Source organism: Typopeltis vanoorti, chromosome 11, assembly GCF_054136105.1.
Source record: "Typopeltis vanoorti isolate ZY-2024b chromosome 11, IOZ_Tvanoo_1.0, whole genome shotgun sequence".
NCBI classification, from domain to species: Eukaryota; Metazoa; Arthropoda; class Arachnida; order Uropygi; family Thelyphonidae; genus Typopeltis; species Typopeltis vanoorti.
In genome coordinates, this window is record NC_143559.1 from 4,297,446 (window position 1) to 4,441,624 (window position 144,179).

At 37.4% G+C, this 144,179-nt stretch overlaps 1 protein-coding gene across 1 annotated transcript; it reads right to left on the reverse strand.

The window, feature by feature from the left end:
• Positions 1–14,467: 14,467 nt before the first annotated feature.
• Positions 14,468–108,601, reverse strand: LOC150101276 (uncharacterized). Its single transcript, XM_090400273.1, has 4 exons — positions 108,465–108,601; positions 39,070–42,365; positions 30,057–31,177; positions 14,468–14,566 (listed from the first exon to the last, which is right to left on the reverse strand). The coding sequence occupies exons 2-3, from the start codon at positions 42,347–42,349 to the stop codon at positions 30,471–30,473; spliced, it is 3,987 nt and encodes a 1,328-aa protein (XP_090256399.1). The 5' UTR covers positions 42,350–42,365; positions 108,465–108,601; the 3' UTR covers positions 14,468–14,566; positions 30,057–30,470.
• Positions 108,602–144,179: the final 35,578 nt, after the last annotated feature.

Below are 144,179 nucleotides of genomic sequence, written 5' to 3' on the forward strand. Positions count from 1 at the left end.
TTAGCAAAAGAAATTAACTCCCAGGATAGATTTTGCAACCTAAAATAACGCTACGTCAGAAACTTGCTTACGAATGTACTTACTTTCATATTGCAGACGACTTTAGCGTAAAAAAAATAAATAAAATAAAAAATAATTACCGGAAACGTCTATAATAATCAAAATCACTTTATTATTTAAATATAATTATCGTAAGAATGATGATATTGCTTTTTAAACGGTATTTATCAAACAGAACGCCCGTGGAAATCTATAAAAATGCGATTGTATTGTGGTCATGAAACTAAAGAGATTGCCTTCCCTCGTAATAATAAATTTACATTTAGATAATTTTCTTTTGAAAAGTATATAAATTAAATTTGCCAGTCCATTACATTACATTAAATATATTTATATATATTTATGTATAAATAACCACATTCATTCAAAGATTGTAAAAATTGCAATTGCTCAGTAAATAAATATTTCAAAACTTTTGGCTTGGATTTCCCTATTTTCCGATGCTTTTATAAAAACTACTTCCCGAAATTTGCATGAAAGGAGAAACCAGAACTTCCTAAAGAAGTATGTAGACATGAAAAATTACTGCACACTTTAAGGCAAAGCAAATAATAAGAGGGGGGTAGTAGTCTTATATATATTTGGGGGGGGGGGAGTGACTGCCGAAGTTGTTTCTTGATTGTAGTTCGTCTCTAAATTTCAATGCCCTAAAGCAGCTTCCATTATTTCTGATGCGAGTGTGCGTTGTGGATAGTTAATGGCCCTCCCACGGAGTGAAAATGAATTTGCCGAGAATCGAAGTTCTCTGATTCATTTAGCGTTGTTTGTGGCCGCTAGAATTAGATCGGAGGCACTTCGAAACAAGATAAAAGGGAATGAAGCAGAACAGCGAAGAAAGTACGAAACTTCTATTTGACAATGTTCGGGAACAGAATCCTTCCCTTTCGGTTATAATTAAACGAGCTTTTATTTCCCTCTTGTCCGTAAGAGGTTAAATCACTCTCATAACACCGACCCGCATCAAAGTGAATATGAATTCTTTGATCAATTTTCAACAAAAAAAAAAGCGATAAACGAAATGCGACAAATTCAAGGAAGTGATTTTCAGATATATTGAAAGAAATCAATGTTTTATTCTTGCTTTGAGTAGAAAGAAATTGTGCAGCATCCTACGGGTAAACTCCGCTGTAAAGAGCGGCTTATTTCGAGAGAGGCTCGAAAAGTCATCGACTCCGCATATTGCTTTTGGAAATCACACACAGCTCTGAATTCAAAACGTTTTTGTTTTAAGCAGGGAGATGCCAACGCCACTACAGACGCTGGAACCCGCGAGCAGCCGAGTTTATGCATGAATATTATTTCTAACACCTTTAGCGTTTCAATACTGACCGGAATGTTTCTTATCAGGGCATTTAAAGAGTCACTACATGTTCGAACATTGGTTAATCATGACCTTAACCACTACTCTTATTATTCAGGTTGTGGCAAATTCTGATTGGTGATAATCGTTAAAAATGCTCCTTTGTTGGCCAAAATAATGGTCAGTGCGACACATATTCACCGAAGTCATTCATCGGAAAGACTTTATTTTTTTTTGACGCCGACTGCTAACGGATTGATTCTCGAATGCCATTTATGCATATCAAATGATTTATTCACAGTAAGGGCCGTCTGCTAATTAATTTCCCCGCTTCTGTTGTGTATCTTTGGCTTTCAGCAAACGGGAGAATGGACTCAAGTAATCGATAAAGTAAATCGATCATCGTATGAACGAGCAAGAAACCAACAAACTCAAGAGGAAGTTCGTTATCCGTTTCCTCAGGAAATATCCTCCACTACCGGAATCCATGTTCTGTTGAGATTCGAGCACCAAATGAGTGCGTCGGAGTTAGCAGATGCGACTTCCTTGGAGGTACTTCATCTATCAAGAGCGTTTTGTAAGGAAAGAGGGTACTTAAAAGTTCGCGTCTGCAAAGAGGATTTCCTCAAGCTGGTTTACAGCCGTCTTAAAGAGTGGCAATTAATGAAACCGTGCTTAATGCGAGGTGTTGACGAAAATAATAAACTCTTTCTATGAATATGCAATAAAACTTTGTAAGTCTCCCTGCAATTTTTCATCAAATTAGTTTAAAAATGCTGCGAAAAAGTAAAAGTCTTGATAAAATCGTTTTATTTTCCAATGTTGAGCATCGCCTTAGTTGAAAACTACGATCAATGGTTTCCTTCTTGGATCACAAAAAAAAAGGCTGCATGCATTTGCGTTTTGATTATTTCAGCTTGGAAATAATGATCGAATAGGTTTTTATCTTTTACAGTAAGTTTGACTCAAAAAAAAAAAAAAAAAAACACCTGGCGATACCACAATATATATTAATTAACGTGATTCATACTTCAAACAATTCCCAGCCGATTCATTAAAATAAATCCTTAGACAATCTTCTCCAAGCAGCAGATGGAAATGGAAGCTAATGAAGGGTGATAATTATGAGAATGCTTGACTTCCTCGCTGAACTTTGCTGCATGAAACGATTTTCAAGGTGCAGCATCGAAGTGTAATCTCATTAAGGAATATTCTTCTTCACCCTCAAACCCGAGTATTTTAGGAATTTTCATCTCTGGAAAACGAAGTGTCCAGTTAACACGTTGTGCAGAGGTGCAATTCACATGAATCACCAACGACTGCTTGCTTCTTCCTCATGATCGATTACAATCTCGAGTTTCCATATTCTGGATTAAATTTCGTATCACGATAACAACAGATGTTACTATTTCATGATATCGTTAAAAATTCACTGCATTTGTACATATCCTAATTGGAAGTCGTGGGCCGTATATAACTACTTCGCAATACTGCATCAGGTAAGTGGAATGCATTCCACCCCATCTAACTAACAGCCTTGAATGAAATGTCATTTCACTGCAATGGACTCCGTTGTTTCCCTAAAAGAAAATAACGCGTCTCGGGGGAGAAGAGGCTAAGATTTTGGATTATGCAAAAAAAAAAAAAAAAAAAAAAAAAAAAAAAAAAAAAAAAAAAATCGCAGCGATCCCGTCCACGGCTCGATTCGAACGCAAACCTATTGGCTGGATTGCTAATACAGCAATCAAAAGCGGCGAACTTTTTTTTAAAAAAAGAAAACTCTTAATTTTGGAACTAATACAGTGAATTTTTAGGGGACACCATTCTTCGAAAATGAAACAGAACTGGAATTAATGGTGAAATGCACGTGCTAGAAGCGAAAACATGGTGGCTGCATGTATCGCAACTAATGTTCATGTCCATCTAAGAAGGCATTCCTGCTATTCTCCTTCGGTCAGCAATTAGCTGATTGTAGGAGAGATTCAAATCGGCTCCACCCCCCCCTTTCAACTAAAAAAAAAAAAAAAAAAGAAGAGAATCGTTAACATCTCATGTGTAAAGAAATTAATGCCGGAGTTGAACTAACATTAAATTTTGCTTACATCACGATAGCGATGTAAACACACACACACACACACACAAAAAACGTTCCGAAATTCAAAGAGCTGCTCGTATGATTTTTTACGTCTGGGGATGAGACTGAATTCATGTAAAAATGCATAATTCAATTGAGTGTGATGGTGGCAGAGTGGAAATTTTACACCTCCGAAATGAAGCCTTTTGGCTCTTTCCTTAGTAATTATACGAGTGTTATAGAACAATAATAGCTACCTGGGATGCTTTACAAAATTCAATTCTGTTAATCTTTTGTCGCAAGTACTTAAACGAGCTTAAAATTATTCATCGCTGGCGTCTTGGAAGAGGCTTAAATATCTTGCTGGCAGCATTTTCTCCTTTGATGTCGAGACACAGTTTAATTAAACTGCCAATTAGTTGGTCATCCAGTTTCTGCACGAGCTTTAATGTCGGGATGTTGCTGTGTGGATAAACTATGCTCCTCAGAACGAAAACTTCATCCTGTACTTTCAACATTTCATAATATAAAGTCTTTCCAAACAGAATGGCAGGGGTTGAATTTAACATCCGGCTTTTGCTGGACTCCCTTTGAGGTTATACGTCATACTGTCGTGTTCGATTTATCCTGATGACTTATTTCCTATCAGGCAACTTTCTTCCAAAATTGGTCTCTGGTTTGATCACTGTCACATGTGCCATATTCGTAAGCAATTTTAACTGCACGACATATTAATATCACACTAGTTGGAAGTGGAATCTTACGATACTCTCAGTTGTCCTGTATGTGGATCCACTGTGGTGACGCGATAGTACAGACCGGACTTGACACCCTCAATAGTTACAGGTCAAATGCGTTTTCATCCCTACTATTGTTTCATGGAAAGCGATGGTGTCCACCTTACCGTTATTCTCTAGAGCGTTACTTATTTTCCTTGGTACGTTTATAAGCAGAACCGATGTAAACGGAATTTTAACGTCACTTCCTTTACCGTTCTTATAATAATCCTCTGAAAGTATCATTATCGTAAAAAAAAAAAAAAAAGTGGTTTCATTTATTTTTATTGAGATTTTTCGCATCCCTCAGTAGGAAAAATGAAACACTACTTAAAGTTCACTTATATCAGGCATACCTGATACGAAAAGGTCATTTAAATCTCTTTCTCTGGGTATTTTTTCCATATAATGCTTCTATATAATGCATTTATCTGATAAAGTAACATCAGCGCTCCAGAATTTAAGGGGAATTCTGAATGCACTGCAGCGTGCATCAAACTGAATGCAGACGTTACTATAATGTAATCTTCGACCGATAAATGGAGTTGACTATTTACCAAGGTGTCACTAGGCATAAATATCATCTTGAACTGTAATAACTGTTTCATAAAGAGCACCCAAACTGGCAGATGTATGCCATTTCTCATTTAACAAACGTACGCATCACTGACGTTCACAGAAGTTACGACACTTTGCTACATTACCACCAAAAGTCTGTGTAACAATTGCGCTCGGATGACATCATATTCCGCCGTGAAACTCGTAATTTTCTCCTCAGTCAGCGCGTCTGAAATGTGATTATCCTTCAATGAGGACATCACAGGTTAGACAATTCAATATAATGGTGCAAACAATAACATTTATATGCATTACTTGGCCGTGCACCACTGATCAATTCCTTTTGCTTATATTTGAAAATAATAGTTTACGCAAACAAGTCCATTCCTCCTCATGCCTATTAATCTTGACTGGTTTGTTGTAGGAATAGATAGGAAGCAGGACAAAGACGGGCTTGATTAAATAAATCAAAGGTCAAGCACTGCAGTGTTAAATGAATGACTGATCAATAGTACCAATTGACTACGTGCATTTAACAACATCAAGAACCAAACGGGGGGGGGAGCTGGAATTATAAAACAGTAACAATAATAATACAATTTAACGTTGAGCTCATTCGTGAAATCCTGAAACATTGACTACTCTTAGATTTCCGATGTTTAGTATTGTGATACCAATTTAAGCTTAAAATATTTTGATAAGATGGTCGGTGAGATGGCCTTATCAATAACGCACTTCCATCTTTGGTCACAAAGAAATTATTTTTGAAAAGTCTGCATCTTGACCCAGAAAGAATATTCCGTCCACTTAATTTGTGCATCAGATTCTCGTCTGAAAGCAGAATTTGAAAACAAATTCATGTAGTACCAGCATTTGTGTGAATACGAGCTCAAGTTGGTGTCGACGCCTCCAACGAACACTTTACATCGCATCAGAGAAACAAGATATACTCGAACTGTTCACTAATCCACGGCAAACATTCATCCACGACATTAAGGTCCTTTAATCGCTGAACAGTGATCGATCCCGATCAGCGTTTTCCCCCTTTGTCCTGCAACGATGTTGGAGTTGCTCATTGAATAGTAACAGATTAAGTTTTCTCATTCATCACCAACCTTTCACTACTACGCTATAATAGGAGGCGTTATTCTAAGCTGATCGGTAGGGGTATTGTGCTTTTTTCTTGTATTCAGGCCAGTGAAGGATTTAAAATAAAAAATCCATAGGAGCCTGTGCATAATGATAGAAATTTAAATAAATGTTTATTAGATGAGTATAACAACATTCGCGGTTTATAAGTGTGATGTGTCTTGTTTTCATTTTAATAACAGCCTCACTCTTTCTTAGAGGTTTCGAAGGCCGTCGGATATTATTATTCCCCTCCCCCCCCACTGTAGACAATTAAAAAATGTACGGTACGTAAGCTTATACATTTTGTTTTTGAGTATTAGGAATGGTTAAAAATTCTTATTACTCCTTCACTCGTTTTGGTATCGAATCCACTTATGCAGTTCGTAAGAATCAATCTGTCTTCTTGCTTTGGCTAGAAACATTTTCAGCATGGACCACACATTTTCTAGAAGGTTACAGTCAGGGTATTATCCTACGCAGTGGATAATTTGCTCGAGAAGAACAGTAATTCCTCTACTTTGTCAAAAATATGTATCCCTCCTGTCCCATCTCTACATATTCTGCTGTGTCCTTGTCGTCTACATTCCCACTTACTCTTCGAACAGGCTATTACAGAAGTTTCCGTTTTATACTAATTGCCATAAATTAAGGAACAAATATTGCGAATATACAAATGAGCCCGGCTCACATTAGTGAGTAAAGGCATGGCAGACCCGCACACTAATCTTCCATTCTTTCTATCCCCTCACCCTCGAATTGCTCTACTCTTTCCGCTGAAGGCAAGCTCTAGTTGCCCTAAGTAATTCTCCTACAGATGGCAGCCCCATCTGTAGGAGAATTATCGTCGCGCTAATAATAGGGAAACATATTACTTTCAAATCTTAAAACGTGGTGAAATACGCCACGTTGAACATAAGGAAATAGTTGTTTGTGTAAAAATTGCAAATTATCACGTCTACTAGACAAATAAATACGTGCAAAAGTTGGGTAATGATTTGGATGCAAAAATAACTCATACTCCTGGAATGAAAGAATATTAAATTTATTTTGTTTAATTTCAATCGCACTTCTAACAATTGTTGGAGTGTATACCCAAGAAGAAGGAAATGACGTTTTACAAACAGTTAAAGAAATATATGAAAGATTTTGAGAACAACTCATTATTTTATATATTGTGTTGTGTAATCAATGATAGAGTATCAAAAGCATCAAATCTCTTCGTAGATGTTAGTCAAGAGAGGCTAGAAACAGATCTGAATGGGTTACAAAAAAAAAAAAAGGCTAAGAAATATTAATCCTCTGCTGGTATAATAATTATGAAATGATTACATATTTGGGACAATGAATTAAATACAGCTAGCTTTTTAAGTAGCGAAAAAAAAAGTACTTTATACGCATTGGGGTCTTATTTTATATATATATATATATATATATATAAAATGCGAAATAGATTTAAACAAATTTCTGGATTATTTTACAGATCTTTGTACCAAAAACGTTTTTAATAAGCCTTTTGTGATATTTATAATAACAATCAAAGGACAACCTAAATAAAAATCAGCAGGAGAAGACGAGATAAATCCTGAACTGTATAAATTTACTGGGGCAAAAAAGGTTCATTCGAAAGATTGTCTATGTATTAATTTTTTTAAATAAAAATGTTGCTATTTGCATATACCTATATTTAAAAAAGGGAATAAATGAAAACCTGCCAATTACCTCTGCTATGGTTTATATTTTGTCGAAAAGGACGCAGCTTTTTTTTCTCTATATGAGTAGTTTTGAACAAAGAGTTTCTAAATAAATTATATTCTCTTCTTTTTTATTTAGAGATTATAATAAAATAAAACGGGTCATAACTGGCAGGAGACCTTCCCATTGTTCAAAACGCCGGGCTTTGTTTCCCAATTCTCGTGGTGCACCTTGTTGGGTATCTGCCGGGATACTGAATGAACGAGGAGAAGCTGGCAATTTGAAATTTAGTCGACCAAGTTGTTTTCTTGTTGACTTAAAACCCCAACTGAACATAATTGGCATGAATGGAATGAACTAGCAGAAGAATTGGATAAGTACCACAAACACAAGATGTTATATTCAGGAAGTATTTATCGCTTAATATTTTAATCTTCTTGCATGATAGGCGATGTCAAGTAGATTGAGACCTATTTCTGCTTATGGTCCTTGTTGGATATCTAAACAGCAGAGTAGGAAACGATTACGATACAAATTAGCTTTGCTCTTTTCTCCAAATTTTCTTATAACGATGGTAAGTATATTTGATTTTTACTCAGGACATTGCCAATGAGACTTTCCTTGCATCTTCTCTCCATGTGAATTTGGGCACATTTTTATGTTGGACTAGTTATCACTATTCATACACTCTTGTGTCCTGAACCAGTGGGAAAACAACACTGTCGATAATAACAGAGGAGGTGAGCAGGATGCAATTGAAAATAAGGGTACGTAAGAAAGTTTTAAAACGAATCAGATGCTCACTGTAGACCTAATATATTCCAGGAAAACAGAGTTTGAAAACAAGTGGCGGAAACTTGTTGATTCAGTCAAGGAAATTAAGAAAGCATATCGAAAGTTGCTGGCAAGTAAGTCAGCTTGTGCTTTCTGGCATTTTATTCTGTATCCGCTAAACAATTCATGGAAAGAACATAAAAAATAAATATCGGGAACCTGGTTAAATATTTTGGAGGCTACTGAAAGATTACTGTAAAAAGGGGACAAGAAAACTGAGGATATATATATATATATTTTTTTTTACCATTTCAGTGAAAGAAGCAGTGAGAGCATGGTGGTAGAAAAACTATCACAGACCTGAAATGTGACAGAACATCGAGATTAGCTATGCTAACAATCTGAAAAGGCAGTTGGAGGAGATCAGAAATTTAAAAGATCAGAGGTATATAAAAGTTTGAAAGTGGATACACTGCATAAATCAGAGGGTCGAATTCCACGTGATTGGAGTAGAGCGTTCATAGTATCCATTTATTATATAAAGGAAATAAAACTGAATGTAATTCTCACAGAGGGATTTCTCTGGCGATATTTATGCAAGTATTCGTGAGAAACGGTCAAGAAAAATTGCGGAAGAGAAGAACAAGCTGTCACGATCAGATTTTCACTTTAAGACAAATTATAGGAATATAACAACGAGCCAAGACGAAAGCTCTTCAATACGCTAGTTATATGGAACGTTATATCAAGCAATACAAGCTGTAAGAAGGAAAGGGGGGGTATCAAAATTGGAGATGTTGATCTCAGCTCGTTATATCATGCAAATGATTATACTCCTAAATAAATCCAGGACAAGTCTACAGCATTCCCTGACCAAATTGAATAAATTTGGTATGAAAATAGGCAGAAATATCCACTGCATTGTGAATGGAGAACAAGTAAAACATTTCAACTTTTTAGGCACACCTTGAAGATGGCAAATTTAACTTGACTTAACAGAGCTGGTATTAAGAAGTCAACTGAATATGACAGATTAGTCAAAACACAAAATTGGTTTAACGTATGGATCTGAGTTATGGCTTATTTCTCATGACAAAAAAAAAAAAAAAAAAAACATTGAAGACCACAGATATCATTAAAAACGGGATTAACTTTGCTAACTATGTCAAGTGGTATGGCCACTTGAACAGAATAGAAGAGGAAAGATTAGCTAAACAAATATTCTTTGGCAGGAAAAATGTATGTGGGTTGATGAAAAGTTACCCTCAGGGGTATACAAGATCTAATGATGTATATGTCAGGAATTTGATGATAGAAGTCTGCAAAAATAATATATAAGGCGGATATGTCCTCTGTCTCCAACACTTATAGTAAAACAATCTATAGGAATTTTCCGGAATATCTTCCTTATCTAATCATTTTCAGTTTGTAGTGAAAATATCTATAAATAAAACAATTGGAATTTTGTCGACAAACTGAAGTTATAATTCAACTAAATTGTAAAAATTTTTAAATTATAGGCCTGATAAATAGAACACTCAATCCAAATACTGTACAAAAGGAAACACGCTTGAACATTAGCAATACCTATAAGTATCGTATGTTATTATATGGCAGCGAACTCTCGGCAATAAACAAGTGAAATGAAATTCACGAGAACTGCAAAATACAGATTATTAGACAAACCAAATCGGATAGAACAGTGAACAATATCCTAATAATTAATAAAATATAAACCAGTGGAAAGAGAAAGCCGATAGACCCAAAAGAGGAATACTAGATGGATAGTGAGACTGTAAAAGACCAGGAATAAAAGCTAACATTTAAGACGGCTTTCGATTTCATGATAGTTAAAATTCTCTGGTTGGATATACCTGCAAGATATCATTTAACCAATGAATTCAGATGGTTGCATGTGAGTCATTCCGCTGTTCACAGGCTGTGGAACTAAATTCCAGCATTCTGGAGAATACAGTAAAGAAAGGCCGCAGCTAGTGACGAATATCCACTTCGCCCAAACTGTGTTGGCTACAGGTACCAAGGGAGAGAAGATTTGAAATGAGCCAGGCTCCACGTCAATGCATTGATTAGAGATGAGTGGCGAGTTGCTGTAATCTGGAAAGAACAGGGACACTAAGTGTGGATCTAGTTGGATGGACCCACCTGGTGGAACATGAATGCTGCAACTTATAGAGAAGATCTGGGACCCTAGGTAGGTGCGACACGGGAGACCTTTATCCTACTAGATGAAGATATTGATCCACAAGCATTATCAAGAAGGCTGGCAAGTGTAGACAGAAGACTTGACTGACCTCAAACCTATTGAGCATGTCTGAAATGTTCTGTCCTAAACCTTAACCTCCCCAATACCTTAAACTATTGTTCTTGCAAAGCGTATTTATCAACAGTATAAACACATTGTAAGTGGTTCAGTAAAAAATGTGCGCACAACAGAGTAAGAAATGAATTGAAATGTACATGAAAATGAATTTAGGATTCTACCTTCATCATCCGGAGTACGTACCAAGTATCACTCATTGGATGAATTGCTTCAAAGCTAATGCTAGTAGCGATAATCACTTATATGTGATACTTTGTATCACATATAAGTGATACTTTCTATTATCAAGTATCACTAAGTGATACTTTGTACTTCAATACCGCGTGTTTGTGTGGATTGTTTTAACTTTAACATATTAGTTTCATAATAATTGTTATTTAGAAAAAAAAATGCAAATCACTTCAAATTCTTTTCTTTCCCCATAGGTGTTGCCTATTCTTGAAGAGTGAGATGACTGATTAGTAGCCATTCAGACGTAACACAGTCTGCATTTAATATTTGTATAATAAATAATAAAATAGTTCTTGGAAAGTGATGTTCGTTTCTAAATGAAAAACTAATTGCGCACAAATCAACACGTAGATGCTTTTGTGGTTCACTTATAACCCGAATACACACTCGTAAGAAACACTAGCAGCAAATGTTAGCATTGAAAGCGCTTTCTTTGTGTGAGGGATTAGCACACGCAAGAGTTCGTTTGACTTCCAGTCGCGTGGTATCTTGTTTGGATGATCCACCAATTTTCTGAGAAAGACATCTCTAACGACAGGAGTTTGAAATTTAGCTTCTAAGCAGAAGCTAACCTCTCCAACTGGATAATGAAAATTCTGTTGTAAACTGAATTGCAACAAAATCTTCCCCCCACAAGACCGTGTACGAAGTTTGAGAACAGTTCCAGTACTGAGGAGTGGGTTGGGCGCATCTACTTTACCAGTCAGTAGTGTTGATGTACAAAATTCAGTGATAGTTCATCATTATAAAGGATACAAAAAATAAAAAAATAAAATAAAATAAAATAAAGTAAAACCATCTATTATGTAGTGGGGTGGACCGACAAATCAGAGCTTCTAGTGGTGTACCATTTTAATCGATAATAAATGGAAAAATTGATCATTTTCAAAATTGCACTTTCATGTTCTAATTTAACAGTTAAGTAGCTTTTATTTGTTTAAGTATATCATAAGAGGATTCCGAACTACAAAGACAGTTAAATGTAATAAAAATGACTATTTAATAGCAGAAAATCTTAATGCCAGAGTTGGAAATAATCCAATCCCAAATGTCTTAGGAAAAATTTATATGAATAACAATGGTCGAGGAACAAGATCTATAATTCATTACTAATCAGAAACTAGCGCCACGAATGAGAGAGATGTATATATTTACAGATCATTACTTAGAGACTAACTAAAATAGAAACACTAGCAAAAAAAAAAAAAAAAAACCTTCTTGTAATAGCATTCTAATACTTTATATATCAATGAAGATATAGAAGAAGAATGGAAACCTTAAATAAAGATCATTCATAAAGCAGCCTCTGAAGTACTTGGTAAGAAAAATAAATTATTAAAAATCTGGAACACAGATATATAGCTAAAGCCATAGTACAGAAAACTCACCAAGATGCTTGGGACAGATTTATTAATAAAATAAAAGACATAATATTTTGTAGGCTAAGGAAATTAAACAACGAAGAAAGAGATACAGCACAAATCAACAATGGATAGAATATTATAAGAATTTATGGTATGACCCAAATTTAATAATGAAGAAACCAGTAAAGGTTTCAAAAAATAGAAAATCAACCTGATTAGATGGTATAAATAGATAGCTTTGGAAATATGGAGGAGAATATTTACATGAGAGATTCTTAAAATTAATAAGTAACTGTTGGAGGAAATGTGAGGTCCATCAGATTGGATTAAAAACTAGGGGAAACAGAAATAAGTTTGTAAAATCCTGACTTTGAAACCGTTTTGTTAGAAATATTGCAGACATGGAAGATCATGTGTAGACAATATTTATGTGCTAAAATACCGGACATAAACTATGGAATATAATGAAAAAACAAGAATTATCACTACATTTGGCACAAGCTATGCAAAGGTTATATAAAAATACAGTTGATCTATTTCCTATCTCAACTCTCTCTATATACATATATTCTTAAAATTAATAAGTAACTGTTGTTACTTATTAATTTGAGGAAATGTGAGGTCCATCAGATTGGATTAAAAACTAGGGGAAACAGAAATAAGTTTGTATTTTGTATTGATCAGGTTATTAAAAATCTGATCAGTATCCTACAAAATATTATGTCTTTTATTTTATTAATAAATCTGTCCCAATATGTCAAATATAAAAACAAGTTAACAGTTCTTCTGGTTATCAATACAATGGTGTACTCAGATGCAACAGTTTAATTATTTAGGCTGCATATGGAAATTTCGGTGGAAAAATTAAAAGGACACCGAACTAAAATTTTATAAAGTAATGGCCACTCTATTATATGATTCAAAAATATGAAAGTAAAATACGAGCTGCAGAGATGACATTTTATGAGGAAATGTTACAAATATAAGGGATGCCGATCAACACAATTAATTGGTCTGATAGACAAAATAACCAAACTGGCGAGTTTGACATACGTATTTCGATACTATGAGGTAAGTGATACATGTTTTGGCCGCAGAACGATTTCAGCTTGTCGATGCTGAAGCCTTCCTTTGGAGCTGCAGATGTAGAGAGAAGTGACTTTATTATTAGCTTGTGAGTCACCTGATGTTCCTGAACAAATTGTGCCTTTTTTTTACTTGTGGAAGTGTTAAGATGCCGATTTAATCGTATACGAGTTAGAAAGAAAATACCTGACAGGCACAAAGTTTGCGTGAGATGTTGTTCAGCTACTTTGAGCGCTTGCTTAGTATGTTAACTTCTTGATGTCAGAAGATATTGCTTTTGACTCCATTCAGTCCTCTTATGACCGTGGATAAGCCAGCTGTTACATCTCTTTGGTCACTGTCGGCCTATTACTGTGCTCATACTCTGAGTATGAGGCAAGTAATATCTTCTGAGAATGAACACTTGATTCCATGTCTGGTATCAGTCGACGCATATACTAAAAGTGTAAAATCATATAGCGAATTATTATTTTCTGAAAAGACGTACTGTAGCCTGTGAAGAAGGGAATTGTAATCTATCTATTTGTTGCCCATGAAGCATAATTAGTTTTGTGATAAATACTAGATAAACATAATGTGAGTTTCTGTGTGGTCCGCATTGCTGAAGAATAAATTGAAAAGAAATCAGTATTCCAACTCCTCAGAAATCTGATCAAACTACAACAGACATTGCGATGGTCATAATTTTGCGTATTTTGATTTCAAGAATAAATTATCGTTCAATTCCTACTTTCATTATACGAATGAAGGTAGGAATTGAACGAATAATTTCAATGAAAAAAAAATGTAGGTTGGTCAACCATAGTACAGTGCATGGGGGAGAGATTTGGGAAAGGAGAAACGTGTTCACACATTAGAATTGAAGGCCTGTGCATTCTATTTTTTTGGGAGGAGAAACTTCCAGAATCAGAAATTTAAACTGTGTATAAAATTCTTGTAATCAATGAAATAATAATGAAAGTGGACACTCATAGGAAAGACAACATTGACCATTTTATTACAAGTCACACAATGGTTTCGTTTATTTTACAAAGTGATGTCTCCCACTAGGAAACACCAAAGTTATTCAAATTCCGAAAAGTGGTATCAAATATGTTTTCGTGCATATTATACTATATATATACAGGCATTACAGAGAACGACAATGGAAGTGACCTTCTCACAGGATCGGATTCATTCCTAGGGGAGAGATAACAAAAAAAGCCACGGTTAATCACGAATCGTTATACATTTAACTAGCATTTTAAATAGTCTTCATTGTTATCAATTTATGCTTATAATTAACTAACACTAAATATATACTTAAGCAAAACAATCATTTTATTTCATTATTCTTAATACAATGCGGGTTTGGTTATCTACACAGGCTTCAACTAAGAGGTTGTGAATTTGGCATAAAATTCAAAAATTCAGTAAAACAAATTTCATCACCATGCTTATGAAGAGTCAGAGGATATTTTGTTTTTTACATAACCTGAAAAAGCTTTTCCCTAATCCTACGCATTCCGACTGAAGACATTTTTTTTGTGTGTGCGCGGATGAATATAAAAATGGCATTCACAAATATCAAGAAGTCATTTGAATCAGTAAACCATTACAGAGGGGGAGGGGGGGGTCCGTGTTAGCAGAACATGGTTTACTGATACAATTTTTTTGAATTAACCAAAACAAATTATATAATAGACTATTGAAAGGGTTACTTGTAAAAGATATGAGAGGATAGTCTATCTCCAAGTAGTATAGACTTTTACACAAGTACATTACTCTTGGGAATACTGAGACCATTTCATCTGTTCCATTTGTCCATATATATTCCATTATATATATAATTTGTCATATATCAATGACAAATTGATATTAATGACAAATATATATATATATATATATATATATCAACTTCATATATATATATGTGTGTGTGTGTGTGTGTGTGTGTGTGTGTGTGTGTGTAGAAAGTATTTTTCCTTGGGTATAATAAATGTTAAAGATGCCAAGCTATTTTAAACCTGGTTTTACTCCATTTCTCAAGTAAGCAAACAGACAAACAAGTCAAGTTTGCGCCTGCACGTATTGGAAGTCTAGCTGACCCTGCAGGTAGTGCAAGTCAAGGCAACTCATGGTAAAAATAGAATAAGCTCTGATCACTATTCTTAATATTTACCCTTAATGCACAGCCCATCTCCTTGAGAGCTTATTCTATTTTTACCATGAGTTGTCTTAACCTGCAGGGTCAGCTAGACTTCCAATACGTGCAGGCGCAAACTTGACTTGTTTGTCTGTTTGCTTACTTGGGAAATGGAGTAAAACCAGGTTTAAAATAACTTCGTATCTTTAACATTTATTATACCCAAGGTAAAATACTTTCATCTATTTCTCATCCTGAGATTTTTATTTAATAAGGTCAAAGCGCCTTATGGTAAGTTGTTCTGGTAAAATACTTATAAGCTCTGTATTACTAAAATCTTGGTATTTCTAGCCTGGCTCCCATTGACGAGACCTCAATATTTCTAGTCTGGCTCCCACTGATGAGACCTCAATAAAGGTCGAAACCGGTGAGGGAATATTATGAGTTCGCTCTCTTAAGGTTTTTGCCTTAAGGGAGCAATTTGAGTCCCCGGGGAAAGTGTTTTTCGGCACGGCCCGGTGAGGGGCTTTGTCGGTGAATGCTTTTCTTCGGAATCTGAGCGGTTCTTCTGGGTGGTGGTGGTAGGTGGAAGGCCATCATTGAGTGGAGCCAGCGCTAAGATGGACGGTCTTTCGCCCACAATTGAGTGGCCTAGGGATCGTCCGAATTTTTAGAGACGGCTTTACTTATTCATAAGGTCGAAACCGGTCTGGGTAGTGGCCACTTGCCTTTAATACATAGCATCATACATCTCCTCAAGGAGATGGGCTGTGCATTAAGGGTAGATATTAAGAATAGTGATCAGAGCTTATTCTACTTTTACCATGAGTTGCCTTGGTCTTGCACTACGTGCAGGGTCAGCTAGACTTCCAATACGTGCAGGCGCAAACTTGGCTTGTTTGTCTGTTTGCTTACTTGGGAAATGGAGTAAAACCAGGTTTAAAATAGCTTGGTACCTTTAACACACACACACACACACACACACACACACACACACACACACACACACACACACACACACACACACACTAGTGGCCAAAATTGTGGAAACCTTTTGGAAAAAGTGTATTTCTGAGGTTTGATGACTCACAACACCACTTTTTTTGGAATAATACCATAAAATTATATATCAATTGAAAGATAATGTAATCAAGAATGTAATGCAATAACTTTTATGGAAGATTTTGTATTAGAACTGCAGTTATGAAGAAGAACAGCGAAACACATAGAAAAAATGAGATATACAAAAATTCTCATAATGTGAGTTAATACTTAGTTGGGTAACCTTTAGCGTTAATTACGGTCTTACAACACCTTCCCATGGAGTGAACCAAGTTTTTTACTTCAGCAGCTGTTATAATGTGAAACCAAGATTGAATTATTGCTTCTATTAATTGGGTTTTATTGGTGGGTTGCTCCTGACTAACAAGTTTCTTTAGTCGGCTCCATAGATTTTCGATTGGGTTAAGGTCTGGGCTATTCCCAGGCCATTCCAGCAGTGGAATATGATTATCTTGAAACCACTTTTTGCACACAGCAGCAGCATGACATGGAGCTGAATCCTGCTGAAATATAAATGCTTCATGATCTTGGAAAATATCACGTGCAGAAGGCTTCAGTTTGGGCTCAAGTGTTTCATTTATGTATTTTGGGGCATTTATATTCCCATTAATCAAGCAAATTCTGCCCACACCTTTTGATGTCATGCAACCCCAGATCATAACACTAAGTGTTTCACGGTAGGTGTAATGCAATCACGATGCAAATCTTCTCCGATTCTTCTCCTTACGTATTTTATGCCATCACTACCAAACAGGGAGATTTTGGTCTCATCACTCCAAATAACACTGTCCAGTTAACATGGGTTGTAGCCCAGTTTAATCTTTTCAACCTTTGTTTGAGAGATAAAAATGGCTTTTTTCGTGGAATTCTAGCATTTAGACCAAATTCCTGCAGTCTGTGCCGAATAGTCCTTGCACTCAACTTCATATTGTATTGCACCATTTCATCTTGTATACACCCAGATGATTTTCTTCTGTCACGTAGGCACAGTCTCTCAATTCGTCTATCATCACTTGCTGTTGTGCACCTTTTCCTGACTTACTGGCTTTGTAGTGACTGAGTCTCCTTATACCTCTTCAAAAATTTAGAAATGGATCGTCAGACACCAATATGATTAATGGAGGCGCTGGTGTTCTCCTTCTACTCCCGAAATGTGAGCTATAATATAAATGAAATATAAATAGCTGGATGTTTACAGCATGGAAGCCCTAAAAGTATATTTTACCAAGACAAAGATTTAGATCTTATAGCCGGTAAAGACAAGGCAGTAGTTCATTTCAAATACTTATCAATAATAGATCCTTAGTCGGAAACATGTGAGAAAGATGTAGATGATCGTGTCAACCTAGCTTGTAATGCTATTAAACGAATGAATGGTGTTATGGAGTCGAGACATTTGGAAGGAAACCAAGATGGTGATAATCCAAATGCCAGAGCGTTATGATGTATTCGGGAGAGGAAGAAAGATAGACACAGAATGCGAAGCAGAAGAATGAGATCTGCAGATAGCGATGGCTTACGACGAAATATTTGTATCTCCCCTTCAGAGAGTTCGGAATGAGTCCATCATTGAGCGATTGCATTTGCAGAAAATGTGATAGATCGCTTGGAACGTTGATCTTTATGTGGTATTTACATGCCCACAATTTAGTTGATTATATAGTTGCTCGGACAAAAACAAATCAGTTAACCTTCATGAAACCGATACTGGCAGTAAGCAAAAGGTCATCGCTACTTTTAATTTGAGATTCGAACAAGTGAAAAGTTAATGATGAGAAGTTGGACATATCGGACAACAATATAAATCTTTTAACACCTTGCTAGAAGTATTGAAAACGAATATAAACTATTTTCGAAAGTAATTTTGGAAGCATCTGACACAGTAATGTGTAAATCTCACGTTTATCAAACTCTGGATGTTAACCCTAAAACTCCAGTATAAACGAGAACAAGGAAAAATATAAAGAACTAAACAAGAAATAAAATTAAACACCAAAAACCAATTGGATTATGAAGGAATGTGAAAAGATTTAAGAAACTCTACGAAGAACAACCTCTGAAGCGCTTTCCTAACAATAAGCAGAATAACAAAATCCTTCACTAACACTAATTGGGCAATTGAGGATGAAATCTTGCAACTTGGCATTCAGAGACATAATACAAGGGACATTGGATAAAGGAGGCTTCCTTATTTTAAGATAAAAAGCAGCAATTGAAAAAACGCCAGGCATGAATGGACGGTATAACGATATCCCTCCTACTGAAAGCAGGAGGGATAACCTACCATAGATGCTCTGTTCAAAATGTTTCAAACAATGAACGTCTATTCGGATCCCTAAAAAGGAAACTACAAAATGTAGCAGATAAAGAACTATATTATCCTGAATATCTTATGCTCTAGGATTGAGAGGTAAATAGAAAGCATACGTTCAGAGCTCCAAGCAGGATTCCGTATAATAGGCTATATATTTACAGTACATCTCATTGGAGAAAAATATACTGAACATACTATTATCAATTTCGTATTGGTTTAGAATGCCTTATGCCGTACTGAATCGAAGGCCTGTGTATCTGTAAAATTACGACATAATAAAATAGTAAGCCTTAATTAAAACTCTTTACCGTTCATCAGAAATGTTGAGATAAATAAATCAGTGGTAACTATATAGCAAGTCTATCAAAATGAAGAGGGTGTGCATCAAGGCTGCATAGTCTAGCCGATTCTTTTTAACCTATAACAAACTTAGGCTTGGAATTACAGTTGATGGTGGTAGGGGGGGGGGGATTAAAACCTTTGATTCTCAGATTAAAATGACTAGTAACAGATAATGAGCATCAGTTAATTCGTGTAACACAGAGTCTCTAAGGGCAATTAATCATTATGGATTACAGACAAGCATTCACAAATCAGAAAAAATATATACCAATGAAATTGGAAGAGAGATTCGTTCACTTTATCTCTGTTCTACATAATACAAGGGACATTGGATGAAGGAGGCTTCCTTATTTTAAGATAAAAAGCCATCTCTGTTCTACATAACGATGACCAGTCTAAACATGATATTAAAGTGCACATTGCTGAAATACCCGTTGCCTTTCAGAGGTTACAGCCAAGGACAATAAAATACAGCAAGCTACAAGACCACCTCATCGACACCCATGTTATCTCTGTCCTACTCAGAGCTGCCGCGTGTAAGTTGTTCACCGCACAAGAGCGGCATTTAGATTGAATATATGTATAATAAAATTTCTTTTTATGGCATCATTTAAGGAATCCCAGAATACAATGTCCGTGTGATGGATCCGGCCTGTATTCATTTAGACACGGTATAGCCGTGGTTGCACGCGTGTGGTATTGTAATTGTGTCATTGTACCATGTGTGATCTTACGTAGATTTGAATTGACTGTTTTTTGAAAGAAGCCTGCGAATACAATCCTAAGGGTAAAGGATATTTATTATATTGTAAAAGGTTGTAGAATGTATCTAGCAGTATCAGTGGCTTCAGAGGAAAGAAGTTTCTCGAAATCTAAATAATTAAAAATTATTTACCATAATCCAATAACGTTTAACAGATTTGTCTGGAGTATCTATAGCAATCGATATTATGGATAGTTTAGAGTTGGGTGAATGAGAATTTTGTGGCATTAAACGCACGAAGGGTACAAATTTTGTGATTTTTATAAGTTACATGATGTGATTGTATTTATAAACTTATGTACGAGTATATATGATCCAAAATTATTTTGTTAAACATACAACTGACAGATATTAGAAAATTAACTAATTATTTGTTAAGCAGATACCAAACAAAGAAATCCATGGAATTCCTGTCTTTATATTGCCCCAACGGTCTATACAGACCGTTGATGAAGAAGGATTACGGTGGAGAAATGAAAGCCACAGGTGCAATTTCCGTTCTCACACTATTTTGTTGCCTATCTCACACCATTATATTGCCTAAGTGTGAGGTAGCACAGTTGCGATTAAATACTTTACTTGTGTAATTACTCTTGTACTTATTACTGTAATAAATATACTTATAAAAATGTTTATTTTTTTAATTACTTTCAGGGGGGGACGGTTTTTTAAATTTTGCAAAAACGTTCCTACTATACAAAGATCCCTGGTCCTACTATATAAATGTGAGCGTTGTACGCTGCTAAAGGAAGATGAGAGGACCATTAGCCTTCGATACGAAGTGTTGTGGAAAACTCTTGAAGATTGTGTGTTACGTGTTCCATGCTTAGTAATACACGTAATAAATGTTCATATTTCACTAAAATACGTCAAAAAAAAAAAAAAAACAGCTGCGGTTGCAGGGTCACGTGGCTACATCCGATAGTTTACCTATTATACGTAGAGGGCTTGACTTCCGGAAAAAACACCTCGGGGAGAGGGACGACCTAGAATCGCCTGGAAAGATATTAGAAAATGGACTAATTCTTTGTTAAGCAGATCAAAGAAATCCATGGAGAGACTATACCAAGAGTCTATATTGCCCCAACGCTGGAGAAACGAAAGCACAGACAGGTGCATTTTCCGTTCTCACACCATTTTGCCTAAGTGTGAGGTAGCACATTTACTTGCGGGTTAAATACCTGTGTTCAAATGGAGAAACTTTTTCCTTATAAAGTTTCATCTCATGAAGTTTTTTTCTCTCCCGTAAAGCGTGCGAAACACGCCTGAAAACTCTTTCAGCTAGCTGGCATTCATTATGCATTGGCCTTAACTGCCAAAGTGGTAATCCATATTAGGCCGGCTTCAACTGAGAATTCCTTACAAAAATTCCGCATTACATGGAATAAGCCAGATAACGCTATTGTTCTGCCAACTTCACTATCAGTACACGCCCTCGCGACTGAGGTGAAATTCCAATGAGAAGAGAGAGAGAAAAGAAAAAGCTGTTATCAAAGTAAAATATTTGAATTCCTGCCTAAGCGAACCTCAGGCTGTTTGGATGGATGAAAAACCTCGCAAACTACGTCTGAGTATTTGAACTCGGGTTTCCAACAGAATAGTCTGCGCTCCGCTTCTCAAACGAGTTGCTTGAAACTTGTTAAGAATAAATCTTACTTCTAAAAATAAAGGATATTAAATTAAAAGAGTTTACAGCAGCGGTCCCGTAATGGGTGCCTAACTGGATCGCGAGCGAAATAATGGAAGGAAACGCATATCGAAGGTGGATAACAAACAGCTGCCAGATAGAAGTAATCGGCACAGCGATTTCGAAATACGTTTCACAGCTGGGTTCTTTGCGATGTTATAATCGAAAGGATCCCGAAAGTTTAATTACCTCCGTAAGTGCTGCACTCTAAATGCACACCGAACAAAGAAAATTTCCCTTTCCTTTGCTAATGAGATCTTGTTTACTTAATGGTAGGGGAATATCCGTCGTAAAAGGAGGGAGTTTAATTTCGCTGTAAATTTTTTCCTTGCTTTTAATCACGTATTTCGAAGTTAGTTGTTTCGTTTGTTATGGTCGCAAATTTGTTTCATAATTTGGAAAGACGATAAATAACGTTACAACTTTTTTTGTAGAGCTTCCCCTTTGAATAAGAAAGGTTTAAGTTAGTATACCAATATGACAGAGGAAAATAATTCTCAAAGATGGAGCAGTGAACGCATAAAAACGAAATGATTTGCATTCAGAAACGAAATGTTTCAACTGGGAGAGCCAATATCATTTTTGTACCATTTTAACGAGGTCGTTCAGCTGGCAGTACACCTAATAACCTCTGCGAATTAAAAGTTAGAAGGAACTCGCTCTTGAATAGCTTAGGTATGAGCACAACTTGGGAGATAGGTTTCAGTAAATCTCTAATATAGCGGATGACAGTCGGGTTGCTATTTTACTTGTTTTAAGAAAGTCCAATGATTCCATGACCACCAGTCAAATATTCAGCAAAGTTGAGACCAAACGGTCTTCCGTTCTCGTCTCAAACATGAAAGCGAAACTGTAAGAGGGCGGATTTATTCGCTCCAGCAATAAATCCTAATTTCTATGGGAGGGTATTTGTGTGGATAGATTTACTCCATTGTTAGTGAAAGCTCATCCAAGAAGAAGCCTTTGTTGCCCGCAGGATGGATATTTTCATAGGAATCTAGGTGTCGCAAGGTATTAAACATGATTTCGCCTAAGTTGAGAGTAGATAAACATTTGCCGTACCGATGATTTATTCTCCTGAATTTTCCTTTCAGATATCTTGGAATGTAGAAATCATTAAAAAGAGAGAAGAATAGAATGCGAATGTATAGCTTTTTCGTGAATATTCATAACTTGTTCTGTGGAGCATCTACATTAGGCTAGGAAACTATGGAAAGAACGATCACTTTAAAAACCGCAGGTTAAACGTCTGCTGTTGATAATTCATGTCACGGAATGTCGCAAAATCGTCGGCTATTATGAAAGATACGGAAAGCGAAGAAAGGTTAACAGCAGCTTTAAGAAACTAAGTAAATGCAGACACATTATACAGTGAACGAATGTTACTAAAAAAATAAAAACAAGTAATATTCCCTATTCCATTTTGCCCAGTATCAGTCAACGTATCAGCTTCCCAGCCAACAGGTTCGAATGCTGCGATGAGCATGAATGGTCGAGAATTTCATAGCCTTGTGTGACATCCCCGACGTGCTTAATGGAGGACTGAAACACTTACATGTTTGGTCTCAAGAGTACGGTTTCCGGATTATGCAAAAGATGATAAATACTTGAAGGCTAATGCTATTAAAACAATAACAAAAAAGATAATCCAATGACGCAAAAGTTATGTAAGGTTTAGACTGCAGGAGTAGAAATGCATCTTAAAAAAAAAAACTAACTCCAAAATGTCGAGATCTTTAGCAACCCTTAATAATGAGTCAAATACTTCATTTGCATCATCGTGTAGCTGCATGACGACAGAGCGACACTCGGCGTATGATATGATAGCCGTCCATTAAGATGCCTTAACGAGGTCTCCGAAATTGTGTTGCTTGGATAGTTGCGAGCACAACTGTTCTCGTTCCGAATGCTCAGTTTGCTGACTTGACCATTCATTTAGGAACCCGTCCATTGGCTATCGTCACAGCATCAATATTTAGTGCCGCAGTTACTGGGATAATTCAGAAGCATCCACTCTCCTTTTAAGATAGTTACGAACCTCCCATTACGTACCCTGCCCGTCCATGAATAAGTTGCTGTTTTAAAAGTGGCCCCGCACCACTCGCTTTCCGAACAATATAATAAGCATTTCCAGACACGCGAATGCTTAAGCAGAAGAGATGTGGAAAAGGGACGATGATTGAATCAGTAACCATTACACCTGTGATGCGCTGCTTTAACCCAAACTTTAACCTGCTTGAATATTTTAAAACTTTATTTCTCTACAGAAAAAGGAATCAAGAAATTTTGCTTCGAGATTGCTATGATGGACTGATTCTGAGGATGGTTCACGAAGAACAACACGTGGAAGGTCTGGGCTCATCTTCCGTGGTAAGGTTATTTAAAAATGTGTACATCACATCCAGCAAGGCTTGCACAGCTCGCCATTTCTTCTGCGCATAAATTTCTCTGTAGCGAAAAAGGCAAAATCTGGTGAGATCTTTCTGAGCAATAAATACAAAATGTTATATTCAGGCAATGACAATCATGGAAAAGGAGTAGCCATAAGAATGGGTGCTTAACATGTTCATTGCTAATCAAGCGATATCGCATGATGCGAGTTCTCACCAAACGGCCAATCACGCGTTATTGCGTGGACGTCGCTAACTAAAAAAAAAAAAATTGGCCACCACACGAAATTCCAATTTTCAGCTTCGCAATGAAAGTGTTAAGGGCCAAAGCTATATAAACTGAGACCTCCACATGGCCTTTAAAGGAATGCGGAGAACCGACCAGGGCTTCTGACCTTACGTCCAATCCTCACCTTCTCGTAGTGCATCCTGTTGTGGATCGACCTGGACACTGAACGAACGAGGATGGGCTGGCAATTTTGGATTTAGTTGACCAAATTGTATTCTTATTGGCTTAAACCAATATAGAAAATGATGGTGCAACATGACAGAATTTCATGCCGGCTGGGGTGTCGCCAGGTTAAACAAGACCCCCGTTGTTTTCACCAGGGAACCAAGGCAAACAGCGAAAAGTCAGCTACTGGAACAAATCCTAAAAGATACCCCAACCGAACACCACCAGAGTTCATGATCGTTACTATCAACATAAGAAGCCTGAATGGCAAAGAAATGGAGCTAGCTGAGGAATTGGATAAGTACCAGACCGACATAATAGGGGTGATGAAACAAAAAAGGCAAAACTGGTCAGATCTTTCTCAGCAATAAACACAAAATGTTATATTCAGGCAATGAAAATCAAGGAAAAGAAGGAGTAGCCATAGTATTCAACACTAAATACGAGACTAATCTTCTTGAATGGCAGGCAGTCTCAAGTAGAGTGATGTGGGCAAATATGACAATGGGGAACTGGTGCAGGACACTAGAGTATACGGAGGATTTAAAATTGGAAGTGACCATCATTTAATCTTGAGCAGGATAAAATTGAATTTCATATTGAAAAGAAGAACATTAAAAAAGTTTTAAAGCGAATAAAAGTTGAGCAGCTCTCAGATGTGCACTGTAGACTAAAATACACAAAGATTATCGAAAAAAAAATTAAAGAGTGTGAAAACAGGAACCAAACCTTGGAGATTCAGTGGAAAGCCCTGAAGAAAACACTGATTGATTCAGCCAGAGAGGCATGTGGTGAGGTTGTCCGTAAGGATAGAAAAATCAGAACTCAATGATGGACACAGGAAGTTAAAGAGGCAGTGAAAGAAAAGAAGAAAGCATATCAAAAGTTCCTGGCAAATACTTCTTATATTTGTCTCTGTATTCTCTAATAGATTGTGCTCTTAGAGAATGCAGAGACAAATGTAAGAAAGCTAAACACTGTGTAAAACTAGCTAAACAAATTCGTAGCAAGAATTTGGTAGGAACATAAACATCAAGAAGAGGCAAGATATTCTGTAGGTTGTTGAAGAAGTTCAGAAATGGGGGAAAGAGTTCTGTAAAAGGAATTAGAGATGATAAAGGTGACATGAAAACGGGAGAAAAATATATCCTTGAAGTATTTAGTAATTACTTCGAAAAATTGCTAAATGAAACAAGCAGTGATGAGAGAACAGTGGTAAAAACACTCAACAGGCATACAGTCAGGAATACATATCCATACCTGAAGTAGAAAAAGCCATCAAAAGCCTGAAGTATGGAAAGGCAGCAGGAGTAGATGATATTCGACCATAAATGCTCAAGTATAGAGGTATAAAAGTCGTACAATGGCTGAATGCATAGTTCAGAAGGCCTGGACAGAGGGATGAATTCCCAATGATTCGAGTAGAGCTCTCATAGTAACCATTATATAAAAAGAGAATTACAGAGGTATTTCTCTTCTGAGTGTTCCTGGTGAGATTTATGCAAGTATACTTGAGAAACGGTTGAGAAGGATTGTGGAAGAGAAGCTTGGTGAAGAACAAGCTGGATTCAGGCCAAATAGAGGCTGTCAGGATCAGATTTTCTCCATGCGACAGATAGTTGAGAAATCAGGGGAATATAACAAAGATCTGTATTTAAGTTTTGTATATCTGGAAAACACATATGACAAGGTGCCAAGAGAGAAGCTATTCAAAACGCTACAGTTGTATGGTGTTAATGAGGCATTATATCAATCAATACTTAGTCTTTATTTGAGTAAGTCAGCAGTTAGAATTGAAGGAAGTACAGGAAATGGTTTAGTGTTAAATCTGGTGTCAGACAAGGATGTACATTATCCCCTCCGTAACTGTTGTAATAGATATGGCATGAAGGTCAGCAATACCAAGAGAAAGACAATGAAAACAGGCAGAAGCATTGAAAATATCAACTGCATTGTGAATGAAGAACAAGTAAAACATTTCAGCTACTTAAGCACGTTTTTAGTGAAGATGATAAATTAAATATGGAAATAGACAACAGACTCGACAAAGCTGGTATGGTAGGAAGTCAATTGAATAAAGTTATATGAAATAAGAGAGAAATTAGCCAAAACACTAAATTAGCTGTATACAAGACGGTGTTTAAACCAATTTTATATCTGGAATGTTTCACTGGAATGTTTTACTGTTGTTCTATATTGTTTTACTTCTAACCCAGTTGGGTTAGAAGTAAAACACTTGACCAAAAACTAGAGACCACAGATATGAGAGTCCTGGAGAAAGATTAGGGGGGGGGGCATGGACAGATGCCATCAATGGCAATATCATATTAAAAATGAGGATATTAGGAAAGAACTTGACATTGTCAGCATCCAGGATGCGTTAGCAGAGCTAATCTCAGGTGGTATGGTCACTTAAACAGAATGGGAGAGGAAAGATTGGCAAAACAAGTGTTCTCTGCCAGATTAATTGGAAAAAGAGCCAGAGGAAGACTAAGATATGGGTGGATTGATAGAGTAAAACGTGCCTTAGAAGATAGAAATATAAGATCAAATAATGTTGGAGTCTTGACAGGTAACAGACTGATTTGGAGGAAAATTGTAAATAGGAAGTTAGTAATTATATAAGTTTTTCATGTAGTACTATGATATCCTGTACGCCCTTGAGGGTGTATGTCAGGAATTTGATGATGATGATGAATGATAAAGTCTGTTTACTTCTCTAAACCTCTCCATGTTGGGATCTGTTTCCTCAAACATCGAAGGTATTTTATTGAGACAAACGCCTCCTGCCAGTTGTTTTTTCGCTGTAAATTTTATTGGGGGTGCAGCTTGTTTCAGCGGGAACTATCTTGCATATATATATTCTTCCAAAAGTCTCTGAGTGCTTTCTTGCCTGAATAGAAATAATAATCCGAGCAAAAGTATTTCTTAAATACTTTTGCTCGGATAATGGACTTATCCGAGGCATAAAGCAAATGGACTTTAAGGCAAATACTGTATAATACTTTGCCTTAAAGACAGTCATAATACCATGTAATGGTGGAATTAGCTGAATGTGCTAATTGGATGGCCATCGCAACTCGAGGACTGACTGTATTTCTATTTAATGCACCTCTATTGATATCTATCTATTTAATAAAATTTCGTTAATTGAAGCAAAAAAGTTTTCCCCGAATTTTGCATAACGCAAAATTGCAGTGCCATCTGGATTGTAAGGAACAGTTAGGCGATTATTAATTCCAAAATATTCGTTTAAATTAACGTCTTCATTGTTCGAGCGTAGAAAATATCTTTTTTGGATGGTGGGTGGGGGGAAAAACATGAATTCATGAGAGAGAGAAAATGGTTATGATCCGCTGCGCTCACTACATGCAGAGATGAGCATGTTTTTTGGCCTAATTCCATGTTTCGCTAGCGAAAACAACTCACATTGAGTTGAAAAAACAGTTAGGAATATTTCGACAAGAAGTAATTGCAGTCTACCTGCCCAAAAGGGCGTTATTGCTGCAAATGCTTATATTACGTTTTAATGAACGCACACACATGATTGAAAAGTTAGAAATGCCTTCAGAACACGTGCCTCGTACATTAATTTTTGTAACTTCGATAATTTCTTAGTTTGCTTTGAGTCATAATATATTTTGCAAGCACACGATAGATGAGTGGATCCTGGTTTCGTTCACAATCTTAAGGACTTACAGCTAAAGATGATATCACTGGATAGCATCTTTTTTTTTTTTTTCTATTCTTCCTCAATGTCACATTTTTCAAACTCCTCTGGTCACATTGTTTGCAATTAGGGCAGAGGTTTCCAATCTATTGTGGGCGCAAAGTACTGTTAATGTAACAAGTCACATAAAGTAAAGAAAATCTCAACATGTGCTGAAAAATAAGTCCATTTCGTTAAATATGCAAATATAAATTTGAGTCGTCTAACAATCAGTAATATTTATTTAAGACAAGTCCATGTTTGATCTCCCTCAGGTAAACGGGGTGATGGTCTCACATCGCCCATGAAGCTCATGTCTTATTCACGGCCACGGAGGAATCGAACCCACAACGTATTGATGGGAGAGCGGAGACGCTCTCTACTCGGTCAACTACTTCATAATCCTCTGCGCTCTTTTTGTGTTTTACGCTGACTTCTCATCCCTCACCTCTTCCTTAAAATAATCGAGTGCGTATCCATGGTAGAAGGTATTTTGTTAGAAATACCTGTTTTTTAGAGGTTATAAGGACACCACCCGAACCACTGATCGAGTGACAGTCTAGTAACCTGTGCAGGAGAACCTTAGAATTACTTTCAAATCTCAGTCGAAGAAAGCGGGCGGATTATAATTGAAAATTAAAAAAAAAAACTGTAAATGTAAAGAAGGACATATGCTTAAATTGTTATATAAGAAGTATTGCACATAAATAAGAGGTAAACGGTTAGATCCAACCAACATATGTGTAATAACAGAAGTAAAGATGTACCAAAGAAAATGTAAAACTACAAAGCAATGAATAAATTTGAAAATAAAAAACAAAATGCATAGAAAAAAAAACATAGGAAAATTTTAAAGATACCGAAATTTTTTAATGAGGTTTTGAATTATAGGAAAAGCCCTGTCTGGCGGAGGAGAAAGCACTGGTTATGCCATTTTATAAAAATGGGAAATAAAGACGATCACAACTATCAGGGAATCAGTCTAGTTAGTATGAAGCAAATTAAAAAACGATAATGAACAAAAATTGCTATAAAAAGAAATTAATTCCAAAACGGTAGAAGCTACATACTCAGTTTTTATTCTAATAATTGAGAAAAACTATTATAAATACACACGTGGCATTTACTTCACGAAAGGCCTCGGATAAAGTTAAGCAAAAATTGTTTAAATATACCAAACTAACCAAACAAGATATCAGGAAACAAATGGTACAACATGAATACACTCCATCAAGCAGACCATATAATATTAAAATATTCAAAGCAAACACGTAAAATTAAAACTTTGGATGACTTCAGAAGTAAAATAAATTTTTATAACAAGAAAATACTTTTAGTTGCAGGGGTGTGCTCTCTTATGGGGAAATGAAAAGATACGGACGTTCAAAAACAAACATCGTTAGTGTCTTTAAGTCATACGTAGTAAAAAATAAATAAATAAAAGCGTGCTGGAATCAATTTTTAATGTCCTTTCTAAGCCACTTATTTTTTATGGTCCGTGTTTCACTTCCGTATAATCATAAAAACGAAAAAGGAATTAAACTGCAGAAATGTGCTTAGTTATATAAACAGCAATGAATATCAACATCTAAATAGCAGATTTTTAAAAATATTGTATACAGGTAAGAGTTGGAAGACCATAAAAGTGAGAGCATAAGATCTGAATAAACGCTTGGTCTAAACACGTGATAGGAAAAATATTAACTAAAACAGGTTTTTTAAAATTTGTAATACACATCATTGCGAGTATGTAATACTCGCAAATTCCAATATACCATTGCTAGTAAATATTGCATAAATTCAAACAGAAAATCTGGACTCACCTTTTTGCCTTCTCGTCAAGATTCAGCAGTCTATTTGAGGCGTAAATCTTTAACTATTACCACTTTTCTACTGCAAACTGAGCAGATGAACTCGTCGCTGCACGAGGTAGTGAAACTGAACACGCTATTCCATAATATGGGTCTTATCCCGCTTGTCCTTACCACACACTGCTAACACATCCGGTAACGGCGCAACAAATTTTGCTTCCAGAATGAAACAAAGCCGATAAACCTATTCGGCAGTTTCTTTACGCACATCGGGATTATAAGAGGAATCTGGACCACGAAGAGATGCGCTTCGCCGGCATCCATAGGATGCACCTCAGGAGCAATGCGATCGTTTGTCTGAGGGCAGTCATTTACGCGTCACCAAAAATAAACCTCATATTTAGCATCGATCTTTCTCGCTTAACATCATGAATATACACCTTCCGAAGACTGGATGGAGAAGTGTCTGTAAGAAATATACTCCTGCGGAACATCGTTTTTCACTGGTCTCCTCCGTCTTCGGAATTTGAGAGCTGTAAGAAGTATCGATAATGTCAACACTAAAGCGGCACTCACACTGCTCCCCAGAATAATACCCAAAGTTGAAAGCGTCAATTTCGTCTTGTCCGTCTTCGCAAGAGTTCGTATTTGTAGGCACTTTCTGTTGTTCGTACTGACATCATTCTGACGTCTGTCCGGCTCGGTAACGTAAGGTGTGGGCTTATTAAAGATCTTTAAGTATTTCCCTGTCGCCATTACGCAGACGGTGTACCAAGTCTCCGGCTCCAGGTCTTGCACCTCGAATCGCCTCTGAGAGGCCTCCAGAGTTCCCGTTGAGACGGGAGCACGTGCTGCAGTCATGTGATATGTGACGGTGAAGCCTCCGATTAAAGTGCCGTTCTGCACTTCCCAACCAACGGTGAGATGGTCGTGGTCTAAACGTTGAACCTCGAGGTCAGACAGCAGCGGGGCAGGGCAAATGTCAACGGGATGCAAGGTGAGGATGGAATGATCTCGCAGTTTGTCCGGCTTCACGCAAAGCAAGGGAGATATGTCTTGGCTCAGCAGGCGCGTGTGCTCTTGCAACCATTCCCAAAGGCTGAGCATCCTGCAGTCGCAGTGAAAAGCGTTTCCTAAAGCGGGGGGGAAAAAAAGGTTTAATTCTGAACATTAATCGTTAAAAGATTAATAATTAAACTAAAAACCATCTGTAGCATAAAACACAGTTATTTTACTAGTTGCCAATTATATTGCTCGTTAACACCACTGCATTCTTACGTTCCGTAGATAAATACATTAATGAATAAGCATTATTTGCTCAGTTAGCCTTGATTATCAATTTTCTGGTTAGAGCAATATGGCACAAAGTTTCACAGTCTGATATTTCAGAAGCTGTGTACATAATGCTGAACTTTTAATTCGGTAACTTGCGGAATTGGTGTTGAAAAGCAACCAAAATATTTTAAGTATTGTATTCAGTTTAGCTTAGGTTATGATTATTAATTATCTGCTATTTTAAACAAGTTTTGGAAGGCGTTTTAATGCCAAATTTAATGTGGATGTGGATTTAATTTGGATTTGGTTGGATTCAGTCAGTCGGTTCTCTCAATTTCGTCCTGCGTAACGTGGATGACAAATAGATACGCCAACTCTTTAGATCGTCCCAGTCCATACAATAGATAACTACGCCAAGAACGTAGACATTTGATCACCCAAAGTATTAAAAGGCTTGAAATATGAGTCATCTCGTAGCACTTAATCAACGCTTCATATGCGAATGTTGCGTTGCATTTATTCCTGCGGAATTGAGAAAAGGAGATTCCAGAAAACTAATCTCCTAAGAAATATCTGAAGATCTCCAAGCTTTTCCACATATTCATAATGGTCACCCCGCCGTGAGACTAACGGAACCAAGGATGAAACCGTACTTTAACGCTTGGTTTGCTTCATATCAACGAAAACTTGCTTGCTTCGGATGATTTTCTTGCCATTACCTCATCTTGTTCTGTTGGAAAGACAATCAGTGAAATGTTTGGACACCCTCAGTAACATCCGGAAGATGCTCACATTCTATTTTTGCAATTTTCTTCTCAGTTCAGTAACATTTGAATTCCGGCTTACGTAAAAAAAACTAAATAAAAATACAACGAGAGTGGTGTCGATTAACTTGTATCAGTTTTCCAATTGTGGACAATTGCTTGCACAAAATTAATATAAAAAAAGACTTTTACTACCATTGAAAGTTGTGACTTCATCCACAGAAAAATACACAAGTGGCATTAAGAGCCTGCAATTTATTCCACCTGCAACATTTTTTCTACGAAGAATTGAATTTGAATTATGCTAACTTCTGTTGCCTTATGGTTATTATTAGATCGATAACATAATAATCGCCGACCCGTGAATTTAAAGTTGTTTTGGTCCCAAAAAAGTAATTCTCCATAATTCAGCAATTCTGATTCTGAATAGTATTTGTATTTTTCTAAAAAAATGCATTTAAATTGTCTATTCTTAAATATAACGCCAGAAGTAATAACCTCACATATTATATTCAACCTCTCCTATTTTATTACCTCGATGAAACATTTCTTGTTTGGTAACAGCCTAGAAAATTTCAGGATCTCGAAAAAACACTGAATTTTAAGGAACGAATTGCGAGCGCATTCTCACCTCTTTGAATTTATCGTTTCTGACGTGTAGAATATTTCAGTAGTTTGGATTTTTGTCATTTCTTTCAATTTAGCCCACACTGAAGTGGAATTCAGCATCCACTTCCTTAACTGATGACCCATTCTCTGAGAACAAATAGGTGTTTAAAACACTCCATCTTATTATGAGGTGTTTCGACAATCCCAGTTTTCTTTGAAGTGAAATTATGTCTGTTAACTACATGTTTGTGTTCTCTGGCCAGTTTGGGGGAAGAAATGAGAACGTGTTTTGCTTTGCGCCATGACATGGATACATTTATGTTGCTCAATGAATAAGAAAACCAACCGCCGTGTCCATATGGAGAAGTTGAGTGCAGGTGAAGGAAACAGGAAATTCCCGAATACGGTGGGGGGTCTGTGTTTAGACGTTTCTCGTATGAAAAAGAAACGAAAGTATAAAACTGCGGTCACTGAATTGGAAATCTTTATTATTCAACAGTGGTTTCCATGCGATTGCCAAATTCGATCCTCTTCAATTCAATGCGCATAGTTTGGTGAGATATGGATCGGCAACTGCGTTCATTAAATGCTTCGGTCAATTGCTGCACGCAGGAAGTTCTGTTTGTCCGTACAAGCCTTCTCAGACGACGGCGATCTCGCTCCTGATAGACTAGCAAATTAGATTATTTTTCAGTTAACCCCTTAACGTACCAATTAAAAATCAAAAAGCGGTCGTTTTTCTGCCAATTTTTTGGGCGAGGGTGATTTGCTGGATCAAATTCATCATTATTTGAAAAATAATGATGGATTTGTGCAAACGAAACGAAATAGCCGATATACGCCGTCGGCAACTTTTCTCGGCTGAAAGGAAATAGGCACAATTGTCTAGCGTCTATACTCGGTTGTATTTATATGTGAAACCAAACTTCAAAATCAATTTTGGTGCAATAAACAAAAGACGTGTCACAGACGCTTTGTATGTTAAGGGGTTAATTAAACATCCAGAATATTTCTATCTTTTGAGAAACTAGTCAGCTCTGTTTTTAAAATCGTGGCACGAGCCAGACAGGTGCCCGTCTGGCTCGTGCCACGTGATCAACACTGTTGATGATTACTGACCAGCAGCATTCTTAAATAGTTGCCAAGAACACGTGACCAAGTATTTTGCATATGCGCTGCGTAAGTGATTACGTACATCTGCATAACGGTTTCTAAATTCAGTGGCCGATATGTGTAAAAACTTAAATAAAAAAGACTGCCAACATGTTAACGTAAAAGAAGACCTCTTCATAAGAGTGCATCTGCAGCAAACTTATCTCAAAGTGAAAAGGGTTTCTCATCTCTCTCATCTCAAAGTTAATCTTGTGTGTTGTCAGCACTTGATTTTTATTGTTCGATAATAAACTTCGTCTGGCGCATCATAGGTCAGAAGAGACGAAAACCAGGTTTCGACTCTCATAAGAAAAAGTTCTACTTTTACGTATCTCTTAGCTCGAGTGATCTGTAACTTATGGTCATGAGGCACATCCTTTCCTCATCTGGGATAACACTTCTCCGATAGGCAGTAAATTAGGTGGCTACTCCGAATCTGTCAGGTCAGATGGATGGAAGACTTTGTTGGGAAGCTTGGTCTATCATCTCCGTGAGCACATCGCACTTAAATTTTTCATCGCTTCATATTTCTTGTCTGCTTCAGCCACCACTTATTTTCGCTACGATTCCTATCTTTTCAAAGGTGATATCTCTGCACACTTTCGCTCTGATATGTCAGAGACAGCTCTTTTTTCGAACCAAAACCCACTCGCTCCGAATTTTGACTATCTGCGATTGTTTTTCTGACCATAATTCCAATCCCATACTTTTCAAGAATAGTGAAGCAGATGGTACAAGGCAACCAATATTGCTGTCATTATAATACAATTGCTCGGCCCTTCTGTACACTCAAATAATCACGCGTCATTTGTCTAAAATTACTTGAGTTAGATTTCGTCTCAGAGAGCAGGAGGGATATTTCTAATAAGTTTTGAATCAAGAGCGAGCCAGCTGATTTCTCAGGGTTATTCTGTACATGCGATCTACCTAGTCGTTATATTTATGTATTCAAAAACTCGCTGTTGACCTCAGTGCTTCAACATAGGCATTCTCCTCCAATATAACCCACTTATTCCAGACAAAACTTCTGCATCGTTTATTATTATTTTTATATAAAGAGGTTACAGCCATATGCAAAACGTTTCCTCATCAGTCCAAGACTGAACTGATCAGTTTTGCATTCCCTCTTCTCCGTTATAAATGATGCATGTTAGCTCTTTGTTCAAAATGCATGTGAAAACTTTTATTGTACCTGCATATCTTCCCAGTATAAAGAACAGTCACGTGAAGATGAAAAATATGATTTTAACAATTTATATTATAATTACTTAAGTTTATCCTGATCTGCGTGAAAAGGATAAAAAAATGAGGTCCTGAAACATATGAACAAGCTCTTTGTAGTACATTCATCAATATGTGTGCACGGATTTCAGGACTGCCACTAAACAGTGGAACGTTTCCGAGCGCCTTTGTTTATGCGGCTTCTTTGGCCGAGTGGATAATAAACGGAGTGTGTGGCCATTCTCCATCCTTTTGTGCTAGCCCAAGAAGAGAAATATGATCTTAGTATTGTCAGAGGTATGGGAAAGCGAAGTGCGACTTTTCGTGTAAGAATAATATGCAGGACTATCCTTTAGTAGCGCTGAAGTTCACATGGTTGTCCTTAAACACGTTTCAGAATAGCGAGATGATCAACATTTTAGATTCTGGTTACGGAAGATCTTGTAACATTCAAATCTATCAAACGAAGAAGAGGAATAGAATGTCCTCTCTGACCATGGATATATCGAATATAAAGTTTGTGAGATTTAATTAATATGGGAAAGCGGAAGCCGTCCACCATGATAACATACAGCGAACGACCACAAAAGAAATTGATATAGAAATAAATTTACCGATGTCATTCTTTTATGTAAGGGATGCTGCTGTGTGCGTGGTATTCTTCACCATGATCTGCACGTATTGCACCAGTTGCTTATTATACATATAGATATATACAGCAGCTTGTTTAGCCTACTGACCAATAAAATGACTTCTAATCCCACTGTGCCATGGATGTTCATGAAATGTTTTTGCGATGGACCACCATCCTACTTATTGGAAGTTGAAATTAGCTGGAAAGAATACCACACTTGGTCTCTAGTTGGTGAATGTATGTTACTCTCTGCTTACCCACATTTCTAAATGCTCAATAAGTTTAAAGCATTTCGTTGCTGACGGAATCTTTGTTTTCCCTTCATCACTACTTCTTGATGATCAAGTGAGAAGGTCAATAAGCAGACAGCTGACGAATGTAACGTATTTTGGTTTTAAGTCAAGAATACTGAACAGCACCTAACTATGAATAATGCTTTTTCTTATCTGCAAGGTCGCGACTATGAAGATATTTTAGCGACTCATTGTTTCTTTCGCTTCTGAGCGAACATTCTTCAGATGCATATACACCTGAGACAGGTTTGCTGTAATAAATAATTCATATTGTGGGAAACTATTAACTAGACTGCCGATTTCAACTTCGTTGGAACTTCATAGGTTAGAAATCCCATGCCAGCAAGTTCCAGCTGACATTCTGGGCGCAGAGAATATACATCCAGGTGCAAGAATTCTTATTATAATACATCCGAAATGCTGCGCACTGGAATATTTTATTCGATTACAGCCAAATATATATTAATCACTAAGCAGGAATCCTTCATTACATTATTTGATAACGATTTATGAAAAATCTTTATTCAGATTATTATTATATTCGGTGATGGTGCCATAACTGCAGACCAAATGCACATGATAAAGGGCTGCGAGAGACTACGATGCAGAAGCCTCACTTTTCACTTCCCATGGCGACAGAAATTATCTCTTTGAAAGATAAGCGAAGCGACGACTTCAAAACTGATTTCTTCGCACACCCGTCGAAGAAACCGAGATAACTAGAATGTAAGCTTGATTACCGTTCTTGGGTCCACTAGATCAGTGATTCTTAACCGGTGTTTCTAGTTTTTAAAATTTTGGAATCTCTTAAAATAATAATTTTTTTGCTCTTTATTTCAAACTTGTATCGTTTTGAAACAAATGTATATTAGTAATCTGAATTATGCAGTTTAATGCAGTAGTTTCTTTTGTGGTGGCGCGATAAGTCGAATTTTTGCTGCTGGCTGGCAACACTGCCAGTCGTGCATTTGCCTACTGGACTTGTGAACGTGGGATAGAACTGATTCTCCGAAGATTCAAACAATACAAGTACGAATGTATAGAACTTAACATTGTTAACCGCAATTACTTTTCGAAACTTTCAGTGGTGTAATACTGATTTGTTATTTCTTATAATTTATAAAATGAGCAAACAAAGAACATTATTTGATTTCCTAAATCAAATAAATTTCCTAAATTTTTACAGTAATATTTAAGTAAAGTTGATTTCTGTTTTCCGATTTTTTTTTTTTTGTCATTATAAACAAAAAGTAAAACTACTATTTTTTAAAAAAAGTTTAATTATTATTGTTACTACAAACTAGGGGGCGCGAAAATATTTTAGGATACTTAGGGGGCCGCGACTACTAAAAGGTTAAGAACCACTGCACTAGATTAATGCGAAGATTAACCAAAATTAAATCTCAGCTTGCAAAATGAACTCTACCTACCCACCCCATAAGGTATTATCTTCATTAGAAGGAGTGTTGGGCGCAACACAAACTCTGGTAAAGGAAATTCATGTCGTACGATGATTTGGAACATGCGCAGTTAGCATGAAAGTATTAAAATAATGCGTAGCCAAGAATGCGGGGCTGTCTTGGATGAGACGGGAGTATCTCGGGCTATAACGAGTATTAAAAAGTTTATATGCTTCAAAGGCTGAGACTGGGAGGACACGACACTTTCTATTCGCTCACTACGCATTATCGACTAATCCATGAAAGGTCCCCTTGCAAAAAAAAGCATTTCCCCGCCTCAGCTTGTTAATTGCTTTTCAATATTCTGTTTTTAATGTGTCGGTGCTTATCTTTCTGTCCAATTCACATTTCTTCCAGCTGGATGCGTTTTCGCGTTCTGCGCATAAATGAACACTTAATGTGCTGATTCTTCAAGCAATCGGGCCATTGGACGGAACGTGCACCGAAACTTATTTTATTTTACTCATGGCTCAGTTTAAGCCTTAATGTAAGGAACTGTATAAGCTAACATATTTAAAAAAAAAAAAATCACCTGCTTGTATACATGTGTAGGTTATTGTTTATTTTTTACAGTATTTTTATTGCTAAAATATGCAAGAGAATAATTTTGATAAAATTACCTCGCAAATATTTGGCGACAAACACAGGTTAAACTTAAAAGTCACGCACTTGATAGACGGGGGTTTTGCGTTGCTTGGCCTTAGGTTAAGTGCAGGCAGGCGGCGAATTTGTTTGTTTACGCTTTTATAATTGTCTGGCGAGCGACAGGCGAGAATTTTTAGGTCAGCGCTGCTGTTAATGGAAAGTGTCTAAAAATAATAAAGCACTCAACTGCGATTGATGACATAATTCATGTATTAAACACATTCGTTTCTTTGCGAGTTTCTCTAATGGAGCTTTTAGGGATTCCCGGAACAATTTTGGTCGCAGAAGAGCGTTATACGTCAGAGTAACCAGTTTGTAATAAACACTAAATAAGCTCACCAGTTAATTATGAACTGATCGGGAGTTTAACTAAATTTTAAAATGGGTTGAGTCCAAAGTGCAACTTAGAAAACAAAAAGATAATTTTTCTCCTTGAGAAGCGCAGGATAGAAAACAGAGCAAGCATTTTGATGCAATTTAGCTTAAGGAAATCCGTTTTGTGAATTGTTGGGTAGTGGAAGTAAACAAATTCTTAGGCGTTACAGATTCCCATTCATTGAGAAAATTTAATACGTAATCGAGGTGTAGAATATGATATTCTATAATAGCATCGAAGGAAAAACGTAATTTGTTGTACAAATTTCATTTCAATCGAAACTTTACTTAAGTCAAGCCCTACAGCGAATATCTGACTTTGAGAAACACTCGGTTTTGTGAAATGAAAGCAGACTGCATCAAGTAAATATTTATCTACTTTTCCAAGCACAAATAAAGCGATGTGTTAATTTCTCAATCTCCCAGTTCGGATATGGGATGTGGAGAGGATGAGAAAGCAATATATAGGTTTTAAGGAAAGTAATGTTAACATTACACACTGGTTTCGAATTCTTATTTGCATTTATTCACAATTCAGCTCTCATAATTTTATAGTCAGTAAGACGTTAAAGAACCCACAGAAATTGATCTACTTACCTGTTATATGCAGCGATGTGAGGCGGATTTCAACAGAGACGAGCACAGCACTGCTCAGGTGAACGATCTGATTGTTACTTAAATCCAACTTCACGAGATTAGCGAGGTTTTCCAGCGCATTCGGAGCCACCCACATAATTTTGTTGCTCTGAAGGGAGAGAGTTTTCAGATTGTAGAGGTGGCTGAATACATTGCCGTCTATCTTCGAAAGCCGGTTGAAGGACAGGTCAAGGTATTCGAGTTTAATCAGTTCGTCTTCGACAGCCGGAAATTCCAGGAGATGATTGTTTGTAAGATTTAACGTTTCGAGGAGGCTGAGGCCGAAAAATCTCTCCTTCGGCAAAATTTCAATTTCATTGTAGCCCAAATCAAGAAGAACCAGTCGAGTTAGGGGTTTAAAAGCTCCGGGAGACACTTTAGCGATATGATGATGGCGCAAGGAGAGGACGAGAAGGCGAGGGAAGCCGATAAAATCTTGGGAGGCTATTACGGTGACGTTTCCGTTGTTGAAGCGGAGGTTTTCGAGCATTGGAAAGCCTCCGGCCGCTGTCATGTCTTCCCGTATTCTCACGGCAGGATTGTCATTTATTGACAGCGATTGTAGAGTAGGTAAAGGAGATAAGAGGAGAGAATTGGAGATGTAAGAAAACATGTTACCGTCTATGTTTATTTCCTCCACATTCTCTAAGGCATCAAATACTCCGGCAGGCAAAGCGATTAAAAGATTCCGAGATAGATACAAGTTTGTCAACTTCGTCAGATTATCGAATGCATGCTTCTCTATGACTGTAATCCCGTTATTCGAGAGATTTAAGTGTCTTAAGTTTCGGACGCCGGTAAAGGCCAGGTTCGCAATGACTTTGATCTGATTTCCCGAGAGAGAAAGCATTTCTAGTTTGGACATTTTCTCGAGCACAGTCGAAGGGACATTCTGGATGTCGTTTCCGTCTAAATAAAGTTCTTTCAGGAATGTGAGGCTATAAAACTGAGACGCGTCCAGCTCTTTAATGCTGTTCTCCCGAAGATAGATCACTCGTAAGTCCACCATGGACTCAAAAAGTCCCCCGGTTATTTCGAGCAGGCCGATTTTGTCGAGATTTAAAGACGTTAGTACGGATAATCCGGAAAGAAAATTATCTTCCGCTTCGGTGAGGTTGTTGCCGGAGAGATTGAGCTGCTTTAACGACGTCAGCGATGAAACATGCACTTGCCGCAGCCGGTTTTGGCTCAGGTCCAGCGTGACAAGCATGGTCAGGTGCGCGAACGAGTTTTCTTCGATGCTCTCGATCATCACATTTGACATCACTAATTCTTCAATGGGAATGTCTCCTTCGAACATGTGTTTCCTTATAATGTAGATCTGGTTGTGGGATAAATGCAGCACTCGCAAGCTCTGCAGTTTCTCGAACGTTTGCGGTTCGATGTCCATGATGTGATTGTGTGATAAAAAGAGCTCTTCTAAAGTGTTCGCTCCTTTGAACATCTGCTCGTTCAAGTGGTTCAGGTTGTTGTGCTCCAGATTGAGATACACGAGCCTCTTCATGTTGGAGAACGTTTCGTCTTCGATGATGGAAATGGAATTGTGATTCAGATACAGCTTTTGCACTTCCGTGAGATCCTGGAATATTTCTTTCTTCAGTCTTTTCATTTTATTATTATCGAGCCACAGAATCTCCATTTTGTTTAACCCTTTGAGGCTGTGACCGTGCATGTCGGCAATTTCATTGTGGTTCAGCTGCATGGACCTCAGACTCGAGGGATATCTGCTGAGAATATCGCCCACTTCTATCAGTTTGTTGCCTTGGATGTTAAGATGCTGCAGGTTTGCCAGGCTAGCCAGCGCTTCTGTCTCTATGACTTCGATGCGGTTGAACTGTAAATGCAGCTCTTGCAGGTTCGGAAGCGAATAAAAACTCCCAGTTTTTATCCGTTTCAGAAGGTTATTCTGTAATCGGAGATCGCGTAGTTCAACAAGCTCTTGGAACGTGCCCGGCTGAATGTCGGTGATCAGGTTGTTGTCCATCGACAATAACCGCAGCTCTCGATTGTACTTGAAGAGCGCCGGGTGAATCTCTCTCAACTGATTGAAAGAAAGCTGAAGCTGATAGAGATGCTGCAGCGAGTGGAAAGCGCCGCATTCCACCTGACTGATGGCATTGTTCGGTACGAACAAAACCGAAATCTGCGAGGTGTTGTAGAAAGTAACGTTCGTGACCTTGAGAATGTTGTTATTAGAAAGGAACACTTCGCGCAGTAACGTGAGATTGTGAAAGACGCCGTGATCTATGGAGTGCAGGTGATTGTAACTCAGGTCAATAGTCCTCAGTTTGTGAAGTGGGCTTAATATTTTACCGCTGAGTGACATCACACTGTTATGACTGAGGTCGAGTGTTTCTAACTCTCGCAGATGAATGAAAGTCCTGTCGTCGAGTGTCGACAGTCTGTTCATATAAAGAGACAAAGCGCTCAAGCGTGGCATAGTAATAAAGCTGCGGTCGTGTAATTCCTTAATCTTATTAGAACTCAAATCGAGCCTCTGAAGTTCCGTAAATCTGGTGAACCCGTCGTCGAGAATTTCGTCGATGCTGTTTTTAACGAGTCGTAGCGTCTTCAGCTTTCTGAGTCTCCTCAGGGCGTTCAGTGGAAACCTTGTCAAGCGATTGTTTATTAAAATTAGCTCCTCTAAGGTACTTTCTAAGCCACCGAAAGCGTACTCCGAAATAAGCGCAATCTTGTTGCCTTGGAGGTTGAGTGTTGTGAGAGGAAGGCCGTAAAACGCATAGCTGTCGGCCTGCACGATCTCGTTGGAATCGAAGTCTAACGTTCTCAGAATTCGCAGGTTGCTAAGAGCCTTCTGCGGTATTTCTTGTAGCTTGCTGTTCACTATAGACAGGCTCTCCAGGGAATCCTCTAGGCCAGCGAGGGATTGTTCTTCGAGTGATTGCAGCTGCGTGTAGGACATTAAGAGATGAGAGATCGACGAATTCCCAAACACGTGGGCAGGGAGAACGGTGATGTTGGTGTCCAGATGATAGATGCCTAACGACTTGATGGGCGATGCTATTTGCGAGAGGGTGGTGTGTATCTGTTCTATGCCTGTGCCTGGACATTCCAAGAAAAGTCCGTCTTCGAACTGGTAACAAGGGCACCAGGGACTGTCCTCCCACATCGGACAGCCCCCCGTTTCTTGATCGTCGTCGGTGACGGCAGGATATAGAAGAAGGGTCATAATGATTACTCCTCCCCACAGGATGAAGGGTGGACTGCTCATAAGTTTCATGTCTCATGTCCTGTATCTGCGAAGTGGAGAAACAAAAATTAGTCGAAGAAAATACATCTTCAGTAATTAGAACAGCTTTCTTTTTATATATTAATTCAATAAGTAATTTACTCATCGATAAATATACTTAATCAGTAAGGGCATTTTAGTTTATTTTTATTAGAATATCTCGTGGCGTGTCATACGCTAATGGACGAGAAAAAGAAGTTACCTTAATGAACAACTGCAGTTGCATTTTTTAAACTAGTGAATTTATTCTAACTTACATCAAAAAGAGTAAACTTTCGCTTTTTCTTTTCATTGTACCATCTGTCAAGTTTCTCAATATGTAAATGAATGAAAGATAAATCCTTAATACCGCGTTTTCGTAATTTCTTCCAGCATATGTTGACGCTGCACTGACTGTTACGGCAATCTAAATATGGCTTCTGTCTATAACCGAACCATACTTTGTTAATGTGTAGATTTTGTGGTCTGAGAACGTCACACCAAAGTTCCTGTAAAGGGGAGAAATGTGTATCGCGCGATAACAGTTCAATGCAAGGATTGCTTGGCAGATTTCCTTCTTGGGGCTGCATTATCAATGCTGAATCGTATCGCGATGTTTGCCATCCCAAAGAAATATTCGCATTTTCTCGCTTCATGGCAACCCCCAACCACATAGCTTGTTCGACGGATCGATCGCTGGCGGCGGGAGACTCTCCGCTGCTCTCCTTTGGAGGACTTCTAGGCAACAACTGTTAATGACGAGGTAGAATCTGCCGCTGGAACATCATGGGCCACAGTCTGGGAAAGAAGTGCTAAAAAGAACCGTCGATGATGTCAATAATATGCAGGTTACTTTCTCAGTCTTTATTTGTCTCGTTAAACTTAGCAAACGGCGATCTTGAAAAGCTACGCAGGACTAGTAAAAGCGAAGTGTCATTGAGGTTCAGCAGTTATTTTCGCAATAATTCGCAGTGGTCATGGCGTGATATTTAAATATGGTCAGTCGAGACGTTTAAAGCACTGCAAGTAGAGCGAATTGGCCAGCCTGTTAATAAAAAAACGGCTACATGAAATTTCTGTCCTCCCACATTATGTGCTAGAACTTAAGATTACACATAGAAACAGATTTCATTCCCGATGACTTCACTGAAATTTTCCAAACATAAACGGAAGGTTCGTTTGCAAGCTTGTCACAGCGTGGCTAATATCAAGAAAATTATTGAATAGTCTGTTCTAAATGAAATAAGTAGGAAGTAAAGTTAAACCTTCTGCATTCTGTTATTTCTAGTAGCGACCACTGAGAATATGGCTGAGGGATTAGCGTTCGTGTGTAAGCTATTGAAGATGGTATTAACTGGTGAATGGTGCTAAATTCCCTCAATTTGTACTGTAAGTTAAAACCAATGCCTACTATCGAAGCTCTGAATTCATCGCTACCACTCAAATTCCAGAAAGTACAAAACTATATGCTTTATGGAACGTTTAAAATAAGAATAAAAAAAAAAAATGATTATTATGTCACACCTCCAAGGAGTCCGAAGAGTCATCTACTCTACAGCTCTCCATTTCCATCCACCAAATACAGCGAACCGCATCATCAACACCATCTACCGCCCGCCGCCACTACTAGTATTTATACAGATAATCAAAAACATCCATACCCACGGCGGGATTCGAAACCGCGGCCTTTTGGCTGGAGAGCGGATACCCTATCCACTCGGCCAACCAGTCCGGCATAACAATAGATGCTAGGGCGTAAAAATGGTATCATCCATCTGCGTATTTTTAATACGAAGGACGATGAAATTCATTATATTTTCATTCATTCAATATTCATTATATTTCAGAATATTTTTACGGAATATTCTTAGCTTAATGTCATTGTGATACACTCTTAATGAAAAACCATCTCTTAAAACATTAATTTTCGATAATTAAACCAACAGCAAATATTTCAGAATGATTAAATCCTTAAAATCTAGTTGTTGTGACCAATACTAAGGATAGAAATAATTAAACTCAAACTTTTTTTGGGGGGGGGGGCAATATATGAGAGGTTGGCTGGTCAACCTATAGTACTTTAGTATCGCGTATGTGTAGTGGGAAGAGGAAAGGAGAAACTTGTTGACATTCGATTTAAAAGCCTGTATATTGCATTCCTTGGGAAAATACATCAGTGGGAAAAGTATTCCACAGTACAGCAGTAGCAGGGATGAAGGAAGAGGAAAAGAAACTTGTTCGGTGGGTTACAAGGTGAAAGGATGTTGGGGAATTATTGACGCTGTTTCAGATGAACATTTCCCATGGAAATATTTATAGAATATACAAATTGCAGAGCCCAAACGTCTATGTGAGGGGAGCGAGTTGGTAAGAGATGGGTCATTTATCAGTCTAACTGATCTCCTCTGTATTGAGTCAAACACTTTGAGGGAGCTTTTAGGAGCCCCACTCCAGATGTGAGAACAGCATTTTTGAGGTGAAGTAACGTCTTGGGCGAAAGAGAAAGTCTAGTTAAAAAAACTAGGAAACTTAGGATGCAATGGTTGTGATGCGTTTATGCCAGGAGAAGCTTGATGTGAAAGTAATTCCGAGAAGAGAAATTTCATCTTGTCTGGGAATTTGAGTGTTATCAAAAATAATACTGGGGGGGGGGGAATGGTTCTTTTTTGTGGGAAATAAGACAGAACTGGGTTTTACTAGCGTTGAAGTTGAGCTTGGAGGTCCAAATTAAGGGAAGTTGTGGTTGATGTTCTGTGGAGTTGAAGTGAGTTTATCAAATGAAAGGCAGGAGTGCAATGTGCTGTCATCTACAAAACTGTGTATTGGTTGCAGGTCAACTGAAGTAGGTCATTGATATACAGAAGGAAGAGGGTCGGTGAGAGAACTGAAACGTGTGGGATCCCAGCATTAGTTGGATAGTGGGAGGATAGGGAGCCATCTACCATCACACATAATGTTCGTGCAGACAGGGAGCTGGCAATCCATCTGCAGAAGTCCTGAGACAGTCCAAATTATGAAGGTTTACTTAGGCTTACTAAGCAAACTTCCATCATTTGAACTGTCTCAGGACTTGACCGGGTCTGGCCTTTGTGCCAGACCCGGTAAAAGGCTTTAGAGATATCAAGTGCAACTAATTGGGATTCGCTAAATTTTTCCATGTCATATGTCCATAGATGGGTGATATATGAAAGCAGGTCACCTGTTGATCGGCATCGATGGAATCCGTACTGGTGGTAGCTTAATAGCTGGGTAGCTTCAAGGTAGAGTAGGAGTTGAGAAATGATGGTTTTCTAGATCACTTTAGATAGGACTGAAGTGAGTGAGATAGGGCGGTAGTTAGATAGCGATTTGTCACCATTTTAGGAATGGGTTGAATATAGACCAATTTTCAGGCTTTGAGATATATACCAGTGGAGTAAGACACTCCAGTAAGTAAGACAGTGCAGTAAGACAGTATGTAGAGACGGCATAGGATAAGAATCAGTTCTGCTGCACAGACCTTCAGGACAATTGGAGGAATGCCATCAGGGCTAGGGGCTTTTTTGTGTCTCATTTTGACAACAGGTTTATGATCTCTTTCTGGGAAAAGGATACAGAGGGCATTGTATGCTGGGCAGTTGGAATGACTGGAGGGGGGGGGGGGGTCATTTGCCATTGTCAGTTATGCGTGAATTGGAGGCAAAGTGAAGCGTCGAGATTAGATTTTTCTATGGGTGATGTTGCAATTCAGCCATCTGGGTATGATAGGGGTGAGAGTAGTGTAGGGCAAAAGTTGCGACCAGTTGCTTTGCAAGAGATCAAAAGGCATGGCTGCAGCTAGGACAGGCTGCAAGTTTCCTGCTTTTTGGCCGTTCAAATTCTGTTTTGAAATCATTGATAATTTTTTGTGTCTGTTTCGGGCTTCAGTATAGTCACTGAAGGAGGATGGAGTTCTTAATTTGAGCCAGTTGTGGTATGCCTGGTTTTTCATTGAATGCCAAACTACTCTTGTGTGGGTGTGACTGTGTAAGAGTTATTGCATGGGGAAGAAGATGAGCACTAGGTTGGTCAGAATTATCCAGGGGGCTGAGTACATTCACTGTGTATTTGGAAGGGTCATTGGTAAGGAAGAGATCTAGGGTATTTGGGGAATGATTTGGGTTATCTGGTATTCTGGGCGGCTTGTGAAGAATTCGTGAAAGGTCGTTGGTGATGGCAAATGTTTGAGCATCTCTGCCTGCAGGGTCTGTACAACTGGAAGAGGAAAGCCAGTTGGTGTCATGGACATTAAAATCACCTAGGAGGATGATTTCACTGTTAGGAGAGTGGAACTGGAGAAAATCAACTTTTAAGGAGATTAAATTAAAGAGCTCGGAGGGGTTGGCGGTATTAGGAGAGCGATAGAGACAGCAGATGAATTTGACTGAGTGGGGGAGGGATATTTTTAACCAAAGAAGGGCAAAGTTGGATGATTCAAGGTTAGGTGCTCTCTGACAGGGTATGTCGAGCGGATATATGCGCAGATACCACTCTTATGTTGAAAGGAGTTAAATATTGTATAGTTTGGATGGTTGAGATGGATAGTGCTTGGGGGGGGAGGTGAGATTTGAGTTTCTGTTAAGAAGAAGGTGGGGTTTGGTTGACAGCAGACACTATTAGGGGTTGGAGTTGAGACCGCGGATGTTCGTGTAGTGAATATGCAAGGTTCTGTGAGGCATGGTTTTGACCGCAAGGGGACAAATATGCAGTGTGTTAGATCCTGAATGAAGGAATCTTGCAAAGAAATCATTCATTCAGAATCTAACATACTAAACTTACTAATAAAGAGAAATACCTGCACATCAGCTGAAATCAAAAGTGAAACTTATTTTTTTTGTATAAAATGTGTATTCTTTATTTCATCTACCATATATTTAAGCTATTGTGATCGTATTAAGATTTTATTTGAGTATGTTTTATAAGAGGGATAATCTGACTTAATTTAAGCCTCACTTAAGCTGTGTAAAATTAACTGGAGTCATCAAATAGTTATTAAATAATAATTCTTGGAAGGTATAAAACTACACGTGTACAGCGTAACGCTGGCGCAGTTGCTTAAGCGAAACGTATATTGACGCGAATTCTGGGAATACAAGAGCATAACAGCGTCGGGAAAAAGCAAGGGATGAACCCAAGTGGTGAAAAGATAAGGGAAGTGTTCAAAGGGAACTCCGAGAAAAAGAGGGCGCTCTAAGGAGGATAATAAGGGGATGAGCGCCGTATCGAAAAATCTCTCTTGTCGTATCGTTTTTCCTGTTTGGTGGCTCGGAGGTTAGCGGGAGTTCGCGTAAGGGGGGGGGGGGGAGAAGCGTCAGTGCTAAGATAAGATGTCGGACAGCAGGATTTCTTGAAAATGGAGAAGGATTCTACGCAGAGCTGAAGGTAAAATTTCCAGTCCTATCAGAATCAAGCCGTCGCTGAAAAGTCCCATCGAATCGTTCCTGAAACGCAAAGATTTGAGTCCGGTTTCGGCAGAAATAATAAAGATAGCGTAACCCCTACGTTGGCGTAAGGACAGCCAACAGACAAGAAGTAACCGATGTACACGTGGTGCTGAAAGACGCGGGAAAAGTTCGGTAAGGTGAAATTACTCTATTTTGTGTATAATATGCATTAGAAGAGAGAAGATTGTTTGTGAATGTGAAATTAAGAACAGTATTCTAAAGAACTCTGTGGACAGTCTCTAATTAGAAAGTTAACCTCCTTTGAGAGTAAGAATTGTTTGGAAGAGATCTTTTGTATTTTGCATGTGATAGGATTAACTCAATGAGATTATAATTGTGGATTTTAGTAACTGAGTAACATTAGAATATTTGTTTGCATTATTTTAAATAGCATTACAGAAAGGGATTTAGCTTAACTTCATAACATTTGCAATCTATCCCAATATACAGTTATTGTGTTTCGCATGCTATATGACCTTTAATTAATTTAGAATATGTTAGCCTCTTAACTCGAGTTTCATTTAGTATTGAGTCATAATTGAGCGTATGAATTTTGTATTCTGTTTAGATATTCCAATAAACATGGCACATTTGCTTAAACCTGAGTCATGCCTGATTACGATTCCAAACTACCACTTATAAAAATAGAACCTATTTTGGCGGAAGGATTTAGTTAGTAAGAAAGTATAATTATAGATTTAGGTGACGACTGCAATAATCTGAATCTATACGGCAGTGTTAAAGTAAGATATTGTGTAAGAAAGCCGCAGAATCTAGTACTGTCTCCCTGAGTAAGGATCTTTTCTACTATAGGATACTGGCTGGCGCAGCAAAATATAAATTCGCCAGTATCCGAAGAGGAAACAATCCTAGATATAAAATAGATATAAGTATATTAGGCCTGATATCTTAAGAAGTAAAATAGCGATAGAAAAGGAAGATATAAGGCAGTAAATTATAGAGAAAGTAACAACTTAACACTAGAGCAGCTGGTAGGATTTTAATTGAATAAGAAAGGTTTTGAATAAGAAAGGATTTAATCAAGCAACAACTAATTAAGTATAAAATCATAAAAAATATATAACGTGTCTGGATATTGATCTCCTCGGTAGCTACTAGTGAGTATAATTTAATAAGCAGAATGAATTTAAGCTAATGATTCGGAAATCGGAATCCAAATGTACTACATCTAAGAGACACGTGGCGTCTTCATATTCAAGCCTCAGACTTACAGTCTGAATAGAACCCTTCATATTCAAGACTCTCAATAGAACACTTACACTTATAGTCAATTATTGACAAAATAATTGACTATGAGTAAGCAGGAGAGAAAACATCGAAAAACAGTTGAATGCGATACGAAACATTCCACTCCAAACGCAATTAATAATAAACTTACTTTAAGGGAGACGGTTTGTAATGGCGTACATAAACATATCAAATACGACAGCAAAATACAGTTAGTTGGAGACCTTAATTTCCATGCTAACGATTGACGGCGAGGCAGATTCTGCTCAGAGCAGATTTTTTTTTGTTGTTGCTGTTGTTTAAATCTGTTAGTGAAAGAAAAAAAAATCCTCTAACATTAAGAACCTGCCAAAGCGGAAGGGAATACACGGGACAGATACTCATTAAGTATCTGCCGAATAACCTTTGGTTAATGATCATTGGATAATTAAGGAACGGAGAGAAACTCATTTAATTTTATAATTAAAAATGCGTTTGTGAGACTGCTTAATAAAAGACTTACGAGAAATAGTTTTTGGCTAAGAGCGTTCAGGAATTTTTTGCATATTGCACATCGAAAAGTGTCAACTGTCCTATAAAGACAGGGCAGGAAGTATTTTGACAAAGAAAGCGATTTTATTTCCGTGTTGATTTGGGGATCGTACACTTTGCTAACCAAGGCTGCGATTTACGAGAATGTCCTTGCAAGATTTTTCAAGCTCAAAACTTAACTTGAGATAATCGTATGGGACGACGCATAGCAATGAAGAGAGCAAAATAATTGACTTTAATAAGAGGGATTCATTAAAAATAGTGAAGTTACAGTTAATAGAGAGAGAGAAGAGGGGAGTTAAATATCTCTCCATATTCCAGATAAAAAAAATCAAATAGAAACTAGAGGAGTTATTTCTAAAATCTAATAAGGGAAATAGTGGATTCTGTGATTAAGGATATCTCGAGACGCCATTTATATACCAACCCTTTCTTTTGTTGGGGGTGGGAGTGTACAAAAAATAAATAAATAAAATATTAAGCGAATTGCAATATCCTTTTGTTAAGAACGAATCCTTTAATAATAATAAACAGCTACAAAGCAATCAAATTCTGGAAATGATCTCCACCTCATCTCATATTTTGAGATTTCAGTGGGGCTGTCGATAATATCGTATCGCACAATTCTGTTATTTAAGAAAATTTAACGATTAGACTCCTGTAATTAGTGAGGTCGTACAAAAATTTGTCGATTGCTGGTCATCATTTTTAAGAATGATGAACAGCAATGGACAAATCTTTCATTAACTTGTAAGAGCTTTGTGTCTGGTAACAAAAATGCAATTACTTCCCTGTATCAAACTGCGGTTAACTTATTTTGGGATCTCCATCTAAGAAAGGGATATGCCAGAGAAAACGAAGAGAGAAGCAATGCATTCGGTTCGATTTTGTAGACTGCAAGTCCGTTGGAAACGAGGTGAATAAAAAAAAATTTAAGTTTTATAAATTTTAAAGGAATAAATAGATTTAATTACAAGAGTATGTCACGCTTTCGCAAGAGACTCGTACTGCGGTATGCAGATATAAGGGTTGAATCGTTTTAGATCAAGGCCAGAGCAAGTGAGTCCATGAGGCTCACTTGGTTTGGCCTTAATTGTAATATGTCTCTATTAATTGCGTGCTCTTCTAGCTACTTTGTTTAGAAGGAGGAAAAACCCTACCCTCTCACATGAGTCATGTTAACTCCCGTCTTCAGTTGAAAAATTTTTGGGGAAGAAAAGATGACAAGATATATTTAAAAAAGATACTACTAGTATCTCCCATTGCATAAAGTCAGGATACTTCAAATATGATAACAAGATCTACTTACAAAACTCAGGTCTGGCTATGGGCAGCCCACTCTCTCCGATTCTTGCGGATAAATTTCTCAACGATTTTGAAGAAAAAGCTATTAACTCCTTTCACTTTAAACCAAAAGTCTGGTACCGCTATATTGATGATATTTTCCTCATCTGGAAAGACGGTGTCAATAACCTCTATTTATTTTTAGACCACCTAAACAAGTGCCATGAAAAAATCTCTTTCACCTTCGAACTGGAATCAGATGACTGCCTTCCCTTTTTTAGACCTCAAACTTACGAGATGTGCTGAGAGCATTAAAATCTCAATTTTTAGAAAGCCTGCTCATACTGACAGATACCTGCATGCTTCCTCCCATCATTATCCCCCACAAAAATGTGGTATTATTTCCACTTTAGCCCACCGAGCCAAATCATTACTTACAGAAGAAACAGAAATTGAAAATGAACTCCGTTTTCTTAAAAAAAACGTTTATTAACAATGGTTTCTCTCCAAAGAAAATTGACAAATTTCTTTCCCCCAGGCACTCAACTACTTCTGAAGATCTCTCTTCCCCAAGAGCCTTCATCTCCCTGCCTTATATCAGCTCTCTTTCACCAAAACTGGCCAAGATTCTCAAGAAATTCAACTTCAAAACGTGCTTCACTACGCTTCCAAAACTTCGTTCATTACTTAGCAAACATAAACAGAAACATCTTCCTACTCAGTTTCCAGGAGTATACAAGATTTTGTGTGATTGCGGAAAGCCATACTATGGACAGACTGCTAAATCCATCCTTCTACGTTTGGATGAACACCGTAGAGATATCTCCTATAACAGGACTAGAGCTAGCGCTCTCTCTAGCCACGTTCTCTTTTTAGCTAACTCAGACGAAGGCCGCCAGCATATTGTAAACTGGACTCAAACTGCTAACATCCATGTGTGCTACGATGAACTCGAAAGAAAGATTGTTGAATCTAGGGAAATTTCTCTAGATTCCTCTCATATCAACAACAGCCTGAGTTACAATCTCTCTGACGCACACGTTGCTTCTGTTCAGTACTGGCGCACTCGCGACAGCGCGTAGTATTCGTTTGTTTGGAACTCATACTTGCATTTTTTTCAAACACGCTACTGTTTTTTATACTTGTTCTGTTAGTACAATTTTAAGTCTCTGTAATTTTTTATATACAGTACTTCTTTGATTGTGATACCTGAGGATGTTCATGTAACGAAACTAGTAAACTAGTAGTATCTTTTTTAAATATATCTTGCCATCTTTTCTCTCGGTAATAGTCATTAAATCTTTTTTTATAATATTCCAACCGACTAAAAATGAATTTTGAAAAAAAAAAAAAAATATATATATATATATACTGTATATATATATAAGGCTGCGGGTTCGAATCCCGCCGTTGGCATGAATATTTGTGATTGTCTGTGAAAATACCGGTAGTGGTGGGCGGTAGATGGCGTTGATGTAGATGATGATAGTAGTTGCGGTTCGTTTTAGTTGGTGGATTGAGTGGTGGAGACAGAGTGTTGTAAAGTAGGAGACAGAGTGTTCCCCAGAAGCCCATATTTCCGCCTTAATTAAGGTCTTTCGGCTTTATACTTAGATTTTAATGTATTCAACAGAGTTTTTGCTCTATTTTACTCTGATGAGAACTAATAGTTCGGAACAGCTGCAGAGCAGTGAATCCTAATTCACTAATAAAAGGAACACATATGGGCTCCTGGCCAGAGCTGGTGCCCCTCAGTAGCATATCAAGTCAACTCCGATGACGAAAGTGGTGTAATCATAAGCTTTCTTTTAAATTTCGAAACTTACTTCACCTGTATTTTGGCTATAACGCATGGCTAGATCCATAAGATCAATCGTAATAATATCTTACTTATGCCAAATTGGAGTCTTTCGGCTCTGTATTCTAGTAACTTCGTACTTGAATCTTATTATAATCTGCAATAAGAGGAGATCCACTAATCTATTTCATTCTAATTTTCTGTTCAAAAATGTTCTGAAGTAATGCAAAAGATTCGTTTAATGAGCTGCCTTATGAAATTTAAAGACACTTATCATCATACTTACAAGAATAAAATTATGTATTACAAGCAAGATCTATGGGAACATTTCCACTCTTATCTTATTCCCCCCCCCATTCGCTATTCTTTTCCTATGTAAACACGGTAATCCATTGAGAGTACCAAAGAAGTATTGACTCGTCCTGCTCGCTTCTATTCTCACTTCATAGGAAACCTAATGTATTTTTCGTATTACGTAGATCCAAAATCCCCTATTGCAGGTCGCATGGGCAGTTGTCGGTCTTGTTGCAAGCGGAGACATGCGTTTGATATATGAATAAAAGAAAAGACTCTGTAAATGGAAAATGGAATGTTCGTTGTATCGCACAATACCAAAATGTTGCATTCAATTATATAAAAAGGTGAGCTTGCAGCATTAAAAACAGCCGACAAATATTTCGAAGAAAAAAATGATTTAATGCCAGCAGTAGCACAAAAAGATTTTATTGTTTCTCGCATGACAACGCACGAAGAGTGCTCGATGTTGTTGTGTCTGTGCAGCGCGTGATAAGTACCCCGTGGGACAATGTCATGCATGAAGTGGTTGCACAACTTTATTGGATTGTAATCAACAACAGCACGAGTTTAGGACCAAATGAAATCCGTCACCCAGCGAACCTCGCTTCGCAAAAAATAACCTCCATATATTTTTCAAATTTTATTCGCAATATTTATTGAAACAAATCACCTTATTGGCTGTGAAATTTCTCGAGATATTGCGAAAAGAAAGGATGTCTCGTACATAAACGTAACAACACACACACACACACACAAAGCATCCTGAAAACGGGAAAGCGCCTTTTGAATCAGATGGGTTAATTTTATTACGATTGTGTTAAGAGTTTTTGCATTAATTAGAATATCAACAACAGGCCCCTTTGGACAGAAATCCTCCTTGAAAATGATGCGATTATTGCAAAACGTGCATTTATTTTAGAAATAACAACATTGAATTAAACGTCAAAATGGAAACCATAATTTATTTCGAGACTGGAAACTGATTGCTCCTTCAGACCGAAAGAATGTGGTTTATTTCAGCTGTTCGTCCAGGGTGACAATTGTTACAGAGATCGATGCCGTTGTCTTTGATCCCTAACATTTCATTTCTTAGCGTGTACTTAAGAGAGTGCTACTTATATATGCGTTTAACAATCGAAACAAAGTGTTCGGGATCCAACTCGTGAACTTCATACTCGTACTAACAATCTCCTCAGAACCTCTACGGAATTTCCTGGAGACTTAAGATTATCTCTAAACTCAGTGCTGGTCTAGCAATAAGAAAAAAAAAAGTAGGGACGCAAGACTTTTGTGTTGAAGGTAATTTTAAGGGATTGTAGTATACTAATACGTATTTCTTGTTTTTCTTATTTCGCATGAGGGTCGCGGGGTTGTCCATATTTGCATCTTGGACCTACGGAGCCCGGATTCGATACGCATAACAAGAGATTCTCTTTTTCCAAACCTTGTTCGTTCAGTGAGGTCGAAGGAGCGAGTATTTCGCTTTCAATCTTACAAACGCTTCTCACTGAACACAGACGTCTTTTCTGACTTCAGTAGTAATAATGAAATCTGCATTACTTATATTTTTCTTGTGTTCGCCACAACAGCGTTATCACGCCCGTTTAATAACATTACCCAACGGCTGACCCACGATTAAACTTTGTATTTCTAACACTGAGTATGAGGACAGGAATTCAGTCTGGCAATTACTGTCTCGAAGCAAACGTCATCTCTCTATTAAAGCTATTGAAAGGTCGCTTATTCATGCGACGTGTATTTAATTTAATTTGGGTACAGTTAAACTATCTTATGTATCGAATTTCTTAGATCGACTAGATCACTTATATTACTTCCTCAGTGATCTTCGCAGCAGAACCTTATTAAGAAAGGAAATTCTCATTTAGATGACGATTATTATTATTCAGGTGATTATTTGACTTTTTCCCCCAATTTCTGAAATCTTAACTTTTCCCAACTTCGGATAATCACCTATTAGCAAGCGCTGGTCGGAGGCCATTTATTGTACCGCCTTCACGAGTATAGATATCGAAGCTACTGACGAAAGACAGCTTCATATCAATTCCTAAAAGTCCATAGGATGAATATTTCGACGACTGAACAGTGACACGTCATGTCGGTGACACTTCAAGGAATGTGGAACTGCTATGAAGAATGGAGTCGCACGATGAGGCCAAATAAAAATAAACAGGCGCAAACGACTGAATAGAAATTTTAGGTAATAGAAAGTAGAAAATGAGTTAAAAAAAGCATGCACCAATTTAGAGCCAAGCATCAAGAATTAGTGCAAGGGATGAATTCCAGTAAAAGAAGCCAATGCTCACAGAAACTGACTGGTCGAGCAGAGAAGTTCAAAATTGCTGATTGATGACGTGGACATTGTCTGCACGGTTTCACATGGATGTTGTCCGTGGTAGATTATTTTAGGTGGCTTGGAAAGGATTCCAGATTTGGTCTCTAGAGCAGACGATCCGGGATCCTAGCCTATCCAAAGAATTCATCTGTTAAGATTTCCAACATTTTGATGTTGGGGCTGTTATAAAATACCCGTTTACGGATGGACAAGTCCATCACGCAGACAGTAACAAACGTTCATAAACTTTTACTCACAAGGTGGCTTTGATACTTCTAGGCCTACCAAAGAAAACCTGAGAAAGTAAGATCGACGGATAAAAAACGCACTACGTGGGAACCACAGAAGACTTACGCCTTATGATTTTTGAATATCGTTGGTTATTGCTATTGGTTAAACATTTCATTAAAAAATTACAAAGGGGTGGGGCTGTTGACAGAGGCTATAGAAGTTTTCTTCTAAGAAAAAAGAAGTTAGAATTTCATCGAATTAAAATATTACTGTCTAATTTTTCACATTAGTGATATTACTGTGGAAGGAGATTTGTGAAGGTGCACGTCGGGATTCGTTCCAAAACAAAATGGTCTGTTTCGGAATGGCTCCCTAAGTGCATCCTCAAAAATATTCATCAAGAGCAGATAAAAATCGCGGCATGAAAAATTAGCAGAGTAATACTTTAACGTGGCTAAATTCTGCCTTTTTGTTTAAGACGAAAACAAGTCACTGTTAGTACCATCTCCTTTAAGACTTTATTCTGCAGACAGACACAACCAAAGATACTCAGATATCGGAAGAGGCGAAACCTTATGTTACTTTACATTTCTCCTATTCACACATATTTCTAATCCTTGCGTAATCATATCTGTCGTTGGGCCTTTGCAGTATGATATTTGGCAAATCGCCTTAACAATCAACTGAACCGTTTCCATAGAAGTGTAGGCCACATATCGTTCCTCAGGACAGGAAAACCGATCCCGTGGACACAAAGTTCTCCGACATGAAATAATTGCCACCCCTAGAGTGATGCATCTGACGAATGGCAAGCCATTCATTAAACTGCCTAAAGCCAAGGGGAATCAACCAGTCTTGAAAGGATGAGATATATATATATATATATATATATATATATATATATATATATATATATATTAGCTAACATCTCTTTTGAAGATTTCGAACAAAAGGCAATCTCCTCAGCTACTCTTAAACCAAACATTTGGCTGAGATTTGTAGATGACATATTTCTTATCTGAAACACGGCACCGATAACATTCAGTCTTTTTTAAATCATTTAAACAACTTCCACTAAGACATCAAATTAACAATGGAGATTGAAAAAAAATGGATCTCTTCCCTTCCTGGACGTAAGACTGACTAAGACATCTGATTCTATAAAAATCTCAATCTTTAGAAAATCTACACACACGGATAGATACTTACATGCCTCCTCACATCATTATTCTGCACAGAAAGTGGGTATCATCTCAACTCTAGCACATCGTGCCAGATCTGTACTGTCAGATGATGAAGAGCTAAAAAATGAACTACAACATCTACAAAGAACCTTCACAAGTAATGGCCACTCGTCGAAAACTATTAATAAGCATCTATATCGCCGCCATCAAAACAACTCAGAAACACAAAACAACCCCCAAGGTTATATCTCCTTACCATACATTAACTCGCTCTCCACGAAACTAAGAAGAATTTTACGAAAGTTCAACATAAAAACCTGCTTCTCTACTCTTCCTAAACTAAGATCGATTTTAAGCAAATGCAAACAAGCTCACAACCATCTACAATTCCCAGGAGTGTACAAAATCACGTGTGACTGCAGGAAACAATACTATGGCCAAACTGAACACCAGAGGGACATTGCCTACAAAAGAAGTAGAGCAAGTGCCCTGTCAAGCCATGTACTGTTTTCAGTAAACATAAATGATGAAGGCCGTCAACATGAGATACACTGGACAACAACTTCAGACCTTCATATATACCGTGACGAGGTGGAGCACCGCATAGTCGAGTCTATGGAAATTGTTATGGACCCTCATCACATAAATAATAACCTTAGTTATAAACTACCGGACTCTTTCAGCTCTGCTATCCGATATTGGCACACTCGTCAGACGCACGTAGATGCTCAACAATAATACTAAATCCTTTCTAAAACGAAAGGATTTAGTAAACCTCTACTATTATTACATATAATAATATGTTTGTGTTCACATTTCGATTAAGGTTTAAGTTTTGTTTTTGTTTTTGTTTTTAAATAATCTGGAAACCATTTACTAGAAGCCAAGCGTGGAACTTTTTCAAGTGATTTCAGATCTCCAGCAAGTGGTCTTACATCAAGCGATGGAATTTATCTCCGCCTAAACACAATTGCAAACATCCATGCCCAAGGCTGGATTCGAATCTGTAGATTGTTACTTGGAGAACGGTACGCTACCCAAGCGGGAAGGAGTTTTCTGTTTCCTTTCTCTACTTGTGTTGGAGTCACACAAACGGAATATAACTATTATTACATGTAGTGATATGTCTGTGTTCACACTTCGATTCACACGCACTGATTTCAGGTCCAAGTGACTCATCATTGGTACATTGCATACTAGAGAAATATCTGGATGTCCACATTTGTTTGTAACATGATTCTCTTTCATCTGCAAATAAGATACAATTGTGAATAGTCAGATGGATGTTACTCTAGACCTGGAAGGCAGAAAGCTGATCGCTTCGCTGACACGGTAATCGAACATCAACAATCCTGCTGTTCAGATCTGATGAGATAAACATTGTGAATAGGAAATGGCCACAGCCGAGCGGTAGCGTGATCTGAACGGGAACACCGTCTCACAGATACTTTATCTCACGAAAATCCGAATTATTCATCGGAGAATTTAGTAGCACTGCAATGAATCCCATCAACTGACGACATAATGCCGAAAAATGGATACAGTTTAACAATTCCCATACGAAACTGTCCAGATGTGACTTACAACGTGCGGGTGGAAGGCGGGACTGCTGACGTTTGGTGGTTCACGATCGTCTTGCGCCATCCAGTCGTACTGCCAATGACCTACTCTAGGAGTTGGTGTTTCCGACATGGTCAACACAACGAAACTCTTAAAACGGTGAAAAATTTTGTGAAAGTTCTGTCCACTGGCCCTAGAACTAATGAACTAACGCTGTATTCCCCTGTAGGCGGAAACTGATAATTATTGCATAATACTCAGGGTACACACACACACACAAATTAATAATAATGCTCAAATAGTCCCCTCACATGATTACGCGTTACTTGAAACCCTTCATTTTCTTTACTACTGAAGTAGGCAGCATCTGCGTACTGCTTTAATTTGAAATTGATTCCTAAACACGGTGTTGTGGATTAAAATCGAATGACTTGGCCTATCAGAACTAAGGTGGTTAACAGCAATCAGAGACTCCTCGATGCGGAAATAATTCTTCATTTCGTCGTTTCAACTTACTGTAAAGAATAAAAATTAAAACAGCGGAGATTGCATAACTTTCTTTCAGATAGGTTTCACGTATATGCTTAAATTTCCTCCACTAACTCGTTTTTACTAAATGTGGCATCTTTGCTCTGCAAATAAGTCTCAAGTAGGAGAGAAAAAAATCCATCCTCCTCCTCTTTACCTTCGACTCTGCAATCCAATATTTGAATATAAATCATCTGTGAATGATGAATCATGATTGCTACCGCCTTCCACCATAAGGTGACGTACTCTAAACGAGGCGGTCAAAAGAGATCCTGCCTGAAGTTGACAAAGAACTATATCTTCGTCCGAACGAGATTCCAGGATATCTTGCAAAGAGCATACTGATGTCGTTGCTCAGGCTGACAACTCGCTTCCTGTACATGCATTTACCGCGCGAAGAGAACGAGACAAAAACAGCCGGAGGAGATATCGGGTAAAGAAGAAAAAAAGCGAAATATATAGTTGTATTCTGGCACCCAGGGAAAGGGCAAGGAAAATAGCTTGGGGAAAGGATAATGCAGATTTTTGCAGCCGAGAACCTCTCTCGCTTGCTCTTATACATCACTGGAGAAAGCTTAGTTTAGTTTAAAATTTCTAAGATAACAGAATAAATAAGAAGTCTTACATTTCTTCGCACAACAAAGAATTTCACAGAAAATAACTTAAAGGTGGATCTTCATTCAAATAAAACAATGTCTGTACCAATGTGTGACTCAAAACCTGTAATTATTAGCAAACCTCTAGAAGGAATTGAAACCAAGATTTTATTTCCTTCATACGATAAGCTTTGTGAGCTCAGATCTCAAAACAACAAAGGAGGATGGCCAAAATTATTGATTGCGTTCACAATAGAGAAAGAACAGAACATGTATAACACATTTATTGCATTTCACAATATCAAATTATAAATGCCATGTCAGAATGACTTCTTCCGAAAAAAAGAAGAAAGAAAAACTTGTTTTAATTTAATTTCAACATTATTCCATAAACGACATTCAAGAAAGCCATTTCGGATTTGTGTCTCCAGAGAGGAAGCATCCAATTCGGATTGCAGGAGCAGAAACGTGGTGAAAGTTGGGTTGTTGGAATTTCATCAAGTTGAATTTATCCGCTGAAAAATATTTCATTAGATGCTCTCATGCGTTCTTACCGCTGTTCCCTTTCAGCAAATAAATCGGTGTTTTGGTGTTTAAATTTATGAATATTGTTAATTCTAGTTTGTCTTAAAGTATGTTTAATATAGTTCAAATTAAGCTTTATCTTTTTTTCCCCCCCAAGAGTAAAATCGCATTTATTCTGTTCCTTATGGAATTCACAAACGTAGTCTACTCGCTGTAAGTTTGTGAGATGCGCGTTGCGAAAATCAATTCGTGATCGCTATGGATTTATGTCATTGCGTGCAAGTTTCGATGGTGCTGTATGTGTTCTCAGAGGCACGATTTAGGAAGTCCCTTTTAGCAGCTAATTTACAAAACTGTCTGATAAACTATCAAAATCAAGACTATTAATCCCCGAAGTCACCATGAAGCAAGGTGGTCGTCTCACAAGGGGGCGATGAAATGTCTATTTACGCGGAAGGTGAAATCATATTACACCCAAACACATTTTGCAAAAATTGCAAGATTCGACTCCTCCGCCAGTTGGTTGGCGAATGTTGATGTTATGTAATCCGGTCGTGAAAGAGGTGAGCAATATTTAAAACAACTCTCAGCACCATCGTTAAGCACTTATTTATTGCACAGAAAATGTCCAATGCATTTCTCACATGAAACTGTGCATTTAGAAACTGATTTTCATACAAACGTTATAAAATATTGCTTTGAAGACAAGCACCAGTGAAAGTCATTTCTACCAATCAAAGTGGTATTGAAGCGTGGGCTATTGAAATGACTGGTGGAAACACCTGATCCAGAAATTTTGTAGACAACACGCGTAACTGACACTATCAGAAATCTGCAATAAAAATAGCCCCTTGCTTCTGAAAGGGATGTTTCGCAGGCCAAATGATCAAATTACAGAACAAAATCGACCTCCGGAATATCCATGTATCTATCAATCACAGGTCATGGGGTGGTTTTGACTGAGCTCTCTGCTTGTTCATGGCCACTTAAACCGTTTTTGTTAAAGTCAAGAGTTACCAACAAAACCGGAGCTAATTTGCTGCGAATACTTAATTTATTTTCAAATGGATATCCATGCAGATAATGAAGCACTTTCATCAAAAGGTTTTAAATCCATCTAAGTAATTCTATATCATCCCCGAGACTCGATCACCAGCTGTTATCAGCTTGCGAGAAGTCTATCAGTAACATCGAATTTAAAAAAAAAATTTTTTTTAAATGCTAACTACAGTCATATTTTCTAAAAATAATACAGGAATAGAGGATCTGAAGTGCAGGAAATAATATTCAAAGCTCGATATTTTTGGAATATTCCTCCTTTGTTTTTGCAAGTATTGTGTTTTCAAATTAGTGTTTAAAGCTACTGATTGCAATTCGTGTATTTTTAATTTCAAACTCTGAATATCTGTTCCCAGAAATCCTTAAACGGATTTAGGTCGTTCTTGTTTTAAGTCAGAGTAGAACTGATGTACATTTACAATAAGCATATTGTGCATAATTTAGAATTAGTGGTTTTTAAAAGTTAAACCCATTGGTTCTTTTCTCACTGTAAGAAACCGCTTACAAAGAATGAAGAATTTTACGACTGTTGCGAGGGAATTCTGCAAATATTCTGCAAAGAGTCTGTAGGATGAAACAGTATCGACTAGTTTCTCCACTATTATAACATGGCCGCTTCCCTTTGCGCCAGTTTCCTTTATTAAAATAGCCGAACAATAACGTTACTTTACGATCTCCACAATTTTTGTTTTCAAAAATCAGGCTGAAAAGGTAATTTTCAACTTGATTTTTTAAATCGCATTATTCACTGGTATGGTATTCCCCAGCTTTGTTTTCAGACATGGAGAGATCGATGCGGCAACAGTGGAGGCCGCTTTTGAACGGAATCAAGTTCCTATTGGATAAAGACCACTGCTTGCAAATAAATTACTAACATGTGAGGGTCTTCGGTCAAAGCTGAGAGGCACCAGCGTTGTCCGAAGACCCTGATTTTTTCCCCTACAGGAGAAATTTGTGTCTTGTAGCCACATGAAGCATCCTTCTTTGGATGGACAAATTTATCACCGTGAAACGGCTTTATGATGGTCTTTCTGCTAGGGAGCCGCTGTTCTTTTAAAGCCCCAAATAATGTAATGGACACCTGTGCATGCTACCCGGGGATCTTTCCATGAGTGATCAGCTAAACGCTCAGTTCAAGAGAATTGTAAGTGGCTGTGGTTAACCACTGCATACTAAATCATCGACTCTCTCATAGCGGTGAAACAAATGAGGTTTCGACTCAATGAGCGCAACTTTTTTTTTTTTTTTTTTGGTTTGTTCCATCGTAATTTGATTTCTTTTCCTTTCATTTAATTCTTAGCTTGAAAAGGACGCGAAAGCTTACTGTTCTGACAAAGAAACCGGCAAGATCAGCAGCCCAGCTTCGTCTAAAAGGACAAAAACGTTTCCATTAATCTCCACACTTATCGATTTTTGGGTGAAGCAGCATTTACTTAATATCCTAAAGTAAAAGAAATCAGTGATCCCTTCATCTATTACAGTTCACTGTACGTGTATACATTTATAAGGAAACCGAGCTTGGCATTGCGAAAACTTAATTGTTTTAAATCTATTCATTTCCAGCAAAGAGCAAAAAAAAACGTTCCAGACCGACAGATGATATATGACTGCGAGCAAGGAGCATTTAATCAGTTGGCCCTTCACGACAAAAAAAAAGGAAAATTAATGGTCGAAAAGTTGAAGAACTACAATATTAAACCTTAAATTAAAAACAAAAATGTCCAAGTTAATTGCTACATGAAGAATAAAAGCTGTTCCAGACAAATAAACCCCAAGTCTCCTGGGCGTAAGAAATCGTGTTATACGGAATTGATGGCGAAACATTGTAGGAAAGACACTAGAATTCATCTCTTCCCCTCTCCCCATCTTAGACTGATGTTCCGACTCTTAGGTTTTCTGCCATCTTTGTTTTACCAGCATCAGTAGCAGTGACCGTACAGAGTACTAATTCAAAGACTTATCAAGGCCAAAATTTGCCCAGCTGGAATTCTGGTTTGGTTCGATTATGCTGAATATTTCCGGAGACCTTTGAAGAAGAATAACGCGGACATAACTTTATTTTTTAAACATCTTCAGACGTATTCAGCTTAATCCCAATTAAATGAAAGGAAATGTTTCTCTTTATGCAACTCTGCACGTTTCATCTTTCAATGCTTTTCGACCAAATGTGGAATATAACTGCTTCCCAAACTGTTAATGTCTCCCGATAATTCCCCGTCAGTTAGAACAGAAAGGAAGAAGAACGTAATATGCCACTACAGGTCTCATTGGTAACCCGATTTATTATTTATTTCTCGATCGTTTTACTATATCTAGAAAAAACATATATTGATGTCTTCAAGTTAGGATTGAAAAGGCATCAGTGAATTCATTTATAACTAAACAATTAGTATATATTAATGCATCCCATTTTTCAATGTCATTCACTTTACCATGAAGCAAAAAAAAAAAAAAGCGTTAAAAATTCTTCAGTAGAGATTGTCTTCTTTGTTTTTCCTGTCGACGATATTTTACTACAATTGTTTAAGCTTAATCTAAAGAATTGACCTTGAATACAGAAGGAGCAAGTACTACAACTAACTGCTGGCTGTCGTAAGCTCTCTAAATCAATTTAAAAAATTTTCAATACTCTGGCACTGTGATTATCCTTCCATAAATACTTAGAGAATTTAGGATGCCGATTTAAACTGTTTATCGATTTCCATCCCATCTGGTGAATTGTTTTCTATTACCTCTTATGAGGTGAGTAATTAATCTGCATATCTAAAATCAACAAATGACTATTTATTAGTCACGACATTCAGTGTTCGTGTTTTCACTTTCTACAAATATTTGTCGCTGTTCATCAGAATTAGAATCGATATTTAATTCGCAAACTATCTTTTAAATCTCTTTAAAAGATAGTTTGGTCAACAGCTATTCAAATCCTCCTCTTCCTATTTCGGCTTCGAACTCATAGAACAACTTTTTCTTCCTTTCATTCATTCCTATTGCTTCTGCCTTTTGAAACCACACACAGTACGCATTTCGTGCCGCCGCAAATTGAATGTTGACAAATTCTCGTAACAACCTATCAGGTATGGAATTGTCATTATTGAAGAGGGGAGACTAAGGCCCATAATTTGGCATCGTAATGCCACTGAAAACAAACGATATTCAAAACACATAATCCTTTATGGCTACATAGTTGAAAGTTAAGTTTCGAAACTGACTTATGAGAATACAACTTTCAGAGTGGGAGTTGACTTCGTTCTGCACTACGCTTAAGAAGACGAACATTACCCAGGGTAGCGTGTTATTTTCATTAAGGTTTCACTGCCCTGACTATCTACTGAGATAAAATAATGTCTTTTGTTTTCAGTAAGCAGATTAAATACAGAAGTAATCCCTTTTGTTTTCCAAGAACTTTAATCAGTTCTTCGTAACAGATTTCTGAAACGCTGACAACAACGTAACGGAAGCGTCGAATTTTGTTGTTGACTCATTTAGAAATGACCCAATGTCGAAAAGAATGACGTTGCAGAATTCTCAACAAAAGCACCTTAAAAATCAAATTTTTGCTAGAAATAGATGGCAATTAACCAAACAAGATTACTTATAACAACAACTGAAAAAAATAAAAAAATAATAATACTCTTTTCGTTTCCGTTGTATGGATCGTACTTCTACGGTGAATATTTCAATTACATTATTTCAATTTTAATTCTCCTCCATCCCGAACTCCACATTACACTGCAGGATGGAAGAACAGATTGACAAACACGAGGTTTTTATTGTTTTATTACCGTAATTTACTTCAATTTTTCGCAAATATAGTTTCATTATTTTTTTTTTTTTACTTATTTTACATTCTAGGATCGAAACAATCGGTGTTTTGATGAAATCAGGTTTCGACGAATCGCATTTTCGGTGACTTTTCTGCATGCCATACTTAAACGCATCGCATAGCGAAAAATAACTTAATGAGTCCGCTTAAGCCACACGTTGCACATAACTCTCTTACTGAATGTACTTCGAGGCTTTTTTGAACAAAGCCTTAAGGTAACTCAGCATTCCCCCGAAGTCTAAAAGAAGCCATCCCCACGAAATAAGTTAGCCAATAAAGTAGAAAATGACACCCGAAGCCTAATAAAACTCGGTTAATTCCGCTTTCGTGAATTTCGTCCATATTGGTAATAAAGAGCGTGAACGTTCTTGTTCAAAATTGTAAGTAAACTGTTTGTATTATTGACAGCATTAAACACTGATTGTTAATTGCTCCTATACTCTAAATAGGCTGAATAATTTCTGTTGCAGTAAACTAAAAACAAAAGCACCAAAATGAGGGACAAAAATTTGAATTTCCAGTTCCAGCAATACAAGAATGAACTTCCTCTAATTCTGCTTCCCCTTCCTGTGTAGGGTGGATGAAGCACGTCAGTCTTTTATTACAGTTAAAAAATTCTTTTACTTGTTAAGTTTAATAGATACAGGAACTAATCGCGCATTTTTCATATTGTGTTCGCTACAAATAATTCTCTAGAGGCAAGATTTCAAAAATATCCTTTGGCTATGTACAAAAATCAGCTAGTCTTTTCTCCATTTACGATGGAAAATTGAAATCGTGTCTGTCCGCTTCCAGACTCGATTGGTTCGTCTCTGAAAGATCTTCATTTGGTATGACAATCACAGGAAAGAGCGCTTGTCATTATCTTTCAGTGTTGCATGCGTAATTGTCTTCTCAAATCACAGAGAAATGTGCTTTATTAACTAATAAGGAATATTTGGAAATGGCATAAAGCATCTCGTTTAGACAGAATGAGCTGCGAGTTCTTCAGCAAAACTGCTGCTGATAAGCCTACGTCTTCTTAGTACTCATTATTTCGAATGGTTGTAAGAAATATGCAAAGAAAATAAATCCTTTGTATCGGAATTATTATGGAACAAATTTTTCTCTTAGCGGCTACGAAATTTCTCATATAACGATGGCATTACGCTAAAAAAGTGTAATCCTAGACATCGAAATAATGTGGATTCTGTGCTCATAATAAAAGAATATATTTGAGGGCATCTTAGAATTCATATCATTCAATCAGCCGCATTCTTTCATATCGGTAATTTTTGAAGCAATTGTATTGCCTTTCTGTTTGTTTCAATATCCGGGCCAATTACCCAAATAATGCCGAAATGGTTACCAGAGCGGGAAGCTTATTTGCTCCCCATTAACAGGCTAAAATTTAATTTTAGTCTGCTTAATTCATCTGTTTGTGTTCATTTATATGTTAATTAAAATTAACCAAAACACTTCGACCTCGTGGACAGCCACAATGATATTTCATTAAGACAAAGTTAAACGTGCTTTACCAGTAACAGACGATTATACATACAAGGACGCGTGATTAGGATCATAGGAGGGCCAACGTGCGGGAAATTTATTATCTTCTTTAGCTACGAAGATGGATAATATTAAAGAAAATTGCAGAGTAATAAGACATCTTGATAAATAATGCTCCATAGCATGTTGATGGGGGGGGGGGATGGAAATAACTGATTGAAGATTCTTTGGGGGATTTCAGAAAGAAAAAAAGAAAATATTCCGCCGCCCCCCTTCACCAGCAGCTGTGTTATTTTAAAATATATTGACTTTATTCATAAACTCGTTTTGTCGGAAAAATATGCCGGAGATGCGTGCTCGAATAAGTTAATTCCAATAAGATTTAAGAGACGTCCTCCCACGTAAAAGAAATTAAAAAAGTTTCTTATCGGTAGCACATTAAAAGTCGAGCATTATTTACGTTGTCTGGCGAATCGATATTTTTCCAGAAGAAATGAAGTGCGTGTGTTTTATCTTCGCATTTGGGATGGCCTTATCTTCGAAAGACACTTGCAAATCCGTGATGCAGAGTAATCTAAATCACCCAAGGCAAAACACACTTCGCCGTTCCTGTTTCATCTCCACCCCGATATTGAAGACGCAGATAGCGTTGTTAAGAGAATGAAATACATCGATTCTCCATCCCCGGACCAGCGAGACAGTACCTGTGAGGGTATTGATTTAAAGAGAACTCTTAACTCCAGACCAAGTAAATATTGTTAATATAATAATTGTGTTTGTATCCGCTCCGGGCTGCGGCGTTGAGTTTGAAGTGTTCGGAGAGTGTGCTCGCATTGGACGGCCACAAGTTCTGCGAAAAGGAACAAGAGTACGGGGTGCAACAGGATACGGACTATATTAGATACGTCTGGTGATTGTCGACAAATTGGATTGTTCTGCGGCGTGCTACTTATTGAAACTTTGTAAATAGCTCCAACGTTCCGAAGTATCGTTCCAGTGCCGCTGCTGTGTAATGGGATTGGTGTACAAGTAAATTACGCTTCTCATTCTTGCACTCGAAGGTCGTTCTAAATTTAACATACTAAGATTTTAGGCTTCATAATTTCGAAGATGAAACGCACAACAGAACGTTACTTTTATTTGTTTTTGTCAATTAAAAGATGTCCATTTTGTAATACTGCGATCTGCTCGGTGGGGAAACTCGCTTGCGCTAATGAATAAAGTTCGTTGGTTAAAAGGAAATCATGTGAAAAGGCGATTTCGTTTTCAAAGGTGCAAAATCTGATAAATTGTATACAGAGGACCACACATTTAAGAAGCAGACCTCCACTAAATATTAGGCAGCTGTAATTACAAAGCATGGACACCGATTAAGCTTATTTTTGAGAAACAAAATTTCAAAAACATGTGTTTAGTTTCGCGTATGCCGATTTTCTAATTCTGATGGGAAACAGAGCACCAAGCAAAACAAACCTTGTTAGCTTTGCTGCTGCTGCTGCTTTGAAACCCATCGCATCTTCTTATATCTAGCCAAAATTAATCTTTAAACAATGGAAGAATAGGAAAAACAATATCTGGGTTCGAATCTCTTCATCGTGAACAACAAAACAAAAAAGGCTTTTCAAATAAAGCCGAGTCAGCTGATCTCAGAAGAGGAGGTAACAGGTTTACCCCTCTGGAAACTCTCACACGGACTAGCTGAGAACGTACGGGGCGCACAAATATCGACCTGGAAAACAGGTACGTTGAGTGTAGGGGGAATAGTTCGCATGGCCGAGGGGCTGGGATCAGGCTTTCGTTAATGACTCAAAAGGTTTTAGCAGTAATAATCAGGCATTATGTAGGTTCCGGGAAAGGAGGGGGAAATGATCAAGAAGAAATCCGAAGGTGGAACTCAATGGCTCAACATCTAACAGTAGAATTTCTTTATCCAATAGCCAACCAGCCTGTCTTTGCCTTCAACAAACTCGTTTATTAGCAAATATATTTGTCTTTTTGGAAAGATGGTGGACACAATGAGTTCTTATTGTGTCCACGGTAAGACACATGAATAGTTGAATGGTTAATTAATGGTTGGTTAATGCCCTTAACAAATTGATTTTTTTGCATCACTGAAATTCAACAATGTTTCTTGTTTGCATAATTACTTTTATTTTATCATATTTCTTAAAACTGAGGAAACAACTGATTTTTATTTAGAATTAATGTTAAACCTCAATGCACCAGTGGTTCCCGAACTGAGCACCACAGCAAAAACGTAATAACCGCCCCCCCCCCCCCCATAACGGCTACTAAATTTTTAGGAGACAAATACTTAGTAAGTAGTTTTATCCTAATAAACTACTCAGTAAACAGAACTGTTATGTATTATTATTTTCACCTTGTGGTGCCATGAAACAAACAAACAACAAAAATAATAATATTGAGACACTTAGGGCGCTGGAGAATGGCAAAGTTTGGTAACTTCTGCCAATGTAAGGCAATTAAGTAGCTCATTATAACGTGGCAATTCATTATTGCAAACTCTCTGAACCACTTTTCTATGCTTGTTTTGAGTAGCCAAATTATTATGAAATCGAATCAAGTAAAAACCATTATAAAATAGTAACACGGAAAATGAAAAATGTTTCACAGTATTTCACACAATTTTAGTTAACCACGAATTCCGGTATGTGTGTGCCAGTGCAAATTATTTTAGATGGGGTGAAGGGGTATTCATAAAGGCCTAAACGGAAAGAATTACGAGTGGGACCTTACTGACAAACATAATGAAAGAACGTTGAGATATGCGTTTATCCTCACTTGCACCTTCACTTCGCTCGCTGCTATAAAATAAATAATTGTGAACGAGTCGAATGTTGAAAATTATAACGAATGCGCCTCGTGAAGACAGAAGGGTATCGATCATTTTTTCCAGGTGTCGCGAATGATCTCATTACGAATACCGTAAATGAAAATGACATCCTATTGATTTTATTTTGGGTTTTACAGCTGATGTCCTTCTCTCCCCACCTCCTGCAATGGTTTAATGTGACAATCAGCCAATTCGCTACGCTGCAGAGATTATTTTGAATCGAACAACAAAAGGACGATTCTCACCCCCGCCCTGATAACAGATATGTTAATTCGTTGATTACCAAAATAGTAAAAACCTTGAATGATTGGTATTCGGTACAGAAATGCCAACACAACATGAGTTTAGCCTAACCCCGGTTTAGGCTAAACTCATGTCTGCTCTACTTCGAGGCAGATGGATGCTGCAAACACTCATTTCTCCGTTTCGGATCCCACGGAGCAAACCGTATCAATGCTTGCTGGTGGCCTTTCTACTGATGAGAGGGTCAATTAGGCATGGCGAAACCTGAGCCTTAAGTGTCATGTCTCGTGACGCATTTCTTTGGAGAGCGAAACACGTATGCAGTTCATATTTAAACACTGGTGCACCAACCTAATGGCTGGGCCAGAACATACTCTACAATATAAGGCCCCTATCGAGAAGCGGCGGTACTTACGTTGGGAAAACATCATCCCTTCAAACATCAAAGATAATCGTGGTTGCTGTAAAAACATGCGATGGCAGACATTCCTGGCACCCACGCTCAACGCGCCACACCGAATGCGTTCTCCCATCGCCGCAGTCATGGACTTGGCTCGATTTCCTTATCGATCAAGAGGAGGGTCTTAATTAAACCGTTTCCTGTGCATAGAACTTCTCTTGTAAATGGCTTCCAAAATTCCAGATTTGATGTGCAAAAATGCTGCTGATTTTCCGGAAGTTCCACACATTAAGAGATTCTGTAGTACGATTTTTAAAAATTCAGTTTTAGTGGTACTCGAAATAATCCTTTTGGGAAAAGTGGAGGATTTTATACTCGAAATTCTAGCAACTAGTTAAATATAATGTTATTTATAATCAATGTTTTAAAATTTATTTTCTAATCTTTCATGCAAGCTGAAAAGTGCTTTAAAATTACCGCTTGTGAGATTACGAGTGCGCTGTGCATTGGTTTACTCGGTGCCAGTGAGATTTTCTAGTAACTGAAGTTATCTAACTTCACGCACAGAAATCGGCTACGAACAGCGAGCGGATATTACGAATGCGAGGCTTGCATTTTTATCTTTAAGGATAACACACTGGAACGACTATTATCCGCTGTCAACCCTATAAAACTAACGATAACCTCTGGCAATCTGAACGATTTTAAAGATTTACCAGCAACCAGATAAGTGCGGAGGTCACGGAATGCAGAGAATAAACATTCCAGAGACTCAATTACAGCTGGATCACCCTATAGGGAGTGTTGACTAGAAGAGGGATAAAGACATCCGAAACCAGAACTGTTATCGGTGTAGCGCACTGCGAAGACAAAACAAAGAAACGGAAAGAAAGCGAAGATTGAGAGTAATGGAAAGAAAACGTAACGCTACCATCATCGGCCTAGGCCGAGGAATTCCCATTCAGCTGGTGAATCAGGTTCTCAACTTCATTAGCTTCTCCCTGTAGAAATGATCTGCCTCTTGATGACTCGGCTACACATCTTGGCTCCTTCAGAGTCTATCAGTCACTCACATTAATAATTCAATGACGAGAATTTACTCATAACAGTCTCGCTTTTCTTTCGCAAATATTAAGCGCGGAAAAAAAAGAAAGAAAACCTTGTAAAGTATTGTAGAAACAAACTTTTAATAGGCAAGTAAGAAGCTTTGCAGAGCTGAAAATCAAAACAATAAAAAGGGATTAATCACTAAAAATTCTTGTGAGAATTCTGCTTGATATGCTCTTAGATGAACATCCTTTGGAAGAAATGGGTTCTAAGGAAAATAATGGATTTTGAAGGAAAGGTGTATTTGCTTAATTGAATGACCTTTCGGCAGGGTTCATTTCTCAGACATGTACAATCGTCACTCATTAAAACCAAATTTCAATCATCATTTCTGCTATTGTCTACTATAAAACTATAAAATTTGATTTCACTGATTACCTGTCAGTAATGGAGGTTTTTAAATAGTCTGATCACCTTTTATTGTCGGAACAGTCTCTACTTATGTGAATACATCTAAAAGCAATCATTTACTCATCCTTAAGATTTTTAAGCTTACTGGCTTACTAAATATGCATTTGTTTGTTTAGCTAAAAATTATTTGCCGTTTTTTCTAGCTAAAAGTCAACATTTGTTTGCCTTTCACTAATTAAGATGTCTACGACATAGTTTTTTCCCTAAACTTATCGCTAAACATGGGAAGAGCTGTTGAGATGTGGAATCATCTTATTAAGTAACGAAGAAAAATTTGCTTTAGAAGTTAGGCAAAAATTTTATGTTCTTTTAGTAAGTATTTGCTTAAATTCGTAGAAATAAATATTCATAACCATAATCTCCAGAACTAGGCCAGATGCACGTTTCCTAAAAGTAGTAAATTATCAGACTGAAGTGAAATGCAAATATGATCTCAGTTTAATCTCAGATTCTCAAAAACGCTCGTGGAGAAAAATTTTTGCTTCAGAAATCCCACAATTATTTTGGAGGAACTACAATGTGCGATGAAGTTTTGATTAAAGAGGAACTGTTTTAATTATTCAAAGCATCTTGAACTATAAAAGTTAGCGGACATGCGTAGCTTAAAATTGCTGAGAAATGTGGGTAGACTGTGATATACTCGTATCACCGAGTACACCGTCTGCATCTCGATCTGAATAAATCTGTTAGTGAAGCCTTGCTGAAGACTGGGATTCTGCATTTGCGAAGAATTCGCTTCGAGGCTGTAGACTTGTTTACCCTTTCCAGTGGTCTGTTCCTCAGCATGTGTTCTCCTTCGAAACTTAAAACGGTACAAAGCAGTTAAGTTGCTCGTATGGTCAAGAAATTGCTTCTAACCTACTCTTAATATGTGGAAAGTAAGATGGAATAATTTTTACGACAGTTGCACTCGAGAAAGATTTACACACTTTATTCCGGGAACCAGAAAGATAGAACTCCATGTCTCCAGTAAGCAGATGGTGGGCTCTCGGGTGATGAAATTCATTTGCCGCCATTCATACCGGAAGCAGGATTCTAAACAAGTCCTGATGGTCGGCAAACAGTAATTTACTCCGCCAATCCCTCCATTGGTAAGATTGCTTTCACTCCACCCTTTTTAAGGAAAGGTGTAAGGGATTCTAATCAATATGGAGCCTTCAATGCGGTATGAGGAATAAAATTATGTGAATACTAAGCTCGATTATTTCCTGAAAGAATAATACTCAGAATTGTAGGGGAACGCACTTTCAGCAAAAATATAATTTTCATGCGATTTTGAAAAACATCTAAAGAGCGAGAAAGAATTCTCGCTTTTCATGAGAGAATCGCATTGCTGACTTTTCTTTTAATGCGCGTAAAAATGCACAAAAAGAAATTTAATTCAGTCAGAATGGACTGCGCTTCCACTGCAACAGTTCTTAAACGCAAGCTTAAGACAGCGTTGAAAAAGCAAATGAAAAATAAGACTTTCCTCGAGAACAAACGCAAAGTATCCCTGTAGCTTACTTCGCAAGGAAACTTGAGATTACTGGCGAGAAAATTCCAAGTGGGAAATTCTCGACTTGTTGATGTGTTCGGTCTGGTAGGTAGTTGACCTTATGAATAAGCCAACTCTTAATTTCGAGCAGCAGCCAAAACTTTTAATTACGTATCTGAAGATGCTCGTGGATTTTTTTTACGTAATGGCAATTAGTCATCGTGTAAAAAATCGGGGGGTGATTTCTCATTTTCCAAAGATATTAAAGTGTTTATTGCAGATGAATGTAAGCGCCCCCTTCCCTTCACTGCCTGTTGAAGGACTTAGAAATACTAGGAAAAGAATAAGAGGAATTTTAATACAAATCGTAAGGAGGGGGGGTGCATTCAGCGTTGAAAAGTTATTATAAATATTTGATATTTAATGAGATTTATAATTAAATTTCTATTGCCAGGCCTATTTCTCATTCGCCTTCTAATTAAAAAGATCAGACAGGAATAATTCGTGATAATTAAACATTCGACGGTGAAACATTCGGTCAAATGAACAGCGCTAATTAAAATCGGGTTCGTGGAGCAATCTTGTTATTAATTAAGACGGTGTGGCTACAGTAGGGAAGAAAACTCGAGCTGTTGCTGATAGCCAAGTATTTCCGAGTATCAACTGAAAAATGAGTTTAATGCATTCCTTCTTTCCTTCGCTGTTTTTAAAGCGAAAAGCCAGCCCTCGATCGCCCATAAGCTTGATAATAGCATAAGAGAGCTAAGCACGCACGCGGCGCCAGGTAAGATTCACTACTGTAATATTATTTATTAATGCCGATATTGATTTGTTTATTAAAACAAAAGGCGCACCCCCGGAATTCGCTTTATAATTTACGATTATGTTAAACATGAAATTTGTAATTTGATATTCACTTCCCTTTATTATAATGCATATCGAGCACATACGATTCGGATGCATTTATTTTCCCCCAATCGATTTCTTAATAAATATGTGGAATGACCGGAATTTAGAGTTTTCGATGATTTTGGATAAAACATTTGGAAATTTTATTCAAGTTATGCCTCGAGCTTTTTTAAAGTTGGGGGGGGAGGAAACAAGCAAAAGGGACGAGTGGATCGCTGGGGCTAGCAATACTTCAAAGCACGTATTCAAGTCATATGAATGAGTTCATTTGATTTTGAGTCGGTTCTTGGTCTGTGAATCAGTTTAAGGAGAGGTGTGACGGGCGATGTTTTAATAATGACAGTTAGTTTCTTACTCGCACGGGGAATTTGGTTACACTCTGGGAGGTATGTTGTGAACGAGGTTTCTGGCCTTCCGCGACTGGTCTTCGGACACCATGGAGATACCCGTTAATAATATTAAAATTATAGACCTTAAAATTACATGTAGTTATGAAAATTCATATTAGTCTGTGCACAATTGAAAGGCAATTCTGCAAATTTAAGTTACGAAGCAAAGCGCTGTTAATTTGAACCTATTTGTTCCTAGCTGGAAAACGGATTGTTGACAATTAAAAGCTGAATTTTCAGGACAATATTTTTTTTTAATATCAGTTCAACCGCAATGCTGTAATTAACTATACTTACTAGCCCCTTTCCCCACCAACACTACTGAGAATCGCATAATCCGTAGCTATGCGATCGATAGAAAACGGAAATCATTTTAGGCGTTGAAAATCAAGCGTATCGGTCTCATACCGGACCAGGAAAATCATCTACCACCTAAAGACATTCTCAAATCTCCTCAGCGAGGAATACTTCACATAAAATGTGCGGGTCATTGATTGCAAGGTTTGATAAAATAATGCACTCCAACAACAGCACGTGTGTGTGTGTGTGTGTGTGTGTGTGTGTGTGTGTGTGTGTGTGTGTGTGTGTGTGTGTGTGTGTGTGTGTGTGTGTGTGCATGGAGTAATGTTCGCCTTTAAGAAAATGTGCCGCTGAATCAGGAAAGGAGAGAAAACGCAAAGTCGAGTGACACGCGTTAATTAACATTGGGAATGAGGAGTGAAACGGCGGACATGTGACGTCGATCGAGGAACTAATCCGTGAAAACAGGCGTATATCACTTTCCAGGACTGAGAGAATCAGCATCCTAATTTTTGAGTCTCAAGAGCGAATAGCATCAGCTCACTTTTCTTTGTCTGCGCATTTAATTACACGTGAATTTCTGTCCTTGTGAGTCTTCATCACTTCCCTGTGACTTGGCAAAATAGCGAACAATTCAAAGTGTCACTAAACCGAAGAAAAAAAAAAAATTGCATCATCAAGATTCAAAGCAATCGCTGAGATCACAATGCTCGGATTCTGCAAACGCTTTACAGATATATCGGTTGCGAACTCTGGGATCGCTCAACAGAGTGGCAACTTACAAGTTTACCTCTTCGAATATCAGGTAAACTTAGTTACCTTTCAGAAGTCACGGTCCAGAAAAATTTTGATCAAGCTTCATACAATTTTGATGCATTTAAAAATAACTTTTTTTGATACGTGTGAATTTTGAAAGATGCTAAAAATAGATTTTGCAATGTGTTTGCATTTGTCTATTGGTTGGTCTAAAATACGATTGTCGCTAAAATCTCTTCGGTACGTCTACGAAATATCATTCGATGATTTTCTGATTCTACAAAGTCGTTATAATTCTTTTCGGCTGCAGTATCAAGAAAAAAAAGTGTTGTTATGTATTGAAATCTCTGCAACGTACTCCACCAGAAACCTTTCTGATAAACATACGGTGGTGGAGAAATGGTAACGGAGTATGAAGAGGACTGGAAACTGCAGCACATTTATGGCTTTTGAAACGTCAACTTATTTAAGAGATGAAATATAAATAATTCAGCAGCCAGCAACTGACATGAGTACCAGAAGAGGCGAACTCTCCAAACTGAGACGAGATTTTCAAAGTTTCTCTATGGATTTTGAATATTTTATGCGTTTAGGTTCCTATTTATGCACAGTCTGAAAGATGAAAACTTTTTTATATTAGATTTTGCTGAACAGCGAATAAAATTTAATATCCAACTTCGATTTAAAAAGTGACATGAAAAGCTTGGCTTAGTCCTTGTACGGTAACAGAAACTCTGCGGTCAAATGTCAGTTTTAATATGAAACAGCTAATAGAATCACGTAATTTGAATCCGTCTTCGTTCGCATTTTTTTCAGAAGTTTAAAATGTAATGGCATTAAAACAAAAAGATCGGAGAGAGAGTTTTATCCTGACATGGCATCAGACAGTATCATCCCACGATAATTTACATATTTTTGATAGTGGAATTCACATTAAAAATCCTACGTGCTTTAAGCAACGGTCTGTGAAGATATAACCGGAGAGGATTATAACTTCACATAATCCTTTATTATTATCCTTTGTTTTTACACTTATGTTGTGGGAGATATGTTTCGCAGTTCAAGAAATTTTACTCGATGCGTATCTTACTACAGCAAATCACACCCCACTTAAAATAAGTTTAAAAAAGGAGACAAATCGCAGTTGATAAATTTTCTCGCCGTGCACAAACAAGTCGGTTCATTGAGCGATAAGCTTTCCTCTTTAGGCATAGCTGATCCAGTAGCGGAAAATGAACCGAAATTGCACTATCACACTGCGTATGAATTCGGACAGCAAGCAACTTAATAATATTCGGTATCTAAGGTATACAGCAGCTACCTGCGAGGCGTGTTTGGGCTCAGATAGGAGAAGCAGCGATGCTTTTATCCGAAAAATGTTTCGTATGTTACTTTGAGAATGTGACAAATTACGCTTTTCGCTTTAATGTGTATTCCCAAATAACGTTGCTGTTTATTCGGCTCACATAACATCATTTTTAGGCTTTCTTCCCACTTCTGATGCAGCCAATTGGGTGCATTCTTCCCTCGCTGGTGGTACATTGATGAATGAGATCGTCAACAATGGATTCTATAACAATGTCGAAAAGTGACAGCCCAGTAGTTTGTCATGCTCTCCCGCTCTCTGCACCATGAAGAACGTCTACAATGATTTTTTTACAAACTGAATAGCGAAACAAATATCCATCCGAAACTTCTTTTTTTATGCCTAAGCAATCGATAGAAGAGAATCGACAACTACACGAACAAAAAACGAAAGGGCCAATAGCAAGCTTCTTGAATTATATTTAAAAAATACGTCGGTAAAAGAGGTGTTAGTCGAATGGTCGATGAAGGCAAACTATGATAAATTACGTTTTTGATTTCGGAGTGTATTCCTCAGCAGTGCAGAACAGAGTGGAACGCATTCATTTAGATTACAGGAGACGCAACTCAACTAAAATCAGCCGTGAACACCCCTAGCATCTCGAGCTAATTTCACGAAAAAAAAAAACAACTAAAAAGAGACATTAATATTTACAAATATCGATTCGGATTTCGAAGCCTTCCACGGCTATCTTGAACTTGAGATTCAATTTTAATACCTCCGTAGTCGAAATCCCAAATTTGAATATTTTATTGAATGTCTTGAAATCTTAGGAATTGTAAACGTAGAAATTCAGTCTTTTCTTGGTAGGAAAAACTGTTTTTTTCTAGCCCATTTTTGAGTAAACCTTAAATTCAGCTTGCACAAGGCCAATTATGACTTTAGTGAAGCGCTCGATAATACAAAAATGCATTTGAGCAGTATGCTTATCGGCTATAGAAATAATTCGGGTCAAAGAGCAAACAAGCTGACCTCAGTACCGACAAAAACAAAAACGGTTTCCTTAACACGAATTTGATTTTCGCAAGTACGATGCCGCTTTCAACGTATTTTCAACACATTCAATTGAAACTTTAAAGATCCTGCATTTTGGATCTGTGAATCGCATTAATGTCATACCTTTATACTGTTACGTACTCGAATTTACCAAGTAAGTTTCTGGCGATATACTTAAATTTTCTCTGTGATATACGTTCCCTTTTGGGAAGGGTGTATCTTGGAGAATACTTTGCAAAGATGAAGACTGACAACAGTAAACTTACAAATAGATTTCATCATGAGAAAGTGGGAAAATTAGGTCTTCCTAGAGATGAAATCTTTTCAGTTATCAGCTTAAAATTACAAACGATATGCTAACTGAAAACAAAGCAATTCAATTAAATGTAAATACAGTAATGTTTACGATTCCATCTCGAAGATTGTCTAAAGTGAGCATTATACGCTAGTCAAGGATTACATAAATCTGGAAATCTCGGCATATATGGAATAAATAAATATAAATAAATCTCGGCAAAAAAACAGAATAGATGATAAACGATTTTAGTTAGCAGATCTGCTTATAACGTGACAAAATTTCGAATTTTGAACATACTAGTTGCAAGCATAAATTTAAAAGTAGTCAACGGTCATTTTTCGCTGTTGTGAAAAAACAGGATGTGCCTTTCATCGTTGAAAGAAAAGTAATATTATTACGTGAAAGGCTCTAAACATAGTACTGTACTTCATCACAGCGAGTGGGTGGGTGGATTAGATCGTCTCATTCCCCATGCTAATAATTGTATCACTGCCATGGTAAGTGAATTTTGGTCTTTCGAGTTTTCCAAAAACTTTTGTTAAGACTAATATAAGGCCACAGATACCAGGTCACTATTTTAAAATAATTTTGACTGATAATAAAAAAACAAGCAAACAATTGCTCAGTTCTTTCACACTAGTAATCCTAACAGCGGGAAAAAATATCGGTCATGCTTTTATGGCAAACTTAGAAACGAGAAATTATTCTAAACATTTGCAGAATGAAAGAAAGGACCAGTTAGTTAAATCGTTCGATGGACACGCATGGGGATGAAGATCACATCCGCTTGGGTGAAACAAAAACTTTCTGCCAGCACAAATGATGTCTTCTGAAGCAAAGTTAAAACAATTGCAGAAATGAAGATCCAAAGAAGCTCGGAACAAGTTTCCATATGAAAGTGGATGGTTGTAATCCTAAAGGAAGAATATTGGTTTCGACTGATCTGATCATAGAATGATCGAAATCTCCTTTTGAATTATGCGATTCCTCATTTTCTCTCTTACCAGTGGCAACGCAAGTCTTCGCCTGTGGCAGCGAGTGGTAGACGAGCGTAAGGTGATAGTTAAGAAGCACGACTCGAATCGGAGTGCGCGATTACCGAACTCTAAATAAATGCTTCCCTAATCTGGAATTGGTAATGAAGAATTGATGTAATATAAGAGGGCGATATTACTTATCGCAGAAATGTTAATCTCTTTACTCGCTAAGCAGTCTCCTGAAATACGATTAGGCTAAAATTAATGACGTGGTAGTTCGTAACAATGCGAGCGTTTACTTCCCCAAGGCACGACAGAAGATGAAACAAAATTTTAAAGATCAAGTGACGACATTCTTTAATTGTGATGCGAATGTGACGCCGAGAGCTTTTCCATTGAATTTCAGACTGGGATATCTCATTAACTGCCTGGCCCTTTTAATACGCTGAGACAAGGAAACTTGATTGGCATTTGGTTTAACGATGGTTATAATCGTCTTACGAATTGCTAAGAATGTTCGTTTCCACATAGCAAGGAAGTACCGAAGTCCAGTCCTGAAGAAATCTGCTAATAAAACAACCTCTTTTAGATTAAAAATAAACAAATAAATAAAAATTTGGTCGGGAAAATTGCGCACTCTAGAAACTATTTTGTGAAATCCAGTCATATGAAAGCTGACGCAACGTATTCATTCCTTTCCTCTGCATCTTGAAGACGAGGTTTCATAAGACGTTGATTTAAACTCTCGGGAACTAACCGTCAGGGCAAACAAAATTATACTTTACTTCGGCGCTGCTGTTCAAAATTCGTTTCAGCGCCCTCCGTAAGGAAGGGCCGAGTTTCAGTATCCGTATTCCGTTCACTGCTAATCTCCGAACGTCCTTTAAGGACAACGGAGACGTTGCTTAGTAGCGACCCCGTCATAATTAAGTAAACTTGCAATTCCAGTATTTGAGGTGGTGGACTACCAGACTCATTAGGTGTTCTTCTCGCTTCGTTAGAGAAAGGCGATCGATCCCTGGTCCCAGTCTCGTAACGCGGGACATTCCTGCAGTCTCAGTTGGGCGGAAGTTATTAAAGCTGACCCGTAAGATCTGCGTGAAAGCAGATAACGAGAGAATTAATTACTTTGCACCGATAAACTGAGAAGTCTACTTAGTACCTGTGAATATATTTAGTGGAAGGTTGTCTTTCGAGAGATAGACAGAGAAAGGGAGAAGATGATATCGCCATGGTGACGAGGAAAGTGAGTTACGGAATTAGAATCTGTCCTTTCGTATCTGCGGAATGAAAAGGGCGTGACTCGCAATCATTTGTATAGGAACTGCGTTCAAACTCTCGCCAGGTTGAGGAGTGCATCGCGAGAGTTGTTTGGGTAATGCACACCAACAGTAGCAGCTTGCTTTGCATCTCGTATTTCTCGACATTGTCTATTTCGTTTAATTAAGTAGTTGGCGGACTCGTGTCCTTCAATTAAGCTACTCTCAATAATAATGCCATTAAAGGAGAATTCACGGCCTGCTGTGTCCTCCACTGCATGAAGCACAAAGAAATTAACGTATAATGCAATTGAGCGTGTGTGTGTGTGTGTGTGTGTGTGTGTGTGTGTGTGTGTGTGTGTGTGTGTGTGTGTGTGTGTGTGTGTGTGTGTGTGCGCGCGCGCGCGCGCGCTTGGACACAAAGGGAACTTCTGAAACGAAATTACTTCTCTCATATAATATCGAGAGAGGAAATTCTATTGGAATACATATTACATTTTATTTTACTAAACAAGATTTCAGCTTGATTTTATTAAAACAAAAACTAGTATAAATTCCTTCGCAACTACTGCAAAAAAGCATGTGTGTGTGTGTGTAACAACGAGAATTCTAGTAAGATCAATATTTCAGCAAATTTAGTACTGACTGAAAAGTCTACAAAAAAAGGCACTCCCCAAGGGAATCGTTCTTAACACGCGATAGAGGAGGTTCGCCATGGGTTGCGTTTTATTTCAAATATTAACCAGAAAACATTAGCATCCTCTGTAGGCTTCCTTCCTATCGTAACAGTGACGTTGATATAATTGCAATTTATCCGTATAATCGCAAAACCATACATATAGATCTATGTATGTGTAGTGCATAAATACTTGAGAGTGGGTTATACTTTGGTTCATATATTTTGTTATTTATTTTTACATAGTCCGAAAACTCTGCACTAGACACCAAATGGAACGTTTTCGAGCCAATTCAGCTCTCCAATAAGCTGAGAAAAAATATCACTTCAGGCGATGAAATTCAGAGAAACAAGTTTTATAAAGCACTCAGAATATTTTCAATCTAACTGCGACAGAAAAGATGAAAATGAGTATATTAATACACACTTTGCTTTAACTTTCCATTCCACACTGTGACAAACTGTGTTTTGTGCTCTGAAGATGCTGGTTATAACACCAGCGAAATATCAGCAATAAGTCAATAAATAATTATTTACTTTTTTAAATAACGAAACCTGTGGTGCGATCATAATTAAAAGAAACACACGTATTAACCACAGTGAAAAGTATTTAATTGTAAATATTTCATCCCAAGTATCTTAGGACATCATCAGTACAGTAGTTTTAAACAAAGTTGTTTAAAACTACTGTTTTAAACAACTTTGCTTAAAAACTGTTTAAAAGTTGTTTTAAAACTTTGTTTAAAAGTTGTTTTAAACAAAGTACTACTACTGTACCGATGATGTCCTAAGATACTTGGGATGAAATATTTACAATTAAATAATTTTCACTGTGGTTAATACGTATGTTTCTTTTAATTAATTATTTACTTATAATTCTGTGTTCTGATATATACATATGCACATGTGCTGATATATATGTTGTCAAAATTCAAGGAGAACATGTACGAAGAACACATAGGTCTTTTTACACTTACAGTTTGATTCTAATTTGTAAAAATTAAGGAAAATCCTAGACCAGCCATAATACTGATGTACCGTAGTTGACAATATTTAACGGGACAATGACAATCTTGAAGTGAGATAAAGTTACGCCGAAGTAACAATTAATGTTTGCATTACAAATCAGTTGTAATTTTATTTAGTTAAATATCATGTGAAGACAATTTTCTGGTAATCACAAATTGTGCAGGTTTTCTTTTAAATTACTAAGAGCGAATTTGTGCTGTGCAGTTGTCCACGCGTTAAAACAACTCGAGTCAGACAAACGTAGAATTTCAACGCTTTGTTAAGAGTTATTGCAAAGACAAAATGTACATTCCGTGTGTCAGTTCCATTCTCGAAAATTAGTAGACCTGTCTTACATTTAGCACGTGGAGATACAGCTAATCCGAAAACTGATCTACAGATGCTACTTTTCTCCAAACTGCAATAAGCGGGGGGAAGTTTACGACCTAAAATTGTCTCCACGCATCTAATCCTGCAGCAGAGTTCGAAACCATCGCCAGTTCGTTGGCGAGTGGAAGCATTAATTCACCGGGCCGATCAAGTTGGCAAAAGAGATTTGCAGTATAATAACAGCGCTTTGTTTAAGGTGAGTAGAGTGGAAAACGTCTTGGATATAGTCTAATCTAAAACGGAACAGAATAAATGAATCTCCTTCACTTTGCAAACACACTTTTAATCTAAATAAACACGCCATGAAGTACTGATAATGAATCGATAATATTTATTAATGTGTTTTATTATTACTATTCAATATCTTTTATTTTTATATGCTACTAGGGGGCTCCGCACCCCTGACGCCTACGGCGCCCCCCCCCCGAGTTCCGGACTGGTAGGCCGGTTCTCCTTGAATTCTGATGACTCGAATTTTGAAGACTCGAAAAGGGGTTTCGCCCCCCGACGCCCACCCCCGAGTTCCGGACTGGTAGGCCGGTTCTCTTTGAATTCTGATGACTCGAATTTTGAAAACTCGGAAGGGGGGGGGGGGGTTCCGTCCTCCTGGCGCCCAACCGCCCCGAGTTCCGGGCTGGTTCTCCTTGAATTTTGAAGACTCGACATCAAGCTAGCACCCGAGTTTCAAAACGTTTCAAATAACTTGACAAAAAACGTGACACGAAAACGATACAAAAAAGGCTTATCATTTTATATCATAGAGTAGATAATATAAAAGTATCTACTCTATAATATAAAATGAAAAACGTACATGAAAATCGAATTTCTATTTTCATGTACGTATCCTATTAGACTATGAAAAGTAATAAAAAAGTATCGAGACCGCTTCATGTACCACCAACTACAGCTTAAACCAGTTTTTATTACATTTGTCGCTACTTTCGTTGTTAATTTTCCTGGTGACTTTCCGTTTACTAAATTACACTCTTCATTGATGTTATTTAATTAGCAACACATGCGTTTACCTTTCAAGTATCTGTTTATCTTCGGATTTTAATTTATATTTCTGAGCGATGCTCAGTCTTTTTTTTTTTTTCCATGTTCTTAGTTCCAAGTGTCATGTTCTTTCAAAGATCACATTTATGCAAGATGCTTTGATGAAAACTTCTGGAAAAAACAGGTAACTTATTCTAATTAAGATTTTTATTAATTTTTCTTATTTAGAAATGAATTAAAGTAATCGGTATTATCCTGGAATAATTTTCTGGTTACTGTATAATAATTAAGGAAAGGGTGGTGGCTGCTTTATCAGTTTAATAACAAAATCTCCCCCCCCCCCGCCATCTAATGAGCCCACTTTTTAAGCAACCAGTGATGATGTTACATCTATTAAAAATAAGTTAGAGGAACTTAAACCACATCACGTAAGTCGCTTACTGCCGCAGTTCCCAGCAGAGAGAGAGAGAGAGACGGGGAAAAAGCCGATCTCTTATCCATTTGTATCATAGCTTGCGCGGTACTTCTTAGCTTCCAAACTTGAACAGCCAAAGAATGTTTTATGTAATGATGGGCTCATCTTGATGTTATTTCCAGGGGGTGGGGGGGGGGAGTATTTTTACGCGATCTTTATAACTTCACCTTAAAAAATTCCATGCTGTCTATGGTCGAGCACTTACGTAAAATTCTGTATGCCATTTCGACATAATTTCATGCGATATTTTTAATTATATATAAAAAATGTAGTTGGATGATTTCTACACGAAGACAAGCTTGCAAACTCCAGTTCCTGCATTTAGGCCCCGTACTTTGAGACTGGGTTCTCGCTTTGTGTTTCGATTAGTAGTGTTGCTGTTTGCCGAATGAATGAGTAGGCGCGGCATCGGAATGCATGTGAGGAATGTGGTTGCGTGAGATGATTAAAATCGAATATAACGTAGTGAAACTTGACTATGATTCCGAGTAGCATGCCTTTTACTTTCCACAGTTTATTCGCGAAAATTACATTCGTTTGGAACAAACAATGCCACAACACGATGAGAGCGGTTGTTTAGAATAATGGTTTTCTTGTTTACAAACATTTTTGATGAACACTTACACCCCTAATTTTTCCTACATGTGCATACAAATAAAAGCTCAAAATAGGTAGATACCAATTTAATATGTATAAGTTGAATCAGAATTAAAGAAATCACTTGGTTACGTGTTGAGGAAAAGCGTAAAACCCTAGTCCCTTCCAGGTAGTAACACTTTGCATTTGCTACACCATGCTATGCGCCAAAGCTGCATAACAACACATCCCTTTTGAATTCCGTATTGCGAGCTCTGCGGCTAATAAACAGTTTTATCTGATAAGCAGCAGTTGCTGCTATTAGAGCAGCAACTTAAAACACTGATTTATTAAAGAAAATGGGAAGTTGGGAGTTTGTCTTCCTTTGGATTAGTCGGTTCGTCGTGAATGCTGACCAAATCAGGAAACCGGAAGAGGATATTGGAAAAAAGTGGAGAAGGAAATGGTGTGTGAAGAGGTTACGTTAAAATAAGTTCAAGATAATATTTAATTTTATTCCCTGGTCATATTAGGGAATAGTTGTTCTGATTTCTTTCGGGGCATTTGATTCCCTCACAATCTTCACTTTGTTTATTCAAACTGAAATAATTCTCCGAATATCCTTGCACATCAATTATGATGAAACTAAATTCATTCGTCCATGTCAAGTTGTGCACCACTGATACGGTTAACGTCATAATACGATTACCATACAGATCGTGCTGTCCGATATGTTTCTCCATCGATCCTCTGCATTTGTGTATGCAGACACAAATGAATATCGAAAATCATCTTCTAAATGCACACTGCTCTTATTGCATGCACTTTAAAAACTTATGCATTCCTATATAGAGAATGACCTACGTACGCAAAATTACGACATTACTGCACATAATATCATATGGTATAATAATTCAGCAGAAATATGGACGAGAAGTTCTTTGACATGGACGAGAAGTTCTTTGACTGTCATCGTTTATGAAAAACACTTGCCTCAATAGACCCAAGTAAAATGTTGGACGCTTTAAAACACATAGGAATAGATGATGTTTATATTAACTGAGAGAAGGTTCAGCAGTAATGCATTTAAATGGGAAAGAAAGAGAAATGGAAACACACAGAGAGGAGCTATACAAAGAGACAATCTGACCGAAATTATTTGTTACAGCCCTTGAATATGCTATGAGAAAACTGAACTGAATGTTGATGGAGAATACCGAAGCAACATGCGATTCGCTGATGATATCATTCTAACAGCAACATTAGGTAGTAAATAAATATGGATAAAAAAATAATGTGTAGCGAAAGTATTTCAGGACGAAAACAAATCGAAATGAATGAAACACAGATTGAAATAGCCAGCTCTTACAAGTAAACAGGACAAATCATTACAATCAACCATAAACGTGATAATGAAATTCCAGCTAGAATAACATCAGGATGGAAAGTGTTTAACCATTGCAGAGTTATATTTAAAGGCAATTTATCAAGCTGTGTAAAACGAAAGATCTACAACCAGTGAGCATACTCTCAGCAATGACCTACAGTAGTGACACCTGGTGCCGGACTGAAACAAACGGCTCCAGAAACTGAAAACAACGACGAAACATGGAAAGAGTCGTTGGGAATAACACAGTTAGGTTGGATAAAAAGAATAATAATTGGATAAGGAAGCAAGCAAACAAAGGCAATGGACATTGCTTTAGTAATAAAAGGCATCAAATTGCACTGGGCAGGACATGTGATGAAAATGTATGACAACCGATGGACAAAAGAGAGCAACAGAATAGACGCCAAAGTGGTTATAAGACACAGGTAACCAGTGGTGTGGTGAGGTGACAAGATGTTATGGGCATTTACGGTGGAGAAATGCACAAGATCGGCCAAAATGAAAGAAGCATGGAGAGGCATTCGATACGTCCAGCAGTGGAACGAAAAAAGCTGTTTATGATGGACAAAAATAAACTAGTTTTTTTTTACTTTTATGTTAGTTTAGAAAGTTATCTGCAGAGAAGAATTAAATGGAAAGAAATCAACGAATAGCATCTTTATTATACTATAGTATATGGCTCTTATTCTGGACAAGCCATGTCAATGTGTTATGTGAGTGTTGACTGGTTTAGAGACACGATGCTCTAATCTACTCTTAAATACCTTCGTACATCATTGCAGTAATTTCCTAAGAATGTGTTGGACTGCCATCCTCGGCATCTTTTCCTCTTAATGAGACGGGAGCAATCCAAGTACAAAGTACCAAAAAGTGCATAAGAAGCTTTACCCAAGTATATAAATTGGATGGCATACGTATGAAGAAGCATGAAGTGAAGTGCAGTTTATATAGTTGGGTGAGGAGTGTTCTAACCCGTCACATAAAACAAATACAGTTAGTCGATGTTTGCCCACACTGCTGGACTTTGCGGTCACCGTGTATTTTAGCATTCATAGTCGAAATAAAATTGGAGAGTGTCGAGCTTCTTCGAATGATTGAAATGTCGCTGCGGAAATGGCTTCACGCGAACTGACTGACTCATCAGTTTGCAGGTCGGAACTGACGAACATTAAACAAAATATGACACGTCAAAGATTTACATTTCCGAGTAATCCGATTGAATTTCGACTGTTGATTTCCAAAACGTGTCGTCCGACGTGTCTTTCTCATTCCTGAAAATCTTTCAGGAATGCGAACATCTCTGCAAACTTTTTTTCGAAGAAAAACACTAATCTGAATGAAAGAACGTCCTTCCTCAGGCATCCAGAAGCGTTCTTATGGCAAGCGTATTTAAATACGTGGGGGTGTTATGCACCAGTTAGTTTATTTGATGACATTGCAATGCTGAAGCCATTCGAATTAACCGAGTGGGTTGGAATCTCACTACGAGTAAAAATAGTTCTAAATGTACTTGGGCAGTTTCGTTGCTGTAATAAGAACGCTACTACCCAGTTTAGTGGCAGCCTAAAACGGTTTAAAAATTCATCATCTAGAGAAGGCTACCAGAATAATCCAATCCTTATGCAAGCAACTCATTAATGCACTAAAGATTTGGAACTTTTAGAGAAAGGAGGAAGGGACTAGATTCTGATTTTTGAATAAGCAAATGTCTTAAGAAAAAAAAATACTCTTATAAAATTTTACTCAACTGATTAAATTTTACTGAAAAACAAAACAAAGAAAAATTGCTGATGGGAGAAAATTCCGTCTTAAATGCGATTTATCGGGTCTTAATCCAAAACTTTGTTTTGAATTTTTTTAAGCATCGCAGGATGGTTTGAATTTGAAACCCAGACGAGTGGTTTCGGTGGGAGATTTCGAGAAGTGAGGAACCAGAAAACGAGAGAATACAATTCAGGTATTGCATTCCTCGCAGGAATTTCATTTTACAATCGGGGTAAAAGCACTTAATGGGGGGGGGAGGGGGGAGATTTTCTTTTTAATAGTTACCCGATAAATGTAAAATTGGACCTATTTTTTTTCGCTTATCGCGAAGAGTTAAAAAAAATGATTTCAGGTATCGTCGTACTCTGTAGTTTATTCTGCTGAATACGATAAAAGTTTGAACGACTCCACTTTTTAAAGTACTGTGCTTTCGATTTCCGTTATCTGTAACACGACCCAAATGTAGAACCAATTATATCTTCCTTCTATCATAAACGAGTTAAAAAAATGATGGGACCATTTGCCTAATATAGAGCTTCAGAAAGAATTTTTAACCCGATAACAAACTGATTTTTCATTTCTGCTTTTTTTTTAATATCCAAAGACAATTTTATTCTGATTTTTTTTAATATATATTTCTGAATAATTGGCTTAATTTTCTTGGCGCGGTTAAAACACAGCACTACGTCAACCCATTGAAAAGTCTAAGATTTAAAATAGTGCCAGTCATTTTAAAGTTTGCTTAATTTCATTCAAATTACGTAAATTACGTAAACTTCGGAGAAATTTCTGCGTATCCCTCTTATTTATTTTGTTTTATTTATTGATTTATTTTTGTAATGGTGAGCCAACAAAATGACATTCCAATGCAGGATATCGGGACACGCATGTGTTCTACAAATGACGTCTTCGCACACAACTGCATGATCTTAAGTTAGCCAGAAGTAATACCTTGAAACAAATCAGTTGGATAAGAAATAAAATGGAAGTCGAGTATTCTCAAAAATAATGGGGCTGAGAGTAAGCCGATATTCCGAAGATATCGTCGATATTATTCTTTTGTCGCCACCTGTTTGGGTCAGAATGAGTGAAGATGAACGCAGTGAGTTGATGACAAAGCTGAAGAAAGGTCACGTTTTGTACGCACGTTTTGTAATCTGGTCAAGGCCACTGCACTCCACGAAGTCCCTTATAACATTAACTGACCTTATCCCATAATATCCTTCTCCTTGTCCGAAAATTTCTATTTCCCCGTCCCAAAAGATTCTCTGCTTAACTTTAATAATTTTAAAAAATAAAAAAAAACTTCACATATCTCTTGCCTAACCAATAATTCTCCCACATCTCTCAAACCCCACTTTTTCCGACCCCCCCATTCGGTTCCGTCATACTTCCTTCAACAGCAGATGAATGTATATCGTCATACACCGGGATGCCACTGAAAAAGAAGACAGCCAGCACCATCCCACAAAGGTATGTCCGTTTTTATTATTTGTCACCTCCAGGGAGTCCAAAGACTCATCGAGGGAGGGATGCAGATCGGATAGAAGCAGATCGAGGGATCTGCTTCTATCCGATCTGCATCCCTCCCTCCTGGTGGAAGCAGATCGAGGGATCTGCTTCCACCACTCACAATCCACAAATTGATAGCAACTACACCGACGCCATCTACCGCCGACCTCCACCACTATTTTTTCCACAGACAATCAGAAATCTATGCCCACGGCGGGATTCGAACAACCCGCAGCCTCTTGACTGGAGAGCGGACACGCTAACCACTCGGCCAGCCAGTATGTCCGTTTTGTTTTTTTTTGGTTTTTTCATCCTATGTATTCTTCATATATCTGTCCATATAAAACATCCGTAATGCCCTAAAATTTGAGTAAAGTCCAATGACGTTATATAAAAAAAAGGGTACTTCTAAACAAAAATAGGCTAAATAGCCATAAAAATAATAATTACCCACTATTAACAGGTTAAAATTGATTTTTGTCTGGAACATTTTATAACAAATATAGCTTTTATTAATGGGAAAAAAGAAAAAAGAAATTCATAATTTACGTTGTTTAATTCATTTTGGTAACCGTTTTTATTGGACGCAGGGCAATCTGAATGGTTGTGAGGAACTCAATCATCTCGACTTGTAATAACACAAGCGTCAGCTTATTGGGAAAATGCAATCCACAGCTACGATGCACGTGTGTGCCTGCTTCACGCACAACTCGAATTGGCTTCAGACCCAATGATGGTACAACTTTAACACGACGAAACACGTGTAAGTAACGCGAATTAATTAGAAGATATTTACAATCCATTTTTTATATACAAAGTAATCAATGCATGCCTATCAACGCTTCGACTTTTTTTTTTTAAATGGCTGAGATTGTTTGTGGCCATTAATAGCATATGAGAAATTTCTGAATCGTAACTCAAGTTGACAATTAGAACCTACCGCTGTCACTTGTGAACTCAATTATATTTCGGTCACGTAGCGTTCATTTATTTATTTTTGGACAGCTACTTGAAATGCATTCCTGTTATGCTTTATTCACGAACTCGTTGACGAAACCGCGTAAAGCACCAACTCTACAATGATTCTCAGATAAAACGAACTCAAAATAACGCATTGCGTGTTGTCATTCCCCACCGTACTCTCCCGCCTTACTGATTCCAATAACAGAACAAGGCTAAGCATAGAATCCAATGAGTATTTGAGTTCATTTTTAAATTTAAACGGCTAAAATAGTGTCACATATTTAAATACTGCTAAAATGGTGTCACAGTATATATTCATAAACCGCCTACTTTCGTAGACAAGTGGATATTGTCACAAGTATGCTTTGCTTTCGAATCATATTGTAGCATGACTGTTTATGGATGTCTTTAGATGGTAAATAATTGTCTTTGTCAGGCGTGAGACAACTGGAATAAGGTAGGCGAGAGGTATTACGAAATAACTAATCATATTTCTTTTTCTAGAGCAAGATTCCCGACAAACAGTTTGACGCATAGTTCAAATTGCTACTCAACATTGAAATTGTTAAAGAACCTGCTTACTTCATACTCATCCCTCAGAAAAAAAAAAAAAAAAAAAAAAAAAAAAAAAACATGAATTCACTTCGACGTGTACATCTAAATAAAACCAACAATTTTTTTTTTTCAGGAAATCTCTCTCCGCTGAGATTGCCTTCAAGAATTTAATTTCGGGCTTGATCGCCCAATTATATCTTCGCGCTGCTGTGTTAATGATTTTTGCGATGTCATCATGCATTGTAGAGGGGCATCGATTTGACAGAGAATTATATCACCTCGCTGCAGTATCACGAAAATAACCATCATATTTGTTCTTCTAGAGCCGGATATCATCCACAGTTGTTTATACAGATCTCAATACGGATCAGGCTAATTGCAAAAATTAGCGTCTAGATGGCGCCAGTAGGCTTGCTTGGGAAACAGGCTTTCGTCTCTCAAATACACACTTACCGTGTGTGTGTGTTAAAAATATATGGTTTTGGTTATTTTTAAATTGTTTAGAAGCAGCAATAAGGACGGTACCCTTCGGCTGAAAATATTGGAGTTCTTATCTCATCCATGATGGGAATTTTTGTTGGCCACGAACATCTCATCGACTTTCACTTTTGTTTTTTTAATACCGACATAAATCCAGTTCTCCTTTGTATTATGTTTCAAACCACGCTAGTACTGTTTCATCAATATATTTTAATGCACGGAAGTATTTTGAGACTAGTTGCAATTCGCACGGTGGCAGCGAGTCACCCCTGATATGGTGGTATCATACACCACTGTTACAAGGAATGCCTGTTTCCATTATTAGGGGCAGTGGTGGTGTCTAACTTTTTCCGGTACAGGGATCTTATTCAAAGTTTGATTTTGTTTTTCGGTTCCCACACTGAGTGATTCAAGAAAAATTTGGGCGGTTCCCATAAATGAAGTTTATTTTCATGCGACCCTTTTTTTTTTTTTAACATAAAAAATCAACTTTCCAACACCTTGTGTTTGTGCAACAAATCTCACGAAATCCACGTTAATAATTTATTAACGTGGATTTCATTGAAACTTATTTATCTTACTTATTTTGCCTTACTTTTGTTTTTAAACGTTCAGTGCAGAAAATTTACAGCCTGAAAAGGATCCCCGCTTTTCAATGTTAAGGTGAATAAATAAACATAATGATGTTGAAAATATTCGAAACCTTTGTGAGCACATTTTGAACAAAACATTTAATGATGACTGAGGTTGCATATTTTTAGATAATTTTTTTAAAATTCTGTTGAAAATTTATGATGCCATTTCTCAGTAGGAAATGAGATAAGTTTCTTTTCTTAAATATTTCTTTAAATATTTGACTCGTAAATACTTGCTCGCACACACTTTGATATCCGAACAAAGAGTAGCCATTTTTTTTTTTTTTTTTTACCAACTACACTCGTTGCACCGTCAATTGCGACCCCTGCGAGGTTTTTAGTATTTAATCCTAACTTGGTTCAAATCGGCTGGCAAAAATTATCAAAACGGTTTTCGCCTGTGGTTGTTCCTCTGCAGAATCTCTTCAGTGGTACAAAATTATCATTAATTCGACGTATGAACATGAGTTCCTGTGTGGCATTTACATATCCAGGGGCACACTAAAATATTTGTGCTTTCCAAAATTTGTTTGCACAAATCCTTTCCAATATATTCTTCCTCTTCGCATAATTCTTCATGTACTGTCTTGTATCGTTGTTCGATTCTCTGGACATTTTTTTCTATAACTTCTAATAAACTACGGTAAACAAATTCACCATTGCTGAAGGTTTACTTTCGAAAGCGATCAAATAACTGGCATTTGCAGTAGAGAAATTCTAATACTCTTTCTGTGTATATTTTTTCCTAATGAGAACTCTCGTTGTGCAAGTCTTGAAAATGGAGGCGCAACTATACATCGGAACATACGTGTACAAACGCAATCATTTGTTTGCGTTCTAGAGTGTAAGTAATGATTAAAACACCTTCTGATCAAGTATATATTTATAACTACTATTATTCTGCGTTCATATAAACATTCTTTCAATAGTAAATCTTTCAAACCTTCAAGGAATGAATAGGAATTATCACCTTCCTATCAAAGAAACAAAGACGACGCAGTAGAAATTCTCCCCAATTGCATTCATGCTATCTTTTGTTTTCAGGCAGCTAATCGATGTCCCCTCCACTCTTACGATGAAATATCTTTCGCTTTTCATTATGGACTGTAAGGAATTCCTCACGCTTTAAGAACCATTTTGAAGGCAACAAATACCTTTAAAGCCGACAAAGCCATTTCTGCAGCTCATTGTCGAAGTCGTTGACATTTGGATATCAAAAAATTAAAAAAAAAAAAAAAAGTGGGGATCGAAAGACCTCTCTAGAGGAATTTCTTTTAATGTCGACAATGCCAAGGAAAACGACTGAAGCAGTACGACAACTAAGTAGTGAATACAGCTTTCCTTAAAGAAAACTGGAATTCCGTCGCAAATATCCCATACAAGTCATTGAAAATCCCGCATAAGCAACGCATTTTCATTATTTAGGAAGTGATGTAACATTTAGTGGAAGTAATAAATTACACCATTTTAAGACAATCTCTGGACCTATAAGATGAAAACAAACCAAGAAAGAAAACAATCTAAATTTTGTAAAGTCATGGTGATACCAGCAATAACACATATGGTTTGGAATAGAGAATGGGAAAGAAGAAAGTAGAATGAATACAAGGAGTTAAAGTGAAAATATTTTAAAGAATTGCACCCTAATTCTTGTATTTAAGTAATTAAATATAAATTTGCCGCATTCATGTTCTCCTCAGGTTTGTATTTAATTTTTAAATACACGAATTCAGAGGAAAAGCGAACTATTCTTATCTCACACGACTTCTGATCTGGCGAGCATCCTTCTCTTAAACTGTCTTTTCTACTGTGGTGCAAGTGAATCAATTGCTGACGGTTTCCTTGTTGTCGCTTGTTTGTTTGCTTAAGTGTGTCCACATCAAATCTTTCGTCGTCCAGATTTTTTTTAAGTTGAGACAAAAACAGAAAATTATCGAGGATATCGCACTTGCTCTGCACTGCTGTGGTTGGCGCTTGAACTTGTGACACGTGTTAAACTAAGTGCACAGAGAGTACCGAAGTTTCCATTCTCCGTAATGTCCACTTTCGCAGATTTTTCCAACGTACTGAGTCAAGAAGCGCTTCAAATCACGAAAAATAAAGATATATTTGTTCTCTTATAACGTGTTTAAAAAGTGCTGCATCGAAATGTTAGAAGAGAAGGCGACAAACAGCAAACACATTCTGAGAACGACGGCTTTTACTGCAGTAGCAGCAACAGATGGCATAGTAAATCCAAAAATATCTGCTCCACTCCTCATGCTTCTTAATAATGATAAGCACTTCTTGATTGGATATACATCTTTAATATTCGATGAAATCCAGTGAAACACACAATATATTCGTATCTAAATCAACAGGATTTGTCATATTGTTTGACCCGTCAAGTTTCGGTATGTCGTAGGAAACAAATGGCGCGTCATATATTTCTCAACAGATAATTGTACTGGTTATGGTGTTATTTGAAAAAGGCAACTAAATAAATTCTAACTATATGAATTAACAAAATTTTGGGAACAAAAAAAAGTCTTTCATTTAAGACTAAATTAAAAGCGAAGTTAAGAATGTCTAGACTAACCAGTCTTTGTGATATGTCAGGAGAAATTGGTTTAAAACTATGATGGCGCTTCGCTCATACTAACGATTTTCTAAGTAATTATATTTAGGTTATCGGATGATGATGTTAGAATAGAGATCATCCCTTAGCCCGTACTTCAGTCTTCGCATCTCCCCATCGAAATTTATCCCTCCAAAAGTTAATATTGAACTTTCTTTAGACATGTTCATTAACACAAGGGCACCGAGAATTTTTGTAAATATTTCATATCGCCGGTGATGTTGCAAAATTAAGCAATTAGGGCAATCGTGGCAGCAACAAAAATGCATTGCAAGAGGTAGAAGGCCATCGACTGTAATAACGACTCATGTCGTGCTGCTTTCGCAAGACGTCCTTTCATTTTAATTAACTGAAGTAGCTCACCCCAGTGTGAAACGAACTCTGTAGCGTACGTGGCTTACAAAATTCCCTGCAACAACACACCGCTGAAATAAAAAAAAAAAAAAAAAGCGTGTGCAACCATAATTTTTGCAATGTGGTCTAAAAACATAATTTGCTTACCAGCAAAATCAATCCCATATTTATCGATTCACATATTTTAACGATCAAACTTCAAATAAATTGGAAATTACCGATTGGCCAGAATCATTGCAATTTAATCTCTCCGTAAAGTTGGTTTTAAATGTTCTCTTCAAGCCAAAATTGAAATGACCGAAGAAGCTCCTTGACTGTGTTACACGCGTGCAGATTTGGGCGAAAGTGATTTAAACAGTGGCTTGCATACACACACACACACACACACACAAAAAAAAAATCGCGTATTTTAATAGCAAATTGAAGGAGCCTTACAAAAAAACGAAGGAATTGTTTTCACTCTGTGACAGGGAACAAATAAATCTGCCAAGTAATTCTTGGAAGATTTACTTGTAAATTACTAACAAAAATTCTCGTTTTTGAAAGTGAAAAAAATGATTTTCGTATCTGATATTTTAATACGCTACATTTCCAACCGAGAAAACTACGAATGGTGTATGAATTTTTGCTGTTTATTTTATAAATAAATATATTTTTATAATACGAGCTTTTCTTTGGTTGTCATTAATTTAAATTGTGGATGGTATCCGCCCTGAGTTTCTAAAACATCTCGGTCAACAAGGCAAAAATGGCTGGCTGGCCGCCCTTTTCTCAGAAATTATAATGACTGGAAAACTACCAAATCTGTGGCGGAAAGCCAAAATAATTGCCGTGCCCAAAACAGGGAAAGATCCAAATGATGTCAAAAGTCTACGACTTATCTCCTTGCTTTACTCCGCCTTTAAGCTCTTTGAAAGAATTCTCCTTAAAAGAATTTCACCACTCATCGAAAGAGCACTCCCGATTAAACAAGCTGGCTTCAGGCCGGGAAGAAGTTTCTGTGACCGGGTCCTGGCCCTGACAACACAGATTGAAGCAGGCTTCCAGAAGAAACTTAAATCTGGAGACACTTTCATTGACCTAACATCAGCTTATGACACAGTCCGGATCAGGGACTTCCTCCTAAAGCTAGGAAATATTATAAGTGCAAAAAAACTTTCCAGCTTTTTGAATCTATTCTCTCCAACATAAAGATTCGTATTGACGGAATAAAGAACAGGCCCAGTTTCCTTCACAATGTTCTCCACACAGGGCTCTGTGTTATCCCCTTTACTTTTTAACATCTACGTGTACGACTTACCAGCTCAAGTAAGTGTATGTACGCTGATGGCCTAGCGATCCTACATCAATCCACCTCCTTTGCCAACCTGCAATGAACCACCTTGAACACAGACCTGGACATCCTGGAAGAGTACTTCAAGCATTCATACTTGAAGCCAAATCCAACAAAAACTGTGTCCACAGTATTTCACCTGAACAATGCAGAGGCGAATCGACACCTCAATCTTTCTTTCTGTGGAAAAATTGTAGAATACGAGCCTCACCCGAAATACCTTGGAGTGAGCCTGGATAGAAGCCTAACCTATAAAAGGCACATTACCAACCTGTCCAACAAAATTAAAACGAGAAACAATATCATTTCAAGGCTTGCTGGAACAACTGGGGTTGTGGTGCAGAAGTCCTAAGGTCGTCTGCACTAGTCCTCGCATTGTCTGCAGCAGAATATTGTGTACCTGTCTGGGAAAGAAGTGCACACACTAACATTATAGACACCCAGCTAAACTCTGCCATGCGCATAATTAGTGGGACAGTGAAAAGCACCCGTCTCTCTTGGCTGCCTTTCCTACCTAACATTGCTCCACCAAACATAAGGAGAAGACAAACCTCGATTAAAGAATTTAACAAAGCAATGAGCAACTCACTCCTGCCCCTGCACCAGACACTTATAAATCCACCTAGTCTTCGCCTAAAATCTAGAAAGCCTTTCTGGTCCATGGACGAATTCTCTTCAGCTGCCCTCCAATCAACACATGACATGTGGAGAGAATACTGGTCCAAAAATCTCCCAACAAACGGCTTCCTGGTAGAGGATCCCTGTGCTCTGCAGCCTGATTTTGCTCTTCCTAGGAAGATTTGGTCATCAATCAACAGGATTAGAATTAACCAGGGCAGATGTGGCTACCTAAAACATAAATGGGAAGCTGTTAGATTACCCTTATTGTGATTGTTCTCCCATGGCTCAGATGATTATTCATATTGTGAACGACTGCCCAAGGCGCCAATTTCACGGTGGTGGCCTACAGGACATTTACAAGGTGACGGTGAGGCCTTGGATTGGCTTTCCAGACTGAACATTGACCTGTGGCTGTTCTGTATTTCTTTTGCCATAAGAATAAATAAATTTAAATTATTACAAGCTAACATTAAAGCTAACAGCTCTTCTTTAAAAACAGTCTTTCTGATACTGCGCGGTGAAAACTCGAATGCCCACGTAATGAAGGAATAAAACACCCTTACATGTGCAACGTCAACCGCATTTCAAATTCAGTAAAACACGCCATATTTCACTTCTGTTAAAATTCATATGCCCTCTCTCCTAAAATCAAACTTCAGCAATATAAAGGAAGCTTGCATGTATTGCTGCAAGCAGAGCATAAAATCATGTACAGCTCTTGAGGGAAATTATACTTAAAACGGCGTAGGACACCATCATTAATTTGAGAATTCCTTCAATATTTTCTACAGCTACAGCAATAAAATATCGTACCGATCACGAAAATATTAGCGCACATTATAATAACTGGTAAAAGATTAATATATCTGTTCGCTTAAATTTTATGAATCAGTTTTTTGTGTGTGATAATTTGTGACTGGGGAGGAGAAGTCAAAACCAGAAAATAGAGTTGACATAATGCCTGGCCTGTACGTTAATGATACCAAACAATTTTATAAAGTTGGTTTCAATTCTTTTTCCCGAGTAAGCAAACAGACAGGTAAGTCAAGTTTGCGCCTAAAGTATTTTCAGGTCTGAAGCAACTCGTGGTAAAGGTGGAGTAAGTCCCGATCACTTTCCCTTAGTATCTCCCCTAATGCAAAGCACATCTTGCGGACATGTATAAGGGAAGGGCCACTACCCAGACCGGTTTCGACCTTTATTGAGGTCTCTTCAGTGGGACCCTGAGATGCCAAGGTTGAAGTAATGCAGAACTTAATTTTATCTATACAAGTGATCAGGGTCTGGGTCTGGCTCCCACTGAAGAGACCTAAATAAAGATCGAAACCGGTTGGAAGCTTAGGTGATGAATGGCAACTGAGGCACGGCTGTTGCTGTTACCCCTCAGATGACATATGAGAAAATGAGTGGGTTTGCTCGGTGGTGGGGTCAGCCTGCCACGGGGTAGAGCCAACGCTGAGAGTTCTTCTCAGTGGCAGGGGAACAACACTAAGTTTTTGGAGTTTGACCTGTACTTGAACATTCAATAAAGATCGAAACCGGTCTGGGTATTGGCCCTTCCCTTAATGCAGAGCATCATACATGTCCGCAATGAGATGTGCTTAGCATTATGGGAGATACTAAGGATAGTGATCAGAGCTTACTCCACCTTTACCACGAGTTGCCTCAGACCTGAAAATACTTCATGCGAATACTTGACTTGTCTGTTTGCTTACTCGGGAAAAGGATTAAAACCAAGTTTATAAAATTATATATATATATATATATATATATATATATATATATATATATATATATATATATATATATATATATATATATATATATATATATATATATATATATATATATATATATATATATGTGTGTGTGTGTGTGTGTGTGTATATATATATATATATATATATACAGAAATATCAAGATTTTAGTAATACAGAGCTTATAAGTAGTTTACCAGAACAAGTTACCATAAGGTGTTTTAACCTTATTAAATAAAAATCTCAGGAGGAAAAAAAAAAAAAAATCTTGATATTTCTAGCCTGGCTCCCACTGATGAGACCTCAATAAAGGTCGAAACCGGTCTGGGTAGTGGCCCCTTGCCTTTAATACAAAGCATCATACATCTCCTCCAGGAGATGTGCTTTGCATTATGGGTAAATATTAAGATTAGTGATCAGAGCTTATTCTACTTTTACCATGAGTTGTCTTGGTCTTGCACTACCTGCAGGGTCAGCTAGACTTGCAACACGTGCAGGCGCAAACTTGACTTATTTGTTTGTTTGCTTACTTGGGAAATGGAGTAAAACCAGGTTTAAAAATAGCTTGGTATCTTTAACATTTATTATACCCAAGGTAAAATACTTTATATATATATATATATATATATTGCAGTGGACCAGCGGCGGATCTTTTGTGTGCAGATATATCATATCTGCACACAAAGAAAATCTTTCATTCCTTGAGTTTGATGAAATAATAAAATTTTCAATACGTTGTGATGCCTGCAGATACGAAAATTCGGAAACATTTGTAGATCAAAGCGCTAAAACCATTTGTTATTCTAATTTAATAATAAAATAGCTTCTCCACCTAAGTAAAGGTGTAATTCAAATGTTTTGTCAAAAATTTGACAAAAGACAAACTCTTTTGTGTATTTAAACAGTGTGACAACGGAAGAAGCTTTAACTGAATACACTGATTGGTCTCGCTGACGCCAACTACCTTCGCAGTTTAAAAATTCAGAACTGCAAGTGTCAATCGGAATCGTTCAAATTCCACTTAATGTCATTTAACTAAGTCATTTTATCAGTGAGAAAACTGAATTTCTTACTTGCTAACAAACAACATACCCGATATTTTAAGTATTTTAATTGCAGCCCATAAGTGTAAAATATATTTTATTTTCAGAGTTGGATGGCTCGACTCCATACCCTTATCTAATGAAATATTAGCTGACATTCTTTCACGTTTTGGGTGTAAAATGGCTGCCGCTCTGACTGCCCTGTGAATTATTGAGGTTAACAACAGACAGCTCTCCCTCTCGATCGACGATCGACTTTTCGAAATTTTAAATCGATATCGGTTGTCATTCCACACGAATGTGATGATGATGACAAGTGTCACGAGGGAACAGGGCTCGAATGATTGCTGCCGAAGAAGGAAGTTTCACGGCTAGAACAGGGGAAGAAAATTACTTCGTATTACGACGGGTTTTAACATCTTTTATTAGTAGAACGGTGACTTTTTTTTTTTTTTTTTTAAATTTGTCCACACTTTCCGTGCGTGTTCCATTTGACAAAGGAAGAGTATGTTTGTCTGAGACTGGACAACAGCTTTCTGCAAGTAAAGGTCATGCCCATCCCACTGTGCCTCGGAAGTGGGAGAGGTGAATAAGAATACACTTTTGGCAACCAGTCAGATAAGTTGCGTTTTAATTACGAGTCACGCTCAGTAAATGTGACCGCAAATATACCGAAGAGTATTAGAAAAATTCTACCGAAAAAACTGTTTTTGAATTCGAAAACTAAAACTGGAATTCAGCATAATTTGGGCATCGTCTTTATAGCAAACTTTATACAAATGAGATATCTACCTCGTTACTGTTTAAACGGTTAAGAAAAAAATATCTATAAGAAACTTGCTGCGCAGAAGCAAATTGATTAATTCGCTTCTGCACAGTTTTATTGCGGAACGTTCGTCATTGCATTCTAGAAACCACTCCCGTTTCGTTTTGCGTGTTTGTTTGAATTTCTTATGTCACTAGTTATTCAACTTGGGGAAGGGAAAATTCAGTCTGTTGTATTGTTAGACTTTAATTTAAAAATGCTCATTTTTAATTTCAAATGAAAAAATTTCAATTTATATTTGTATTGATATCACTTGTTTGCCAAGGAAAATTGTGAATAACCGTCTTGGGATGCATATTTCCTAATTTAGTTCTAATCTCTTTAATCGTAGCCTGATTCGCAGCTGATATCGATGAGTTATAGACAACACTCTTTAAAATCCTCTTTACAGGAGTATAATTTGCGAAGTTTCTTCCCGAGACCCGTTAGATGTCTCCAGAGGTCAAGCATTTGTTGTGTTGATAAACCGACTTTCTGCCTTTAAACACGTCACGCCAAATCCACGAGTCGTCACTTAACATCTCTTCAGTACGTCTGGGACAAACAACTACTTGGTGATCTTGAACATGTCAAGAATGCTTTCTTCTTTTGTCACCGAGTAGTTCGGGGACAGATTGGAGTGTCACGAACATTCGTTAACGACAACACCATGTAGCCGGACGCTTGACAGAGTACATCTTTCGTCGCATTCGCAGCGGAGTTCCCTATCATCTTCTTACCTCTAGGGTATAGTGGGAGATTTTCTAAGCAAATGATGCGAGAGCCAGTCTCAGGAGATGGCGGGAGATGCAGGTAGTTAGCTGCCTTTGAACTAATATGGAACAAAGCAGCAGATCCATTATAAGCGGTGCGGTCGGCGAATATCTCTTTCACCTGTTTATCCCGTGACTGTGTCACGTGACGCCATTGTTAGAGGATTACATCGTGCTTTTCTCTCAACGCTTCTTTGGGATAAAAGGAGGTTGCTTAGACATAAAAGATGAATGGTGATCGATGCAGATGAAAGAGAGTATTTGTACTGCGCTACTTATCAAGAACTCCGCGAGACTGAAGCAGTCCCTAAATAAACTGTTCTACGCTACGCACCGAGTTATTCATTACATAACAAAAACGAGGATTATATGTGAGTAATTGAAAATCAAGATCTGGTTTTTGTTTGTGTTGTGTTACTTCCAGGGAGACGAAATAACACGAACGAAAAAAGAATCGGGGTGTTAAGCCTCAGCAAGAAATCTCCCCAAGCAGCAGAAGTGACATTCATTTCCAGTTTCGATGCCATTTTTTATTCTTTGTTGCATGCGACTTCCTCCTCGTTCAAGGCGCATCAGCGATGCGTTCCTAATTGTGCAGTGACATTAACGCAAAAGCGACGAATTAAACATTTCACTGAAAAATAAAAACGAATCAGAAAATTAAATATCAACGCGTTATGAAGATGATGAAATTAATAATCGCAAGGAAATAAACTGACACATACGAATAAAAGCTGTTTGAAATGCAGCGATTAAGAAGGCATTCGCTCCTGCAAAACCGAATTAAACACAGAATCAATATCGTGCGACGATATAATTAGAGTCAACTGCCACGGAGAGACAGACTGCTCGCTTAAATTCCAGGTGCTCTTTAAGAAATTGGAACTCCAGGGAAATTATATTTCGCTCCATTTTCTGTTGCTTTCATTTCGGAGGAGCAAAGCAGAGCTGATCGATGCTAATATTAACACTATTCAAACGGTCTTAGGAAGTTTGCTCAGATTAAACACACATCTCAAAGACGGGGGATAATTCTACCTGAGAAAATATCGGTTACTGCCCAGCAAAAGATACTACCTGCAGTCATAAAGAAGTTTCTAAAAATAGAAACACAGAGCGTTTCATTTAGTTCTAATGAAATCTAAAGCATGTCCGCTATCCGATAGGACGTGTTCGGATGCTTGGGAATGTGTTTGGATTGGAGATGAATTTCACTGCCAGGCCACACGACCACCCTGTTTAGAGGAGGCTTAAAGTGACTTCAAAAATCCCATGTTTGGTCTCTGCAGATTGACAGAGTTCATCTCTGTCAATGGGGTTAGATTATTTAAAATCATGCTCTGCATGATTTTGAATGATCTAACCCCCATTGACAGAGATCTACTGATACGTACTGATAGAGATGTTAGATAATTCAAAATCATGCAGAACATGCTTTTGAATGATCTAACCTTGGGTCATTCGACGGCATTGAAAGGTAAGTCGGTGTAAAAGGTAAGTCAGTAGCATTATCATTTTTTAAAAAGGACAAAAATAGGTCGAAGCAACCCAAACTAGAGGATGTCGCAGCATCTTATGTTAATTGCGCATGTCGCTGGGCATGCCCTTGTAAACATTCTTCGCATCCTGGATTGGATTCGAATAGAGATCTTTAAACAAAACCGCGCAACCGCGCTGTGGTGGCCCCAGAGGTTACGAATAAAATACGGTTTATTTGCTGTTGTAAGAAACAGAAATTTTTCATTCCCTGTTCGTACACAAATAGCCAGAATTGCAAAATCTAAGCATTCTCAAAAGGGCAGTATTTAACGACTGAGTGATAAATAAATTGAATGGGAGAAAGGAAAAACGAAGCTCATCGAATTAAAATACTTCGCATTAGGGAATGCACTTTCATTCCTTTCGCCGTTGTACTTTCGGAGAAGTGTGTGAAAGAATCATAACGTTAAATGACAGGCAGAGCGAATCTGATGAATTAAAAATTAAAGCCAAACAGGAGGAGGTTGCAGTCAGTTAAAGAAACGAGAATTAAATTAGCAAGAATTAGTTATTAGCTGAATGGATGTAATATCGCCAAACAAGGTTCTCTAGATTATAATAAAAATGAACTTTACAAGATGATCTTATCGAAATAGATAAACGAGAGGAATCTTATGCACACCGAGTTTTGAAATGGCCAAAAAGGAAAGGATTACTTAAGCGATAATTAAGAAAGGATTACAAAGCAATCCCTTGATTATTTCTGTTTGAAATAATCAAGGACTCACCCATGTAAATACAGACTCACCCATGTATATCTATTTCTGCACGCACGCACCACTAAGGAATTCTGTTTTCCTTGAAATACGAAGAGGAGGATATTTAGATAAGATTGCAAAGTGTGGCAACGAATCCGTGATTTCAGAGAATTGTTTAATCTTGTTTGTGACATTGGAAGACTGCTTGCTAAATTCATTTAAAAAAATAGCAAAGGGAAAGAATAAACTAGTGTATAACATCGTCCTTGTTTAGTATGAGAGTACGTTATACTATAATTTATCGGGAAAGAAAACCTGTACGACGGAAAGTTTCATTCAAAAATAACTTTTTCTAAAAAAATAAATTGATGGTAAAACAAAAATAGAGACGTTTCCTAAATAAATAGTCTTGCAATGCAAAGCTTAATTTTCAGTCACTGAAATAAACTGCATATTATACTTGACAGCGATTTGCTGCATCTATTCTCACTACTTCCAACCGTTCTAGCGCTACTGTGACCAACAAATCGTTAAGTGTGTTGCCGACTAGCTACTTGAATAATGGACAAGACCCTCATTAGAAGTCCAAACCATCCCAAAAAACACCCATAATATTCACGCCTTAGCAAGTGTGCTCTGCATTATGGGGATCCAAGGCAACTTATAATGATCAAGAACTCTTATTATATAAGAAGTTAGTCGGTAAACCTATTTGCTTACACAGCTAAAATATGGCCGAAATCAAGAGTATAATTTCTTTTCGGTTGTACGTGATAAGCGTTCCGTTCACCACATGTTTCGAGTGAAAAGAAAGAATCAATGGAGAGAAAATCCATGGAGTGAATTCGTATTTTATCTTTAACTAGCTTTGCAATTATGTTTCATCACAACAATAATCTACTGAAAGCAGGCAACCTTTTAAGTTCTTCAGAAAATTGAATTTCATTTTTCTTCATTTGCTTCTAATAAATTCATTGATTCACTTCGGCATGGACTCTACCAACACATTTTCCTTATTTCTGCGTCTCGAAACCATACTTTCATAATGGATTGTATTAAGTTATCTTTTGTATCACAATTTAATTTTCCAACTCCCTTTTTCACTGTGGCACACGAATTTTCTATTGGGTTAATGTCAGGAGAGTTACCTCACCACTGAACCAATTGGATGTTATGATTTTTGAGGAATCGTTCACTTTTTTTAAGTGTGACATGAAGCGAGACACTGTAGGAAGACGAGTTCTTTGTCTTTCTGAATCTCTGGGACCGCTCTTTCCTCGAATATTTTTATGTATTGGTCGCTTTTCCGTCAACAGGCACAAGTGATCCTGGATTATTGTGAATTAAAACCAAAACCAAAAACTTGACGAAAATTCGGCTTGTTCGGATTAATGTCTTCCCTACTGCACATCACGAATGATCTAAATCTGGACATATCAGAGGTGCTGCTGAGTCCAGATTCCAGTACACGACAGAAAATCTTTTGTCATGTCCGACCACCATGGCAAAAGATTTTCATCGTGAAGGAGCGACGGCTGGTGACTGACATTTAGTGTGATATTGTTCCTCAAATATCTGATAAAGGCTTGTGGTTGTCTGGACATGTTAAATGGAGAGCTTCTGGATGGAAAGGGGTTTATGTGCCCTTCAATGATTACGTTCATAAACACGTCATGTTTGTGATGCTGCAACTGAAAATAGTTTTGCCATCTTCTGGGAAAATATGAAACACTAACGATTCCTCTTTGTATTTCCGTAATATTCAGAATTCCTAATGAATGTAATATTCATTTTCTGTTAACCCCTTAACGTACCAATTAAAAATCAGAAAGCGGTTGTTTTTCTGCAAATTTTTTGGGCGAGTTTTGGGAGAGGGTGATTTGCTGGATCAAATTCATCGTTATTTGAAAAATGACGATGAATTTGTGCAAACACAAACGAAATAGCCGATACACGCCGTTGGCAACTTTTCTCGGCTGAAAGGAAATAGGCACAAGATTGTCTAGCGTCTATACTCGGTTGTATTTATATGTGAAACCAGAATGCAAAATCAATTTTGGTGCAATAAACAAATGACGTGTCACAGACGTCTTTGTATGTTAAGGGGTTAATAGTACCAGTTAAAAAAAAAAAAAAAACAACTAGGGAACCCGCTTAGTGGACTGCGTCATCAAAAAAAAAAAAAAAAACTATGCTTAAATTAGAAATTTTCGAAGGAGAAAAAACGAATTTCCTTGGTATTCGCTTGCATGAATAATGCAGTAAGCGATGATTAAACGCGTTATTTGCCATTAAAGCGTAGAATCATTTTAATGACGGCAAAAGCAGCTAATTCTGTACTTAAGAAAAAGATTAAAAGCATCGTTTTTTCATCCCTGAACACATGCAAACCTGTAAATGCAGTTTACGAACGTAACACACTGAACTCTCAGTAACCAATCTTCAGAATTCCAGTCAAACTAGCTTTAAAATGCTGTCTCTTCGAAAGAAAAAAATGTCCTTATTAGGTTACCGTTATCCCTGTCAACCTAACGCTTCCAAATCAAAGATCGCGCATAATATAATTTATCTTTGCTTAATTGGCAAGTGGCGAAAATTAATGAATCACGATATCATTTGATTAATGGGAAGCTACGAGCGATACCTCTCTCTCCCTCCCCTGCAAACTTACAAATGCTAAAAATGTTAAATATACTTAAAATGATATTTATTATATATTTAACATGACACATCAATATATGAAGTACATATTGATTAACAGCATAACAATATTCTCGATCGCAGAGCTATTTCAACAATATGCTCACGGTATTAATCAGATAAGTTTGATATATAAGATAACTGAAAATTAGGTTTTAATTAGTCGGAAATTTGATACAACTAGTAACCGACTAGTTTCGCCACGTTAACCGGTGGCCTTTTCTGATTCAGATGAATATACATATAGCAGCTTAAAACAAACGAACTGAGGTCAAGAATCAATACATAACGGAAAAATGAAAAATATCAAATTCACCGATTTAATTTTTCCGTTATGTATTGATTCTTAACCTCAGTTCGTTTGTTTTAAGCTGCTATATGTATATTCATCTGACCCAGAAAAAGCCACCGGTTAACGTGGCGAAACTTACTAGTTGTATCAAATTTCCGACTAATTAAAACCCAATTTTCGGTTATCTTATTTAAGTATTTTAGTGGTCGAAAAAAACATGGATGAGGTTTCATTTATTGCTAGCACCGGTTTAAATACTGCGACTATAATAAGTAGTGAGATGTGCATGAACTCAATCGAAAATACTAAAATCTCCAACACTGTCCATTTCAGTATATTTCCATATAATAAGTGTTACTGTATGGAAATGCATTTTAATTCCGGCACACGTGACAAGAGACGGAATCCGTTAAAGATAACTGATCTTTACGATTTGGGGTACCATCACGAAGAACGGATTACGTTTTATCTCACAAATTAAAACTTGTTTAGAAAAATAAAACACTGCGCTCTATTTTGATGCATTTGTCAGTGGGATATTCTCGGTATTTTTTTCCTAGAATTCGAAAATAATGTTGATTCTGATGAAATCGGATAAAAAATATCCATTTCATATATTTTTTTAATCATCGCAGAAAAAACATCAATTCAATACGAGGACGATACGTGGGGGAATCTCGCTAAGTTTTTTTTTTTATATTTATACCTACCCGGCAAAGCTAATCAATATGCAAATATGAGAGTCGAAATGACACTAAAAAAAAATAAATAAATAAATAAACCACTTCGTGAATTCCGTCATTTCTCGGTTGATATTCGAGAAACAGAATTTAACCGACACGTGGAATCAGCCAAACAAATCTGAGTTAACAAATAAGCGAAGAGCGTTGGCGCCATCGCACAACGTTAACTACCCTGGACGAATCACTTCAAATGAAGGATGTTAAAATGAATTCAAACATGTGAAAACGGAAAATGAATACATCTTGCTTCTCTTTAGAACAGATCCACCATTAACTTATTAAGGGATAGCTGATTTTTTTCTCTCTCTCCATATGAACCAACACCCTCCTTACTGGAGGTCTGAAATGGCGCGGAGGTTAGTTTCTAGCGCAGGATGCGTCTTAACTGCAGCATATCTATGTTAGGTGGAATTGCAATAAAAAGGGCAAACATAAATTACCAAGGAATAATCACTTTTTATCTTCTTAGGTCCAAACACATGCGAACAAGAAGCGAGTTTATGCATCCATAATTCTAATGAAATCAAAATTAACTGAAATGCAGAACGTGCTTAAAAAGCACAGTCCAGAGCGAACTCCATGCGAGAATCTTCTCCGCAAGGCACTGTTCGTTGTTTCAAGTGCTCACTAACCCACCCGCTACCACCACAGCCTCCTTGCTCCTCTGCGACGGAGCGCGCACGACTTGACTGTACCGTGCTCTTGAAAAACACACAGTTGAGCGTTACAGAAAATCAAAGAGATAAAACCTCATAGGAAAGCAATACAGGAAATAATTAAACTCGCCTCTGAGATGTTCCGGTGTGATTTTTTTTAATCATATCAAGACTAAGGATACTAACAGATATCCGGCTTGGAACCTTTTCTTCAATGGTTTAATGCCAGGCAAAAACGATGTACTGTATTTATAACAGAACCACAATGAAAAATAATATAATTCGCTTAGAATGTAAATAGTCTTTGCATTCTTGTTGTTTGGGGTTCTTCGTATATTTATTGGCCTTCTTGATACTTTAATATGTAAATACATATAAAAAAAACGACAAATCAGCTCATCTAATGGCAAGAACGTTTCTGATCTAATTATTATTATGTAAATAAATATTTTTATTTCAGTGTTCATGTTGAGCCCGAGCAGCGTTCAGAACTGGACCCACCATCATATATGAATGCGTACATTGGAAGTAAAAGGATTAAAACGCTGAAACGCCCTTTTAACAAAGAAACGCTGTCGGCAAAAGCAGAGTGAGTCTGTGTTCTTTAAATTCTTTCTTATACAGAAGCGCAAGATACTTTCCTAATCATTGACATTCAACGATTCTCCTTTAAATAACTTTTTCATTTCCGAATTTCTTTTATTTCGTTTATGCACATCTTTATTTCAGAGATGCAAGATTTTCACTTCAATAAAGATTGCTTTGCATGCGAGCACCAAAATAGGGCACACACAAGTTTACCGCTTACGCAGAAGAAAACTCCACCCGCTGTAACATCACAACATATTTGATTAAAAGTTGTTCCGTGCTACATTCACAAGCAGCTCCCTTCTGCAATGCAAGCGATGCTCTGGCGCGTCTTCAACGCGAATCGAGCTCATAGATTCCGACTCTCTCAAACAGACAGAAGGAAGTTGCACGAACGAACGCTGTCATCAATTCAGAACGACACAACAACAACAGCAATTAAAACTAATCTAAAACCAAAACACATTTTTCCTTACCTTTGATGTCGAGTTTCTCCAAGTGCTTCAATCAGCACTGGGCATGCACCTACAGCACATGCTCCATCGCACTATTTACTTTTCCATGGAGAGAAGCCAAAATTGTCCAAGATACAGAAAGTAGTCGAACATGGTTCGCTTTTCTTCTCTCTCCCTCCCCTCCAGCAGAAGTTACACAGCGATCACTTTTCGTTTAAGGAAGAAGTCACACATCTTTGCTGAGATGAAGTTTCTCATCAGGAGCTCCACGTCAGTAGTCGGCGACCTCACTCCGTTGTGTGCACGGGAATGAATCTGTCCTAGCTCCAGCAGCTCATCGATTGGCGTGCGATGGATTCGTCACAGGCGTCGCTTCAGGGTCTACGAAACTTATCGGTAAGCGCAGGCGCACGAGGGAAACAATATAACGTACACTCGTCTGGTGGGAGTGTTGTGTTCACTGATTTCGGATGCCAAGTACATGGAGCGGCAGAATGCCAAAACTCTGAAATAATAAATAAAAGCAAATAAGGCTTAGTGGACACCGGTTTGCTAAGAGTAGCACCTGCTAGTACTACACGCTCACATAAAGGTAGCTTAGTAGGCCACACACCCTTTTTTCTGACTATATTTACATGGAAATGATTCTTCCATGCACAGTTAACAAGATTACTGTTTATTTATTCAACAGAGTTACAAAGGTCGAACAGAGAATTCACACTAAATTGCTTTTGACACAATCACAGAAAGGAGGTTATTTTCAGCTCGTATGAAGTAAGAGGATGACACACCGAAAACATGATTTATAGAATATTCAGAAATAATTTTCTTCGGGCAGGGGAAAGTTAATATTCGCTGCAACCGAAGTTTGTACACAAAAGAAATGCTTGTTTTCGTATTATTAAAGTTTAAAGTGATGACAGATTTATATATATATATATATCAGCCGTCATATATATCTAGATAAATATAATTACTATTTTTGTAATCCTGACTTTCGGAACGTCCATGTGTTAAATACCAGTCTCAGGTTGATTTTTGAATGATATCTAAAATTGCATGACAGTTGCTTACTACATGTAATGCAGTAAGTATTACATAAGTAAAGAAACATAACTGTCGTATATTATGCATCCTTGGTAAGGATTACTAGAAAAGAAACTTACTTAAATCGCTGCATTAAAAAAAAAAAAAAATAATGCAATACGCGAATGCTTCGTAAAATATAAAAATCCGACATCGCTATGGGGATGAAGCTCAGTACTAGAAATGATCACCCTGGGAGCTTCGAACTACTCGTCCCCGATTGATTCAGCATCTGTGTTTACGTTTCTCACTGAGTAAAACAAATCGATCCTTCAAACAGACGAAGCCTTTCAATTGCTGATGCTACTTTCTTCTATTTCATGCATTCCTTCAATACAATATTATGATTGCGCTGCTGATAACTTAGTTTCTCCGTTTCACTGGAGCATCGCTTTCAATTAAAAGAATTCTCGCATCCTGGTCAAGTTTCAAATCCAAGTTCTTCGCACCGAATAGCAAATGCTGCGACACCCTCGCTTTTACAGCTCGGCAAAAGTAACCGTACGACAAATATTAGTCACTGCTAGCAACATTACCTCCTTTAGTCCCCCTTTGGGAACGCAGTCAACTTCCGTAATAGTAAGATGCGAAATTAACTTACTTACCAGAGAATAAAAAGTTTTTACAAAGACTTGTGTTTTATTTTCGTGTCTCACCAAATTTCCATGTTTGGTCTCAAGAGCAGGGTTTCGAGGCTTATGTAAAATATTTTCAAAAATAGAAAAAAATGCTTAGCCAGCAAACGGTACTCATAGGTTCAGAATCTTTCTTGGGTAGGGTTACGTGGTAATATTATTCCTACATCAAAAGTTGTAAGCCTATCGTATATCGCCACCGTCGGTCGCTAAGGGATCTTGCTACATTGCTCTAGAATCAAACATGGAACTTTTTAAGCCACTCCAGCAAGCGTGCAGTGGTCTTACAACAGGGTAGTTAAGATGCATTAATAATATAATATCACCGTTTTGGAAAAATCGGAATATTCCTCGGTAGCAGCAATTCTAAAAACAGAAGCTTTTCCAACACTCTGTCCTGTGACAGTTCAGTAGGTAAATGAAAATGTCCATTACGACGCAGATATATCCTTCTGTAAGAAGAGAATTATTGATGTTCCATTGACTGCTTACTAGCAGAAAAGCGAGTGTGTTCTAAAATGTAACTCGCGTTTACAGCAAGATGTCATTCAAATACTTCTTTTTTTTTCCCAATTTTATTGAAACAGTTGTATCTGGTGTAATTTGATTTAATCTTTAATATCCAATAAGCAGATATTTAAACAGGGCTTACACCCTTCCTCTGCTTTTTTTTTTTTTTCTCATTGTCCACAAAGGTCATGGGCAAAATTTCGTTTTTGGAGGATACTAAAGAAAGATTAGGTGATTGCTCAATTACCGCCTTCTAAAGCAATCTTACCGATTTCAGGGATTTCCATTATATGAAAATGCGCTCGTGGATTCTAATGACTTGAAAGCCTCAAGTTGCGTATTAAATATCGAACACTCAAAGTTAAAAATAAAACCTACTGAATTGATTTCTCTTTTATGCTACTGAATTTTGTAAGCAGATGTAAGAATTTTTGAACGTAAATAAATCACCTGTGTCAGTCCACATTGTGTACTGAACCGTTATGACTGTCTGACTATTCAAAAATCTGGGAAATTATTAATCTCAGTTGTATAAAATAAATTTATCAGATATGTTTTAATTTAATTTTAATTACAGCGGATTAGTTTTTTTTTTGGGGGGGGGGGAGGGGATCCTCAAACACGCTACTGTACGTATAGACAGATTCCAATATAAGCATGCGCACTAACTGTTCCTTTGAATGTAATCCCTAATATTGTTAGTAATAACTGTCTTGATGATGTCTTAAGATACTTAAGAGGAAATATCTACATGTTATTAAAATTTAATTACTGTGGCATACGTGCGAATTTTCAGTTATTAATACTCCACAAGTTTCACTATATAATAGAGACAAATATTATATTTAAAACTGACCGAGCGCAATGATCAACTTGAAATGTGACCAACAGAAGGATATGACATCACATGATTTCTCTCAGCTTTTCTCTCCCTCAGATGGATCGACCACTGAGCCTACGCTCACTGCACGTTTTCACGACACGCCGTAAGCTTGCTCACAGATTCCAGATCAAGGACATTGGAGAACTTGAGTGTTTTTATGCTCGAACATTTAAATTTATTTTTGGCTTCTCCCGTCACAGTATTAATTGCGATTCTGTATAATTTAAAAAGGGTTAATTTACTTTAAAAAAAAAAATCAGTATTTTCGGTTTTCTTAGGCCTTCTACTGTAAAAACGAATAGCTCTGGACTTGGATATCAGATTAAATCCTTTGGCAGCCAGGCGCATAACAAATTTAAACGCACTGTGAACTTCTGTTCCTCTATCCTTTAGTTTTAGCTCAAAAGAACGAAATGCTTCGAACATATCGCACCTGGAGCGCCTCCCCACTCTGAGAATAGACCGTGGAGGATCAGTGTTGGATGAGACCGCATACAGCAAAAGGAAAGTAGATGGATGGATGAGCTGTGGTACGAAGATACACAAAGGAAAGACATTCTGCTGGGAAATAACACGAAGTCACGGTCTGTAACATAAGAAAGTGTGGTGATGAGGTGTATATATTGGATTGACATGTTCTTTTTTCTCAAGAAGAAATCTTAACTGAAAAAGAAGTGGAGGAACAAGCTTGCTATCAGAAAAGAGATATCAAGAACTCACTTGACAGAATATAACGAGTAATAAAAGAATGTTTTGTTGATTTTATGTTTCCGAATTGAATTGCTCCACACATTATCTCAAGGGATGAAGTCACTGAGTTGAGCACACCTCAACTCTTCTAAATGACGCTAATACGCGATGAAACAATTAACATTCTGAAAATTTTGAAATTCCAATTGGTACAAAATAGTTGGTGACTTTCGAGTTACTGTTCATTAGCCGTGGAATCCAGATGGCCAATCAACCAATGAAGGGAACTTGGCGTCACTTAAATTATGACAATTTGTATTGTCTTTCGCAACTCAAAAACAAATAAAATAGTTGAAAATTTTAATTAATCATTTTTATATTATCTTGTAATGCACTGTTATGGAAGCACATGAAAGTAGAATTTTTTTTTTTATATTGTAGACAAACCGCATTACTTTCCATTTTCAGACAGTATTAGAAAATGTACAATGATAAAAGCTTTTCCTTCTCTTTCTTCGTCCAATATATTCTAATTACGTTTTTTTTTCCTCTCAAGGATTAGCGATGTCTGAAACGATCAAAGGTTTCCATTCATTTGAGAAGCAGCCCCTGTTAATCTCCTTCCCTTCTCGCTTCTTTTTTAAAAGGAATTGGCAAGAGCGAAAGTGCTGTGATGAATTCTGTTCCGAGACATTTCCATTTATATACATTAACTTACGGTTTGAACAGGAGGGGGAAGGGGGGGGGAAGAGGAATGACGTATTTAAAATGATTCTTCACCCTTGCCGAGGATGCGTTTACAAGCCGTGAACGAATTAGCGGTAATGAAAGCGTCATTAAGAGCCTATGACAATTGATGGCCCAATAGAGTGGATGGTGTCTGGGACATGTGTTACACTGCTCCATTTAGGCCTAATTAAGTGCCTCGTACCATGTTGAACTCGGAGCGTTTGTTTACCGAATTGCTGATGTCGGCTAGTGCGAGCGCGTTGCTTCATCGATTCCTTCTACTTTCGACCAACCTAAGAATTGGGAAAAACGGTTGAGAAAACAGAAAGAAAACGAGGGATATTAAGCCACGAAAAAGATTGCAACAACACTGAAGATGACGTTTTCTAATCTTCTGTTTCAATTGTCTGTTGTTAGGATCGTGTTCGCTGCTGTTGCTAATCGAAGTTCTTAAATGTATTATTTCGAGCTCGTGGGTGCTCGTAAAAATGTAGCATTAAATCTTCTTAATTTGAAAGTAACCAATTAAAAAGGTAAATCCATCGTTACGAGAGATGGAAGAACGGCCTATCACTGCCACTGCAAGTAATATCCGATCCGCGGATATTGAGCTGCAGTTGCATCATCTCACTGTCCTCCAAGAGACCTTAGTCCATGCGCGGAATCTAATTCGGTGAATTAGATTCCATGATAGGATTCGAAGCCGCAGCTCTTTTCACAACAACTGACTTTCCGCATATTTCCTTCTCAGAGCGTGCAGTTTCCGAGTATGAAATTAAAACGCAATAAAATTGCGTCTTTAATGAAATAAAAAAACATTACCTGTTGGATAAAATGTAATTGTTTGTTGGTGAAATACTTCATTTTAACTTTCCAGAATTTGGGGCATAATTCCCCTCCCCCTTCATTCGCTACCAGAGATTAGATTTTCTGCAACTTGCACGGTTTAAAATTAATAATGAGTATTTCCTTCTCGACTTTCGTCGCATATAATCAAAAAAGCTGTCCTCTTTGAAATCATCAATTGGAAGCGGCTAGGGAGGAAAAGGGGTCGCAAAGGGCATCATATTTACTGAAAGAATGTTTCCATTTGCTTTTTTTGAGAATATCAGTATGATATTCCAATCAATATAATAACACTGTAAAGAACGCTTAGCTTTGTTTATGGTAATACCAAACAGGGAAGATTGTTCAGTCAATCCAGTCCTCAGGGCACAGAGTAGAAGGTTGGCCAGTAAAAACATGACCTCACAGATTTTAGTGTTTGTAAATAATGCTTTTAAAAAATACGTAAGAAAGGAAAATTTTAGACAGGAAAAGGAAAGAGCATCCTTTTAGTTTGTATTTCAACTCGGGGTGAATAGAAGTTGGTGGTATCCACAAGAATCTTAATAGTTAAATCCGTTAAGGAAGAAGAAATTACTGATTACCCATGATAAATGGCAATAAACTTATCAAATTCCTGATGCTTAGGTTTCATACAGAATACGATGATGTACTGCATGTTCACATTCCTCCTCCTACTAGCGCCGTATCCACAGCTGCCTTCTAATGAATCGACCTCCTTAGACATACTAACCGCATCAATCCACCTAGATCGTTGTCGTCCTCGGGCTCTTTCTTTTGCAAAAATGATCTTCTTTGCCAGTCTTACTGATTCTGCTTAAGTGACCATACCACCTGAGAAGAATGCTAATGATGTCAAGTTATATCTTCATATCCTCATTTTAATGTGGTTCTGCCATCGATATCATGTTTGTTCTATCATGTTTGTTCTATCATTTTTTTTTCTGAATTCTCAGGTGCCTTTCTGCAGTCTTCGATCAACTGTTATACTTCTAACCCAGAGATGAATACGTTAAAATTGGCTTGAACGTTGTTTTGTATACTATTTATTGTCTTCAAATTTCTTTATTCCATATACATTTCTTTAACTAGTTCTCTAGTATTGCTTACTCTGTTGCCGATTTCTATATTTGATTTGCCATTTCAACTGAAAATTTAATTTAAAATATCCGAAATATTTGGTTTCGTGCGTCTTCTAATGAAAATAGAAGTATAAATAAATAAAACACATGATTTGAATATATCTGATTCGATTTACATACCAATTTTAATACTAACTTTCCTTTATAATGTGATCCACACAGATGAGTAACGGTGGAGAGAGTTACTCTTATTTCATACCTGATTTTACGCGACCCTCTTCAGTTCGAACTGCTGAGTTACGAAATTTATGTAAATTACTCCATATAACTGTAGTTTGCGCAGCTTTTCTCATGGCATTTTGTTAATACGACTTTTCCAGATCTACATAATTCAAATACAGATCTTTGCTCTCATGATTTCTCAAGTATTGTCTTAAAGTTCAAATCTGATCCTTACAAACCCTAGGTAGTCTGACTGTAGGCTTGTTCCTCCAAGTTTTGCTCACCCTTTTTCATCAAGTCTTATGAGGAACACTCGATAGGGAAATTCTTTAATTCCCACATTCAGTTTTATTTCCTTTTTTATAGATGGATGCTATGGGGGTTCTTCTCCAATCATCTGTAATTCGACCCTCTGACCAAGCTTTCGGAAGTGTTTTACATGCTCAGCCATGTAAAACACTTTCACCTTCACATATTTGACTATTTTTGGCCACATATCTACTCCAGCTACTTTTCTTCATTTCAAGTTTTGAATTATTTGTTCTGCTTTATGCATGGACATGAACTATGATTTACGCAATAGCCTGAACATGTAATCACCTTACTGATATTTATCTTCTTACCATTTGTCTTAGCTACTCTTACATATGGGTCATTTTTTTTTCTCCGAAACGCATTCAGCAGAAGCTGAATGTTTGTTTGACAGGACTTTGCAAAAATACTTCGCAGTAACTATAGTAACAAGGAGAGTCCATTATGTTGGTTAAATGTATATGTTTTCCTTCCAATTTTTTCGTTATACGAAAAGAATGTAGTTGAGTGAATAACATTCCCGCTCTCCAACTAACAGGCTGCCTTTTCGAATGTGAGCGTTGAATGCGTTGTGAATGTAAAGTACTAATGCTGTAGGTTTACGACTTTGAATGAATGGCATTCCCAAAAAAAACTCGATCGTGTAATTGGGGATATTGAGAGCTCACTTACTGATAAATACGGCAAAAGTAATTATGGCTCTGTGGTCGTGCGTAACATGTCTGCCTTTCATTGCATGTAGTTCTCCTGTTTATGGGATGAAATCCCGAGTTTCTGGGAGGTGAAATATTTTTCTCATCCTAGGCCGAAATCAAACCAAAATCTTTCAGTCCGGAGGGTGTCATCCTTACTGACAGAGATTGAGCTTAGGAAATAATATAGAAAAAATATATACTTTCATTTCCCCCAAACTTTTCAAAAATTTGGAAACATAAGGAGATTGCCTGACAGCGGAAGAATCGATGCCGAAGTCATTTATTGGGATGATGTTTTCATTGAAGCGATTCATTGAAAAAAATGTGTGCATTCCTTCTTGAAATAAGTTTTACATCTTATTTCCAAACTGCAGCAGAAACACTTGTAGAATAGAACACACAAAGCAGTTAATCTTGGATCAGAACTAAAGCTGAACAATCAGAGAAATATACTGAAAATCAGACGATATTTGTTCCCTAAATTGATTAATCGTAATCTGAGTATGGTGTGATTTATGATAACGTTTTGGTTGAAATTCCAAGGACATGGCTCTGAATTCATTGCATTTGATGGGGCAAGATCATCAACATAAGAAACGATATAATATTCGTTTTTAAAATGTTCGCGTTCCATTTATTTATTTAGTATTGTAGTAGAACTGTGTGGATATATACCCGGACAAAAGATGCAGCATTTTTTAATAATATACCAGAAAGCATGGTTGAACTTTGGATATAAGGCAACTCAATCGCATTTTAAAACAAGGTTACAGATGTGCAGTAATTTTGCTTGCAAAAACTGCATGCTCCAGCAATAAAATCTAGGTTAGTAAGAAATTTCTAGCATGGACGAAGCACGAAGAATGAGAATCGCATATAATCAGTAACAAATCTTTTTATGTCCTTAAGCATCGGCACATTCATTGCAGTTGTTTAATGAGAAGACACCAATCAATCGAAATAATGTACACAGAATACACATCGTGTAGATAATCAGTTTTAATTCTCGTTACGTCAAATAAAACGAGATCAAGAGTGCTGTGCTCTACAGGTGTTTGACGGTGTTTCTGATGCGTTTTTAGTGAATACCGTAAGAAGAATCTGGATGTTGTTTGGAACGCGGAAATCTTTGAGGAGGACCTTCAGCAAAGACCGCGAAACTAGTTTGGCAGCGTCAAGATTTTCAAAAGAGGGATTAGGCCATGTGAAATACCAGGAGAGAACGCACGCACAAATTTCATCTTTAGACGAAGCAGTCTCATAGGGAATACTAAGATGCGTAGTGGTCTGTTAAAATGCAACTTTAAAGACCAGAGGTGGAAATTCTTGAGACTAGAATTAGAACTATTGATTTGTGAAATGGATCTCCAAGAATTCTGTCCGACTTTCTGCGATTTTTCCAGATAAGATGAAATTCATCTGACCATGAAAAACATGCAGTAATAAATTGTTCACTTTCACCCCACTTATCAGTAAATAATGGCACAGCAACCCTCCCCAATAAACCACTGGCTTACTCTATTCATTGCTGATAGTTACGGGAACAAAGTTATTTGCTACTTTACCTGGAATTGTCGTGCATTTCATAAATATTTCAGTTTAGCTGCTTTTCTGGTCTGAACAACTCCATTTCCGCATAGAGAAATAAGAATTGTGAGTAATATTTGAAATCCTGGTGCAAAGACTCGTATTTCACGATAGAAAATATAAAATACAAAAGATTCCCAAGTGGAAATGTGGTTTGTCCACTTCACGCCGCCTTTACGCTAGTCGGCAATCGTTTCATCTTTCTTGAGTCCGTGTCTCGCTTTAAGCTCATACTTTGGATGACGCGCCGATATGGTTTTATTATTCATTTCGTTGTCATCCCCTTCAAAAAAAGTTTTAACCTACAGTGTTCGTCAGTACCACGGAAAAACAAATACTTTTTTGAAATATTTTTTGTATTTTTTACATAATCCTGAAACCTCATCTGAAAGCCAAACATGGACATTTTTCAAAACAGTTCAGACCTCCAAATAAGCGAGAGAGTTTTCCACACCGTGCGATGAAATTCATCGTCCACCTCAACATCCCCAGATATCTATGATCGGGTTAGAATTCAAATTCTCGGCCTTTTGTTTGGCCACTCGGTCTACCAGTCAGGCGAACTATCCCCAGTTAGTAACAGCAGAAACATTAGTTTAAAGAAAGTGAAGCTCTTCCTTTTCGGGAAATCCTGCAACACGTCACCGATATTTCTGCCTCTTGCTTCGTTTCGACAGAAAACAACCGCGTTGGCAACTGTACTTGAGTACGGTCTTTGGAGTGTCGTCCTGAGAGCTTTTTTCACAATCCATAAAGAAGTTATAGCAGCTGATAAACAAAACCCGGAGGCAAATTCTGCATTGGAGGAGTTGAGTAGAGATTGCGATTCTGTAATAATTACGAAATTCGAAATATTTAATGTCGATCATATTTACCCTGAAATATTCGCGTGCATCGGACAATGGTAAGCGATTCTCAGAAATGCGAGCGTTTGTTTTATAATTGTATAGCTTAGTAAAGCATGCCTGGAGTAGAAAAGAAACCCATTGGATTCTCTGTTTTCAATAAAAACAATCCTCAGCATCCTTCCAGAGTTATTTTGGACAAAAACTGCTATCCAGCAGTATAAGGCAGACAAGAATATGGCGAATGACTTGCGTTTATTTTGAACAGTTCAACAGGTCAGTTCATGAAAAAGTTTCGAGTATCTAATAAAAGCACACGAAACATTTCACAACATTTCCAATAGTGGAAAATTCTAATAATTCACCCTCTAACATACCAGCACCACATCGTGTTCCATGACCATGGTCTCTACGCTTACTGGCATCCTGATATTAAGGATAAACTAGTCGAACAATAAACTGTGAAAAGAATACCAAATTAAATCAGTTAAGTATTCTTAAGGAATACCGTGGCGAATTCAGCATCAGGAAATTGCGTTCGATAACGAACGCAATTCCTTTCGATTCATTTTAAGAATTCCTGCTTTAAAAAATGTTGGCTGTTTATGATATTTTTTTACAATAATCATTCCAAAGTATTCAAATATCTTCTTATAACGAAGTTACATTTTTATTAAATTCGTTAATATTTCTCAAACATAAAATAAACTAATTTAAGTGCATAAAAAAGACGAAACGGCGTTACTTCAACTAGATTTAAAGTGGGATAAAAAACGTTTACGTGTCTGAAATCAGGTTTTAAGATTTTCTGTAATCTTAATAAGATAATTCCATACCGGGATTACGTATTAAAATCCCAGCGTTCAGGGAATTAAAAAATTCCTGCGAGATTGCACTCACTGCATCTGGAGAAATTTCGTGCTCGCGCCGTCAGTTTTCTTTGGGGACACAAAAGGAATTTCGCTTCGTATGGAGCTATCGCTATCCGTAATTACTCAACACAGGATTCAAATGGATGTTGATATTTATACAAGAGTTATACACACGCACGCAAATAAACATATATATATATAACTTTACTGTTATCCATATTATATGCAGACTTCATTAATCCTTAATTTATTTCACGACGGTTCCTTTCGTGTATTGATTATAATTGGCTTAATTGCTCTGCTGATAGAGAAGGCAGCTGGCAGTGAAAACGTGTTCATTTGAATCCCGTTGCGATCTTCTTCAATTATAGCAGACCATCAGTCTGCTATAATGAAGTTGAAAAGAAGAACAGTTTCCTTTCTAGTAGATAGCCTATATATCTTGACCTATATAGGTCAAGAAATCCTAACTTGTGTCTACTCTGAAGTAGCTATGAATCCAAATCTCCTCGTAAGCATGGAAGATGAATTTCATCTCTTTGCGCGAAACCATCACCACGATTATTGAAGACCTGAACTGAACATTTTCTAGATTATTTAACCTCTACTTTCGTGGTACTCATACTAAGGTACTGTAGCCTAACAGACTTTTATACGTGGGATTCGCATGACGTAAGGATAATTTGAGTAAGTTTGAGCGAACAGTCTCATAGCAATGTTCTCTTCCTCTTCTGAAAAAATAATATCAAACAGTTTCACTGTTAATTATCGGTCAAAGTTGAGACACTCCTCCTAGAAGAATCAATATTACATGGTTCGTAGCAAGGCAAAATGGACAGGTAACCTTCAGAAAGCAATGTATGACATTAAAATTTAACTCATGTTTTTTTTGTTTGCTTGTTCTAAAACTCTAATACATCTCTTAATGCCTGTTGCAAACTGACACATCTTGTAATGCAGAACTACATATCGGATATATAACCAAAATACTGCTGTTGCCACAATATAGTGTAAGCGTGAATAAATACCAGATACCATAAAATTTCAAATAATGTAACCTTGTTCATTTTATGTGCACGAAAGTTTCTGAACTTATATTTCATGCTATTAGCTTCTTAGCAGCAACAGATCAGATAATTCAACGGATTACCCTGTCTTGAGACCAAAAAGAGAACTCTGAGTCACGTTACATCTCCAATAAGCAGGAAGGAAATGGCTTACCAGTGGGCAACGAAATTCATCAGCCCTGCTACCTAAAGACATTTACAAAACCATACTATAGCGGGATTCGAACCCAGAGCCTACTGAATGGAAAGGGCCGATGTGGTAATCATTCACCAACCAAATTATGAAAGATATGCAACTAAATTAAGAGACCGATTTCTTTTGAATTTTTCTCGATCACCTAAGAGGAAATTGAACATTCTCAAAAGCGTATTCTACTTTGCGTTCTTGCGCCAATTTTGGTTTGACCTCAGCAAAATAAACTGCCTCATTCGAAAATGCCTGGAAACGTCTCACGCACTGAAATATGCATTTTTGTGCATGCACAAAATGGTGCATGCATTTTTCTCCGAGAAACCATACACGTTTATATCAAAACGAAAAAGTCATTTTTAATTTTATAATTTAAGGTTTTTATGCGCACATTGCTTTTTAAAACACTGTCTGCATCTGTGAATTTTTTTCACTTCGGATGATTAAAAACATTTTATCGTTACCTCATCATATTGGGACTTGCTCGTCATTTTCTATATAATGATGATGTATTGTAAATTTTACAGAGTTTTAAAACATACCTTCTGATTTTTAGAGGCACTTTCATTCTAGTATTCTTTGTCAAATCCAAAGATTTATGTCAAATCCAGATCCTCCCCTCCCTTTCTTGACGACACTTCTAGAAATCACCAATTACTGTAATTAAATTCTGAATTGAATAACTTTCATTAAAATTGTCACAGCAAGCACTTTACTGTTTACGAGACGGAAGAATTTGATGAATAAACAAACTCAATTAAAAAGTATTAGCCGAACAGAATAGCGCGAAATCAAAGGAGTGAAATAAAATGGAATAATTCTTAATATTAGAAACGCAGCTCCCTCATGTGGGCAGCAACACAATTACTGTCACTGATATCGATCAAGGCGTTAAAGACGTGATTCCAAAGTGAGTGGTAGTAGAATCGTTTCATCCCAATTTTGAGAAGGTTTTTATTTTTCTAATGAAACAGTGAAGATTCAGATTGTTTCGAGGAAACCTAATTAATCTTATTATGGAGAAAAGGAAATCATTACGGCTTTCATCGGTAAATTGACTTTACTTTAAATTAATCTTGGCTGTCGAGAACTGAACCAGTTTCCATAATTGCAGCGAATGAATGCAGAGCGGGTCAAGAAATGTGGGTTGGTGGGAGATGTTCGTCTTAATTCACTTAAGCGTGATATATTCATAAGATTAAGTTTAAAAAAGAACTGGTAGTACACAACTGTATTTCTGCCTGATTTTAATTTTTGTTTGGTGCGAAAACGTCCCTAATTTTCATTAGCAACTCATTGATCTTCAAAATGACCGAAGTTAGGACAGGTTTTGATCGTTCCTGTGATAAATTCATGCACAACCAATGCACTTTGTAAGCACATGTTCGGAAAAATAATTAAGCCTGTTGTTCGCATTTGGATTTCGTTGAACTGCAGGTGTCAAGTAACTCGGAAATCGGTCGAAAGTATTCATTTAGAAAACACGACGCCATGAAGCATTAAGAGAGCTTGTGCAAGGAACCAAATATGGAACTAAGTGGATTTGCTTACTGTCGGTAAGCAGATCATAGCGAAATATCATGCAAACACTCTGCTAACACCCATTTTAACTGCACTCCCACAATAGAATGCATGAGGTATTCTGGTTATGTGTTGACCTATCCTTAGATTCGGGTATATATCAAATATTGAAATCACGCCTTTTTTTCTTTTTTTTTTAATAAAGACGACACTGATTAGCCGCATATTAACAAGGTTATCGTCACTGATCCTTACCTAATTTACCTCATTTAAACCGTCGAAATGTTGAAAGTTTTTGAATCCTCGTTATTTCATTCTGCAACTAAATGCAAATATGAATTCAACAACGAAAGTAAATCCTACATGACTCCACGTGGTATTTACATTCGGTACTAAAAAGTGGAATTCAGCAAAAACAAAAAAAGTAATGCACCCATATGAAGGCCTCCTCAATATTATGACAAGTCTCGCGTGGAGAAAATAGTTCATTACTTATTTTTTAATCTGAGTTTTTCTATTCGTTCACATTTGTAATCACAGATGAGAAAATGAGACTCAAGAAGTGACCTCCATTCGCGAATATGACATTAACTACGGCGTTAGCGGAACACTTCCTATCCAATGCTGTTCAACATCTCATAAATCCATATTTGGTTAATTTATGCACTCATTTTGAATGCGAGACTGTGTCAAGCCTTTCACAATATAGAGTTATCGAGCCTCGACCATCTGTGACACACACTGGTCAGCATAGTCGGTAATCGTACGTATTGAGATCAGCCTGGCATAAAACCATGTTGTTACGGCATTATTAATCGAGTTGCCATTAAACATGTTGCATTATAATATCGATTACGTTAATCAGCACATTAATGGCATTAAATTGACCCCCGCTTTCCATTGTCATATGGTGTTCCTTTTAACTTATGTTTGCATAAATATTTCATACGTTCTAATCCTGACATGCAGTAATTTTATTAGAGTTCGTTAAAAGAAATGCGACAGATCATCAGCAGCAAGACGCCAGCAACTACAATTAGTGAGAAGTGATAAAAATCCATGTTGAGATTCCAGAGTAACATAACGTGGATTCCAAATTCTTCAATTCAGATAAATGTGTAGTTAGTTGACGCTTTTCAAATTCTCTGAATTAAGTTTAAATTGCGTCAGCTGATACCAACAGCATGTTTTTTTTTTTTTTTTTCGAGACGAAGGCTATGGAGCAGATTTAAAATTTACAACACACAGGTGCGGGTGTCTCTAAACTTTGTACCCAATAAATTGCTTAATATCCTACTCTTCGTGCAGGCAGAATGTGGCAGTTTTACCATTCTTCGTCCATAATGATAATAATAATAATAAACTACATAACTTGTCAGCTGATTCTGACAAATTACACTATTAATTTGAAATTCTAAAATGTTTAAATTATAATATATATTTTTATATTTGTATAATATATGAAATTATTTTTTTTAATTCTAAGAAGTTTAAATTATTTTATATATGTTTATGTGCATCCCATATAAAAATTGTATTTATACGTTTGAATTTGTCCTGTATTTTTATTTATTTGTTTACATTGTCCGAAAACCCTCCTCTAAAGACCAAACGCTGAACTTTTTCAAGCCACTTCTGACCTGTTACGTTATCATTACGGTAAACGAGAAATCAGTCTCACACCGGGCGATGAAATTCATCTTTCACCTGAAAGACATTCACGAATCGTCCACGTGTACGGCGAATGCCAACCTGTAGGCTCTGTTGGAAAGCGGATACGCTAACCACTCGTCAACCGGTATAATGTAGCATTTATCTCCTTCTTAAATCTAAGGGTTTAAATTGCATTTATTTACAAAACAAATTCATTAGAGTTTGCACTCCAGAGTACGAACGTGGATCTCTCTCTCTCTCTCTCTCTCTCTCTCTCTCTCACACACACACACACGTAGTGAAGGAGTGTCACACTGATGACCATCTTAGACGAATTTTAGTGAAAGATAAATTTTGTTCCCAGGCCTAAAATCTGCAGTATAAATTGACCACATGGCAGTATGTGTTGCCAAATATAGCGCTACACTACACTTTTAGGTCTAGAGGGTCAAATGCATTCTTAAAATTGTTTTAATAGCATGATAGCCCATAAAATCCGATCCATAGTTTGCGGATTAAAGTAAGATCGACTATAACATAATTTCTGTCTTTTTATCCGACGAACTTTTGCAGTATTCAAATGGTTTAAGCTTAAACATCGACCACAGTCTATATTTTAGCTATTGATCTACTTGCTATTCTTCGATGGAGCGAAGTTAACCTCGTGAACTTTTGTGTTACCAACCAATCTTGTCTTGTTTTTCTTTGCTTTTGACAGTACCCGGATTTTCATTCAGGATCAGATTTGTCTTCTTGGGTTGACTTATGCATACAGCATATTAGGTAAAACTCCAATCTCAGAGTTCAAAAAATTTCACATCCTTTTCCATTCAAGTACACTTCCCAAACTTATTGAGTAATAAAAGTACTCAAATCGCTCAGCTTGACAACCTTATTCCCAAATTTGAAGTTGTTTACAAAATTTTTCATACCATCCAAAAAGATGGAGTCCGCATAACCGATGATCGTCTCCTCAAAGAATCGTTCCAGTCAAGTTCCCATAGCAGATTCTGCTTCTGTCATAGCTTTTTATGGATATTTTTGTGGCCTTCCATCACTCACTCACTTTCCTCTTAGCCTGTGTGAAAACAAGGGATGGTCAACATTCCCACACAGTTTCGCTTTCAACTTACCGAACCAACTTCTCATTCTATTCTTACATTCTCCCCTGTTTGTTCTTTGGAATAAACATTTTTAGCACACGGTTATCCCCTCCCGATAGAAGAAGAAGAAGAAAAAAGACCACGACTTACAGCTGTTAGCACACGAACAGATTCCTTCTTTCAATCTACCCACTTGCACATACATACACCAGTTGCTGATTCTGAGATTTTTGGTGCGTGGATTTGACTAAAACATGTTTATACCTATTGTTTCGTCTGTTTTATATTATTGTGGAGGTTTTTAAACAAAGGTTTAAAAACCTTTCCATAAACATGTTCTTCAAATGGACTTTGAACATTTCCACTTATACGCTGTGCAAGACCGGATTTGTTTGATTCACGTTTATCCACGGAGATTTCCTTTCTGTAACCAAACTGGAAATTCGAAAAGACCATACAAGCACCAAGCACGGCACTCCGTAATCTTTCACAGGAGAAAGACTATTTCGTTTATTCTTGCAGAAGAGAGCGTTGAAAGGAAGCCAAAGTACGCGTTGAGCGAAACATGAAATATAATCCTGCGAAAAGGAGCAGTCCCATTTTCTTTCCAGAGATACCGTGGACAAAAGAATGGAAACCCTGTTTCGCATTCTGCGGCTATTGTCAGAAGGTTATTGCGAATGTTAACCGCCGCCATTTATGGTTTTGAGATGTAGCCATTAGAAGTGTTGATTTGTCGATCTGTGATCAGTGAATGATGATAATCCAAACAGTGCGTAATTACTGACGTAATCGGTAAAAAGTGAAGAGGAGAGAGGGAGTTCTTCAAACATGCCCATAAAGTAAAAATATTTTAAATAAGTATTTTCAAGAAGTTTCATTCGAGCTTATTCAATACGAACTTTCTTGGGGTAAATGGAGTTGCAGATGATACTCTTGGAAGCAATTGAAGTTTCCTACAAGCACAAGACTGTCCTCAAGAAACTCCACCATTCCCTTATTATTAAGTTCTGGTAATTTGTTTTCGTTCAGTCCCACCTATGAAAGGCCACATGTTACATTACCGTTTTAGGGCTACGAATTATATAATTTGGGAACCCTTCAGTGAAGACCAAACAGGGAAGATTTCTTAAGTCAATTCAGACCTCCAGATAAGCAGGGTAGAGATCTCGAACCTGCGATGGATTTCATACAATACCTAATGACATTGAGAAAACTTCCATGCTGTCGGTCGTGATGAGAATTCACAGTCCATTGATCGGAGAACTCGTCCGCTCAAGGTATTATTCCTTCGTTATGAAGACAGAGAAAGTTTGAATTCTGTGGGAGACAGCTTGGTAAGGGGGGGGGGATGTGGAGGCCTCTTGCTTTTAAACAAAATACGGGTCGCCTCGAAGAGAATTTTCATTGATTGTACAGATGCCATAAAAATTCAGCATCTATAAGACATAGGAAAACCATAAGAAGCAAGGTCGCTCATTTTCTTTAGCTTTTTTTCTATAATCAGCTCCTCACTGAAAAGGTCTCAAGAACTATAAACACGACAGTGACGTGTACAGGTAAGTGATTAAGGAAAATAATCTGTTAATGTGTTTTTTGTAGCGTTTGAAATTAAGGTTGTGTTTTTTGGGGAAAACTGTTCCATAGGACAGAAGCTTATGAAGGAAGAGGATATGAGTTGGGTTCGGTATGCTTGGAGCTGAACATTGAGGAATGGTGGCGGCCAGGGTCATGGAAATATCTGTAGAAAAGACAATGCAGAAAGTGTGTGCGGATAAAGGGAGACAATGAGAGAAGATGCTATCGCCCGAGCTTACTCTGTTCTGGATACCATCAATCATACCGAGGGAGGTTTTTAGTGAGAACATTACACGGTTGGGTGGATTTGGGATTTATAACGTATTAGGAAATCAACAAAAGAGAAATGATGCTCAGAACACAAAAGAACACCAACCTTTTGGAAAGCACGTCTATAGTCTCTTCACCTTTTAAAACGGTCGTCAATTTCCTGATGACGTTTTTTGGAAGGCGAAGAGGCTATGGAGGTGCTAAGATAGGCTGCATGTGGCAGCCGTCCCAAGAAGACAAAAACGACCGTAATTGGGGAGCAGAATATTATCAAATGCGAGGGGAAGTAAGGTAGAATTGTGTTTTGGCACCACGAAAATGGATAGAAGTTCGATTATTTAGGGCAGTGGGGATAGAAGAATTTGAGATCAGTCATCTGAGTAATACTAATTACGAAAGAGGAACGGAAGGCACCGTCAAGAGCAATGAGGTTTCCGATTTGTAGGAGGACTCTCCTACCTACAGCTGTGCACTAGAGATTAACATCCTTTCTTGGGAGGGGTTTCACATCTAGACTATCCTATAACAAAATGCGAAATATTTACTGTTAAACAAAATGCTTGGGAAAAATCACATTAAATGATCAAATTAAATTTATCACAATGGTAATATTCAGCATCGTTATGTTTATTTTATTATTATGTTTGGCCTATATAAGAGAAGTTGGTTGGCCAGCCTATATATTACATCAGTACCGTGTATGGGGAATAAGAATTATAGATGCAAATTGCCTAACAAATTCTTATTAGTAAATTTCATGCACTTCAGTTTTTGAAGATTTACGGCTCGTTAATAATGCACTGAAGTCTTTGTTACGTTACAATTTCCTACAACGTCTTGTGACTCGAAACAATAGGTTTAAGTTGTTGCATCTAAGAACATTATTCCGATTTCAACTCACATCCTCTGTGATAAACATCTAACCCTCTCTGAAAACTGGTTGGACATAAATAAAGATGGTTTCACGTCATCGCTAAGAAAAATGACGTCCTAGAGTAGCTTCAGTTGATTCTCCGATACCGTAGCAGCAGGATATTTATCCTTCCCTGAGGTTGTGTGGAAATCTTTATGAATTACCGTCCTTCAGATTTTTAGGGGGGGATCTTTTTCTTCCTCCTCGTTGGCGCTTCGCATGAATGCTAAACTTTTAATGTGCTTCGTCGTGAGAAGCAGCATCTGTCAAGTGCTAGGAATCTTTTCATCTGAATATTTCTCTTTATGGATAAATGCATCTGATATTTTGCAGTGAAGTGTGGTAGATTGATTTCCTTTTTCTGTGATGTGAAGATACACTGCAAACCATTTCGTGTTCTGAAGGAAAATTTTCTTTATTTTAGGAGTTCCTGTAATTTCTGCGACAGATTTTAAATTTAGGATTAACTGTTTCTGGTAAATGGACACCGTGAAGATGATTACTTCTGGTTATAAGTATTCTGGATAAATTTTGAGAGCGATCCTGAATGCCACTTATCACTCAGTCAGTGCGAAATTACTAATATATCTTGAGTCGTTCTGTGAATAGCAGTGATCCAGTTGATATCGGAATTTAGTCACGCGACATATCTAAATTTTATTAAATTCTAGGATGGAATTATATCGATGGATGTAATCTGTACACGGGTTACTTCTTTAGCCCGGCAGGTAGCTCGAAAGATGTTTTCATGAATTTCGATAAAAATCTGTCTCAGCAAAGTCAGCTTGCGAACCGATTAGACAAAAGGGCATTTTTATAAAGCGGCTTTCTAAGTGGCGAAGCACTTTTTAAACGCACCTAAAAAGGGTGTTTTTGTAATCTGTTGTTTGTCTAGCAGTAGTTCTAAACGAAATTAAAGTTTAGGCGAGAAGGGAGGTTACATTTACGAGGTCTGTTTCAACACTACGTTTAAATAACGCTTCTTTTAAAATCTTAAAACGGATTTACGGCTGACATTTCCTTATTGAAACTGTGTTTACCGAAGCGATTCAGATATAATAGCACTTCACGGAAAAGTGAAAATGCACTCACGTGCTTTACCAACTCTACAGTTTATTTTCCTGACTGCACACAGCAGAAGACTTTCACACAAAAATATTTATGACGCCATAAAAATTCTTTTTATGAAAATGTTAATGTACACATCAGATAGCGTAGAGCCAAAAGCGACATCAGCTGTCTTGGAGGGACGAATAGCAGCTTGATGGGATCAACATCCTGTGTCTGATTTCCAAGTCATAAGCAAATTTTAATGCGGAAAGAACAATACGGATTCTCAAAATATTGAACATTCGGATGAATTCAGTCGGTGTTGAGGCTTATCCTTTCAGCAGATCAGAAGTATCTTCAGCTGCAAAGATTCGCTAAAAATTTTTCTGGCTTCACTTCAAACAATAATTAAACACTATTCTCAACAAAAAAGTATCCGGTGCTATTCATTTTGTACAGAAACACACTTTGCCTTCTTAACTGATTGAGGAAATATTTGATTGACAATGGAAGCGACTTAGCAAACTGGCGAAGTCTTCGTGAGAGAAAACTGGGCTGGATTTCTTTATCTTCTGAGATACCCGAAATGGTGAAATATTCGCCCAGTAGAATCACTACTGCAGACTTCAGCTAATCGAGAAGCATCCCCTTCCCTACCATTTGCTTAAAAATAAGTTTTTTTTTTTTTGAAATTATCCCTTATCAGTGGCTTAATTTTCCATCTTGTTCTGAACTCGGGCTTTTCCATATGATAGAAAACCCGAGGGCTAAGCTGATTTAATGAAAGCATTAAGGGGCTCTGCAAAAGCTTTAAGGGGATATTTGTAGTCTCAAATATCCGTTGAAGGCATTCTACGGAGGCCCAAAAACTGCAGTTGAGCCACAGCGATTAACATCAGCTTCTTATGAATGTCAGTTCCAAGAGCTACTTATTAACACTGACGCATTTATTATATTGCCTAAATCAAAGCTTTCCTTTTGACACTCGTCGAACATTAATTATTTTAGTGTTAAGCAATGTGGTAACCTTTCGATTAAGCTGAGCGCTTAAGATATCTGCGAAGGGCAAATTGATTTTTCTGCTGAGAATAGAGCATTTAGTAGATGCACCAACAACTGTTTTTAGCGCACGACCAGCGAGATGACATCTTTATGGATGACTTTACAGCTTATGTTGTTGATAAATCATATGAGAAATTAATCACAGATTAATAATTACTATGGCTAATGAATTAGGGGAAGACGAAGTCGGTCGTACTCTTTGTAACGACACGCTCATCGATCTTCAGCGAAGCGATTATTCCATCTTAAAGAAAACACAAAGAAATTATCTCAGCGTCACAGTAATAATGAATGCTTCATAATTATTATTTCCGGATTCTAAGATCGCCGGGTAGATTAATTTACACAAAGAACCGGACCGGGACAGATTTTCTCTCCTAACAGAGGAGCTCTCTCTTAATTCTGAAGATATTTACGACAGCGTTGACAATTGAGCGCGATTTCTTAAGATTGTGAACTCATTAAATGCGGTTTAAAGTACAATTTTTCTTTTAAAGGTAAATCACCCGCTAGGAAAATAAAATTTCATATTCAACGATGGATTTGGTTTTCTATATTTGGTCGTCAGTGCTAAAAAAGAAGATAAATTTCGAATGAAACCCCGTTTTTCCGATTATAAGTTACTAGGTTAGAGAAGAAGAGGACTAAAGACATCTCCTTTCATTACTTCAGTTCAACGAAGATATAAGTGACTTGAAAAAGTTGCACGACGGTCTCTAAAACCACTGATGTGGAATTCACATAAAATAATCAGAAAATGGTTACAGGGGAAAAAAAAAAAAAACTGTAAGAATTTTATCTCAATGTCGCAAGCTAAATTCAAGCAGGACTACGATGCGATAAAAAAAAGCCATGAATATCTAATTATCCAAAACGGCTACACCACCCAATAAGATCAGGTTCACTTCAGGAGCAGTCGCGCTGCAACAATTCAAAATTTCCCTCGATTTCTGACCTTGTACTATAAACCGTCCCAGATACGTAAAGGTATGTAAAGAGTCAGGGTCACTCATTTATTTTCTTCATTCGTAGCAATGGCAGTGGTTTGGGAAAGAGAAAAAAAATTATTTCTGCAGTTTTTGGGAGATATCCTAATTAACCGAGACCTGTTCCGGTAAAATTTCACATCATACGAACACAGAAAGCAAGTTTTGAAGAAAAATAAAATAAAATAAAATAAGAAGGCATTACTTATATTGGATTAACGCAAGTGATAAACAGACAAGACTTACTGATAAAAAAAACACTGAATTTACCTGGGTCAGTAGTAAGATCTACTTAAGCAGAGACTGGAATGAACGGCTTACTGACGGCTGCCTGATATTAACAAGCATAATTAAGGTACTGCTACTAGAACGGGTACATTTAGATGATAAACAACGCTTTTTTTTCTTTTCTTTCAAGTGGTAGTAAGCGTAGCTCCTTTAGGCCTAACATGGAAATTAGTGAACAGCCAACGCTGATATCAATGCTTTCAAGAGAGAAATTACGGATGTACTGCCATCTTGTGGCTCTAAACCCTAACACAGTAATATGATAATAGAAATACACCGCTGCAGTGGATTTTTTTTTTTTTTTTTTTTGAGTTGCAGGTGAAAAGCATACTCGCCGGCGCAAAGATCGACGAACTCGGGAACACGTCGAAGAATTGCTCTACGGAAAGTTCATCTTGTCGGTGACTAGAAACGAACCTGTAATGCGCTTTCTTTGACGCTCTAGCGCAGCGCTACTGTGGGCCGCGGCCCCCTTGGGGGCCGTTAGTTTTGTTGAGGGGGCCGTGAAATAATGAAAACAAATTTAAAATGTTTTAAGATTAAGCGTGCCTTATCAAATATGTATGTAAGATGCTACATACATACATATTTGACAAAATTTTGCATTTGATTTTTGCGATATTCGCTGTGTATGTTTTGTATTGAATATAAATACAATAAATATAATAATAATATATATTTGTATTACGATTTTTTTTTCTATGGGAGCCGTGAAATATTTCAATTTTTCCAAGGGGGCCTTTACATCCATAAGTTTGGGAGGCACTGGTCTAGCACCTTGCTATTTTCACAGAGCTACACAGGCACTACAATAGCAGTTGATTACCATTAATAATCACAATCGTATTTTCTCTTGTCACTGGAGCTCGTGAAGGTTTCAGAACCAAATCACTGAAATTGATGTCTAACCACTTTAAATTCAACTTTAAGATTCTCCACGTAAAAGAAATATAGATATATGTGATAACACACCAATCTCTAAAGCTCTGAGATCCAGCATTCCCTGAAGGAAAAGGAGGGAAACAGAAAAGGTGGGAATATACTGTGCACAGTGGATACTGTGCTAAGTACTGCATTATCATGAAACTTGAAATGGTCAAATACGAAGCTTCCGTTCTATGTACTATTTATAACCATCTTCAGCCAATATCCGTAACACTGAAAAACAACACTCGTTTATTCATCCTTGGTGACATTGACTTGATGTATATGAGACACAACCGAATTCTAGATGTGTTCTTATTCTGATACGCCTTAAATCAAGATATTTCGAGCAACAGCTTTAGTGCGGAAATTACTGACACAACAGAACACGAACGCAGTGTGCCATTACTAGCCTAATGTAATTCGAATGATGTGTCTGATCATAATTCCGTTATTTTTAGTAGCGAAATTCATTTCAGGTTAACGATACACACCTCCTTCATAGGTCACTCAATATCACTGGTCTCAAAAATTCTTCAATTTCGACGTTCATCTCGAACTTATCCATCCGATCAGCTTAATGTTAATATTGTCGTTAAACACTGTTATTTTTTTTTTTTAAAGGATCAGGTGAAAACTGTTAGTCCCTTACTAGTTTTCCATATACTTCTGCAGAGATCCTACTAAGCCCTTTTATCACTTGAAAGAATGATTTTTTAGCTGAAGGGATTAAAATTCCGAGTTTGTTTAACGGGAAACTCCTGCTTGCCTGTGCTGAAGATCCACTAACTCAGATATCACACACGTTGAGACTATTCTAACTGATTTAATGAAATACTTCTCTGCGTAAGATTTTAATAACGAGGATTGAGATCCTCAGTCGGATTAGAAAAGCCAAAACGTGGTTTAACTTATCTCCTAATTCCAGTATACGGCGGTTAAAGAAAGACACTACGCAATCTTGAAAATTACAGTTCTGCAAGCGTCATCAAGACTATCCAAAATGAAAAACCTATGGGTTTCTGTGCTCATATCAATTGTAAAGACTATAGTGAGCATACAAAATTAAAACCACTGAGCTTACCTATAAAGTAATAGAAGCTTCCTTCATGGCTAAAATGGTGACACAATGTTTATTTATTATAGTCTGATTTATTTCATCACTTTGTATGGTATGTTTATTTCTGTGAAATGCAGTAGAAAATCTTGAAACTTAAAACACTCAGCATTGTAGTTGCAAAATTAAATGATGAAAGGTTCCTCTGGTCGGTGACTAGAATCAAAATCATAATTGTCAGCAATGTCCAGAAACAAAATGTGTTGTTTTCTATTGAACAAATGCACACATACACCATCTCCCATCTCACATAGAAATCGTTTAATAGCAACTGATAAAAACATCTTAATGAAAAAAAAACCTTAATGAACTAAGCAGTCTAACATAGATGGCTGTTTTGAACTATTTCCATAAAGCCTTTGGACAAAAATGTGCCAGAAGCACTAATACTGGGTCATGTGACCAAAATAACACAATTTCTGCTCTCTGAAAATATGTGTGAAACTTCATTAAATGCAGACAATCCTCTCTATGCTCCACCAGTATTTACAATGCTAAATTATCCGTAAAATGTCATTCTTTCCAAAAGAACGATGATACCACTCAACCTGTTCTAATCGAATGTTCTTTCATCACAAGGGTTGACACTCACCGACCCAACGGTTTCAACATTCTCTTTGATTCTGTTGATTAGTGATGACATTATGGACTAAATACATTCTGTTTATTAGCTAATCTTTATTCATTTTGATAATTAAAATTTACATAATTGGTTTCTGATCAATTACAAATTGCGCGATCAAGAGTGAAACAGTTAATAAAACCCAACAACACTTCTCGTATTTGTTCTCCCATTTTGACCTTGCGCCACAAAACGGCCGATCATGCTTGAATGGAGTCATTATTACATGAAATTTCATTTTTTTTCTATTAACTCAATGTTACACCCCCAAGTCCTTAAATATAGTAGAACGTACGGAATGACTAATAATGCCGTCTGATTTTGCAGAATATTTCATTTTATTGCACCAATGATGAAATAAATGAAAACTTTGTCAACAGAATAAAATCCACTTTCACACCGCAATAATATCCAAAAGAATTTCATTGCTGAATCTAAAAACCCTTCTAACGACAAAGAAATTTAGAGATGTCAAAAATAATTAGCCATCAAGTAAATGCTGACATTGCAACGACATCGATGTTAGTTTGCAAAGGGATAAAACTGGAATAGTTTTAATTCAATATTACTTTGGCAAAATAAAAAAAAATGAAAAAAGTTATGGCGCAAAACAAGAATCTCATTTTGGGAAAAAGAAGCGATGACAGAAATTTAGTTTAAAAAATATTCTTGAATTCCTGCTTGGTTTGTTTCCATAAACGAAAATTTTATTGGTTAATGAAATATTTCTTTTAAGTTTCCAAAAACATAAGTGTGTCCGAAGCAAATTACCTTAACCGTTTCTTTTATATCCGCTATTTCACTAATCCTTTTTTTAAGACTGCGACGACGCATTTATGGAAACTCACCGCTGCGTAATAAGCAAAAGTATCCATTAGCAGAACTATCGTGTTAGACCTTCGGTATTGCTTATCTGGGCCGCTCCTGCCGTTGAGAGGTAAAACAAATGGACCGCGTTTGTTGAAAAGCAACAGCAAATACTACCCCGGTCGAACGCATACTTCATCTAATTCCTTCTGTCGCTTATCGTAATTCCACATCTTAATTAACGGAGCGACTGATTCGTTTGGCACGCCTGCTTTAATACGACTATCTTCTCTTAAAGGGCAGTAGAAAAAGATTTATCTAGATAGAAACCGAGTTAATTATAACTGCGTTTTTTTGCTCGCTTTTGTTCTTTGTTCCGGATGGGGGGGAGGGGGAGGAAGGAATCGTTAAGGGAATTGAATTAACGGCTCCATACAGAAAATGTTTCTCTCATTACTTCAACAAAATATGAACTGGCTGAAATTTACTGATTAACTAGACGATTTTTTAATTTTATTTTTTTAATATTTTTCTCGTTTTAGGTTGAGTACGAAATAGCAAGTGCCCTTATCCAAAGATAAACCGAAAGTTTCAAATATAACCAACCAAAAAAATTTAAGACATCAAAAGAAGTTTGGAGTTTTTCCAAGATGTTTCTTATTTCTTCAGCCGTTTCTAACCAGCATTTGCTACAGCATCACCTGCATAAAAGGAAAACAAATACTCGCCTTAGAGTAGTTCTTTGATCATTGAGAGCCGCTGGAAAACACTCGATTCGCGAATGCGTACAATCCAAATTCATCTTCGCCGAAATCTAATTATGCAAAACGGAATGCGAATGACGCTGTGCTCCCTCGCTCACCTTCAATTCATTACAAACGTATGAAGTGCGGATTTATTTATTTATTTTTTTAAATGTCTATTAGTATCAAGAAAGGATTCAATAACTTCGACTAGGTAGATATCGTTCGATCGGAGCAACGGTCCAAGTAAAACTGTCGTCAACGTCGAAAAGAAAAACTTTCACCATGCATCGTAACGATGCCGCCGCAATCAAATTAAGTATCAGCTACGAAGCCATTTAATGCGAGTTAAACAAATGAACGAACAAACCAATAAGACAAATATTCTGGTTTGCTGTAAAGAAGAATTTGTCAACGCACCAAACTTCGACAACTGCGGAAATTATCTCGAGAACTCAGAATAATTGAGATTATTCATACAAATTTCCAGCGCGTGTAGAGAGTGTATTCGTCACTGAATGCATTGACGCATTTTTATTTTACTCACTTGTTTTCTTTAAGCATCTGCGATTTGTTTCACAAATGATGTACTCGTTAGAATTAAATCTTCTTCTGTTCATTGGACATCCACAGATGCCGTATGGTCACTACGATGCGCGGTGATGTTCCACGCCATGTGGTCCTGTTGTATGGTTTTCTGGAGACTTCAACTCTCCGAAGATCGGTCACTCCACACATCATCCATCCATCTCAATGACGGTCTACCCTTTCCGTTTTTACAGGAACTTTACCTTCTATTACTGTTCTGAGAAGTCCTCCTTCCATCCTTTCTATGTGTCCAAAATATTTTAACTTTCTTCTGTCAATATCCTTAAGGAGCTTCAAAGTTCTACTGATCTTTTCTAACATCCATTCATTTGTACGCCTGTCAGTATATGATATCTTCAACACCACATCTCAAAAGGAAATATCTGTTTCTTATCTGAGTTCTTTAGGTTCCAAGTTTCACATCCCTAACTCGCTGTTGGAAAAAAAATGTATCCAAAATACTCAATTGTGTACCGGTGGAGATAGATCCATCCTTCGAGATTTTAGAAGGTCTCGGTTATTCTTTATATTCTTAATCATCTTCTGACATCTTCCGAACAGCAATTCTTCACATTAATAATGGATCCAAACTTGCTTTTGGATCCATTAAGTACTCAAACTTGCCGACTTCCTCAATTCTTTCTTCATTAAGGTAAACTTGTTCCTCAAGTCTTCCCTGTCTGTATTTCCTTTAAGAACCACAATCTTTGTCTTGAAGGCCGGTGTAGCTCAGTGGAAGTGGCGCTTGCTTCCACTGCGTTTGGTCGCTCGAAGTTAGACTTAAGTTCAAGTCTAGTCGCCGACTGGAGGACCTTTTCTAAGCCTTTATTCGATCGGTTCCCAAGTTAGTCGATCTCTGGAACGGGCAAGCGGGGTTTTCCTCTCGGAAACTCGGACGTTTTATCTCTTAAACTCAAGAAAATCGACCGTAGTACCCACATTATTTCAGACAGTGGCATATCTTGTTAGGGTTAGGGACCACGAGATGGCAGCACTTGTTTGCCAGCCTCTTCATCGGTGGCTGCTATAATTAGTGATAGAAATGGGCCAGCTATCTCTGATTGGCTACCGGTGGAGATTCAACTGCCCACTCAGTCTCCAAAAGCTAGATAAGGTATAAAAGCCACGCCTACTCCCTATAATGGAATAAAAGGCGTTAGCTGATTTATTACTTTTATTTTTTATTTTAATCTTTGTCTTGCTAGGATTAAGCTGAAGTAGTTCTCTGTTATTACTAATCTGGTTAACATTATCAAGATTTTGCCCTATTTCTTTCTTCCTTGTCATTTCAGAGGAGTACGGTATCATCAGCAGCATACCTCAGATTACTCATCAATCTACCACCCATCTTGAGCTCATCCAATGCTATACGTATGATATCCTCAGCATAGATACTAAACAAGTGAGGAGAAAAACATCCTGCCCAACTCCCTTTCCAACCTGAAGCCAATCAGTTAATTGAACAGCTGTTCTTACCGTGACTTCTTGCTCCCTGTAAAAGTTAACTACCAACCTGATGGTGTGGTGAGGAAAATCGATTCTTTTTATTACTTCCCACAGTTTCGCATGCTGAATGCAGTCAAAAGCTTTAGTCTAAGAAAGGGAGTCTAAATCAGTTAACATAGTTATCATGATAAAAACGAAATTTACAAAGATCTATTGTTAACTATTTGTCGATGCAATTATTTCGAAACATGTTTTTGTGACGAAGTTCGTGTGTCAAAAACAAAAAGATTCCTTGTGCTCTTATGTTACTGATCACTATTTGTTTAACAGTTTGAAAATGTTCTCAATCTCTCTCATAAATGCAATGGATAATACAAAAAAGTGGCTGTTGAGTCGACAACAATTCAAATTATTGATCGCCGATAAAATTTGTACACGTGCCGAGAAAGGGTAGTTCAAGATTGAAGTCAAAAGTTTTATAATTATTTAATGACTGGAATGTGATTTACGCTGCCTTCCTCTTAACTTCAAAGAAATTGATAGAATTATAAAAATTACGAAAGGCAATCTGAATCTTGAAAAATCCAGAAGAGTTAAATCTGTTGTCGCAGTTTCAAAAAAGGAGCAACGAAGAAGGCTCTTACACATATTTGTTGACATTGGACTTTCTTTCAAAATTTTACATTTCTTTACTCGGATCATCGAATGTCTCGACACGACCACATTTTTTATTATTATTTCGGCTAAATAAGCTAGTTAATCTAATAGCCGCGTAAAATATTAACGGGTGGCTTTCATCTTGATTATGTTGGTCGCATTTCAGCAAAACTTTTACGCAAAAGAAGGTGATGAGAAGGACGATATAGTTCCGATTTTTCCCCTCTTGGTAACATCAGCGAAAGAGAAAGAGAGAGAGAGAGAGAGAGAGAGAGAGAGCAACTAAACAATTACAATCGGGGGCGTCATTAGAGACCTCGCGAGCGCACAACTTTCGTTTGCATTCGCGTTTCCGTTTGTGTTTCTGCATTCCCAGTTGTGCATTTACCGGCGAAGGTTTAAATGCGAAGCGTGTATGCGTGGATATATCAGGCATTATATTAAATTTCTCAAGATTTTCCAATGCCATTCTGCAATCTGAAAGGCAGTTTCAAATTGGCGTTTCTTCTTTTTTCCTTCTCTCCTCACACACTAAAAGTCAAAGAAGCATACAATATTAATGAGACGTGCCCGCCATCAGCTGCCGTATCTGAAGTCCTTCAGGAAACACTTGTAAAAAAAGAATATTGTGGAAGTGCTTCACTCTATTGAGAATGGAGAAGTCTCTGATCTATTTTGAATGTCATTTTTCTTACACGAGGAAACACTTTTTTTTTTATTTATTTCTTATCTGCAATGGCAGCTTGCTCATACGCATGTTTGAACTGTATTGCATATTGTGCTGAATGCAGAGAAAAGCACATCGCGAGAGCCTTTTGGTACGAAAACTGTCCAGCGCAGTCACCTTCATAATTGTGGAGCTGTCGTTATTTTTCTGGGTCGGGACGAAATTCCTTGAATGGACAGAAATGTGTGAAGGGATCGCGTACACCACGATACACAGTTTAGAATGAATGTACGCGAGTGGCTGAAGAGAAATTATTTTATGATGCTCCTCAAAATGACGAAAGAAAATATTTCATTTCACGTGTGACGGGCACATTCTTCCAGGATTTGAAATGGAATTGCTTCAATACAAAAAATAAAATAAAACAACAGTTTTTATAAACATTGCACTAGTTTGAAAAATTTGAATTCCAAATAAGAATTCAATAACAAATCGTGAATGGCAATTTTATGATAAATCTCGAAAATCTGATAGCACAAGTTTTTGTATGTAGCCTGATGTCCATAAAGAAAGGGGCAGAAGTTTAATGTACAGAAAAGCGTATACTCTTGCACTTGAGATGAACCAAGCATCAGCGCTTATTCAAACTATTTGGTGGCTTATGTTCACAGAGAACTAAAGCATCGCTTCCTCCCCTTTCAAAAGAATTTTTGGCGTAAGTTGGGCTCAAATGCTGAACGCATAGAAATATCAGCAGGCATCCGAGTAAGATGTTAAAAAAGTGATAAGAGATTGCTGCGTGCAGTGAATTTCAGTATATGAAGCCGTGGAATGAAAAGAAAGCCCTCACTTCCTTATGAGAGTGGCTAACCTACCTTCACCTGAAAATCCCTTGTCGGATGTTCGTGTCCGAGATGAGATTCACGCATAATGTCTCAGTGCAAATGTCAGACTATGCTATTCCTTAACCTGTAAATTATTGCAAAGTATTTAGTTAAGCTACAAATAAACAAATAGAACATAAAGATATTAATTCCTTTATCAAAACGAAAATAGTTTCTAATAATGGCATTGGTACCGTTGCCGTCATTGTTCTTGCTGCTATATTGCTATCAAATTCATCAAGACAACACAATAACGGATAGCCATCGTATGGTAAATAAATACAAATGGAATTCTTCCAGACCTTCCTGGAGTTATTTCGATACCACACCTTCTAAAGATTTGAATAATTAAGCGACTCGATCGCTTTACAAAGTGGATAAGAAATGAAACGGAAATGCACCACACAGCAAAACTTCTAGAACTCTCGTGTGCATTTCTAACTGTAAATTAATCAAAAGTATTTTAAATTCTGACTGCACATATTATGACAATCCCGTCGATGAAAGTGTGAAAACCTCTAACTTAAAAACCAGAAACCTCACTGGAGGAACGAATCACGCAACTCTTCAAACTACTTCGGACCTCCGTCAGGTAGGGATTCGGTTTCACACTAGATGCCATCTATCATCTCAAGAACATTTGTGAATATTGTTTTCCACTATAGAACAACTGTTGTTAAAAGAGGAGGACGCTGTCTACTAAACCAAACATGGTGAGACTTGTCTTCCAGTCACACAAGGAATGAAGTAAGATGCAGAATGATGGTTAACTACTTGATCGTTATAACAATTAAAATTTCGTTCTTTGTCAAGACGATGGCGTACTTAGCCGAAGCAGTCCGGTTCTGTTTGAAGTTAACAAGAATTTTGTACGTGGGAACATTTTGCCTAACCTCAACGGTATCACTCGAATTGTAACCAAATCATAAATTCAAGAACTAATCACTCTCTCATATCGACATTGTACACTTTTGGTTTCAATAATAGTTTTACTCTACTGACGGTTGAAAATCACCCGGCTTTGTTCTAAAAAGGAATACATTTTCAGAATTTACCTATACTGAATCATTTTCACAGAATACCAATCTATTATGGTCCAACTTGATACTACACTACAAAATTCCAGTAATCAAAAACAGTTATACGAAAAAATCACTATTTTTGGTTAGTAACAATGATATAATCAATAAACAATGTGCACCACCCCCACTCAGTCATCTACAACTATTATTCCAAAACATTTTGGCCACCGCAATTGCCAACTGTTGCTCCACTTTTGATAACCATTTCGCCTATTTGATTCTGTAGCTCTTGAAGTTGGATTTTCTGCGGTTCACCTGAGGGAACCTTCCTATGGGACATCAATGTCCAAAATTCAAGCTCGTCTCCCTTTAAATTTTACTGATCAAACGGAAGGAAATGATGAGATATTTTCCATAAGCAATATCTTACCACATAAGATATTAAGAGATATCTTATGTGCTAAGATAAACGGATATAAGAGAAATGGATTTGACCAGAACGAAGACACTTTCCTTCCATTCCACTGAAAACCTTCGAAAGTCCTTGCCTTGGCCCTCCAATTTCGTGGCATAATTTTTCTCCTCAAGTATCTCCATAGACGAGGAATACCAAGAATATTCCATTCCGTTTCTCTTCTAATTTTTCATCAGTAAGAAATAAGTGGACACAACAAGTATTTTGTTCCTTCCAACTGTGTTCCGGAAATAATATCTGCCTTATATCATCATCTTTATATTTCCTATTCCAGCATCAACCTTAGCACATTCTTTCTTTCCTTGAAACGAAGGCCAACTTCCTTAGCACATGGAAAATCACCAGCTAATTAGTAACCAGCAATAAGGATTCTGCTGCTTTCCATCTGCAGCTAAGCCCTTCTCCATCACTACTTTCCTTTGGGTGCAAACGAAGAAATCTGATGAGATCGACATTTACATTTCTACGGCATTCGACCACGTCTGGAGCATTATGCTTACTGAACTGTTTTAAGATCTATTCTATCCTTTTCTTGAGAAGGTCATCAATGCCCAACTTCCTTAGCACTTGGAAATATGACCATTTTGAATTCTCTGGGACTCTGTACACTACCTACAATCTTGTTACTATGCGTAAAAATCTCTCTCTCACTGACCCAAAATTCTCTCTCGCTTCGCCGATGAAAATACGCCATTTCTCTTCAACACAATCATACGGAGCTTCAAAATCTTTTATAAGCGGTGATGACTGTTCGAAAACGCATAAAGCCTGCCTTCTTTCTGCCTGAACACTTGCACACATGGCTGTAATGTGCTGTTGGTCATCTATCATTTAGTGTGTTGGGTTGATATATTAATTTGCCATTTGCAGACTGACTGTGGATGGTAAGTATGGATAATTTAGGAAGTTGATCTTAATATCTGAGATAATCGGTGTGGTACAAATAAATTCTCAGTATTGCCTATGGTCTTCTTCATGCAATGGTTGTTTAGTTCTTCCCTCTGGACACCCTTTGATTTTGTTGGTGGTGAACTGGATTTTTCAGCCTAAACTGATCTACTAATTCTAGTGCGCTTTAATATCGCCTACCCGCTTTTCTCTGTATGCGAAATATTCTCTTTCTTTTTTCCCCCACTAGAGAGGGTTCTGCACAGAGAAATGATACATTGCCGATAAGAATGTCTCATTTTCACCATTTTGGCAATACACGAACTAGAAAGACCAAATATATATTTATTGTATTAAATCCATAAACGGTAGTTTCTCTTGCACTACTCGATGCAAAAATGAAACCAAATGGACTCAAAAGCAATTACGCTATTAAGAAACGAATCGGATCCATTCGGTCAGATCTCATGTGTGGTAATGATCAAGTCCACGAGCAACAATTTACTTTCTCTTAAAAGAGGTATACCGTGAGTAGACATATCGATACAAAATTAATAACGGAAAAAACTCACGTACAAAGATTATTTATTAGTATAATTTTCGCCTGCGTATCACAGGCATCTTCAGTACATTAAGCTCAAATTAAACACTAACTGACAATTCCAAAAAGCGCCACCTAAGTAGCTGGTGTAAGATAACTAAAAAGGTCAATAACTTTCCTAAAAAAAAAAAAAAATTAAATTAAATTTTAAAAAAAATAAAAAAAATCAATACAATAAAAAGTTAGGAAAGATTAGCTGATTTGTAAAGCACTATCTCCCATAAAGGGGATACACGTAAGTCGTCGGATCTGTTTAAGTTTTGAGCTTAATGTACTGAAGATGCCTGTGACACGCAGGCGAAAATTATACTATTAAATAATCTTTGTACGTGAGTTTTTTCCGTTATTAATTTTGTATCTATTTACTTTCTCAGAATAACGATAACTTTGTGCATCTCATGATAAGCTTATTCGAATTATAATTCTTCTGCTCAAACCAAAAATCCTGATTAGTTTTTGGGTTAATAATTTATTAACCTTTACAAGTTTCATGTGAATTGCAGAATACGTCATCACATTTTGTAAGGTTCGCACAAGCCCTGGCAAAAGTCTAAAGGTCTCCTCTTTTCTTTTGTGATTAATGACGCAGTCTACTTCTTTATCGCTTCCTCGTGAGCGCATCCCCCCCCTCCAACACACATACCAAGTTCAGTTTCTTTTGTCTTAACCACGAACTCCCAACACTTCCTCGTTCGACTGAAATAGCATCCATTTCCGCTAGGAAGAAGTCAACGAACATGGGCAAGGGGTATCGTTCTAATGTATGTAGCACTTGTGAATTGAAGGAATATGATGCTCCCAAGTCGGTGTAACTGGGTCCGAGTGAAATGGCTGCGAGAAGGGAACTGCGCGAAGAGTTCGACACAGGCGTTGTGATAGGATGACATGTTGCAGGCCTATCTGTTCGGCGAGTTGTTGAAAACTTACCATCCCAGATCAACAATCAGCGAAACCACACCGATATGGAAACGCAGAGAGTCAACTATAAGTGCTACCCGCAGTGAACAATTTACCACACTCACTGAACGTGAGCGAAGGGAGCTACGAAGAATAATATGTAAAAACCGCCACTCTTCGGCCGACACGTTGAATGCGGTGTTCTAGTCGATGCCTGGAACACCTCTCAGAATCGAGGCTCACAACATGGGTTTCCATGGTAGGACCGCAATATGCAAGATTATCCGAACCCACATGCAGCATCGTCTTCACTGGTGCAAAAGGCGTGTATAGTGAGACGTGAAAGCTTGAAAAGCTCTGTTATTGAGCGTCGAGTCACGATACACCTATTATTGGACAGATGAACTGGTGTGGCGGATGCCCAGTGAACGTCTGTCATCAGAGTGCGTAACCCCAATTATGAAATTCAGCAGTGGCAGTGTGACGGTATGATCCTGTTTTGCTTGGTTTGGCCTAGGACCATCGTTTGTGGTGCCACGAACATTGACCTCCAAGAGGTATCTGAATATTCTGAACAATGCAATGTTTCCTACTTTGTGGCGTTTCTACGGAACTGACCATGGTCTCTGTCAGCAAGACAATGCGCCGCGTCATAAGGCTGCTGCTGTAACTTCGTGTTTAGACATGAACGTCACCACACTTAACTCCCCTGCACAAAGCCCC

Bases quoted from the DNA above. Each gene is read 5' to 3' on its own strand.
- LOC150101276 (XM_090400273.1), bottom strand. From the start codon at position 42,349: ATGAAACTTATGAGCAGTCCACCCTTCATCCTGTGGGGAGGAGTAATC. The intron at 31,178-39,069 runs GTAAGTAGATCA...CCCCCGCTTTAG, and splicing joins CACATCGCTGCATATAACAG to GAAACGCTTTTCACTGCGAC.